Raw genomic sequence first — 144,179 nt, forward strand, 5'->3', positions numbered from 1 at the left:
CACCAGATATATATTGGATTTTCCCCTGACCCTGAGTGTCCGGCCCCATGCGATGGTGGTTTTCTCGGCCCCTGGTGGTCCGAGGTCGTTCCCGCTGCACAGATTCATGCGCCAGGGCCTCCTACAGACAATGCACTTTGATTTATTGCGCCATCTGTAATAGCACCCGAGATATGACCAGATATATATTGGATTTTTCCCTGACCTTGAGTGTCCGGCCCCATGAGACGGTGGTTTTCTCGGCCCCTGGTGCTCCGAGGTCGTTCCCGCTGCACAGATTCATGCGACAGGGCCTCCTACAGACTATGCACTTTGATTTATTGCACTATCTGTAATAGCACCCGACACATCACCAGATATATAATAGATTTTTCCTTGACCCTGAGTGTCCGGCCCCATGAGACGGTGGTTTTCTCGGCCTCTGGTGGTCCGAGGTCGTTCCCGCTGCACAGATTCATGCGCCAGGGCCTCCTGTAGATAATTCACTTTGGTTTATAGCGCTATCTCTAATAGCACCCGAGATATCACCAGATATATATTGGATTTTCCCCTGACCCTGACTGTCCGGCAACATGAGACTGCGGTTTTCTCGGCCCCTGGTGGTCCGAGGTCGCTCCCGCTGCCCAGATTCATGCGCCAGGGCCTCCAGCAGATAATTCACTTTGGTTTATTGCGCTATCTCTAATAGCACCCGAGATATCACCAGATATATATTGGATTTTCCCCTGACCCTGAGTGTCCGGCCCCATGAGACTGTGGTTTTCTCGGCCCCTGGAGGTCCGAGGTCGTTCCCGCTGCACAGATTCATGCGACAGGGCCTCCTGCAGATAATTTACTTTGGTTTATTGCGCTATCTCTAATAGCACCCGAGATATCACCAGATATATATTGGATTTTCCCCTGACCCTGAGCGTCCGGCCCCATGAGACTGTGGTTTTCTCGGCCCCTGGTGGTCCGACGTCGTTCCCGCTGCCCAGATTCATGCGCCAGGGCCTCCTGCAGATAATTCACTTTGGTTTATTGCGCTATCTCTAATAGCACCCGAGATATCACCAGATATATATTGGATTTTCCCCTGACCCTGAGTGTCCGGCCCCATGAGACTGTGGTTTTCTCGGCCCCTGGTGGTCCGATGTCGTTACCGCTGCACAGATTCATGCGCTAGGGCCTCCTGCAGACAATGCACTTTGATTTATTTCGCTATCTCTAATAACAGCCGAGATATCACCATATATATATTGCATTTTTCCTAGACCCTGACAGTCCGGCCCCATGTGTCGATGGTTTTCTGGATCCCTCGTGGTCCGAGGTCGATCCCGCTGCACAGATTCATGCGCCAGGGCCCCCTGCAGATAATTCACTTTGATTTATTGCGCTATCTCTAATAGCACCCGAGATATCACCTGATATATATCGGATTTTTCCCTGACCCTGAGTGTCCGGCCCCATGAGACTGTAGTTTTCTAGGCCCCTGATGGTCCGAGGTCGTTCCCGCTGCACAGATTCATGCGCCAGGGCCTCCTACAAACAATGCACTTTGATTTATTGCGCTATCTGTAATAGCACCCGAGATATCACTAGATATATATTGGATTTTTCCCTGACCCTGAGTGTCCGGCCCCATGAGACTGTAGTTTTCTCGGCCTCTGGTGGTCCGAGGTCGTTCCCGCTGCACAGATTCATGCGCCAGGGCCTCCTACAAACAATGCACTTTGATTTATTGCGCTATCTGTAATAGCAGCCGAGATATCACCAGATATATATAGGATTTTTCCTTGACCCTGACATTCCGGCCCCATGTGTCGATTGTTTTCTCGGTCCGTCGTGGTCCGAGGTCGATCCCGCTGCACAGATTCATGCGCCAGGGCCCCCTGCAGATAATTCACTTTGATTTATTGCGCTATCTCCAATAGCACCCGAGATATCACCAGATATATATTGGATTTTTCCCTGACCCTGACAGTCTGGCCCCATGAGACGGTGATTTTCTCGGCCCCTGGTGGTTCGAGGTCGATCCCGCTACACAGATTCATGCGCCAGGCCCTCCTACAGACAATGCACTTTGATTTATTGCGCTATCTCTAATTGCACCCCAGTTATCACCAGATATATATTGGATTTTTCCTTGACCCTGACAGTCCGGCCCCATGTGTCGATGGTTTTCTCGGTCCCTCATGAACCGAGGTCGATCCCGCTGCACAGATTCATGCGCCGGGGCCTCCTACAGACAATGCACTTTGATTGATTGCGCTATCTGTAATAGCACCCGAGATATCACTACATATATATTGGATTTTCCCCTGACCCTGAGTGTCCGGCCCCATGTGACGGTGGTTTTCTCGGGCCCTGGTGGTCCGAGATCGTTCCCGCTGCACAGATTCATGCGCCAGGGCCTCCTGCAGATAATTCACTCTGGTTTATTGCGCTATCACTAATAGCACCCGAGATATCACCAGATATATATTGGATTTTTCCCTGAACCTGAGTGTCCGGCCCCATGAGACTGTAGTTTTCTCGGCCCCTGGTGGTCCGAGGGCGTTCTCGCTGCCCAGATTCATCCGCCAGGGCCTCCTACAGACAATGCACTTTGATTTATTGCGCTATCTGTAATAGCACCCGAGATATCACCAGATATATATTGGATTTTTCCCAGACCCGTAGAGTCCGGCCCCATGAGACGGTAGTTTTCTCGGCCCCTGGTGGTCCGAGGTCGTTCCCGCTGCACAGATCCATGCGCTAGGGCCTCCTGCAGACAATGCACTTTGATTTTTTTCGCTATCTCTAATAGCAGCCGAGATATCACCAGATATATATTGGATTTTTCCTTGACCCTGACAGTCCGGCCCCATGTGTCGATTGTTTTCTCGGTCCGTCGTGGTCCGAGGTCGATCCCGCTGCACAGATTCATGCGCCAGGGTCCCCTGCAGATAATTCACTTTGATTTATTGCGCTATCTCTAATAGCACCCGAGATATCACTAGATATATGCTGGATATCTACATGACCTTGGGTGACGGATTACGAATATCTGTAATTTTCTCGGCGCCTGGTGGTCCAAGGTCGATCCTGCTGCACAGATTCATTCGCCAGTGCCTCCTACAGACAATGCACTTTGATTTATTGCGCTATCTCTAATAGCACCCGAGATATCACCAGATATATATTGGATTTTCCCCTGACCCTGAGTGTCCGGCCCCATGAGACTGTGGTTTTCTCGGCCCCTGGTTGTCCGAGGTCGTTCCCTCTGCACAGATTCATGCGCCAGGGCCTCTTACAGCCAATGCACTTTGGTTTATTGCGCTATCTATAATAGCACCCGAGATATCACCAGATATATATTGGATTTTTCCCTGACCCTGAGTGTCCGACCCCACGAGACGGTGGTTTTCTCGGCCCCTGGTGGTCCGAGGTCGTTCCCGCTGCACAGATTCATGCGCCAGGGCCTCCTACAGACATTGCACTTTGATTTATTGCGCTATCTGTAATATCACCCGAGATATCACCAGACATATATTGGATTTTTCCCTGACCCTGAGTGCCCTACCCCATGAGACGGTGGTTGTCTCGGCCCCTGGTGGTCCGATGTTGTTCCCGCTGCACAGATTCATGCGCCAGGACCTCCTGCAGATAATTCACTTTGGTTTATTGTGCAATCTCTAATAGCACCCGAGATATCACCAGATATATATTGGATTTTCCCCTGACCCTGAGTGTCCGGCCCCATGAGACGGTGGTTTTCTCGGCCCTTGGTGGTCCGAGGTCGTTCCCGCTGCACAGATTCATGCGCCAGGGCCTCCTGCAGATCATTCACTTTGGTTTATTGCGCTATCTCTAATATCACCCGAGATATCACCAGACATATATTGGATTTTTCCCTGACCCTGAGTGCCCTACCCCATGAGACCGTGGTTGTCTCGGCCCCTGGTGGTCCGAGGTCGTTCCCGCTGCACAGATTCATGCGCCAGGACCTCCTGCAGATAATTCACTTTGGTTTATTGTGCAATCTCTAATAGCACCCGAGATATCACCAGATATATATTGGATTTTTCCCTGACCCTGAGTGTCCGGCCCCATGAGACGGTGGTTTTCTCGGCACCTGGTGGTCAGGGGTCGTTCCCGCTGCACAGATTCATGCGCCAGGGCCTCCTGCAGATAATTCACTTTGGTTTATTGCGCTATCTCTAATAGTACCCGAGATATCACCAGATATATATTGGATTTTTCCCTGAGCCTGAGTGTCCGGCCACATGTGTCGGTGGATGTCTCGGCCCCTGGTGGTCCGAGGTCGTTGCCGCTGCGCAGATTCATGCTCCAGGGCCTCCTACAGACAATGCACTTTGGTTTATTGCGCTATCTGTAATAGCACCCGAGATATCACCAGATATATATTGGATTTTTCCCTGACCCTGAGTGTCCGGCCACATGTGTCGGTGGATGTCTCGGCCCCTGGTGGTCCGAGGTCGTTCCCGCTGCACAGATTCATGCGCCAGGGCCTCCCGCAGACAAAGCACTTTGATTTATCGTGCTATATCTAATAGCACCCGAGATATCACTAGATACATACTGGATTTTTACATGACCTTGGGTGACGGATTCCGAATATCTGTAACTTTCTCGGCCCCTGGTGGTCCGAGGTCGTGCCTGCTGCACAGATTCATTCGTCAGTGCCTCCTTCAGAGAATGCACTTTGATTTATTGCGCTATCTCTAATAACACCCGAGATATAACCAGATATATATTGGATTTTTCCCTGACCCTGACAGTCCGGCTCCATGAGACGGTGATTTCCTCGTCCCCTGGTGGTCCGAGGTCGTTCCCGCTGCACAGATTCATGCGCAAGGGCCTTCCGCAGACAAAGCACACTGGTTTATTGCGCTATCTGTAATAGCACCCGAGATATCACCAGATATATACTGGATTTTTACATGACCTTGGGTGACGGATTCCGAATATCTGTAATTTTCTCGGCCCCTGGTGGTCCAAGGTCGTTCCCGCTGCACAGAATCATGCGCCAGGGCTTCCTGCAGACAATGCACTTTCATTTATCGCGCTATCTCTAATTGCACCCGAGATTTCACCAGATATATAATGGATTTTTCCCTGACCCTGTCAGTCCGGCCCCATGAGACGGTGGGTTTCTCGGCCCCTGGTGGTCCGAGGTCGTTCCCGCTGCACAGATTCATGCGCGAGGGCCTCCCGCAGACAAAGCACTCTGGTTTATTGCGATATCTGTAATAGCACCCGAGATATCACCAGATACATATTGGATTTTCCCCTGACCCTGACAGTCCGGCCCCACGATACGGTGATTTTCTCGGCCCCTGGTGGTCCGAGGTCGTTCCCGCAGCACAGAATCATGCGCCAGGGCTTCCTGCAGGCAATGCACTTTGATTTATTGCGCTATCTCTAACAGCACCCGAGATATCACCAGATATATATTGGATTTTCCCCTGACCCTGAGTGTCCGGCCCCATGAGACTGTGGTTTTCTCAGCCCCTGGTTGTCCGAGTTCGATCCCGCTGAACAGATTCATGCGACAGGGTTTCCTGCAGACAATTCACTTTGGTTTATTGCGCTATCTGTAATAGCACCCGAGATATCACCAGATAGATGCTGGATTTTTACATGACCGTGGGTGACGGATTCCGAATATCTGTAATTTTCTCGGCCCCTGGTGGTCCGAGGTAGTTCCTGCTGCACACACTCATGCGCCAGGGCCTCCTGCAGACAATGCACTTTGATTTATTGCGCTATCTCTAATAGCACCCGAGACATCACCAGATATATATTGGATTTTTCCCCGACCCTGACTGTCCGGTCCCATGAGACTGTGGTTTTCTCGGCCCCTGGTGATCCCAGTTCGTTCCCGCTACACGGATTCATGCGCCAGGGCCTCCTGCAGATAATTCACTCTGGTTTATGGCGCTATCTCTAATAGCACCCGAGATATCACCAGATATATATTGGATTTTTCCCTGACCCTGACAGTCCGGCCCCACGATACGGTGATTTTCTCGGCCCCTGGTGGTCCGAGGTCGTTCCCGCTGCCCAGATTCATGCGTCAGGGCCTCCTACAGACAATGCACTTTAATTTATTGCGCTATCTGTAATAGCACCCGAGAAAGTACCATATATATGCTGGATTTTTAAATGACTTTGGGTGACGGACACCGAAAATCTGTAAGTTTCTCGGCCCCTGGATGGCCGACGTCGTTCCTGCTTCACAGATTCATGCGCCAGGGCCTCCTGCAGACAATGCACTTTGATTTATCGCGCTATGTGTAATAGAACCCGAGATATCACCAGATATATATTGGATTTTCCCCTGACCCTGAGTGTCCGGCCCAATGAGACGGTGGTTTTCTCGGCCCCTGGTGGTCCGAGGTCGTTCCCGCTGCACAGAATTATGCGCTAGGGCCTCCTGCAGACAATTCATTTTGATTTATCGCGCTATCTGTAATAGCACCCAAGATATCACCAGATATATATTGGATTTTTCCCGGACCCTGAGTGTCCGGCCCCATGAGACTGTGGTTTTCTCGGCCCCTGGTGGTCCGAGGTCGTTCCCGCTGCACAGATTCATGCGCGAGGGCCTCCTACAGACAATGCACTTTGATTTATTGCGCAATCAGTAATAGCACCCGAGATATCACCAGATATATATTGGTTTTTTCCCCGACCCTGAGTGTCCGGCCCCATGAGACGATGGTTTTCGCGGCCCCTGGTGGAGCGAGGTCGTCCCCGCTGCACAGATGCATGCGCCATGGCCTCCTGCAGATAATTCACTTTGCTTTATCGCGCTATCTCTCATAGCACCCGAGATATCACCAGATATATATTGGATTTTCCCCTGACCATGATTTTCCGGCCCCATGAGACGGTGGTATTCTCGGCCCCTGGTGGACCGAGGTCGTTCCCGCTGCACAGATTCATGCGCCAGGGCTTCCTGCAGATAATTCACTTTGGTTTATTGCGCTATCTCGAATAGCACCCGAGATATCACCAGATATATATTGGATTTTCACCTGACCCTGAGTGTCCTGCCCCATGAGACGGTGGTTTTCTCGGCCCTATGGTGATCCGAGGTCGTTCCCGATGCACAGATGCATGCGCCAGGGCCACCTGCAGATAATTCACTTTGGTTTATTGCGCTATCTGTAATAGCACCCGAGATATCACCAGATATATATTGGATTTTTCCCTGACCCTGAGTGTCCGGCCCCATGAGACTGTGGTTTTCTCGGCCCCTGGTGGTCCGAGGTCGTTCCCGCTGCACAGATTCATGCGCCAGGGCCTCCTGCAGATAATTCACTTTGGTTTATTGCGCTATCTCTAATAGCACCCGAGATATCACCAGATATATATCGGATTTTTCCCTGACCCTGAGTGTCCGGACCCATCAGACGGAGGTTTTCTTGGCCCCTGGTGGTCCGATGTCGTTCCCGCTGCACAGATGCATGCACCAGGGCCTCCTGCGGATAATTCACTTTGCTTTATCGCGCTATCACTAATAGCACCAGAGATATCACCAGATATATATTGGATTTTCCCCTGACCCTGAGTGTCCGGCCCCATGAGACTGTGGTTTTCTCGGTCCCTGGTGGTCCGAGGTCTTTCCCGCTGCACAGATTTATGCGCCAGGGCCTCCTACAGACAATGCACTTTGATTTATTGCGCTATCTGTAATAGCACCGGAGATATCACCAGATATATATTGGATTTTTCCTTGACCCTGAGTGTCCGGTCCCATGAGACGGTGGTTTTCTCGGCCCCTGATGGTCCGAGGTCGTTCCCGCTGCACAGATTCATGCGCCAGGGCCGCCTGCAGATAATTCACTTTGGTTTATTGCGCTATCTGTAATAGCACCCGAGAAAGCACCATATATATGCTGGATTTTTACTAGACTTTTGGTGACGGATACCGAAAATCTGTAATTTTCTCGGCCCCTGGTGTTACGAGGTCGTTCCCGCTGCACAGATTCATGCGCCAGGGCCGCCTGCAGATAATTCACTTTGGTTTATTGCGCTATCTATAATAGCACCCGAGATATCACCGGGTATATATTGGATTTTCCCCTGACCCTGAGTGTCCGGCCCCATGAGACGGTGGTTTTCTCGGCCCCTGGTGGTCCGAGGTCGTTCCCGCTGCCCAGAATCAAGCACCATGGCCTCCTACAGACAATGCACTTTGATTTATTGCGCTATCTCTAATAGCACCCGAGATATCACCAGATACATATTGGTTTTATCCCCGCCCTGAGTGTCCGGCCCCATGAGACAGTGGCTTTCGCGGCCCCTGGTGGTCCGAGGTCGTTCCCGCTGCACAGATGCATGCGCCAGGGCCTCCTGCAGATAATTCACTTTGATTTATCGCGCTAACTCTAATAGCACCCGAGATATCACCAGATATATATTGGATTTTCCCCTGAACCTGAGTGTCCGGCCCCATGAGACTGTAGTTTTCTCGGCCACTGGTGGTCCGAAGTCGTTCCCGCTGCACAGATTCATGCGTCAGGGCCTCCTACAGACAATGCACTTTGATTTATTGCGCTATCTGTAATAGCACCAGAGATATCACCAGATATATGCTGGATTTTTACATGACCTTGGGTGACGGATACCGAAAATCTGTAATTTTCATGGCCCTTGGTGGTCCGAGGTCGTTGCTGCTGCACAGATTCATGCGGCAGGGCCTCCTGCAGACAATGCACTTTGATTTATCGCGCTATCTGTAATAGAACCCGAGATATCACCAGATATATATTGGATTTTTCCCTGACCCAGAGTGCCCGGCCCCATGTGTCGGTGGTTTTCTCGGCCCCTGGTGGTCCGAGGTCGATCTCGCTGCACAGATTCAGGCGCTAGGGCCTCCTGCAGACAATGCACTTTGATATATCGCGCTATCTGTAATAGCACCCGAGATATCACCAGATATATATTGGTTTTTTCCCCGACCCTGAGTGTGCGGCCCCATGAGACGGTGGTTTTCGCGGCCACTGTTGGTCCGAGGTCGTTCCCGCTGCACAGATTTATGCGCCAGGGCCTCCTACAGACAATGCACTTTGATTTATTGCGCTATCTCTAATAGCACCTGAGATATCACCAGATATATATTGGTTTTTTCCCCGACCCTGAGTGTGCGGCCCCATGAGACGGTGGTTTTCGCGGCCACTGTTGGTCCGAGGTCGTTCCCGCTGCACAGATTTATGCGACAGGGCCTCCTACAGACAATGCACTTTGATTTATTGCGCTATCTGTAATAGCACCGGAGATATCACCAGATATATATTGGATTTTTCCCTGACCCTGAGTGCCCGGCCCCCTGTGTCGGTGGTTTTCTCGGCCCCTGGTGGACCGAGGTCGTTCCTGCTGCACAGATTCATGCGCAAGGACCTCCTACGGACAATGCACTTTGATTTATTGCGCTATCTCTAATAGCACCCGAGATATCACCAGATGTATATTTGATTTTTCCCTGACCCTGAGTGTTCGGCCCCCTGTGTCGGTGGTTTTCTCGGCCCCTGGTGGTCCGAGGTCGTTCCCGCTGCACAGATTCATGCGCCAGGGCCGCCTGCAGATAATTCACTTTGGTTTATTGCGCTATCTCAATTAGCACCCGAGATATCACCAGATATTTGCTGGATTTTTACATGACCTTGGGTGACGGATACCGAAAATCTGTAATTTTCTTGGCCCCTGGTGGTCCGAGGACGTTGCTGCTGCACGGACTCATGCGCCAGGGCCTCCTGCAGACAATGCACTTTGATTTATCGCGCTATCAGTAATAGAACCCGAGATATCACCAGATATATATTGGATTTTTCCCTGACCCTGAGTGCCCGGCCCCATGTGTCGGTGGTTTTCTCGGCCCCTGATGGTCCGAGGTCGTTCCCGCTGCACAGATTCATGCGCCAGGGCCGCCTGCAGATAATTCACTTTGGTTTATTGCGCTATCTCTACTAGCACACGACATATCACCAGATATATATTGGATTTTTCCCTGACCCAGACAGTCTGGCCCCATGAGACGGTGATTTTCTCGGTCTCTGGTGGTCCGAGGTCGTTGCCGCTGCACAGATTCATGCGCCAGGGCCTCCCGCAGACAATGCACTTTGATTTATTGCGCTATCGCTAATAGCACTCGAGATATCACAAGATATATATTGGATTCTTCCCTGACCATGACAGTCCGGCCCCATGAGACGGTGATTTTCTCGGCCCCTGGTGTTCCAAGGTCGTTCCCGCTGCACAGATTCATGCGCCAGGGCATCCTACAGACAATGCACTTTGGTTTATTGCGCTATCTGTAATAGCACCCGGGATATCACCAGATATATGCTGGATTTATACATGACCTTGGGTGATGAAGTCCGAATATCTGTAATTTTCTCGGCCCCTGGTGGTCCGAGGTCGTTCCCGCAGCCCAGATTTTATGCACCAGTGCCTCCTGCAGATAATTCACTTTGGTTTATTGCGCTATCTGTAATAGCACCCGTGATATCACCAGATATATATTGGATTTTTCCCTGACCCTGAGTGTCCGGCCCCATGAGACTGTGGTTTTCTCGGCCCCTGGTGGTCCGAGGTCGTTCCCGCTGCCCAGAATCAAGCGCCAGGGCTTCCTGCAGATAATTCACTTTGGTTTATTGCGCTATCTCTAATAGCACCCGAGATATCACCAGATATATATTGGATTTTCCCCAGACACTGAGTGTCCGGCCCCATGAGACGGTGGTTTTCTCGGCCCCTGATTGTCCGAGGTCGATCTCGCTGCACAGATTCATGCGCTAGGGCCTCCTGCAGGCAATGCACTTTGATATATCGCGCTATCTGTAATAGCTCCCGAGATATCACCAGATACATATTGGTTTTATCCCCGACCCTGAGTGTCCGGCCCCATGAGACAGTGGTTTTCGCGGCCCCTGGTGGTCCGAGGTCGTTCCCGCTGCACAGATGCATGCGCCAGGGCCTCCTGCAGATAATTCACTTTGATTTATCGCGCTAACTCTAATAGCACCCGAGATATCACCAGATATATATTGGATTTTCCCCTGAACCTGAGTGTCCGGCCCCATGAGACTGTAGTTTTCTCGGCCACTGGTGGTCCGAAGTCGTTCCCGCTGCACAGACTCATGCGTCAGGGCCTCCTACAGACAATGCACTTTGATTTATTGCGCTATCTGTAATAGCACCCGAGATATCACCAGATATATGCTGGATTTTTACATGACCTTGGGTGACGGATACCGAAAATCTGTAATTTTCATGGCCCTTGGTGGTCCGAGGTCGTTGCTGCTGCACAGATTCATGCGGCAGGGCCTCCTGCAGACAATGCACTTTGATTATCGCGCTATCTGTAATAGAACCCGAGATATCTCCAGATATATATTGGATTTTTCCCTGACCCAGAGTGCCCGGCCCCATGTGTCGGTGGTTTTCTCGGCCCCTGGTGGTCCGAGGTCGATCTCGCTGCACAGATTCAGGCGCTAGGGCCTCCTGCAGACAATGCACTTTGATATATCGCGCTATCTGTAATAGCACCCGAGATATCACCAGATATATATTGGTTTTTTCCCCGACCCTGAGTGTGCGGCCCCATGAGACGGTGGTTTTCGCGGCCACTGTTGGTCCGAGGTCGTTCCCGCTGCACAGATTTATGCGCCAGGGCCTCCTACAGACAATGCACTTTGATTTATTGCGCTATCTGTAATAGCACCGGACATATCACCAGATATATATTGGATTTTCCCCTGACCCTGAGTGTCCGGCCCCATGAGACGGTGGTTTTCTCGGCCCCTGGTGGTCCGAGGTCGTCCCCGCTGCACAGATTCATGAGCCAGGGCCTCCTGCAGATAATGCATTTTGATTTATTGCGCTATCTGTAATAGCACCCGAGATATCACCAGATATATATTGGATTTTTCCCTGACCCTGAGTGTCCGGCCCCATGAGATGGTGGTTTTCTCGGCCCCTGGTGGTCCGAGGTCGTTCCCGCTGCACAGATTCATGCGCCAGGGCCGCCTGCAGATAATTCACTTTGGTTTATTGCGCTATCTCAATTAGCACCCGAGATATCACCAGATATTTGCTGGATTTTTACATGACCTTGGGTGACGGATACCGAAAATCTGTAATTTTCTTGGCCCCTGGTGGTCCGAGGTCGTTGCTGCTGCACGGACTCATGCGCCAGGGCCTCCTGCAGACAATGCACTTTGATTTATCGCGCTATCAGTAATAGAACCCGAGATATCACCAGATATATATTGGATTTTTCCCTGACCCTGAGTGCCCGGCCCCATGTGTCGGTGGTTTTCTCGGCCCCTGATGGTCCGAGGTCGTTCCCGCTGCACAGATTCATGCGCCAGGGCCGCCTGCAGATAATTCACTTTGGTTTATTGCGCTATCTCTACTAGCACCCGACATATCACCAGATATATATTGGATTTTTCCCTGACCCAGACAGTCTGGCACCATGAGACGGTGATTTTCTCGGTCTCTGGTGGTCCGAGGTCGTTGCCGCTGCACAGATTCATGCGCCATGGCCTCCCGCAGACAATGCACTTTGATTTATTGCGCTATCGCTAATAGCACTCGAGATATCACAAGATATATATTGGATTCTTCCCTGACCATGACAGTCCGGCCCCATGAGACGGTGATTTTCTCGGCCCCTGGTGTTCCAAGGTCGTTCCCGCTGCACAGATTCATGCGCCAGGGCATCCTACAGACAATGCACTTTGGTTTATTGCGCTATCTGTAATAGCACCCGGGATATCACCAGATATATGCTGGATTTTTACATGACCTTGGGTGATGAAGTCCGAATATCTGTAATTTTCTCGGCCCCTGGTGGTCCGAGGTCGTTCCCGCAGCCCAGATTTTATGCACCAGTGCCTCCTGCAGATAATTCACTTTGGTTTATTGCGCTATCTGTAATAGCACCCGTGATATCACCAGATATATATTGGATTTTTCCCTGACCCTGAGTGTCCGGCCCCATGAGACTGTGGTTTTCTCGGCCCCTGGTGGTCCGAGGTCGTTCCCGCTGCCCAGAATCAAGCGCCAGGGCTTCCTGCAGATAATTCACTTTGGTTTATTGCGCTATCTCTAATAGCACCCGAGATATCACCAGATATATATTGGATTTTCCCCCGACACTGAGTGTCCGGCCCCATGAGACAGTGGTTTTCGCGGCCCCTGGTGGTCCGAGGTCGTTCCCGCTGCACAGATGCATGCGCCAGGGCCTCCTGCAGATAATTCACTTTGATTTATCGCGCTAACTCTAATAGCACCCGAGATATCACCAGATATATATTGGATTTTCCCCTGAACCTGAGTGTCCGGCCCCATGAGACTGTAGTTTTCTCGGCCACTGGTGGTCCGAAGTCGTTCCCGCTGCACAGACTCATGCGTCAGGGCCTCCAACAGACAATGCACTTTGATTTATTGCGCTATCTGTAATAGCACCCGAGATATCACCAGATATATGCTGGATTTTTACATGACCTTGGGTGACGGATACCGAAAATCTGTAATTTTCATGGCCCTTGGTGGTCCGAGGTCGTTGCTGCTGCACAGATTCATGCGGCAGGGCCTCCTGCAGACAATGCACTTTGATTTATCGCGCTATCTGTAATAGAACCCGAGATATCTCCAGATATATATTGGATTTTTCCCTGACCCAGAGTGCCCGGCCCCATGTGTCGGTGGTTTTCTCGGCCCCTGGTGGTCCGAGGTCGATCTCGCTGCACAGATTCAGGCGCTAGGGCCTCCTGCAGACAATGCACTTTGATATATCGCGCTATCTGTAATAGCACCCGAGATATCACCAGATATATATTGGTTTTTTCCCCGACCCTGAGTGTGCGGCCCCATGAGACGGTGGTTTTCTCGGCCCCTGATTGTCCGAGGTCGTTCCCGCTGCACAGATTTATGCGCCAGGGCCTCCTACAGACAATGCACTTTGATTTATTGCGCTATCTCTAATAGCACCCGAGATATCACCAGATATATATTGGTTTTTTCCCCGACCCTGAGTGTGCGGCCCCATGAGACGGTGGTTTTCGCGGCCACTGTTGGTCCGAGGTCGTTCCCGCTGCACAGATGCATGCGCCAGGGCCTCCTGCAGATAATTCACTTTGATTTATCGCGCTAACTCTAATAGCACCCGAGATATCACCAGATATATATTGGATTTTCCCCTGAACCTGAGTGTCCGGCCCCATGAGACTGTAGTTTTCTCGGCCACTGGTGGTCCGAAGTCGTTCCCGCTGCACAGACTCATGCGTCAGGGCCTCCAACAGACAATGCACTTTGATTTATTGCGCTATCTGTAATAGCACCCGAGATATCACCAGATATATGCTGGATTTTTACATGACCTTGGGTGACGGATACCGAAAATCTGTAATTTTCATGGCCCTTGGTGGTCCGAGGTCGTTGCTGCTGCACAGATTCATGCGGCAGGGCCTCCTGCAGACAATGCACTTTGATTTATCGCGCTATCTGTAATAGAACCCGAGATATCTCCAGATATATATTGGATTTTTCCCTGACCCAGAGTGCCCGGCCCCATGTGTCGGTGGTTTTCTCGGCCCCTGGTGGTCCGAGGTCGATCTCGCTGCACAGATTCAGGCGCTAGGGCCTCCTGCAGACAATGCACTTTGATATATCGCGCTATCTGTAATAGCACCCGAGATATCACCAGATATATATTGGTTTTTTCCCCGACCCTGAGTGTGCGGCCCCATGAGACGGTGGTTTTCTCGGCCCCTGATTGTCCGAGGTCGTTCCCGCTGCACAGATTTATGCGCCAGGGCCTCCTACAGACAATGCACTTTGATTTATTGCGCTATCTCTAATAGCACCCGAGATATCACCAGATATATATTGGTTTTTTCCCCGACCCTGAGTGTGCGGCCCCATGAGACGGTGGTTTTCGCGGCCACTGTTGGTCCGAGGTCGTTCCCGCTGCACAGATGCATGCGCCAGGGCCTCCTGCAGATAATTCACTTTGATTTATCGCGCTAACTCTAATAGCACCCGAGATATCACCAGATATATATTGGATTTTCCCCTGAACCTGAGTGTCCGGCCCCATGAGACTGTAGTTTTCTCGGCCACTGGTGGTCCGAAGTCGTTCCCGCTGCACAGACTCATGCGTCAGGGCCTCCTACAGACAATGCACTTTGATTTATTGCGCTATCTGTAATAGCACCCGAGATATCACCAGATATATGCTGGATTTTTACATGACCTTGGGTGACGGATACCGAAAATCTGTAATTTTCATGGCCCTTGGTGGTCCGAGGTCGTTGCTGCTGCACAGATTCATGCGGCAGGGCCTCCTGCAGACAATGCACTTTGATTTATCGCGCTATCTGTAATAGAACCCGAGATATCTCCAGATATATATTGGATTTTTCCCTGACCCAGAGTGCCCGGCCCCATGTGTCGGTGGTTTTCTCGGCCCCTGGTGGTCCGAGGTCGATCTCGCTGCACAGATTCAGGCGCTAGGGCCTCCTGCAGACAATGCACTTTGATATATCGCGCTATCTGTAATAGCACCCGAGATATCACCAGATATATATTGGTTTTTTCCCCGACCCTGAGTGTGCGGCCCCATGAGACGGTGGTGTTCGCGGCCACTGTTGGTCCGAGGTCGTTCCCGCTGCACAGATTTATGCGCCAGGGCCTCCTACAGACAATGCACTTTGATTTATTGCGCTATCTCTAATAGCACCCGAGATATCACCAGATATATATTGGTTTTTTCCCCGACCCTGAGTGTGCGGCCCCATGAGACGGTGGTTTTCGCGGCCACTGTTGGTCCGAGGTCGTTCCCGCTGCACAGATTTATGCGACAGGGCCTCCTACAGACAATGCACTTTGATTTATTGCGCTATCTGTAATAGCACCGGAGATATCACCAGATATATATTGGATTTTTCCCTGACCCTGAGTGCCCGGCCCCATGTGTCGGTGGTTTTCTCGGCCCCTGGTGGACCGAGGTCGTTCCTGCTGCACAGATTCATGCGCAAGGACCTCCTACGGACAATGCACTTTGATTTATTGCGCTATCTCTAATAGCACCCGAGATATCACCAGATGTATATTTGATTTTTCCCTGACCCTGAGTGTTCGGCCCCATGAGACGGTGGTTTTCTCGGCCCCTGGTGGTCCGAGGTCGTTCCCGCTGCACAGATTCATGCGCCAAGGCCGCCTGCAGATAATTCACTTTGGATTATTGCGCTATCTCTATTAGCACCCGAGATATCACCAGATATATGCTGGATTTTTACATGACCTTGGGTGACGGATACCGAAAATCTGTAATTTTCTTGGCCCCTGGTGGTCCGAGGCCGTTGCTGCTGCACAGATTCATGCGCCAGGGCCTCCTGCAGACAATGCACTTTGATTTATCGCGCTATCTGTAATAGAACCCGAGATATCACCAGATATATATTGGATTTTTCCCTGACCCTGAGTGCCCGGCCCCATTAGACGGTGGTTTTCTCGGCCCCTGGAGGTCCGAGGTCGTTCCCGCTGCCCAGATGCATGCGCCAGGGCCTCGTACAGACAATGCACTTTGATTTATTGCGCTATCTGTAATAGCACCCGAGATATCACCAGATATATATTGGTTTTTTCCCCGACCCTGAGTGTGCGGCCCCATGAGACGGTGGTTTTCGCGGCCACTGTTGGTCCGAGGTCGTTCCCGCTGCACAGATTTATGCGCCAGGGCCTCCTACAGACAATGCACTTTGATTTATTGCGCTATCTCTAATAGCACCCGAGATATCACCAGATATATATTGGTTTTTTCCCCGACCCTGAGTGTGCGGCCCCATGAGACGGTGGTTTTCGCGGCCACTGTTGGTCCGAGGTCGTTGCCGCTGCACAGATTTATGCGACAGGGCCTCCTACAGACTATGCACTTTGATTTATTGCGCTATCTGTAATAGCACCGGAGATATCACCAGATATATATTGGATTTTTCCCTGACCCTGAGTGCCCGGCCCCATGTGTCGGTGGTTTTCTCGGCCCCTGGTGGTCCGAGGTCGTTCCTACTGCACAGATTCATGCGCAAGGACCTCCTACGGACAATGCACTTTGATTTATTGCGCTATCTCTAATAGCACCCGAGATATCACCAGATGTATATTTGATTTTTCCCTGACCCTGAGTGTTCGGCCCCATGAGACGGTGGTTTTCTCGGCCCCTGGTGGTCCGAGGTCGTTCCCGCTGCACAGATTCATGCGCCAGGGCCGCCTGCAGATAATTCACTTTGGATTATTGCGCTATCTCTATTAGCACCCGAGATATCACCAGATATATGCTGGATTTTTACATGACCTTGGGTGACGGATACCGAAAATCTGTAATTTTCTTGGCCCCTGGTGGTCCGAGGTCGTTGCTGCTGCACGGACTCATGCGCCAGGGCCTCCTGCAGACAATGCACTTTGATTTATCGCGCTATCTCTAATAGCACCCGAGATATCACCAGATGTATATTTGATTTTTCCCTGACGCTGAGTGTTTGGCCCCATGAGACGGTGGTTTTCTCGGCCCCTGGTGGTCCGAGGTCGTTCCCGCTGCACAGATGCATGCGCCAGGGCCTCCTGCAGATAATTCTCTTTGATTTATCGCGCTAACTCTAATAGCACCCGAGATATCACCAGATATATATTGGATTTTCCCCTGACCCTGAGTGTCCGGCCCCATGAGACTGTAGTTTTCTCGGCCACTGGTGGTCCGAAGTCGTTCCCGCTGCACAGATTCATGCGTCAGGGCCTCCTACAGACAATGCACTTTGATTTATTGCGCTATCTGTAATAGCACCGGACATATCACCAGATATATATTGGATTTTCCCCTGACCCTGAGTGTCCGGCCCCATGAGACGGTGGTTTTCTCGGCCCCTGGTTGTCCGAGGTCGTTCCTGCTGCACAGATTCATGCGCAAGGACCTCCTACAGACAATGCACTTTGATTTATTGCTCTATCTGTAATAGAACCCGAGATATCACCAGATATATATTGGTTTTTTCCCCGACCCTGAGTGCGCGGCCCCATGAGACGGTGGTTTTCGCGGCCACTGTTGGTCCGAGGTCGTTCCCGCTGCACAGATTTATGCCCCAGGGCCTCCTACAGACAATGCACTTTGATTTATTGCGCTATCTGTAATAGCACCGGACATATCACCAGATATATATTGGATTTTCCCCTGACCCTGAGTGTCCGGCCCCATGAGACGGTGGTTTTCTCGGCCCCTGGTGGTCCGAGGTCGTCCCCGCTGCACAGATTCATGAGCCAGGGCCTCCTGCAGATAATGCATTTTGATTTATTGCGCTATCTGTAATAGCACCCGAGATATCACCAGATATATATTGGATTTTTCCCTGACCCTGAGTGTCCGGCCCCATGAGATGGTGGTTTTCTCGGCCCCTGGTGGTCCGAGGTCGTTCCCGCTGCACAGATTCATGCGCCAGGGCCGCCTGCAGATAATTCACGTTGGTTTATTGCGCTATCTCAATTAGCACCCGAGATATCACCAGATATTTGCTGGATTTTTACATGACCTTGGGTGACGGATACCGAAAATCTGTAATTTTCTTGGCCCCTGGTGGTCCGAGGTCGTTGCTGCTGCACGGACTCATGCGCCAGGGCCTCCTGCAGACAATGCACTTTGATTTATCGCGCTATCAGTAATAGAACCCGAGATATCACCAGATATATATTGGATTTTTCCCTGACCCTGAGTGCCCGGCCCCATGTGTCGGTGGTTTTCTCGGCCCCTGATGGTCCGAGGTCGTTCCCGCTGCACAGATTCATGCGCCAGGGCCGCCTGCAGATAATTCACTTTGGATTATTGCGCTATCTCTAATAGCACCCGAGATATCACCAGATATATATTGGTTTTTTCCCCGACCCTGAGTGTGCGGCCCCATGAGACGGTGGTTTTCGCGGCCACTGTTGGTCCGAGGTCGTTCCCGCTGCACATATTTATGCGACAGGGCCTCCTACAGTCAATGCACTTTGATTTATTGCGCTATCTGTAATAGCACCGGAGATATCACCAGATATATATTGGATTTTTCCCTGACCCGGAGTGCCCGGCCCCATGTGTCGGTGGTTTTCTCGGCCCCTGGTGGTCCGAGGTCGTTCCTGCTGCACAGATTCATGCGCAAGGAACTCCTACAGACAATGCACTTTGATTTATTGCGCTATCTCTAATAGCACCCGAGATATCACCAGATGTATATTTGATTTTTCCCTGACCCTGAGTGTTCGGCCCCATGAGACGGTGGTTTTCTCGGCCCCTGGTGGTCCGAGGTCGTTCCCGCTGCACAGATGCATGCGCCAGGGCCTCCTGCAGATAATTCTCTTTGATTTATCGCGCTAACTCTAATAGCACCCGAGATATCACCAGATATATATTGGATTTTCCCCTGACCCTGAGTGTCCGGCCCCATGAGACTGTAGTTTTCTCGGCCACTGGTGGTCCGAAGTCGTTCCCGCTGCACAGATTCATGCGTCAGGGCCTCCTACAGACAATGCACTTTGATTTATTGCGCTATCTGTACTAGCACCGGACATATCACCAGATATATATTGGATTTTCCCTTGACCCTGAGTGTCCGGCCCCATGAGACGGTGGTTTTCTCGGCCCCTGGTTGTCCGAGGTCGTTCCTGCTGCACAGATTCATGCGCAAGGACCTCCTACGGACAATGCACTTTGATTTATTGCGCTATCTGTAATAGAACCCGAGATATCACCAGATATATATTGGTTTTTTCCCCGACCCTGAGTGCGCGGCCCCATGAGACGGTGGTTTTCTCGGCCCCTGGTGGTCCGAGGTCGTTCCCGCAGCCCAGATTCATGCACCAGGGCCTCCTGCAGATAATTCACTTTGGTTTATTGCGCTATCTGTAATAGCAGCCGTGATATCACCAGATATATATTGGATTTTTCCCTGACCCTGAGCGTCCGGCCCCATGAGACTGTGGTTTTCTCGGCCCCTGGTGTTCCGAGGTCGTTCCCGCTGCACAGATGCATGCGCCAGGGCCACCTGCAGATAATTCACTTTGGTTTATTGCGCTATCTGTAATAGCACCCGAGATATCACCAGATATATATTGGATTTTTCCCTGACCCTGAGTGTCCGGCCCCATGAGACTGTGGTTTTCTCGGCCCCTGGTGGTCCGAGGTCGTTCCCGCTGCACAGATTTATGCGACAGGGCCTCCTACAGACAATGCACTTTGATTTATTGCGCTATCTGTAATAGCACCGGAGATATCACCAGATATATATTGGATTTTTCCCTGACCCTGAGTGCCCGGCCCCATGTGTCGGTGGTTTTCTCGGCCCCTGGTGGTCCGAGGTCGTTCCTGATGCACAGATTCATGCACAAGGACCTCCTACGGACAATGCACTTTGATTTATTGCGCTATCTCTAATAGCACCCGTGATATCACCAGATGTATATTTGATTTTTCCCTGACCCTGAGTGTTCGGCCCCATGAGACGGTGGTTTTCTCGGCCCCTGGTGGTCCGAGGTCGTTCCCGCTGCACAGATTCATGCGCCAGGGCCGCCTGCAGATAATTCACTTTGGATTATTGCGCTATCTCTATTAGCACCCGAGATATCACCAGATATATGCTGGATTTTTACATGACCTTGGGTGACGGATACCGGAAATCTGTAATTTTCTTGCCCCTGGTGGTCCGAGGTCGTTGCTGCTGCACGGACTCATGCGCCAGGGCCTCCTGCAGACAATGCACTTTGATTTATCGCGCTATCTGTAATAGAACCCGAGATATCACCAGATATATATTGGATTCTTCCCTGACCATGACAGTCCGGCCACATGAGACGGTGATTTTCTCGGCCCCTGGTGTTCCAAGGTCGTTCCCGCTGCACAGATTCATGCGCCAGGGCATCCTACAGACAATGCACTTTGGTTTATTGCGCTATCTGTAATAGCACCCGAGATATCACCAGATATATGCTGGATTTTTACATGACCTTGGGTGACGAATTCCGAATATCTGTAATTTTCTCGGCCCCTGGTGGTCCGAGGTCGTTCCCGCTGCCCAGATTCATGCGCCAGGGCCTCCTACAGACAATGCATTTTTATTATCGCGCTATCTGTAATAGCACCCGTGATATCACCAGATATATATTGGATTTTTCCCTGACCCTGAGTGTCCGGCCCCATGAGACGGTGGTTTTCTGGGCCCCTGGTGTTCCAAGGTCGTTCCCGCAGCCCAGATTCATGCACCAGGGCCTCCTGCAGATAATTCACTTTGGTTTATTTTGCTATCTGTAATAGCACCCGAGAAAGCACCATATATATGCTGGATTTTTACTAGACTTTTGGTGACGGATACCGAAAATCTGTAATTTTCTCGGCCCCTGGTCGTCCGAGGTCGTTCCCGCTGCACAGATTCATGCGCCAGGGCCGCCTGCAGATAATTCACTTTGGTTTAATGCGCCATCTCTAATAGCACCCGAGATATCCCCAGATGTATATCGGATTTTTCCCTGACCCTGAGTGTCCGGCCCCATGAGACGGAGGTTTACATGGCCCCTGTTGGTCCGAGGTCGTTACCGCTGCACACATGCATGCGCCAGGGCCTCCTGCAGATAATTCACATTGGTTTATTGCGATATCTATAATAGCGCCCGAGATATCACGGGATATATATTGGATTTTCCCCTGACCCTGAGTGTCCGGCCCCATGAGACGGTGGTTTTCTCGGCCCCTGGAGGTCCGAGGTCGTTCCTGCTTCACAGATTCATGCGCCAGGGCTTCCTGCAGACAATGCACTTTGATTTATCGCGCTATCTGTAATAGAACCCGAGACATCACCAGATATATGCTGGATTTTTACATGACCTTGGGTGACGAATTCCGAATATCTGTAATTTTCTCGGCCCGTGGTGGGCCGAGGTCGTTCCTGCTTCACAGATTCATGCGCCAGGGCCTCCCGCAGACAATGCACTTTGATTTATTGCGCTCTCTCTAATAGCACCCGAGATATCACCAGATATATATTGGATTTTCCCCTGACCCTGAGTGTCCGGCCCCATGAGGCGGTGGTTTTCTCGGCCCCTGGTTGTCCGAGGTCGTTCCCGCTGCACAGATGCATGCGCCAGGGCCTCCTGCAGATAATTCACTTTGATTTATCGCGCTAACTCTAATAGCTCCCGAGATATCACCAGATATATATTGGATTTTCCCCTGAGCTTGAGTGTCCGGCCCCATGAGACGGTGGTTTTCTCGGCCCCCGGTGGTCCGAGGTCGTTCCTGCTGCACAGATTTATGCGCCAGGGCCTCCTACAGACAATGCACTTTGATTTATTGCGCTATCTCTAATAGCACCCGAGATATCACCAGATATATATTGGTTTTTTCCCCGACCCTGAGTGTGCGGCCCCATGAGACGGTGGTTTTCGCGGACACTGTTGGTCCGAGGTCGTTCCCGCTGCACAGATTTATGCAACAGGGCCTCCCACAGACAATGCACTTTGATTTATTGCGCTATCTGTAATAGCACCGGAGATATAACCAGATATATATTGGATTTTCCCCTGACCCTGAGTGTCCGGCCCCATGAGACGGTAGTTTTCTCGGCCCCTGGTGGTCCGAGGTCGTTCCTGCTGCACAGATTCATGCGCAAGGACCTCCTACGGACAATGCACTTTGATTTATTGCGCTCTCTCTAATAGCACCCGAGATATCACCAGATATATATTGGATTTTCCCCTGACCCTGAGTGTCCGGCCCCATGAGGCGGTGGTTTTCTCGGCCCCTGGTTGTCCGAGGTCGTTCCCGCTGCACAGATGCATGCGCCAGGGCCTCCTGCAGATAATTCACTTTGATTTATCGCGCTAACTCTAATAGCTCCCGAGATATCACCAGATATATATTGGATTTTCCCCTGAGCTTGAGTGTCCGGCCCCATGAGACGGTGGTTTTCTCGGCCCCCGGTGGTCCGAGGTCGTTCCTGCTGCACAGATTTATGCGCCAGGGCCTCCTACAGACAATGCACTTTGATTTATTGCGCTATCTCTAATAGCACCCGAGATATCACCAGATATATATTGGTTTTTTCCCCGACCCTGAGTGTGCGGCCCCATGAGACGGTGGTTTTCGCGGACACTGTTGGTCCGAGGTCGTTCCCGCTGCACAGATTTATGCAACAGGGCCTCCCACAGACAATGCACTTTGATTTATTGCGCTATCTGTAATAGCACCGGAGATATAACCAGATATATATTGGATTTTCCCCTGACCCTGAGTGTCCGGCCCCATGAGACGGTAGTTTTCTCGGCCCCTGGTGGTCCGAGGTCGTTCCTGCTGCACAGATTCATGCGCAAGGACCTCCTACGGACAATGCACTTTGATTTATTGCGCTATCTCTAATAGCACCCGAGATATCAGCAGATGTATATTTGATTTTTCCCTGACCCTGAGAGTTCGGCCCCATGAGACGGTGGCTTTCCCGGCCCCTGGTGGTCCGAGGTCGTTCCCGCTGCACAGATGCATGCGCCAGGGCCTCCTGCAGATAATTCACTTTGGTTTATTGCGCTATGTCTAATAGCACCCGAGATATCACCAGATATATATTGGATTTTTCCCTGACCCTGAGTGTCCGGCCCCATGAGACGGTGGTTTTCTCGGCCCCTGGTGGTCCGAGGTCGTTCCCGCTGCACAGATTTATGCGCCAGGGCTGCCTGCAGATAATTCACTTTGGTTTATTGCGCTATCTCTATTAGCACCCGAGATATCACCAGATATATGCTGGATTTTTACATGACCCTGGGTGACGGATACCGAAAATCTGTAATTTTCTTGGGCCCTGGTGGCCCGAGGTCGTTCCCGCTGCACACATGCATGCGCCAGGGCCTCCTGCAGATAATTCACTTTGATTTATCGCGCTATCTGTAATAGAACCCGAGATATCACCAGATATATATTGGATTTTTCCCTGACCCTGAGTGCCCGGCCCCATGTGTCGGTGGTTTTCTCGGCCCCTGATGGTCCGAGGTCGTTCCCGCTGCACAGATTCATGCGCCAGGGCCTCCCGCAGACAATGCACTTTGATTTATTGCGCTATCTCTAATAGCACTCGAGATATCACCAGATATATATTGGATTCTTCCCTGACCATGACAGTCCGGCCCCATGAGACGGTGATTTTCTCGGCCCCTGGTGTTCCAAGGTCGTTCCCGCTGCACAGATTCATGCGCCAGGGCATCCTACAGACAATGCACTTTGGTTTATTGCGCTATCTGTAATAGCACCCGAGATATCACCAGATATATGCTGGATTTTTACATGACCTTGGGTGACGAATTCCGAATATCTGTAATTTTCTCGGCCCCTGGTGGTCCGAGGTCGTTCCCGCTGCCCAGATTCATGCGCCAGGGCCTCCTACAGACAATGCATTTTTATTATCGCGCTATCTGTAATAGCACCCGTGATATCACCAGATATATATTGGATTTTTCCCTGACCCTGAGTGTCCGGCCCCATGAGACGGTGGTTTTCTGGGCCCCTGGTGGTCCGAGGTCGTTCCCGCAGCCCAGATTCATGCACCAGGGCCTCCTGCAGATAATTCACTTTGGTTTATTTTGCTATCTGTAATAGCACCCGAGAAAGCACCATATATATGCTGGATTTTTACTAGACTTTTGGTGACGGATACCGAAAATCTGTAATTTTCTCGGCCCCTGGTGGTCCGAGTTCGTTCCCGCTGCACAGATTCATGCGCCAGGGCCGCCTGCAGATAATTCACTTTGGTTTAATGCGCCATCTCTAATAGCACCCGAGATATCCCCAGATGTATATCGGATTTTTCCCTGACCCTGAGTGTCCGGCCCCATGAGACGGAGGTTTACATGGCCCCTGGTGGTCCGAGGTCGTTCCCGCTGCACACATGCATGCGCCAGGGCCTCCTGCAGATAATTCACATTGGTTTATTGCGCTATCTATAATAGCGCCCGAGATATCACCGGATATATATTGGATTTTCCCCTGACCCTGCGTGTCCGGCCCCATGAGACGGTGGTTTTCTCGGCCCCTGGAGGTCCGAGGTCGTTCCTGCTTCACAGATTCATGCGCCAGGGCTTCCTGCAGACAATGCACTTTGATTTATCGCGCTATCTGTAATAGAACCCGAGACATCACCAGATATATGCTGGATTTTTACATGACCTTGGGTGACGAATTCCGAATATCTGTAATTTTCTCGGCCCGTGGTGGGCCGAGGTCGTTCCTGCTTCACAGATTCATGCGCCAGGGCCTCCCGCAGACAATGCACTTTGATTTATTGCGCTCTCTCTAATAGCACCCGAGATATCACCAGATATATATTGGATTTTCCCCTGACCCTGAGTGTCCGGCCCCATGAGGCGGTGGTTTTCTCGGCCCCTGGTTGTCCGAGGTCGTTCCCGCTGCACAGATGCATGCGCCAGGGCCTCCTGCAGATAATTCACTTTGATTTATCGCGCTAACTCTAATAGCTCCCGAGATATCACCAGATATATATTGGATTTTCCCCTGAGCCTGAGTGTCCGGCCCCATGAGACGGTGGTTTTCTCGGCCCCCGGTGGTCCGAGGTCGTTCCTGCTGCACAGATTTATGCGCCAGGGCCTCCTACAGACAATGCACTTTGATTTATTGCGCTATCTCTAATAGCACCCGAGATATCACCAGATATATATTGGTTTTTTCCCCGACCCTGAGTGTGCGGCCCCATGAGACGGTGGTTTTCGCGGCCACTGTTGGTCCGAGGTCGTTCCCGCTGCACAGATTTATGCGACAGGGCCTCCCACAGACAATGCACTTTGATTTATTGCGCTATCTGTAATAGCACCGGAGATATAACCAGATATATATTGGATTTTCCCCTGACCCTGAGTGTCCGGCCCCATGAGACGGTGGTTTTCTCGGCCCCTGGTGGTCCGAGGTCGTTCCCGCTGCACAGATTTATGCGCCAGGGCTGCCTGCAGATAATTCACTTTGGTTTATTGCGCTATCTCTATTAGCACCCGAGATATCACCAGATATATGCTGGATTTTTACATGACCCTGGGTGACGGATACCGAAAATCTGTAATTTTCTTGGGCCCTGGTGGCCCGAGGTCGTTCCCGCTGCACACATGCATGCGCCAGGGCCTCCTGCAGATAATTCACTTTGATTTATCGCGCTATCTGTAATAGAACCCGAGATATCACCAGATATATATTGGATTTTTCCCTGACCCTGAGTGCCCGGCCCCATGTGTCGGTGGTTTTCTCGGCCCCTGATGGTCCGAGGTCGTTCCCGCGGCACAGATTCATGCGCCAGGGCCTCCCGCAGACAATGCACTTTGATTTATTGCGCTATCTCTAATAGCACTCGAGATATCACCAGATATATATTGGATTCTTCCCTGACCATGACAGTCCGGCCCCATGAGACGGTGATTTTCTCGGCCCCTGGTGTTCCAAGGTCGTTCCCGCTGCACAGATTCATGCGCCAGGGCATCCTACAGACAATGCACTTTGGTTTATTGCGCTATCTGTAATAGCACCCGAGATATCACCAGATATATGCTGGATTTTTACATGACCTTGGGTGACGAATTCCGAATATCTGTAATTTTCTCGGCCCCTGGTGGTCCGAGGTCGTTCCCGCTGCCCAGATTCATGCGCCAGGGCCTCCTACAGACAATGCATTTTTATTATCGCGCTATCTGTAATAGCACCCGTGATATCACCAGATATATATTGGATTTTTCCCTGACCCTGAGTGTCCGGCCCCATGTGACGGTGGTTTTCTGGGCCCCTGGTGGTCCGAGGTCGTTCCCGCAGCCCAGATTCATGCACCAGGGCCTCCTGCAGATAATTCACTTTGGTTTATTTTGCTATCTGTAATAGCACCCGAGAAAGCACCATATATATGCTGGATTTTTACTAGACTTTTGGTGACGGATACCGAAAATCTGTAATTTTCTCGGCCCCTGGTGGTCCGAGGTCGTTCCCGCTGCACAGATTCATGCGCCAGGGCCGCCTGCAGATAATTCACTTTGGTTTAATGTGCCATCTCTAATAGCACCCGAGATATCCCCAGATGTATATCGGATTTTTCCCTGACCCTGAGTGTCCGGCCCCATGAGACGGAGGTTTACATGGCCCCTGGTGGTCCGAGGTCGTTCCCGCTGCACACATGCATGCGCCAGGGCCTCCTGCAGATAATTCACATTGGTTTATTGCGCTATCTATAATAGCGCCCGAGATATCACCGGATATATATTGGATTTTCCCCTGACCCTGAGTGTCCGGCCCCATGAGACGGTGGTTTTCTCGGCCCCTGGAGGTCCGAGGTCGTTCCTGCTTCACAGATTCATGCGCCAGGGCTTCCTGCAGACAATGCACTTTGATTTATCGCGCTATCTGCAATAGAACCCGAGACATCACCAGATATATGCTGGATTTTTACATGACCTTGGGTGACGAATTCCGAATATCTGTAATTTTCTCGGCCCGTGGTGGGCCGAGGTCGTTCCTGCTTCACAGATTCATGCGCCAGGGCCTCCCGCAGACAATGCACTTTGATTTATTGCGCTCTCTCTAATAGCACCCGAGATATCACCAGATATATATTGGATTTTCCCCTGACCCTGAGTGTCCGGCCCCATGAGGCGGTGGTTTTCTCGGCCCCTGGTTGTCCGAGGTCGTTCCCGCTGCACAGATGCATGCGCCAGGGCCTCCTGCAGATAATTCACTTTGATTTATCGCGCTAACTCTAATAGCTCCCGAGATATCACCAGATATATATTGGATTTTCCCCTGAGCCTGAGTGTCCGGCCCCATGAGACGGTGGTTTTCTCGGCCCCCGGTGGTCCGAGGTCGTTCCTGCTGCACAGATTTATGCGCCAGGGCCTCCTACAGACAATGCACTTTGATTTATTGCGCTATCTCTAATAGCACCCGAGATATCACCAGATATATATTGGTTTTTTCCCCGACCCTGAGTGTGCGGCCCCATGAGACGGTGGTTTTCGCGGACACTGTTGGTCCGAGGTCGTTCCCGCTGCACAGATTTATGCAACAGGGCCTCCCACAGACAATGCACTTTGATTTATTGCGCTATCTGTAATAGCACCGGAGATATAACCAGATATATATTGGATTTTCCCCTGACCCTGAGTGTGCGGCCCCATGAGACGGTAGTTTTCTCGGCCCCTGGTGGTCCGAGGTCGTTCCTGCTGCACAGATTCATGCGCAAGGACCTCCTACGGACAATGCACTTTGATTTATTGCGCTATCTCTAATAGCACCCGAGATATCAGCAGATGTATATTTGATTTTTCCCTGACCCTGAGAGTTCGGCCCCATGAGACGGTGGCTTTCCCGGCCCCTGGTGGTTCGAGGTCGTTCCCGCTGCACAGATGCATGCGCCAGGGCCTCCTGCAGATAATTCACTTTGGTTTATTGCGCTATGTCTAATAGCACCCGAGATATCACCAGATATATATTGGATTTTTCCCTGACCCTGAGTGTCCGGCCCCATGAGACGGTGGTTTTCTCGGCCCCTGGTGGTCCAAGGTCGTTCCCGCTGCACAGATTTATGCGCCAGGGCTGCCTGCAGATAATTCACTTTGGTTTATTGCGCTATCTCTATTAGCACCCGAGATATCACCAGATATATGCTGGATTTTTACATGACCCTGGGTGACGGATACCGAAAATCTGTAATTTTCTTGGGCCCTGGTGGCCCGAGGTCGTTCCCGCTGCACACATGCATGCGCCAGGGCCTCCTGCTGATAATTCACTTTGATTTATCGCGCTATCTGTAATAGAACCCGAGATATCACCAGATATATATTGGATTTTTCCCTGACCCTGAGTGCCCGGCCCCATGTGTCGGTGGTTTTCTCGGCCCCTGATGGTCCGAGGTCGTTCCCGCTGCACAGATTCATGCGCCAGGGCCTCCCGCAGGCAATGCACTTTGATTTATTGCGCTATCTCTAATAGCACTAGAGATATCACTAGATATATATTGGATTCTTCCCTGACCATGACAGTCCGGCCCCATGAGACGGTGATTTTCTCGGCCCCTGGTGTTCCAAGGTCGTTCCCGCTGCACAGATTCATGCGCCAGGGCATCCTACAGACAATGCACTTTGGTTTATTGCGCTATCTGTAATAGCACCCGATATATCCCCAGATGTATATCGGATTTTTCCCTGACCCTGAGTGTCCGGCCCCATGAGACGGAGGTTTACATGGCCCCTGGTGGTCCGAGGTCGTTCCCATTGCACACATGCATGCGCCAGGGCCTCCTGCAGATAATTCACATTGGTTTATTGCGCTATCTATAATAGCGCCCGAGATATCACCGGATATATATTGGATTTTCCCCTGACCCTGAGTGTCCGGCCCCATGAGACGGTGGTTTTCTCGGCCCCTGGAGGTCCGAGGTCGTTCCTGCTTCACAGATTCATGCGCCAGGGCTTCCTGCAGACAATGCACTTTGATTTATCGCGCTATCTGTAATAGAACCCGAGACATCACCAGATATATGCTGGATTTCTACATGACCTTGGGTGACGAATTCCGAATATCTGTAATTTTCTCGGCCCGTGGTGGTCCGAGGTCGTTCCTGCTTCACAGATTCATGCGCCAGGGCCTCCCGCAGACAATGCACTTTGATTTATTGCGCTCTCTCTAATAGCACCCGAGATATCACCAGATATATATTGGATTTTCCCCTGACCCTGAGTGTCCGGCCCCATGAGGCGGTGGTTTTCTCGGCCCCTGGTTGTCCGAGGTCGATCTCGCTGCACAGATGCATGCGCTAGGGCCTCCTGCAGGCAATGCACTTTGATATATCGCGCTATCTGTAATAGCTCCCGAGATATCACCAGATACATATTGGTTTTATCCCCGACCCTGAGTGTCCGGCCCCATGAGACAGTGGTTTTCGCGGCCCCTGGTGGTCCGAGGTCGTTCCCGCTGCACAGATGCATGCGCCAGGGCTTCCTGCAGATAATTCACTTTGATTTATCGCGCTAACTCTAATAGCACCCGAGATATCACCAGATATATATTGGATTTTCCCCTGAGCCTGAGTGTCCGGCCCCATGAGACGGTGGTTTTCTCGGCCCCTGGTGGTCCGAGGTCGTTCCTGCTGCACAGATTTATGCGCCAGGGCCTCCTACAGACAATGCACTTTGATTTATTGCGCTATCTCTAATAGCACCCGAGATATCACCAGATATATATTGGTTTTTTCCACGACCCTGAGTGTGCGGCCCCATGAGACGGGGGTTTTCGCGGCCACTGTTGGTCCGAGGTCGTTCCCGCTGCACAGATTTATGCGACAGGGCCTCCCACAGACAATGCACTTTGATTTATTGCGCTATCTGTAATAGCACCGGAGATATAACCAGATATATATTGGATTTTTCCCTGACCCTGAGTGTCCGGCCCCATGAGACAGTGGTTTTCGCGGCCCCTGGTGGTCCGAGATCGTTCCCGCTGCACAGATGCATGCGCCAGGGCTTCCTGCAGATAATTCACTTTGATTTATCGCGCTAACTCTAATAGCACCCGAGATATCACCAGATATATATTGGATTTTCCCCTGAGCCTGAGTGTCCGGCCCCATGAGACGGTGGTTTTCTCGGCCCCTGGTGGTCCGAGGTCGTTCCTGCTGCACAGATTTATGCGCCAGGGCCTCCTACAGACAATGCACTTTGATTTATTGCGCTATCTCTAATAGCACCCGAGATATCACCAGATATATATTGGTTTTTTCCCCGACCCTGAGTGTGCGGCCCCATGAGACGGGGGTTTTCGCGGCCACTGTTGGTCCGAGGTCGTTCCCGCTGCACAGATTTATGCGACAGGGCCTCCCACAGACAATGCACTTTGATTTATTGCGCTATCTGTAATAGCACCGGAGATATAACCAGATATATATTGGATTTTCCCCTGACCCTGAGTGTCCGGCCCCATGAGACGGTGGTTTTCTCGGACCCTGGTGGTCCGAGGTCGTTCCTGCTGCACAGATTCATGCGCAAGGACCTCCTACGGACAATGCACTTTGATTTATTGCGCTATCTCTAATAGCACCCGAGATATCAGCAGATGTATATTTGATTTTTCCCTGACCCTGAGTGTCCGGCCCCATGAGACGGTGGTTTTCTCGGCCCCTGGTGGTCCGAGGTCGTTCCCGCTGCACAGATTTATGCGCCAGGGCTGCCTGCAGATAATTCACTTTGGTTTATTGCGCTATCTCTATTAGCACCCGAGATATCACCAGATATATGCTGGATTTTTACATGACCCTGGGTGACGGATACCGAAAATCTGTAATTTTCTTGGGCCCTGGTGGCCCGAGGTCGTTCCCGCTGCACACATGCATGCGCCAGGGCCTCCTGCAGATAACTCACTTTGGTTTATTGCGCTATCTATAATAGCACCCGAGATATCACCAGATATATATTGGATTTTCCCCTGACCCTGAGTGTCCGGCGCCATGAGACGGTGGTTTTCTCGACCCGTGGTGGTGCGAGGTCGTTCCTGCTTCACAGATTCATGCGCCAGAGCCTCCTGCAGACAATGCACTTTGATTTATCGCGCTATCTGTAATAGAACCCGAGATATCACCAGATATATGCTGGATTTTTACATGAAATTGGGTGACGGATACCGAACATCTGTAATTTTCTCAGCCCCTGGTGGTCCGAGGTCGTTCCGTTGCACAGATTCATGCGCCAGGGCCTCCTGCAGATAATTCAATTTGATTTATCGCGCTATCTGTAATAGCTCCTGAGATATCACCAAATATATATTGGATTTCTCCCTGACCCTGAGTGTCCCGCCCCATGAGACGGTGGTTTTCTCGGCCCATGGTGGTCCGAGGTCGTTCCCGCTGCACAGATTCATGCGCCAGGGCCTCCTACAGACAATACACTTTGATTTATTGCGCTATCTGTAATAGCACCCGAGATATCGCCAGATATATATTGGATTTTTCCCTGACCCTGAGTGTCCGGCCCCATGAGACGGTGGCTTTCTCGGCCCCTGATTGTCCGAGGTCGTTCCCGCTGCCCAGATTCATACGCCAGGGCCTCCTACAGACAATGCACTTTGAATTATTGCGCTATCTGTAATAGCACCCGAGAAAGCACCGTATATATGCTGGATTTTTAAATGACTTTGGGTGACGGACACCGAAAATCTGTAAGTTTCTAGGCCCCTGGAGGGCCGAGGTCGTTCCTGCTTCACAGATTCATGCGCCAGGGCCTCCTGCAGACAATGCACTTTGATTTATCGCGCTATGTGTAATAGAACCCGAGATATCACCAGATATATGCTGGATTTTTACATGAAATTGGGTGACGGATACCGAAAATATGTAACTTTCTCGGCCCCTGGAGGGCCGAGGTCGCTCCTGCTTCACAGATTCATGCGCCAGGACCTCCTGCAGACAATGCACTTTGATTTATCCCGCTATCTGTAATAGAACCCGAGAAAGCACCGTATATATGCTGGATTTTTAAATGACTTTGGGTGACGGACACCGAAAATCTGTAATTTTCTCGGACCCCGGTGGTCCGATGTCGTTCCCGCTGCCCAGATTCATGCGCCAGGGCCTCCTACAGACAATGCACTTTGATTTATCGCGCTATCTGTAATAGAACCCGAGATATCACCAGATATATGCTGGATTTTTACATGACATTGGGTGACGGATACCGAAAATCTGTAATTTTCTCGGCCCCTGGTGGTCCGATGTCGTTCCTGCTGCACAGATTCATGCGGAAGGGCCTCCTACGGACCATGCATTTTGGATTATTGCGCTATCTCTATTAGCACCAGAGATATCACCAGATATATATTGGATTTTCCCCTGACCCTGAGTGTCCGGCCCCATGAGACGGTCGATTTCTCGGCCCCTGGTGGTCCGAGGTCGTTCCCGCTGCACAGATGCATGCGCCAGGGCCTCCTGCAGATAATTCTCTTTGATTTATCGCGCTAACTCTAATAGCACCCGAGATATCACCAGATATATATTGGATTTTCTCCTGACCCTGAGTGTCCGGCCCCATGAGACTGTAGTTTTCTCGGCCACTGGTGGTCCGAAGTCGTTCCCGCTGCACAGATTCATGCGTCAGGGCCTCCTACAGACAATGCACTTTGATTTATTGCGCTATCTGTACTAGCACCGGACATATCACCAGATATATATTGGATTTTCCCCTGACCCTGAGTGTCCGGCCCCATGAGACGGTGGTTTTCTCGGCCCCTGGTGGTCCGAGGTCGTTCCTGCTGCACAGATTCATGCGCAAGGACCTCCTACGGACAATGCACTTTGATTTATTGCGCTATCTGTAATAGAACCCGAGATATCACCAGATATATTGGATTTTTACATGACCTTGGGTGACGAATTCCGAATATCTGTAATTTTCTCGACCCCTGGTGGTCCGAGGTCGTTCCCGCTGCCCAGATTCATGCGCCAGGGCCTCCTACAGACAATGCATTTTGATTTATCGCGCTATCTGTAATAGCACCCGAGATATCACCAGATATATATTGGATTTTTCCCGGACCCTGAGTGTCCGGCCCCATGAGACGGTGGTTTTCTCGGCCCCTGGTGGTCCGAGGTCGTTCCCGCAGCCCAGATTCATGCACCAGGGCCTCCTGCAGATAATTCACTTTGGTTTATTGCGCTATCTGTAATAGCAGCCGTGATATCACCAGATATATATTGGATTTTTCCCTGACCCTGAGCGTCCGGCCCCATGAGACTGTGGTTTTCTCGGCCCCTGGTGTTCCGAGGTTGTTCCCGCTGCACAGATTCATGCGCCAGGGCTTCCTGCATATAATGCAGTTTGATTTATTGCGCTATCTGTAATAGCACCCGAGATATCACCAGATATATATTGGATTTTCCCCTGACCCTGAGTGTCCGGCCCCATGAGACCGTGGTTATCTCGGCCCCTGGTGGTCCGAGGTCGTTCCCGCTGCACAGATTCATGCGCCAGGGCCGCCTGCAGATAATTCACTTTGGTTTATTGCGCTTTCTGAATTAGTACCCGAGATATCACCAGATATTTGCTGGATTTTTACATGACCTTGGGTGACGGATACCGAAAATCTGTAATTTTCTTGGCCCCTGGTGGTCCGAGGTCGTTGCTGCTGCACGGACTCATGCGCCAGGGCCTCCTGCAGACAATGCACTTTGATTTATCGCGCTATCTCTAATAGCACCCGAGATATCACCAGATATACATAGGATTTTTCCCTGACCCTGAGTGTTCGGCCCCATGAGACGGTGATTTTCTCGGCCCCTGGTGGTCCGAGGTCGTTCCCGCTGCACAGATTCATGCACCAGGGCCTCCTGCAGATAATTCACTTTGGTTTATTGCGCTATCTCTACTAGCACCCGAGATATCACCAGATATATATTGGATTTTTCCCTGACCCTGACAGTCTGGCCCCATGAGACGGTGATTTTCTCGGTCTCTGGTGGTCCGAGGACGTTGCCGCTGCACAGATTCATGCGCCAGGGCCTCCCGCAGACAATGCACTTTGATTTATTGCGCTATCTCTAATAGCACTCGAGATATCACCAGATATATATTGGATTCTTCCCTGACCATGACAGTCCGGCCCCATGAGACGGTGATTTTCTCGGCCCCTGGTGTTCCAAGGTCGTTCCCGCTGCACAGATTCATGCGCCAGGGCATCCTACAGACAATGCACTTTGGTTTATTGCGCTATCTGTAATAGCACCCGAGATATCACCAGATATATTGGATTTTTACATGACCTTGGGTGACGAATTCCGAATATCTGTAATTTTCTCGGCCCCTGGTGGTCCGAGGTCGTTCCCGCTGCCCAGATTCATGCGCCAGGGCCTCCTACAGACAATGCATTTTGATTTATCGCGCTATCTGTAATAGCACCCGAGATATCACCAGATATATATTGGATTTTTCCCGGACCCTGAGTGTCCGGCCCCATGAGACGGTGGTTTTCTCGGCCCCTGGTGGTCCGAGGTCGTTCCCGCAGCCCAGATTCATGCACCAGGGCCTCCTGCAGATAATTCACTTTGGTTTATTGCGCTATCTGTAATAGCAGCCGTGATATCACCAGATATATATTGGATTTTTCCCTGACCCTGAGCGTCCGGCCCCATGAGACTGTGGTTTTCTCGGCCCCTGGTGTTCCGAGGTCGTTCCCGCTGCACAGATTCATGCGCCAGGGCTTCCTGCATATAATTCACTTTGGTTTATTGCGCTATCTCGAATAGCACCCGAGATATCACCAGATATATATTGGATTTTTCCCTGACCCTGAGTGTCCGGCCCCATGAGACTGTGGTTTCCTCGGCCCCTGGTGGTCCGAGGTCGTTCCCGCTGCACAGATTCATGCGCCAGGGCCTCCTGCTGATAATTCACTTTGGTTTATTGCGCTATCTCTAATAGCACCCGAGATATCACCAGATATATATTGGTTTTTTCCCCGACCCTGAGTGTGCGGCCCCATGAGACGGTGGTTTTCGCGGCCACTGTTGGTCCGAGGTCGTTCCCGCTGCACAGATTTATGCGACAGGGCCTCCTACAGACAATGCACTTTGATTTATTGCGCTATCTGTAATAGCACCGGAGATATCACCAGATATATATTGGATTTTTCCCTGACCCGGAGTGCCCGGCCCCATGTGTCGGTGGTTTTCTCGGCCCCTGGTGGTCCGAGGTCGTTCCTGCTGCACAGATTCATGCGCAAGGAACTCCTACAGACAATGCACTTTGATTTATTGCGCTATCTCTAATAGCACCCGAGATATCACCAGATGTATATTTGATTTTTCCCTGACCCTGAGTGTTCGGCCCCATGAGACGGTGGTTTTCTCGGCCCCTGGTGGTCCGAGGTCGTTCCCGCTGCACAGATGCATGCGCCAGGGCCTCCTGCAGATAATTCTCTTTGATTTATCGCGCTAACTCTAATAGCACCCGAGATATCACCAGATATATATTGGATTTTCCCCTGACCCTGAGTGTCCGGCCCCATGAGACTGTAGTTTTCTCGGCCACTGGTGGTCCGAAGTCGTTCCCGCTGCACAGATTCATGCGTCAGGGCCTCCTACAGACAATGCACTTTGATTTATTGCGCTACCTGTAATAGCACCGGACATATCACCAGATATATATTGGATTTTCCCCTGACCCTGAGTGTCCGGCCCCATGAGACGGTGGTTTTCTCGGCCCCTGGTGTTCCGAGGTCGTTCCCGCTGCACAGATTCATGCGCCAGGGCTCCCTGCATATAATTCACTTTGGTTTATTGCGCTATCTCGAATAGCACCCGAGATATCACCAGATATATATTGGATTTTCCTCTGACCCTGAGTGTCCGGCCCCATGAGACGGTGGTTTTCTCGGCCCCCTGGTGATCCGAGGTCGTTCCCGCTGCACAGATGCATGCGCCAGGGCCACCTGCAGATAATTCACTTTGGTTTATTGCGCTATCTGTAATAGCACCCGAGATATCACCAGATATATATTGGATTTTTCCCTGACCCCGAGTGTCCGGCCCCATGAGACGGCTGTTTTCTCGGCCCCTGGTGGTCCGAGGTCGTTCCCGCCGCCCAGATTCATGCGCCAGGGCCTCCTGCAGACAATGCACTTTGGTTTATTGCGCTATCTGTAATAGCACCCGAGATATCACCAGATATATATTGGATTTTTCCCTGACCCCGAGTGTCCGGCCCCATGAGACGGCTGTTTTCTCGGCCCCTGGTGGTCCGAGGTCGTTCCCGCCGCCCAGATTCATGCGCCAGGGCCTCCTACAGACAATGCACTTTGATTTATTGCGCTATCTTTAATAGCACCCGAGATATCACCAGATATATATTGGATTTTCCCCTGACCCTGAGTGTCCGGCCCCATGAGACGGTAGTTTTATCGGCCCCTGGTGGTCCGTGGTCGTTCCCGCTGGCCAGCTTCATGCGCCAGGGCCTCCTGCAGATAATTCACTTTGGTTTATAGCGCTATCTCTAATAGCACCAGAGATATCACCAGATATATATTGGTTTTTCCCCTGACCCTGAGTGTCCGGCCCCATGAGACGGTCGTTTTCTCGGCCCCTGGTGGTTCGAGGTCGTTCCCGCTGCACAGATTCATGCGCCAGGGCCTTCTGCAGATAATTCACGTTGGTTAATTGCGCTATCTCTAATTTCTCACGAGATATCACCAGATATATATTGGATTTTTGCCTGACCTTGAGTGCCCGGCCCCATGAGACTGTGGATTTCTCGGCCCCTGGTGGTCCGAGGTCGTTCCCGCTGCACAGATTCATGCGCCAGGGCCTCCTGCAGATAATTCAATTTGGATTATTGCGCTATCTCTAATAGCACCCGAGATATCACCAGATATATATTGGATTTTTCCCTGACCCTGAGTGTCCGGCCCCATGAGACGGCTGTTTTCTCGGCCCCTGGTGGTCCGAGGTCGTTCCCGCTGCACAGATTCATGCGCCAGGGCCTCCTGCAGGCAATTCACTTTGGTTTATTGCGCAATCTCTAATAGCACCCGACATATCACCAGATATATATTGGATTTTTCCCCGACCCTGAGTGTTCGGCCCAATGAGACGGTGGCTTTCTCGGCCCCTGGTGGTCCGAGGTCGTTCCCGCTGCACAGATTCATGCGCCAGGGCCTCCTACGGACAATGCATTTTGGATTATTGCGCTATCTCTATTAGCACCAGAGATATCACCAGATATATATTGGTTTTTCCCCTGACCCTGAGTGTCCGGCCCCATGAGACGGTCGTTTTCTCGGCCCCTGGTGGTTCGAGGTCGTTCCCGCTGCACAGATTCATGCGCCAGGGCCTTCTGCAGATAATTCACGTTGGGTAATTGCGCTATCTCTAATTTCTCACGAGATATCACCAGATATATATTGGATTTTTGCCTGACCTTGAGTGTCCGGCCCCATGAGACTGTGGATTTCTCGGCCCCTGGTGGTCCGAGGTCGTTCCCGCTGCACAGATTCATGCGCCAGGGCCTCCTGCAGATAATTCAATTTGGATTATTGCGCTATCTCTAATAGCACCCGAGATATCACCAGATATATATTGGATTTTTCCCTGACCCTGAGTGTCCGGCCCCATGAGACGGCTGTTTTCTCGGCCCCTGGTGGTCCGAGGTCGTTCCCGCTGCACAGATTCATGCGCCAGGGCCTCCTGCAGGCAATTCACTTTGGTTTATTGCGCAATCTCTAATAGCACCCGACATATCACCAGATATATATTGGATTTTTCCCCGACCCTGAGTGTTCGGCCCAATGAGACGGTGGCTTTCTCGGCCCCTGGTGGTCCGAGGTCGTTCCCGCTGCACAGATTCATGCGCCAGGGCCTCCTACAGACAATGCACTTTGATTTATTGCGCTATCTTTAATAGCACCCGAGATATCACCAGATATATATTGGATTTTTCCCTGACCCTGAGTGTCCGGCCCCATGAGACGGTAGTTTTATCGGCCCCTGGTGGTCCGTGGTCGTTCCCGCTGGCCAGCTTCATGCGCCAGGGCCTCCTGCAGATAATTCACTTTGGTTTATAGCGCTATCTCTAATAGCACCCGAGATATCACCAGATATATATTGGATTTTCCACTGACCATGAGTGTCCGGCCCCATAAGACTGTGGTTTTCTCGGCCGCTGGTGGTCCGAGGTCGCTCCCGCTGAACAGACTCATGCGCCAGGGCCTCCTACAGACAATGAACTTTGATTTATTGCGCTATCTCTATTAGCACCAGAGATATCACCAGATATATATTGGTTTTTCCCCTGACCCTGAGTGTCCGGCCCCATGAGACGGTCGTTTTCTCGGCCCCTGGTGGTTCGAGGTCGTTCCCGCTGCACAGATTCATGCGCCAGGGCCTTCTGCAGATAATTCACGTTGGGTAATTGCGCTATCTCTAATTTCTCACGAGATATCACCAGATATATATTGGATTTTTGCCTGACCTTGAGTGTCCGGCCCCATGAGACTGTGGATTTCTCGGCCCCTGGTGGTCCGAGGTCGTTCCCGCTGCACAGATTCATGCGCCAGGGCCTCCTGCAGATAATTCAATTTGGATTATTGCGCTATCTCTAATAGCACCCGAGATATCACCAGATATATATTGGATTTTTCCCTGACCCTGAGTGTCCGGCCCCATGAGACGGCTGTTTTCTCGGCCCCTGGTGGTCCGAGGTCGTTCCCGCTGCACAGATTCATGCGCCAGGGCCTCCTGCAGGCAATTCACTTTGGTTTATTGCGCAATCTCTAATAGCACCCGACATATCACCAGATATATATTGGATTTTTCCCCGACCCTGAGTGTTCGGCCCAATGAGACGGTGGCTTTCTCGGCCCCTGGTGGTCCGAGGTCGTTCCCGCTGCACAGATTCATGCGCCAGGGCCTCCTACAGACAATGCACTTTGATTTATTGCGCTATCTTTAATAGCACCCGAGATATCACCAGATATATATTGGATTTTTCCCTGACCCTGAGTGTCCGGCCCCATGAGACGGTAGTTTTATCGGCCCCTGGTGGTCCGTGGTCGTTCCCGCTGGCCAGATTCATGCGCCAGGGCCTCCTGCAGATAATTCACTTTGGTTTATTGCGCTATCTGTAATAGCTCCCGAGATATCACCAGATATATGCTGGATTTTTACATGAAATTTGGTGACGGATAGCGAATATCTGTAATTTTCTCGGCCCTTGGTGGTCTGATGTCGTTCCCGCTGCACAGATTCATGCGCGAGGGCCTCCTGCATATAATTCACTTTGGATTATTGCGCTATCTGTAATAGCACCCGAGATATCACCAGATATATATTGGATTTTCCCCTGACCCTGAGTGTCCGGCCCCATGAGACTGTGGTTTTCTCTGCCCCTGGTGGTCCGAGGTCGTTCCCGCTGCACAGATTCATGCGCCAGGGCCTCCTGCAGATAATTCACTTTGGTTTATTGCGCTATCTCTAATAGCACCCGAGATATCACCAGATATATATAGGGTTTTCCCCTGACCCTGAGTGTCCGGCCCCATGAGACGGTGGTTTTCTCTGCCCCTGGTGGTCCGAGGTCGTTCCCGCTGCCCAGATTCATGCGCCAGAGCCTCCTACAGACAATGCACTTTGATTTATTGCGCTATCCGTAATAGCACCCGAGAAAGCACCATATATATGCTGGATTTTTACATGACTTTGGGTGACGGACACCGAAAATCTGTAAGGTTCTCGGCCCCTGGAGGGCCGAGGTCGCTCGTGCTTCACAGATTCATGCGCCAGGGCCACCTGCAGACAATGAACTTTGATTTATCGCGCTATCTGTAATAGAACCCGAGATATCACCAGATATATGCTGGATTTTTACATGACTTTGGGTGACGGATACCGAAAATCTGTAATTTTCTCGGCCCCTGGTGGTCCGATGTTGTTCCTGCTGCACAGATTCATGCGCAGGGGCCTCCTACGGACAATGCACTTTGATTTTTTGCGCAATCTCTAATAGCACCCGAGATATCACCAGCTATATATTTGATTTTTCCCTGACCCTGAGTGTCCGGCCCCATGAGACGGTGATTTTCTCGGCCCCTGGTGGTCCGTGGTCGTTCCCGCTGCACAGATTCATGCGCCAGGGCCTCCTGCAGACAATTCAATTTGGATTACTGCGCTATCTCTAATAGCACCCGAGATATCACCAGATATATATTGGTTTTTCCCCAGACACTGCGTGTCCGGCCCCATGAGACTGTGGATTTCTCGGCCCCTGGTGGACCGAGGTCGTTCCCGCTGCCCAGATTCATGCGCCAGGGTCACCTACAGACAATGCACTTTGATTTATTGCGCTATCTGTAATAGCGCCCGAGATATCAGCAGGTATATATTGGATTTTTCCCTGACCCTGAGTGTCCGGCCCCATGAGACGGCTGTTTTCTCGGCCCCTGGTGGTCCGAGGTCGTTCCCGCCGCCCAGATTCATGCGCCAGGGCCTCCTACAGTCAATGCACTTTGATTTATCGCGCTATCTGTAATAGAACCCGAGATATCACCAGATATATGCTGGATTTTTACATGACATTGGGTGACGGATACCGAAAATCTGTAATTTTCTCGGCCCCTGGTGGTCCGATGTCGTTCCTGCTCCACCGATTCATGCGGAATGGCCTCCTACGGACAATGCACTTTGGATTATTGCGCTATCTCTATTAGCACCAGAGATATCACCAGATATATATTGGATTTTCCCCTGACCCTGAGTGTCCGGCCCCATGAGACGGTCGTTTTCTCGGCCCCTGGTGGTCCGAGGTCGTTCCCGCTGCACAGATTCATGCGCCAGGGCCTCCTGCAGATAATTCACGTTGGTTTATTGCGCTATCTCTAATTTCTCACGAGATATCACCAGATATATATTGGATTTTTCCCTGACCCCGAGTGTCCGGCCCCATGAGACGGTGGTTTTCTCGGCCCCTGGTGTTCCGAGGTCGTTCCCGCTGCACAGATTCATGCGCCAGGGCTTCCTGCAGAGAATGCACTTTGATTTATCGCGGTATATGTAATAGCCGCCGAGATATCACCAGATATATGCTGGATTTTTCCCTGACCCTGAGTGTCCGGCCCCATGTGTCTGTGGTTTTCTCGGCCCCTGGTAGGCCGAGGTCGCTCCCGCTGCACAGATTCATGCGGCAGGGCTTGCTGCAGACAATGCACTTTAGTTTATCGCGCTATCTCTAATAGCACCAGAGATATCACCAGATATATATTGGATTTTCCCCTGACCCTGAGTATCCGGCCCCATCAGTCGGTGGTTTTCTCGGCCCCTGGTGGTCCGACGTTGCTCCCGCTGCGCAGATTCATGCGCTAGGGCCTCCTGCAGACAATGCACTTCGATTTATCGCGCTATCTCTAATAGCACCCGAGATATCGCCAGATATATATTGGATTTTTCCCTGACCCCGAGTGTCCGGCCCCATGAGACGGTGGTTTTCTCGGCCCCTGGTGTTCCGAGGTCGTTCCCGCTGCACAGATTCATGCGCCAGGGCTTCCTGCAGAGAATGCACTTTGATTTATCGCGGTATATGTAATAGCCGCCGAGATATCACCAGATATATGCTGGATTTTTCCCTGACCCTGAGTGTCCGGCCCCATGTGTCTGTGGTTTTCTCGGCCCCTGGTGTTCCGAGGTAGTTCCCGCTGCACAGATGCATGCGCCAGGGCCTCCTGCAGATAATTCACTTCGATTTATCGCGCTATCTCTAATAGCACCCGAGTTATCGCAAGATATATATTGGATTTTTCCCTGACCCTGATTGTCCGGCTCCATGAGACGGTGGATTTCTCGGCCCTTGGTGCTCCGAGGTCGTTCCCGCTGCACAGATGCATGCGCTAGGGCCTCCTGCAGATAATTCACTTTGGTTTATTGCGCTATCTCTAATAGCACCCGAGATATCATCAGATATATAATGGATTTTTCCCCGACCCTGAGTGTCCGGCCCCATGAGACGGTGGTTTTCTCAGCCCCTGGTGGTCCGAGGTCGTTCCGTTGCACAGATTAATGCGCCAGGGCCTCCTGCAGATAATTCAATTTGATTTATCGCGCTGTCTGTAATAGCACCTGAGATATCACCAAATATATATAGGATTTTTCCCTGACCCTGAGTGTCCGGCCCCATGAGCCGGTGGTTTTCTCGACCCCTGGTGGTGCGAGGTCGTTCCCGCTGCACAGATTCATGCGCCAGGGCCTCCTACAGACAATGCACTTTGGTTTATTGCGCTATCTCTAATTTCTCACGAGATATCACCAGATATATATTGGATTTTTCCCTGACCCCGAGTGTCCGGCCCCATGAGACGGTGGTTTTCTCGGCCCCTGGTGTTCCGAGGTCGTTCCCGCTGCACAGATTCATGCGCCAGGGCTTCCTGCAGAGAATGCACTTTGATTTATCGCGGTATATGTAATAGCCGCCGAGATATCACCAGATATATGCCGGATTTTTAAATCACCTTGGGTGACGGATACAGAATATCTGTAATTTTCTCGGCCCCTGGTAGGCCGAGGTCGCTCCCGCTGCACAGATTCATGCGGCAGGGCTTGCTGCAGACAATGCACTTTAGTTTATCGCGCTATCTCTAATAGCACCAGAGATAGCACCAGATATATATTGGATTTTCCCCTGACCCTGAGTATCCGGCCCCATCAGTCGGTGGTTTTCTCGGCCCCTGGTGGTCCGACGTTGCTCCCGCTGCGCAGATTCATGCGCTAGGGCCTCCTGCAGACAATGAACTTTAGTTTATCGCGCTATCTCTAATAGCACCGGAGATATCACCAGATATATATTGGATTTTCCCCTGACCCTGAGTATCCGGCCCCATGAGTCGGTGGTTTTCTCGGCCCCTGGTGGTCCGAGGTCGTTCCCGCTGCGCAGATTCATGCGCTAGGGCCTCCTGCAGACAATGCACTTCGATTTATCGCGCTATCTGTAATAGCACCCGAGATATCACCAGATACATGCTGGATTTTTACATGACCTTGGGTGACGGATACCGAAAATCTGTAATTTTCTCGGCCCCTGGGTGTCCCAGGTCGTTCCTGCTGCACAGATTCATGCGCCAGAGCCTCCTACGGACAATGCACTTTGATTTACTGCGCTATCTCTAATAGCACCCGAGATATCAAAAGATATAGATTGTAGTTTTACCTGTCCCTTAGTATCTGGCCCCATGAGTTGGTGGTTTTCTCGGCCCCTGGTGGTCCGAGGTCGTTCACACTGCACAGATTCATGCGCCAGGGCTTGCTGCAGAAAATGCACTTTGATTTATCGCGCTATCTCTAATAGCACCCGAGATATCAACAGATATATGCTTGATATTTACATGACCTTGGGTGACGGATACCGAAAAGCTGTAAGTTTCTCGGCCCCTGGTGGTCCGATGTCGTTCCTGCTGCACAGACTCATGCGCAAGGGGCTCCTATGGTCAATGCACTTTGATTTATTGCGCTATCTCTAATAGCACCCGAGATATCACCAGTTATATATTGGATTTTTCCCTGACCCTGACAGTCCGGCCCCATGAGACGGTGATTTTCTCGGCACCTGGTGGTCCGAGGACGATCCCGGTAGACGGATTCATGCACCAGGGATTCCCGCAGACAACGCACTTTGATTTATCGCGCTATCTCTAATAGCACCCGAGATATCACCAGATATGTATTGGATTTTTCCCTGACCCTGAGTGTCCGGCCCCATGTGTCGGTGATTTTCTCGGCCCCTGGTGGTCCGAGGTCGATCCTGCTGCACAGATTCCTGCGCCAGGGCCTCCTGCAGACAATGCACTTTGATTTATTGAGCTATATCTAATAGCACCCGAGATATCACCAGATATATATTGGATCTTTCCCTGACCCTGACAGTCCGGCCCTATGTGTCGGTGGTTTTCTCGTCCCCTGGTGGTCCGAGGTGGTTCCCGCTGCACACATTCATGCGCCAGGGCTTCCTGCAGACAATTCACTTTCGTTTATTGCGCTATCTGCAATAGCACCCGCGATATCACCAGATATATGCTTGATTTTTAAATGACCTTCGGCGACGGATACCGAAAATCGGCAATTTTCTCGGCCCCTGGTGTCGTTCCTGGTGCCCAGATTCATGCGCAAGGACCTGCTGCGGACATTACACATTGGTTTATTGCGCTATCTCTAATAGCACCTGAGATAACATGAGATACATCGTGGGTTTTTACATGACTTTGGGTGTCCGGCCCTATGTGTTGGTGGTTTCTCGGCCCCTGGTGGTCCGGGGTCGTTCCCGCTGCACAGATTCATGCGCCAGGGCCCGCTGGAGATAATCCACTTTTGTTTAGTGCGCTATCTGTAAGAGCACCCGAGATATCACCAGATATATATTGAATTTTTCAACCGACCCTGAGTGTCCGGCCCCATGAGACGGTGGTTTTCTCTGACCCTGGTGATCCGAGGTCGTTCCTGCTGCACAGATTAATGCGACATGGCCTCCTACGGACAACTTACTTTGATTTATTGCGCTATCTCTAATAGCACCCGAGATATCACCAGATATATATTGGATCTATCCCTGACCCTTAGTATCAGGCCCCACGAGTCCGTGGTTTTCTCGGCCCCTGGTGGTCCGAGGTCGTTGCCGCTGCACAGATTCATGCGCCAGGGCCTCCTGCAGACAATGCACTTTGATTTATTGCGCTATCTCTCATAGCACCCGAGATATCAGCAGATATATATTGGATTTTACCCTGACCCTTAGTATCAGGCCCCACGAGTCCGTGGTTTTCTCGGCCCCTGGTGGTCCGAGGTCGTTGCCGCTGCACAGATTCATGCGCCAGGGCCTCCTGCAGACAATGCACTTTGATTTATCGCGCTATCTGTAATAGCACCCGAGAAAGCACCCTATATATGCTGGATTTTTACATGACTTTTGGTGACGTATACCGAAAATCTGTAATTTTCTCGGCCCCTGGTGGTCCGAGGTCGTTCCTGGTGCCCAGATTCATGCGCAAGGGCCTCCTGCAGACATTGCACTTTGGTTTATTGCGCTATCTCTAATAGCACCCGAGATATCACCAGATATATGCTGGATTTTTACATGACCTTGGCTGACGGATTCCGAAAATCTGCAATTTTCTCGGCCCCTGGTGGTCCGATGTCGTTCCTGGTGCCCAGATTCATGCGCAAGGGCCTCCTGCAGACATTGCACTTTGGTTTATTGCGCTATCTCTAATAGCACCCGAGATATCATCAGATACATCCTGGATTTTTACATGATCATGGGTGTCCGGCCCCATGTGTCGGTGGTTTTCTCGGCCCCTGGTGTTCCGAGGTAGATCCCGCTGCACAGATTCATGCGCCAGGACTTCCTGCAGACAATGCACATTGATTTATCGCGCTATCTGCAATAGTACCCGAGATATCACCAGATATATGCTTGATTTTTACGTGACCTTGGGCGACGGATACAGAAAATCTGTAATTTTCTCGGCCCCTGGTGGTCCGAGGTCGTTCCGGCTGCACCGATTTATGCGCCAGGGCCTCCTGCAGACAATGCACTTTGATTTATCGCGCTATCTGCAATAGTACCCGAGATATCACCAGATATATGCAGGATTTTTACATGACCTTGGGCGACGGATACCGAAAATCTGTAATTTTCTCGGCCCCTGGTTGTACGAGGTCGTTCCTGCTGCACAGATGCATGCGCCAGGGCCTCCTGCAGACAATGCACTTTGATTTATTGTGCTATCTCTAATAGCACCCCAGATATCACCAGATATATGCTGGATTTTTACATGACCTTGACTGACAGGATACCGGAAATCTGTAATTTTCTCGGCCCCTGGTGGTCCGAGGTCGTTCCTGCTTCACAGATTCATGCGCCAGGGCCTCCTGCAGATAATTCACTTTGATTTATCGCGCTGTCTGTAATAGCACCCGAGATATTACCAGATATATGCTGGATTTTTACATGACCTTGGGTAACGGATTCCGAATATCTGTAATTTTCTCGGCCCCTGGTGGTCCGAGGTCGTTCCTGCTGCACAGATTCATTCGCCAGTGCCTCCTACAGACAATGCACTTTGATTTATCGCGCTATCTGTAATAGAACCCGAGATATCACCAGGTATATGCTGGATTTTTACATGAAATTGGGTGACGGATACCGAACATCTGTAATTTTCTCGGCCCCTGGTGGTCCGAGGTCGTTCCCGCTGCACAGATGCATGCGCTAGGGCCTCCTGCAGATAATTCACTTTGGTTTATTGCGCTATCTCTAATAGCACCCGAGATATCATCAGATATATAATGGATTTTTCCCCGACCCTGAGTGTCCGGCCCCATGAGACGGTGGTTTTCTCAGCCCCTGGTGGTCCGAGGTCGTCCCGTTGCACAGATTAATGCGCCAGGGCCTCCTGCAGATAATTCAATTTGATTTATCGCGCTGTCTGTAATAGCACCTGAGATATCACCAAATATATATTGGATTTTTCCCTGACCCTGAGTGTCCCGCCCCATGAGACGGTGGTTTTCTCGGCCCCTGGTGGTCCGAGGTCGTTCCCGCTGCACAGATTCATGCGCCAGGGCCTCCTACAGACAATACACTTTGATTTATTGCGCCATCTGTAATAGCACCCGAGATATCGCCAGATATATATTGGATTTTCCCCTGACCCTGAGTGTCCGGCCCCATGAGCCGGTGGTTTTCTCGACCCCTGGTGGTGCGAGGTCTTTCCCGCTGCCCAGATTCATGCGCCAGGGCCTCCTACAGACAATGCACTTTGATTTATTGCGCTATCTGTAATAGCACCCGAGAAAGCACCGTATATATGCTGGATTTTTAAATGACTTTGGGTGACGGACACCGAAAATCTGTAAGTTTCTCGGCCCCTGGTGGTCCGATGTCGTTCCTGCTGCACAGATTCATGCGGAAGTGCCTCCTACGGACAATGCACTTTGATTTATTGCGCTATCTGTAATAGCACCCGAGATATCACCAGATATATGCTGGATTTTTACATGACCTTGGCTGACGGATTCCGAAAATCTGTAATTTTCTCGGCCCCTGGTGGTCCGATGTCGTTCCTGCTGCACAGATTCATGCGGAAGTGCCTCCTACGGACAATGCACTTTGATTTATTGCGCTATCTCTATTAGCACCAGAGATATCACCAGATATATATTGGATTTTCCCCTGACCCTGAGTGTCCGGCCCCATGAGACGGTCGTTTTCTCGGCCCCTGGTGGACCGAGGTCGTTCCCGCTGCACAGATTCATGCGCCAGGGCCCGCTGGAGATAATCCACTTTTGTTTAGTGCGCTATCTGTAAGAGCACCCGAGATATCACCAGATATATATTGAATTTTTCAACCGACCCTGAGTGTCCGGCCCCATGAGACGGTGGTTTTCTCTGACCCTGGTGATCCGAGGTCGTTCCTGCTGCACAGATTAATGCGCCATGGCCTCCTACGGACAACTTACTTTGATTTATTGTGCTATCTCTAATAGCACCCGAGATATCACCAGATATATATTGGATCTATCCCTGACCCTGACATTACGGCCCCATGTGTCGGTGGTTTTCTCGGCCCCTGGTGGTCCGAGGTCGTTGCCGCTGCACAGATTCATGCGCCAGGGCCTCCTGCAGACAATGCACTTTGATTTAGTGCGCTATCTGTAATAGCACCCGAGATATCAGCAGATATATATTGGACTTTTCCCTGACCCTGAGTGTCCGGCCACATGAGAAGGTGGTTTTCTTGGCTCCTAGGGGCCCGAGGTCGTTCCCGCTGCACAGATTCATGCACCAGGGCCTCCTGCAGACAATACACTTTGATTTATCGCGCTATCTGTAATAGCACCCGAGAAAGCACCCTATATATGCTGGATTTTTACATGACTTTTGGTGACGTATACCGAAAATCTGTAATTTTCTCGGCCCCTGGTGGTCCGAGGTCGTTCCTGCTGCACAGATTAATGCGCAAGGGCCTCCTACGGACAATGCACTTTGATTTATTCCGCTATCTCTAATAGCACCCGAGATATCACCTGATATATATTGGATTTTACCCTGACCCTTAGTATCCGGCTCCATGAGTCGGTGGTTTTCTCGGCCCCTGGTGGTCCGAGGTCGTTCCCGCTGCACAGATTCATGCGCCAGGGACTCCTACAGACAATGCACTTTGGTTTATTGCGCTATCTGTAATAGCACCCGAGATATCACCAGATATATGCTGGATTTTTACATGACCTTGGCTGACGGATTCCGAAAATCTGTAATTTTCTCGGCCCCTGGTGGTCCGAGGTCGTTCCTGCTGCACAGATGCATGCGCCAGGGCCTCCTGCAGACAATGCATTTTGATTTATCGCGCTATCTGTAATGGAACCCGAGATATCACCAGACATATGCTGGATTTTTACATGAAATTGGGTGACGGTTACAGAAAATCTGTAATTTTCTCGACCCCTGGTGGTCCGATGTTGTTCCCGCTGCCCAGATTCATGCGCCAGGGCCTCCTACAGACAATACACTTTGGATTATTGCGCTATCTCTAATAGCACCCGAGATATCACCAGATATATATTGGTTTTTCCCCTGACCCTGCGTGTCCGGCCCCATGAGACTGTGGATTTCGCGGCCCCTGGTGTTCCGAGGTCGTTCCCGCTGCACAGATTCATGCGCCAGGGCCTCCTGCAGATAATTCAATTTGGATTATTGCGCTATCTCTAATAGCACCCGAGATATCACCAGATATATATTGGATTTTCCCCTGACCCTGAGTGTCCGGCCCCATGAGACGGTGGTTTTCTCGGCCGCTGGTGGTCCGTGGTCGTACCTGCTGCACAGATTCATGCGCCAGGGCCTCCTGCAGACAATGCACTTTGATTTATCGCGCTATCTGTAATAGCACCCGAGAAAGCACACTATATATGCTGGATTTTTACATGACTTTTGGTGACGTATACCGAAAATCTGTAATTTTCTCGGCCCCTGGTGGTCCGAGGTCGTTCCCACCACACAGACTCATGCGTCAGGGCCTCCTGCAGACAATACACTTTAGTTTATTGCGCTATCTCTAATGGCACCCGAGATATCACCAGATATATGCTGGATTTTTACATGGCCTTGGGCGACGGATACCGAAAATCTGCAATTTTCTCGGCCCCTGGTGGTCCGATGTCGTTCCTGGTGCCCAGATTCATGCGCAAGGGCCTCCTGCAGACATTGCACTTTGGTTTATTGCGCTATCTCTAATAGCACCCGAGATATCATCAGATACATCCTGGATTTTTACATGATCATGGGTGTCCGGCCCCATGTGTCGGTGGTTTTCTCGGCCCCTGGTGTTCCGAGGTAGATCCCGCTGCACAGATTCATGCGCCAGGACTTCCTGCAGACAATGCACATTGATTTATCGCGCTATCTGCAATAGTACCCGAGATATCACCAGATATATGCTTGATTTTTACGTGACCTTGGGCGACGGATACAGAAAATCTGTAATTTTCTCGGCCCCTGGTGGTCCGAGGTCGTTCCGGCTGCACCGATTTATGCGCCAGGGCCTCCTGCAGACAATGCACTTTGATTTATCGCGCTATCTGCAATAGTACCCGAGATATCACCAGATATATGCAGGATTTTTACATGACCTTGGGAGACGGATACCGAAAATCTGTAATTTTCTCGGCCCCTGGTTGTACGAGGTCGTTCCTGCTGCACAGATGCATGCGCCAGGGCCTCCTGCAGACAATGCACTTTGATTTATTGTGCTATCTCTAATAGCACCCCAGATATCACCAGATATATGCTGGATTTTTACATGACCTTGACTGACAGGATACCGGAAATCTGTAATTTTCTCGGCCCCTGGTGGTCCGAGGTCGTTCCTGCTTCACAGATTCATGCGCCAGGGCCTCCTGCAGATAATTCACTTTGATTTATCGCGCTGTCTGTAATAGCACCCGAGATATTACCAGATATATGCTGGATTTTTACATGACCTTGGGTAACGGATTCCGAATATCTGTAATTTTCTCGGCCCCTGGTGGTCCGAGGTCGTTCCTGCTGCACAGATTCATTCGCCAGTGCCTCCTACAGACAATGCACTTTGATTTATCGCGCTATCTGTAATAGAACCCGAGATATCGCCAGATATATATTGGATTTTCCCCTGACCCTGAGTGTCCGGCCCCATGAGCCGGTGGTTTTCTCGACCCCTGGTGGTGCGAGGTCTTTCCCGCTGCCCAGATTCATGCGCCAGGGCCTCCTACAGACAATGCACTTTGATTTATTGCGCTATCTGTAATAGCACCCGAGAAAGCACCGTATATATGCTGGATTTTTAAATGACTTTGGGTGACGGACACCGAAAATCTGTAAGTTTCTCGGCCCCTGGAGATCCGAGGTCGTTCCTGTTGCATAGATTCATGCGCCAGGGCCTCCTACAGACAATACACTTTGATTTATTGCGCTATCTGTAATAGCACCCGAGATATCACCAGATATATATTGGATTTTTCCCTGACCATGATTCTCCGGCCCCATGAGACGGTTGTTTTCCCAGCCCCTGGTGGTCCAAGGTCGTTCCGTTGCACAGATTCATGCGCCAGGGCCTCCTGCAGATAATTCAATTTGATTTATCGCGCTATCTGTAATAGCACCTGAGATATCACCAAATATATATTGGATTTTTCCCTGACCCTGAGTGTCCCGCCCCATGAGACGGTGGTTTTCTCGGCCCCTGGTGGTCCGAGGTCGTTCCCGCTGCACAGATTCATGCGCCAGGGCCTCCTACAGACAATGCACTTTGGTTTATTGCGCTATCTGTAATAGCACCCGAGATATCACCAGATATATGCTGGATTTTTACATGACCTTGGCTGACGGATTCCGAAAATCTGTAATTTTCTCGGCCCCTGGTGGTCCGATGTCGTTCCTGCTGCACAGATTCATGCGGAAGTGCCTCCTACGGACAATGCACTTTGATTTATTGCGCTATCTCTATTAGCACCAGAGATATCACCAGATATATATTGGATTTTCCCCTGACCCTGAGTGTCCGGCCCCATGAGACGGTCGTTTTCTCGGCCCCTGGTGGACCGAGGTCGTTCCCGCTGCACAGATTCATGCGCCAGGGCCCGCTGGAGATAATCCACTTTTGTTTAGTGCGCTATCTGTAAGAGCACCCGAGATATCACCAGATATATATTGAATTTTTCAACCGACCCTGAGTGTCCGGCCCCATGAGACGGTGGTTTTCTCTGACCCTGGTGATCCGAGGTCGTTCCTGCTGCACAGATTAATGCGCCATGGCCTCCTACGGACAACTTACTTTGATTTATTGTGCTATCTCTAATAGCACCCGAGATATCACCAGATATATATTGGATCTATCCCTGACCCTGACATTACGGCCCCATGTGTCGGTGGTTTTCTCGGCCCCTGGTGGTCCGAGGTCGTTGCCGCTGCACAGATTCATGCGCCAGGGCCTCCTGCAGACAATGCACTTTGATTTAGTGCGCTATCTGTAATAGCACCCGAGATATCAGCAGATATATATTGGACTTTTCCCTGACCCTGAGTGTCCGGCCACATGAGAAGGTGGTTTTCTTGGCTCCTAGGGGCCCGAGGTCGTTCCCGCTGCACAGATTCATGCACCAGGGCCTCCTGCAGACAATACACTTTGATTTATCGCGCTATCTGTAATAGCACCCGAGAAAGCACCCTATATATGCTGGATTTTTACATGACTTTTGGTGACGTATACCGAAAATCTGTAATTTTCTCGGCCCCTGGTGGTCCGAGGTCGTTCCTGCTGCACAGATTAAAGCGCAAGGGCCTCCTACGGACAATGCACTTTGATTTATTCCGCTATCTCTAATAGCACCCGAGATATCACCTGATATATATTGGATTTTACCCTGACCCTTAGTATCCGGCTCCATGAGTCGGTGGTTTTCTCGGCCCCTGGTGGTCCGAGGTCGTTCCCGCTGCACAGATTCATGCGCCAGGGACTCCTACAGACAATGCACTTTGGTTTATTGCGCTATCTGTAATAGCACCCGAGATATCACCAGATATATGCTGGATTTTTACATGACCTTGGCTGACGGATTCCGAAAATCTGTAATTTTCTCGGCCCCTGGTGGTCCGAGGTCGTTCCTGCTGCACAGATGCATGCGCCAGGGCCTCCTGCAGACAATGCATTTTGATTTATCGCGCTATCTGTAATAGAACCCGAGATATCACCAGACATATGCTGGATTTTTACATGAAATTGGGTGACGGTTACAGAAAATCTGTAATTTTCTCGACCCCTGGTGGTCCGATGTTGTTCCCGCTGCCCAGATTCATGCGCCAGGGCCTCCTACAGACAATACACTTTGGATTATTGCGCTATCTCTAATAGCACCCGAGATATCACCAGATATATATTGGTTTTTCCCCTGACCCTGCGTGTCCGGCCCCATGAGACTGTGGATTTCGCGGCCCCTGGTGTTCCGAGGTCGTTCCCGCTGCACAGATTCATGCGCCAGGGCCTCCTGCAGATAATTCAATTTGGATTATTGCGCTATCTCTAATAGCACCCGAGATATCACCAGATATATATTGGATTTTCCCCTGACCCTGAGTGTCCGGCCCCATGAGACGGTGGTTTTCTCGGCCGCTGGTGGTCCGTGGTCGTACCTGCTGCACAGATTCATTCGCCAGTGCCTCCTACAGACAATGCACTTTGATTTATCGCGCTATCTCTAATAGCACCCGAGATATCAAAAGATATATGCTTGATATTTACATGACCTTGGGTGACGGATACCGAAAAGCTGTAAGTTTCTCGGCCCCTGGTGGTCCGAGGTCGTTCCCGCTGCACAGATTCATGCGCCAGGGCCTCCTACAGACAATGCACTTTGATTTATTGCGCTATCTTGATAGCACCCGAGAAAGCACCATATATATGCTGGATTTTCACATGACTTTGGGTGACGGATACCGAAAATCTGTAATTTTCTCGGCCCCTGGTGGTCCGATGTCGTTCCTGCTGCACAGATTCATGCGCAAGGTGCTCCTATGGTCAATGCACTTTGATTTATTGCGCTATCTCTAATAGCACCCGAGATATCACCCGATATATGCTGCATTTTTACCTGAACTTGGGTGACGGATTCCGAATATCTGTAATTTTCTCGGCCCCTGGTGGTCCGAGGTCGTTCCTGCTGCACAGATACATTCGCCAGTGCCTCCTACAGACAATGCACTTTGGTTTATTGCGCTATCTCTAATAGCAACCGAGATATCACCAGATATATATTGGATTTTTCCTTGACCCTGTCAGTCCGGCCCCATGAGACGGTGATTTTCTCGGCCCCTGGTGGTCCGAGATCGATCCCGCTGAACAGATTCATGCGCCAGGGCTTCCTGCAGAAAATTCACTTTGGTTTATTGCGCTATCTGTATTAGCACCCGAGATATCACCAGATATATGCTGGATTTTTACATGACCTTGGGTGACGGATTCCGAATGTCTGTAACTTTCTCGACACATGGTGGTCCGAGGTCGTTCCTGCTGCACAGATTCATTCGCCAGTGCCTCCTACAGACAATGCACTTTGATTTATTGAGCTATCTCTAATAGCACCCGAGATATCACCAGTTATATATTGGATTTTTCCCTGACCCTGACAGTCCGGCCCCATGAGACGGTGATTTTCTCGGCCCCTGGTGGTCCGAGGTCGATCCCGCTAGACGGATTCATGCACCAGGGATTCCCGCAGACAACGCACTTTGATTTATCGCGCTATCTCTAATAGCACCCGAGATATCACCAGATATGTATTGGATTTTTCCCTGACCCTGAGTGTCCGGCCCCATGTGTCGGTGATTTTCTCGGCCCCTGGTGGTCCGAGGTCGATCCCGCTGCACAGATTCCTGCGCCAGGGCCTCCTGCAGACAATGCACTTTGATTTATTGAGCTATCTCTAATAGCACCCGAGATATCACCAGATATATATTGGATCTTTCCCTGACCCTGACAGTCCGGCCCTATGTGTCGGTGGTTTTCTCGTCCCCTGGTGGTCCGAGGTGGTTCCCGCTGCACACATTCATGCGCCAGGGCTTCCTGCAGACAATTCACTTTCGTTTATTGCGCTATCTGCAATAGCACCCGCGATATCACCAGATATATGCTGGATTTTTACATGACCTTCGGTGACGGATACCGAAAATCTGCAATTTTCTCGGCCCCTGGTGTCGTTCCTGGTGCCCAGATTCATGCGCAAGGACCTGCTGCGGACATTACACATTGGTTTATTGCGCTATCTCTAATAGCACCTGAGATAACATGAGATACATCCTGGGTTTTTACATGACTTTGGGTGTCCGGCCCCATGTGTTGGTGGTTTCTCGTCCCCTGGTGGTCCGAGGTCGTTCCCGCTGCACAGATTCATGCGCCAGGGCCCGCTGGAGATAATCCACTTTCGTTTAGTGCGCTATCTGTAAGAGCACCCGAGATATCACCAGATATATATTGAATTTTTCAACCGACCCTGAGTGTCCGGCCCCATGTGTCGGTGGTTTTCTCGGCCCCTGCTAGTCCGCGGTCGTTCCTGCTGCACAGATTCATGCGCCATGGCCTCCTACGGACAACTTACTTTGATTTATTGCGCTATCTCTAATAGCACCCGAGATATCACCAGATATATATTGGATCTATCCCTGACCCTGACATTACGGCCCCATGTGTCGGTGGTTTTCTCGGTCCATGGTTGTCCGATGTCGATCATGCTGCACAGATGCATGCGCCAGGGCCTCCTGCAGACAATGCACTTTGATTTATTGCGCTATCTCTCATAGCACCCGAGATATCAGCAGATATATATTGGATTTTACCCTGACCCTTAGTATCAGGCCCCACGAGTCAGTGGTTTTCTCGGCCCCTGGTGGTCCGAGTTCGTTGCCGCTGCACAGATTCATGCGCCAGGGCCTGCTGCAGACAATTCACTTTGGTTTATTGCGCCATCTCTAATAGCACCCGAGATACGAACCAGATATATATTGGATTTTTCCCTGGCCCTGAGTGTCCGGCCCCATGTGTCGGTGGTTTTCTCGGCCCCTGCTATTCCGAGGTCGTTCCTGCTGCACAGATTCATGCGCCATGGCCTCCTACGGACAACTTACTTTGATTTATTGCGCTATCTCTAATAGCACCCGAGATATCACCAGATATATATTGGATCTATCCCTGACCCTGACATTACGGCCCCATGTGTCGGTGATTTTCTCGGTCCATGGTTGTCCGATGTCGATCATGCTGCACAGATGCATGCGCCAGGGCCTCCTGCAGACAATGCACTTTGATTTATTGCGCTATCTCTCATAGCACCCGAGATATCAGCAGATATATGTTGGATTTTACCCTGACCCTTAGTATCAGGCCCCACGAGTCAGTGGTTTTCTCGGCCCCTGGTGGTCCGAGGTCGTTGCCGCTGCACAGATTCATGCGCCAGTGCCTCCTGCAGACAATGCACTTTGATTTATTGCGCTATCTGTAATAGCACCCGAGATATCAGCAGATATATATTGGACTTTTCCCTGACCCTGAGTGTCCGGCCACATGAGAAGGTGGTTTTCTCGGCTCCTAGTGGCCCGAGGTCGTTCCCGCTGCACAGATTCATGCGCCAGGGCCTCCTGCAGACAATACACTTTGATTTATCGCGCTATCTGTAATAGCACCCGAGAAATCACCCTATATATGCTGGATTTTTACATGACTTTTGGTGACGTATACCGAAAATCTGTAATTTTCTCGGCCCCTGGTGGTCCGAGGTCGTTCCTGCTGCACAGATAAATGCGCAAGGGCCTCCTACGGACAATGCACTTTGATTTATTGCGCTATCTCTAATGGCACCCAAGATACGAACCAGATATATATTGGATTTTTCCCTGACCCTGAATGACCGGCCCCATGTGTCGGTGGTTTTCTCGGCCCCTGGTGGTCCGAGGTCGTTCTTGCTGCACAGATTCATGCGCCAGGGACTCCAGCAGAGAATGCACTCTGATTTATTGCGCTGTCTCTAATAGCACCCGAGATATCATCAGATATATATTGGATTTATCCCTGACCCTGACATTACGGCCCCATGTGTCGGTGGTTTTCTCGGTCCATGGTTGTCCGATGTCGATCCTGCTGCACAGATTCAGACGCCAGGGCCTCCTGCAGACAATGCACTTTGATTTATGGCGCTATCTCTAATAGCACCCGAGATATCATCAGATACATCCTGGATTTTTACATGACCTTGGGTGTCCGGCACCATGTGTCGGGGGTTTTCTCGGCCCCTGGTGGTCCGAGGTCGTTCCCGCTGCACGGATTCATGCGCCAGGGCCCCCTGCAGATAATTCACTTTGGATTAGTGCGCTATCTGTAAGAGCACCCGAGATATCACCAGATATATATTGCATTTTCCCCTGACCCTGAGTGTCCTGCCCCATGAGATGGTGGTTTTCTCGGCTCCTGGTGGTCCGAGGTCGTTCCCGCTGGTCAGATTCATGCGCCAGGGCCTCCTACAGACAACGCACTTTGGTTTATTGCGCTATCTCTAATAGCACCCGAGATATCACCAGATATATATTGGATTTTTCCCTGTCCCTGAGTGTCCGACCCCATGAGACGGTGGTTTTCTCGGCCCCTGGTGGTCCGAGGTCGTACCCGCTGCACAGATTCATGCGCCAGGGCCTCCTACAGACAGCGCACTTTGATTTATTGCGCTATCTCTAATAGCACCCGACATATCACCAGATATATATTGGATTTTCCCCTGACCCTGAGTGTCCGGCCCCATGAGACGGTGGTTTTCTCGGCCCCTGGTGGTCCGAGGTAGTTCCCGCTGCACAGATGCATGCGCCAGGGTCTCCTGCAAATAATTCACTTTGGTTTATTACGCTATATCTAATAGCACCCGAGAAAGCACCATATATATGCTGGATTTTTACATGACTTTGGGTGACGGATACCGAAAATCTGTAATTTTCTCGGCCCCTGGTGATCCGAGGTCGTTCCCGCTGCACAGATTCCTGCGCCAGGGCCTCCTACAGACAACGCACTTTGGTTTATTGCGCTATCTCTAATAGCACCCGCGATATCACCAGATATATATTGGATTTTCCCCTGACCCTGAGTGTCCGGCCCCATGAGACTGTGGTTTTCTCGGCCCCTGGTGGTCTGAGGTCGTTCCCGCTGCACGGAGTCATGCGCCAGGGCTTCCTGCAGACAGTGCACTTTGATTTATCGCGCTATCTGTAATAGCACCGGAGATATCACCAGATATATATTGGATTTTTCCCTGACCCTGAGTGTCCTGCCCCGTGAGACGGTGGTTTTCTCGGACCCTGGTGATCCGAGGTCGTTCCCGCTGAACAGATTCATGCGCCAGGGCCCGCTGCAGATAATTCACTTTGGTTTAGTGTGTTATCTGTAAGAGCAACCGAGATATCACCAGATATATATTGAATTTTTCAACCGACCCTGAGCGTCCGGCCCCATGAGACGGTGGTTTTCTCGGACCCTGGTGATCCGAGGTCGTTCCCGCTGCACAGATTCATGCGCCAGGGCCGCCTGCAGATAATTCACTTTGGTTTATTGCGCTATCTGTAATAGCACCCGAGATATCACCAGATATATATTGGATTTTTCCCTGACCCTGAGTGTCCGGCCCCATGAGACGGTGGTTTTCCCGAACGCTGGTGGTCCGAGGTCATTCTTGCTGCACAGATTCATGCGCAAGGGTATCCTACGGAAAATGCACTTTGATTTATCGCGCTATCTCTAATAGCACCCGAGATATCAGCAGAAATATATTGGATTTTTCCCTGACCCTGAGTGTCCGGCCCCATGAGACGGTGGTTTTCTCCGCCCCTGGTGGTCCGAGGTCGTTCCCGCTGCACATATTCATGCGCCTGGGCCTCCTGCAGATAATTCACTTTGGTTTGTTGGGCTATCCCTAATAGCACCCAAGATATCACCATATATATATATTGGATTTTTCCCTGACCCTGAGTGTCCGGCCCCATGAGACGGTGGTTTTTTCGGCCGCTGGTGGTCCGAGGTCATTCTTGCTGCACAGATTCATGCGCAAGGGTATCCTACGGAAAATGCACTTTGATTTATCGCGCTATTTCTAATAGCACCCGAGATATCACCAGAAATATATTGGATTTTTCCCTGACCCTGAGTGTCCGGCCCCATGAGACTGTGGTTTTCTCGGCCCCTGGTGGTCCGAGGTCGTTCCCGCTGCACATATTCATGCGCCTGGGCCTCCTGCAGATAATTCACTTTGGTTTGTTGGGCTATTCCTAATAGCACCCAAGATATCACCATATATATATATTGGTTTTTTCCGTGACCCTGAGTGTCCGGCCCCATGAGACGATGGTTTTCTCCGTCCCTGGTGGTCCGAGGTTGTTCCCGCTGCACAGATTCATGCGCCAGGGCCTCCTACAGACAATGCACTTTGATTTATTGCGCTATCTGTAATAGCACCCGAGAAAGGACCACATAAATGCTGGATTTTTACATGACTTTGGGTGACGGACACCGAAAATCTGTAAGTTTCTCGGCCCCTGGTGGTCCTATGTTGTTCCTGCTGCACAGATTCATGCGCAACAGCCTCCTACGGACAATGCACTTTGATTTTTGGCGCTATCTCTAATAGCACTGGAGATATCACCAGATATATATTTGATTTTTCCCTGACCCTGAGTGTCCGGCCCCATGAGACGGTGGTTTTCCCGGCCGCTGGTGGTCCGAGGTCATTCTTGCTGCACAGATTCATGCGCAAGGGTATCCTACGGAAAATGCACTTCGATTTATCGCGCTATCTCTAATAGCACCCGAGATATCACCTGAAATATATTGGATATTTCCCTGACCCTGTCAGTCCGGCCCCATGAGACGGTGGTTTTCTCGGCCCCTGGCGGTCCGAAGTCGTTCCCGCTGCCCAGATTCATGTGCCAGGGACTCCTGCAGATAATTGACATTGGTTTATTGCACTATCTGTAATAGCACCCGAGATATCACCAGATATATATACGGTTTTCCCCTGACCCTGAGTGTCCGGCAACATGACACTGTTGTTTTCTCGGCCCCTGGTGGTCCGAGGTCGTTCCCGCAGCACAGAATCATGCGCCAGGGCCTCCTACAGACAATGCACTTTGATTTATTGCGCTATCTGTAATAGCACCCGAGAAAGCACAATATATATACTGGATTTTTACATGACTGTGGGTGACGGACACCGAAAATCTGTAAGTTTCTCGGCCCCTGGAGGACCGAGGTCGTTCCTGCTTCACAGATTCATGCGCCGGGGCCTCCTGCAGACAATGCACTTTGATTTATCGCGCTATATCTAATAGCACCCGAGATATCACCAGATATATATTGGATTTTCCCCTGACCCTGAGTGTCCGGCCCCATGCGACTGTGCTTTTCTCGGCCCCTGGTGGTCCGAGGTCGTTCCCGCTGCCCAGATTCATGCGCCTGGGCCTGCTGCAGATAATTCACTTTGGTTTATTGCGCTATCTGTAATAGCACCCGAGATATCACCAGATATATATTGGATTTTTCCCAGACCCTGAGTGTCCGGCCCCATGAGACGGTGGTTTCCTCGGCCCCTGGTGGTCCGAGGTCGTTCCCGCTGCACAGATTCGTGCGCCAGGGCCTCCTACAAACAATACACTTTGATTTATTGCGCTATCTGTAATAGCACCCGAGAAAGCACCATATATATACTGGATTTTTACATGACTTTGGGTGAGGGACACAGAAAATCTGTAAGTTTCTCGGCCCCTGGAAGGCCGAGGTCGTTCCTGCTTCACAGATTCATGCGCCAGGGCCTCCTGCAGACAATGCACTTTGATTTATCGCGCTATCTCTAATAGCACCCGAGATATCACCAGATATATATTGGATTTTTCCCTGACCCTGAGTGTCCGGCCCCATGAGACGTTGGTTTCCTCGGCCCCTGGTGGTCCTAGGTCGTTCCCGCTGCACATATTCATGCGCCAGGGCCTCCTACAAACAATGCACTTTGGTTAATTGCGCTATCTGTAACAGCACCCGAGATATCACCAGATATATATTGGATTTTTCCCTGACCCTGAGTGTCCGGCCCCATGAGACGGTGGTTTTCTCGGCCCCTGGTGGTCCGAGGTCGCTGCACAGATTCATGCGCCAGGGCCTCCTACAGACAATGCACTTTGATTTATTGCGCTATCTGTAATAGCACCCGAGAAAGCACAATATATATACTGGATTTTTACATGACTGTGGGTGACGGACACCGAAAATCTGTAAGTTTCTCGGCCCCTGGAGGACCGAGGTCGTTCCTGCTTCACAGATTCATGCGCCGGGGCCTCCTGCAGACAATGCACTTTGGTTTATTGGGCTATCTGTAATAGCACCCGAGATATAACCAGATATATATCGGATTTTCCCCTGACCCTGAGGGACCGGCCCCATGAGACTGTGGTTTTCTCGGCCCCTGGTGGTCCGAGGTCGTTCCCGCTGCACAGATTCATGCGCCAAGGCCTCCTACAGACAATGCACTTTGAATTATTGCGCTATCTGTAATAGTACCCGAGATATCACCAGAAATATTTTGGATTTTTCCCTGACCCTGAGTGTCCGGCCCCATGAGACGGTGGTTTTCTCGGCCCCTGGTGGTCCGAGGTCGTTCCCGCTGCACATATTCATGCGCCAGGGGTACTGCAGATAATTCACTTTGGTTTATTGCGCTATCTCTAATAGCACCCGAGATATCAACAGAAATATATTGGATTTTCCCCTGACCCTGAGTGTCCGGCCCCATGAGATGGTGGTTTTCTCGGCCCCTGGTGATCCGAGGTCGTTCCCGCTGCACAGATTCATGCGACAGGGCCTCCTGCAGATAATTCACTTTGGTTTATTGCGCTATCTCTAATAGCACCCGAGATATCACCAGATATATATTGGATTTTTCCCTGACCCTGACAGTCCGGCCCCACGAGACGGTGATTTTCTCGGACCCTGGTGGTCCGAGGTCGTTCCCGCTGCACAGATTCATGCGACAGGGCCTCCTACAGACAATGCACTTTGATTTATTGCGCTAACTCTAATAGCACCCGAGATATCACCAGATATATATTGGATATTTCCCTGACCCTGTCAGTCCGGCCCCATGAGACGGTGATTGTCTCGGCCCCTGGTGGTTCGAGGTCGATCCCGCTGCACAGATTCATGCGCCAGGGCCTCCTACAGACAATGCACTTTGATTTATTGCGCTATCTCTAATTGCACCCGAGATATCACCAGATATATTTTGGATTTTTCCTTGACCCTGACAGTCCGGCCCCATGAGACTTTGGTTTTCTCGGCCCCTGGTGGTCCAAGGTCGTTCCCGCTGCACAGATTCATGCGCCAGGGCCTCCTACAGACAATGCACTTTGATTTATTGCGCTATCTGTAATAGCACCCGAGATATCACCAAATATATATATTGGATTTTTCCCTGACCCTGAGTGTCCGGCCCCATGAGACGGTGGTTTTCTCAGCCCCTGGTGGTCCGAGGTCGTTCCTGCTGCACGGATGCATGCGCCAGGGCCTCCTGCAGATAATTCAGTTTGATTTATCGCGCTATCTGTAATAGCACCCGAGAAAACACCATATATATGCTGGATTTTTACATGACTTTGGGTGACGGATACTGAAAATCTGTAATTTTCTCGGCCCCTGGTAGTCCGATGCCGTTCCTGCTGCACAGATTCATGCGAAAGGGTCTCCTACGGACGATGCACTTTGATTTATCGCGCTATCTGTAATAGAACCCGAGATATCACCAGATATATGCTGGATTTTTACATGACATTGGGTGGCGGTTTCGAAAATCAGTAATTTTCTCGGCCCCTGGTGGTCCGATGTCGTTCTTGCTGCACACATTCATGCGCAAGGGCCTCCTGCAGACAACTCACTTTGGTTTATTGCGCTATCTCTAATAGCACCCGAGATATCACCAGATATATATTGGATTTTCCCCTGACCCTGAGTGTCCGGCCCCATGAGATGATGGTTTTCTCGGCCCCTGGTGATCCGAGGTCGTTCCCGCTGCACAGATTCATGCGACAGGGCCTCCTGCAGATAATTCACTTTGGTTTATTGCGCTATCTCTAATAGCACCCGAGATATCACCAGATATATATTGGATTTTCCCCTGACCCTGAGGGACCGGCCCCATGAGACTGTGGTTTTCTCGGCCCCTGGTGGTCCGAGGTCGTTCCCGCTGCACAGATTCATGCGCCAAGGCCTCCTACAGACAATGCACTTTGAATTATTGCGCTATCTGTAATAGTACCCGAGATATCACCAGAAATATATTGGATTTTTCCCTGACCCTGAGTGTCCGGCCCCATGAGACGGTGGTTTTCTCGGCCCCTGGTGGTCCGAGGTCGTTCCCGCTGCACATATTCATGCGCCTGGGGTACTGCAGATAATTCACTTTGGTTTATTGCGCTATCTCTAATAGCACCCGAGATATCACCAGATATATATTGGATTTTCCCCTGACCCTGAGTGTCCGGCCCCATGAGATGGTGGTTTTCTCGGCCCCTGGTGATCCGAGGTCGTTCCCGCTGCACAGATTCATGCGACAGGGCCTCCTGCAGATAATTCACTTTGGTTTATTGCGCTATCTCTAATAGCACCCGAGATATCACCAGATATATATTGGATTTTTCCCTGACCCTGACAGTCCGGCCCCACGAGACGGTGATTTTCTCGGACCCTGGTGGTCCGAGGTCGTTCCCGCTGCACAGATTCATGCGACAGGGCCTCCTACAGACAATGCACTTTGATTTATTGCGCTAACTCTAATAGCACCCGAGATATCACCAGATATATATTGGATATTTCCCTGACCCTGTCAGTCCGGCCCCATGAGACGGTGGTTTTCTCGGCCCCTGGCGGTCCGAAGTCGTTCCCGCTGCCCAGATTCATGTGCCAGGGACTCCTGCAGATAATTGACATTGGTTTATTGCACTATCTGTAATAGCACCCGAGATATCACCAGATATATATTCGGTTTTCCCCTGACCCTGAGTGTCCGGCAACATGACACTGTTGTTTTCTCGGCCCCTGGTGGTCCGAGGTCGTTCCCGCAGCACAGAATCATGCGCCAGGGCCTCCTACAGACAATGCACTTTGATTTATTGCGCTATCTGTAATAGCACCCGAGAAAGCACAATATATATACTGGATTTTTACATGACTGTGGGTGACGGACACCGAAAATCTGTAAGTTTCTCGGCCCCTGGAGGACCGAGGTCGTTCCTGCTTCACAGATTCATGCGCCGGGGCCTCCTGCAGACAATGCACTTTGATTTATCGCGCTATATCTAATAGCACCCGAGATATCACCAGATATATATTGGATTTTCCCCTGACCCTGAGTGTCCGGCCCCATGCGACTGTGGTTTTCTCGGCCCCTGGTGGTCCGAGGTCGTTCCCGCTGCCCAGATTCATGCGCCTGGGCCTGCTGCAGATAATTCACTTTGGTTTATTGCGCTATCTGTAATAGCACCCGAGATATCACCAGATATATATTGGATTTTTCCCAGACCCTGAGTGTCCGGCCCCATGAGACGGTGGTTTCCTCGGCCCCTGGTGGTCCGAGGTCGTTCCCGCTGCACAGATTCGTGCGCCAGGGCCTCCTACAAACAATACACTTTGATTTATTGCGCTATCTGTAATAGCACCCGAGAAAGCACCATATATATACTGGATTTTTACATGACTTTGGGTGAGGGACACAGAAAATCTGTAAGTTTCTCGGCCCCTGGAAGGCCGAGGTCGTTCCTGCTTCACAGATTCATGCGCCAGGGCCTCCTGCAGACAATGCACTTTGATTTATCGCGCTATCTCTAATAGCACCCGAGATATCACCAGATATATATTGGATTTTTCCCTGACCCTGAGTGTCCGGCCCCATGAGACGTTGGTTTCCTCGGCCCCTGGTGGTCCTAGGTCGTTCCCGCTGCACATATTCATGCGCCAGGGCCTCCTACAAACAATGCACTTTGGTTAATTGCGCTATCTGTAACAGCACCCGAGATATCACCAGATATATATTGGATTTTTCCCTGACCCTGAGTGTCCGGCCCCATGAGACGGTGGTTTTCTCGGCCCCTGGTGGTCCGAGGTCGCTGCACAGATTCATGCGCCAGGGCCTCCTACAGACAATGCACTTTGATTTATTGCGCTATCTGTAATAGCACCCGAGAAAGCACAATATATATACTGGATTTTTACATGACTGTGGGTGACGGACACCGAAAATCTGTAAGTTTCTCGGCCCCTGGAGGACCGAGGTCGTTCCTGCTTCACAGATTCATGCGCCGGGGCCTCCTGCAGACAATGCACTTTGATTTATCGCGCTATATCTAATAGCACCCGAGATATCACCAGATATATATTGGATTTTCCCCTGACCCTGAGTGTCCGGCCCCATGCGACTGTGGTTTTCTCGGCCCCTGGTGGTCCGAGGTCGTTCCCGCTGCCCAGATTCATGCGCCTGGGCCTGCTGCAGATAATTCACTTTGGTTTATTGCGCTATCTGTAATAGCACCCGAGATATCACCAGATATATATTGGATTTTTCCCAGACCCTGAGTGTCCGGCCCCATGAGACGGTGGTTTCCTCGGCCCCTGGTGGTCCGAGGTCGTTCCCGCTGCACAGATTCGTGCGCCAGGGCCTCCTACAAACAATACACTTTGATTTATTGCGCTATCTGTAATAGCACCCGAGAAAGCACCATATATATACTGGATTTTTACATGACTTTGGGTGAGGGACACAGAAAATCTGTAAGTTTCTCGGCCCCTGGAAGGCCGAGGTCGTTCCTGCTTCACAGATTCATGCGCCAGGGCCTCCTGCAGACAATGCACTTTGATTTATCGCGCTATCTCTAATAGCACCCGAGATATCACCAGATATATATTGGATTTTTCCCTGACCCTGAGTGTCCGGCCCCATGAGACGTTGGTTTCCTCGGCCCCTGGTGGTCCTAGGTCGTTCCCGCTGCACATATTCATGCGCCAGGGCCTCCTACAAACAATGCACTTTGGTTAATTGCGCTATCTGTAACAGCACCCGAGATATCACCAGATATATATTGGATTTTTCCCTGACCCTGAGTGTCCGGCCCCATGAGACGGTGGTTTTCTCGGCCCCTGGTGGTCCGAGGTCGCTGCACAGATTCATGCGCCAGGGCCTCCTACAGACAATGCACTTTGATTTATTGCGCTATCTGTAATAGCACCCGAGAAAGCACAATATATATACTGGATTTTTACATGACTGTGGGTGACGGACACCGAAAATCTGTAAGTTTCTCGGCCCCTGGAGGACCGAGGTCGTTCCTGCTTCACAGATTCATGCGCCGGGGCCTCCTGCAGACAATGCACTTTGGTTTATTGGGCTATCTGTAATAGCACCCGAGATATAACCAGATATATATCGGATTTTCCCCTGACCCTGAGTGTCCGGCCCCATGAGACTGTGGTTTTCTCGGCCCCTGGTGGTCCGAGGTCGTTCCCGCTGCCCAGATTCATGCGCCAGGGCCTCCTACAGACAATGCACTTTCATTTATTGCGCTATCTGTAATAACACCCGAGATATCACCACATATATATTGGATTTTTCCCTGACACTGAGTGTCCGGCCCCATGAGTCGGTGGTTTTCCCGGCCCTTGGTGGTCCGAGGTCGTTCCCGCTGCAGGATTCATGCGCCAGGGCCTCCTACAGACAATGCACTTTGATTTATTGCGCTATCTGTAATAACACCCGAGATATCACCACATATATATTGGATTTTCCCCTGACCCTGAGTGTCCGGCCCCATGAGACTGTGGTTTTCTCGGCCCCTGCTGGACCGAGGTCGTTCCCGCTGCACAGATTCATGCGCAAGGGCCTCCTGCAGATAATTCACTTTGGTTTATTGCGCTATCTCTAATAGCACCCGAGATATCACCAGATATATATTGGATTTTCCCCTGACCCTGAGTGTCCGGCCCCATGAGGCGGTGGTTTTCCCGGCCCCTGGTGGTCCGAGGTCGATCTCGCTGCCAGATTCATGCGCCAGAGCCTCCTACAGACAATGCACTTTGATTTACTGCGCTATCTGTAAAAGCACACGAGATATCACAAGATATATATTGGATTTTCCCCTGACCCTGAGTGTCCGGCCCCATGTGACGGTGGTTTTCTCGGCCCTTGGTGGTCCGAGGACGTTCCCGCTGCACAGATGCATGGGCCAGGGCCACCTGCAGATAATTCACTTTGGTTTATTGCGCTATATCTAATAGCACCCGAGATATCACCAGATATATATTGGATTTTCCCCTGACCCTGACAGCCCGGCCCCATGAGACGGTGGTTTTCTCGGCCCCTGGTGGTCCGAGGTCGTTCCCGCTGGCCAGATTCATGCGCCAGGGCCTCCTACAGACAATGCACTTTGATTTATTGCGCTATCGGTAATAGCACCCGAGATATCACAAGATATATATTGGATTTTCCCCTGACCCTGAGTGCCCGCCCCCATGAGACGGTGATTTTCTCGGCCCCTGGTGGTCCGAGGTCGTTCCCGCTGCACAGAATCATGCGCCAGGGCCTCCTACAGACAATGCACTTTGATTTATCGCGCTATCTGTAATAGCACCTGAGATATCACCAGAAATATATTTGATTTTTCCCTGACCCCGAGTGTCCGGCCCCATGAGACGGTGGTTTTCTCGGCCCCTGGTGGACCGAGGTCGTTCCCGCTGCACGCATTCATGAAGCCAGGGCTTCCTGCAGACAATACACGTTGATTTATCGCGTTATCTGTAATAGAACCCGAGATATCGCCAGATATATATTGGATTTTTACATGACATTGGGTGACAGATACCGAAAATCTGTAATTTTCTCGGCCCCTGGTGGTCCGATGTCGTTCCTGCTGCACAGATACATGCGCAAGGGCCTCCTACGGACAATGCACTTTGGTTTATTGCGCTATCTGCAATAGCACCCGAGATACCACCAGATATATATTGGATTTTTCCCTGACCCTGACAGTCCGGCCCCATGAGACGGTGGTTTTCTCGGCCCCTGATGGTCCGAGGTCGTTCCCGCTGGACAGATTCATGCGCCAGGGCCTCCTACAGACAATGCACTTTGATTTATTGCGCTATCTGCAATAGCACCCGAGATACCACCAGATATATATTGGATTTTTCCCTGACCCTGAGTGTCCGGCCCCATGAGACGGTGGTTTTCTCGGCCCCTGGTAGTCCGAGGTCGTTCCCGCTACACACATGCATGCGCCAGGGCCTCCTGCAGATAATTCACTTTGGCATATTGCGCTATCTCTAATAGCACCCGAGATATCACCAGATATATATTGGATTTTCCCCTGACCCTGACAGTCCGGCCCCATGAGACGGTGGTTTTCTCGGCCCCTGGTAGTCCGAGGTCGTTCCCGCTACACACATGCATGTGCCAGGGCCTCCTGCAGATAATTCACTTTGGCATATTGCGCTATCTGTAATAGCACCCGAGATATCACCAGATATAGGCTGGATTTTTACATGACCTTGGGTGACGGATTCCGAATATGTGTAATTTTCTCGGCCCCTGGTGGTCCGAGGTCGTTCCCTCTACACACATGCATGCGCCAGGGCCTCCTGCAGATAATTCACTTTGGTTTATTGCGCTATCTCGAATAGCACCCGTGATATCACCAGATATATATTGGATTTTCCCCTGACCCTGAGTGTCCGGCCCCATGAGACGGTGGTTTTCTCGGCCCCTGGTGGTCCGAGGTCGTTCCCCTGGCCAGATTCATGCGCCAGGGCCTCCTACAGACAATGCACTTTGACTTATCGCGCTATCTGTAATAGCACCCGAGATATCACCAGATATATATTTGATTTTTCCCTGACCCTGAGTGTCCGGCCCCATGAGGCGGTGGTTTTCTCGGCCCTCTGGTGGTCCGAGGTCGTTCCCGCTGCACAGATGCATGCGCCAGGTCCTCCTGCAGATAATTCACTTTGGTTTATAGCGCTATCTCTAATAGCACCCGAGATATCACCAGATATATATTGGATTTTCCCCTGACCCTGAGTGTCCAGCGCCATGAGACGCTGGTTTTCTCGGCCCCTGGTGGTCCGAGATCGCTCCCGCTGCACAGATTCATGCGCCAGGGCCTCCTACAGACAATGCACTTTGATTTATTGCGCTATCTGCAATAGCACCCGAGATATCACCAGATATATATTGGATTTTTCCCTGTCCCTGCCAGTCCGGCCCCATGAGACGGCGATTTTCTCGGCCCCTGGTAGTCCAAGGTCGTTCCCGCTGCACAGATTCATGCGCGAGGGCCTCCTGCAGACAATGCACTTTGATTTATTGCGATATCTCTAATAGCGCCCGAGATATCACCAGATATATATAGGATTTTTCCCTGACCCTGAGCGTCCGGCCCCATGAGACGGTGATTTTCTTGGCCCCTGGTGGTCCAAGGTCGTTCCCGCTGCACAGATTCATGCGCCAGGGCCTCCTACAGACAATGCACTTTGATTTATTGCGCTACCTGTAATAGCACCCGAGATATCACCAGATATACATTGGATTTTTCCCTGACCCTGAGCGTCCGGCCCCATGAGAGGGTAGTTTTCTCGGCCCCTGGTGGTCCGAGGTCGTTCCCGCTGCACAAATTCATGCGCTAGGGCCTTCTGCAGACAATGCACTTTGATTTATTGCGCTATCTCTAATAGCACCCGAGATATCACCAGATATATATTGGATTTTCCCCTGACACTGGGTGTCCTGCCCCATGAGACGGTGGTTTTCTCGGCCCCTGGTGGTCCGACATCGTTCCCGCTGCACAGATTCATGCGACAGGGCCTCCTGCAGATAATTCACTATGGTTTATTGCGCTATCTCTAATAGCACCCGAGATATCACCAGATATATATTGGATTTTCCCCTGACCCTGAGTGTCCAGCGCCATGAGACGGTGGTTTTCTCGGCCCCTGGTGGTCCGAGATCGCTCCCGCTGCACAGATTCATGCGCCAGGGCCTCCTACAGACAATGCACTTTGATTTATTGCGCTATCTGCAATAGCACCCGAGATATCACCAGATATATATTGGATTTTTCCCTGTCCCTGCCAGTCCGGCCCCATGAGACGGCGATTTTCTCGGCCCCTGGTAGTCCAAGGTCGTTCCCGCTGCACAGATTCATGCGCGAGGGCCTCCTGCAGACAATGCACTTTGATTTATTGCGATATCTCTAATAGCGCCCGAGATATCACTAGATATATATGGGATTTCCCCTGACCCTGACAGTCCGGCCCCATGAGACGGTAGTTTTCTCGGCCCCTGGTGGTCCGCGGTCGATCCCGCTGCACAGATTCATGCGCCAGGGCCTCCTACAGACAATGCAATTTGATTCATTGCGCTAGCTGTAATAGCACCCGAGATATCACCAGATATATATTAGATTTTCCCCTGACCCTGAGTGTCCGGCCCCATGAGACGGTTGTTTTCTCGGCCCCTGGTGGTCCGAGGTCGTTCCCGCTGCACAGATTCATGCGCCAGGGCCGCCTGCAGATAATTCACTTTGGTTTAGTGCGCTATCTGTAAGGGCACCCGAGATATCACCAGATATATATTGAATTTTTCCCCGACCCTGAGTGTCCGGCCCCATGTATCGGTGGTTTTCTGGGCCCCTGGTATTCCGAGGTCGATCCCGCTGCACAGATTCATGCGACAGGGCCTCCTACAGACAATGCCCTTTGATTTATTGCGCTATCTGTAATAGCACCCGAGATATCACCAGATATATATTGGATTTTTCCCTGACCCTGAGTGTCCGACCCCATGAGACGGTGGTTTTCTCGGCCCCTGGTGGTCCGCGGTCGATCCCGCTGCACAGATTCATGCGCCAGGGCCTCCTACAGACAATGCAATTTGATTCATTGCGCTATCTGGAATAGCACCCGAGATATCACCAGATATATATTGGATTTTTCCCTGACCCTGAGTGTCCGACCCCATGAGACGGTGGTTTTCTCGGCCCCTGGTGGTCCGAGGTCGTTCTCGCTGCACAGATTTATGCGCCAGGGCCGCCTGCAGATAATTCACTTTTGTTTAGTGCGCTATCTGTAACAGCACCCTAGATATCCCCAGATATATATTGAATTTTTCCCCGACCCTGAGTGTCCGGCCCCATGTGTCGGTGGTTTTCTCGGCCCCTGGTATTCCGAGGTCGATCCCGCTGCACAGATTCATGCGCCAGGCACTCCTACAGAAAATGCAGTTTGATTTATTATGCTATCTGTAATAGCACCCGAGATATCACTAGATATATATTGGATTTTCCCCTGACCCTAATTGTCCGGCCCCACGAGACGGTAGTTTTCTCGGCCCCTGGTGGTCCGAGGTCGATCCGGCTGCACAGATTCATGCGCCAGGGCCTCCTACAGACAATGCACTTTGATTTATTGCGCTATCTGCAATAGCACCCGAGATATCACCAGATATACATTGGATTTTTCCCTGACCCTGAGCGTCCGGCCCCATGAGAGGGTAGTTTTCTCGGCCCCTGGTGGTCCGAGGTCGTTCCCGCTGCAGAAATTCATGCGCTAGGGCCTTCTGCAGACAATGCACTTTGATTTATTGCGCTATCTCTAATAGCACCCGAGATATCACCAGATATATATTGGATTTTCCCCTGACACTGAGTGTCCTGCCCCATGAGACGGTGGTTTTCTCGGCCCCTGGTGGTCCGACATCGTTCCCGCTGCACAGATTCATGCGACAGGGCCTCCTGCAGATAATTCACTTTGGTTTATTGCGCTATCTCTAATAGCACCCGAGATATCACCAGATATATATTGGATTTTCCCCTGACCCTGAGTGTCCAGCGCCATGAGACGGTGGTTTTCTCGGCCCCTGGTGGTCCGAGATCGCTCCCGCTGCACAGATTCATGCGCCAGGGCCTCCTACAGACAATGCACTTTGATTTATTGCGCTATCTGCAATAGCACCCGAGATATCACCAGATATATATTGGATTTTTCCCTGTCCCTGCCAGTCCGGCCCCATGAGACTGTGGTTTTCTCGGCCCCTGGTGGTCCGAGGTCGTTCCCGCTGCACAGATTCATGCGCCAGGGCCTCCTACAGACAATGCAATTTGATTCATTGCGCTATCTGTAATAGCACCAGAGATATCACCAGATATATATTAGATTTTCCCCTGACCCTGAGTGTCCGGCCCCATGAGACGGTTGTTTTCTCGGCCCCTGGTGGTCCGAGGTCGTTCCCGCTGCACAGATTCATGCGCCAGGGCCGCCTGCAGATAATTCACTTTGGTTTAGTGCGCTATCTGTAAGGGCACCCGAGATATCACCAGATATATATTGAATTTTTCCCCGACCCTGAGTGTCCGGCCCCATGTATCGGTGGTTTTCTGGGCCCCTGGTATTCCGAGGTCGATCCCGCTGCACAGATTCATGCGACAGGGCCTCCTACAGACAATGCCCTTTGATTTATTGCGCTATCTGTAATAGCACCCGAGATATCACCAGATATATATTGGATTTTTCCCTGACCCTGAGTGTCCGACCCCATGAGACGGTGGTTTTCTCGGCCCCTGGTGGTCGGAGGTCGTTCTCGCTGCACAGATTTATGCACCAGGGCCGCCTGCAGATAATTCACTTTGGTTTAGTGCGCTATCTGTAACAGCACCCGAGATATCCCCAGATATATATTGAATTTTTCCCCGACCCTGAGTGTCCGGCCCCATGTGTCGGTGGTTTTCTCGGTCCCTGGTATTCCGAGGTCGATCCCGCTGCACAGATTCATGCGCCAGGGCCTCCTACAGAAAATGCAGTTTGATTTATTGCGCTATCTGTAATAGCACCCGAGATATCACTAGATATATATGGGATTTCCCCTGACCCTGACAGTCCGGCCCCATGAGACGGTAGTTTTCTCGGCCCCTGGTGGTCCGCGGTCGATCCCGCTGCACAGATTCATGCGCCAGGGCCTCCTACAGACAATGCAATTTGATTCATTGCGCTATCTGGAATAGCACCCGAGATATCACCAGATATATATTGGATTTTTCCCTGACCCTGAGTGTCCGACCCCATGAGACGGTGGTTTTCTCGGCCCCTGGTGGTCCGAGGTCGTTCTCGCTGCACAGATTTATGCGCCAGGGCCGCCTGCAGATAATTCACTTTTGTTTAGTGCGCTATCTGTAACAGCACCCTAGATATCCCCAGATATATATTGAATTTTTCCCCGACCCTGAGTGTCCGGCCCCATGTGTCGGTGGTTTTCTCGGCCCCTGGTATTCCGAGGTCGATCCCGCTGCACAGATTCATGCGCCAGGGCCTCCTACAGAAAATGCAGTTTGATTTATTATGCTATCTGTAATAGCACCCGAGATATCACTAGATATATATTGGATTTTCCCCTGACCCTAATTGTCCGGCCCCATGTTTCGGTGGTTTTCTCGGCCCCTGGTATTCCGAGGTCGATCCCGCTGCACAGATTCATGCGCCAGGGCCGCCTGCAGATAATTCACTTTGGTTTAGTGCGCTATCTGTAAGGGCACCCGAGATATCACCCGATATATATTGAATTTTTCCCCGACCCTGAGTGTCCGGCCCCATGTATCGGTGGTTTTCTGGGCCCCTGGTATTCCGAGGTCGATCCCGCTGCACAGATTCATGCGACAGGGCCTCCTACAGACAATGCCCTTTGATTTATTGCGCTATCTGTAATAGCACCCGAGATATCACCAGATATATATTGGATTTTTCCCTGACCCTGAGTGTCCGACCCCATGAGACGGTGGTTTTCTCGGCCCCTGGTGGTCGGAGGTCGTTCTCGCTGCACAGATTTATGCACCAGGGCCTCCTACAGACAATACACTTTGATTTATTGCGCTATCTGTAATAGCACCCGAGATATCACCACATATATATTGGATATTTCCCTGACCCTGAGTGTCCGGCCCCATGAGACGGTGGTTTTCTCGGCCCCTGGTGGTCGGAGGTCGTTCTCGCTGCACAGATTTATGCACCAGGGCCGCCTGCAGATAATTCACTTTGGTTTAGTGCGCTATCTGTAACAGCACCCGAGATATCCCCAGATATATATCGAATTTTTCCCCGACCCTGAGTGTCCGGCCCCATGTGTCGGTGGTTTTCTCGGTCCCTGGTGGTCCGAGGTCGATCCCGCTGCACAGATTCATGCGCCAGGGCCTCCTACAGACAATGCACTTTGATTTATTGCATTATCTGTAATAGCACCCGAGATATCACCAGATATATATTGGACTTTTCCCTGACCCTGACAGTTCGGCCCCATGAGACGGTGATTTTCTCGGCCCCTGGTGGTCCGAGGTCGTTCCCGCTGCACAGATTCTTGCGCCACGGCCTCCTACAGACAATGCACTTTGATTTATTGCGCTATCTGGAATAGCACCCGAGATATCACCAGGTATATATTGGATTTTTCCCTGACCCTGAGTGTCCGACCACATGAGACGGTGGTTTTCTCGGCCCCTGGTGGTACGAGGTCGTTCCCGCTGCACAGATTCATGCGCCAGGGCCTCCTACAGAAAATGCAGTTTGATTTATTGCGCTATCTGTAATAGCACCCGAGATATCACTAGATATATATGGGATTTCCCCTGACCCTGACAGTCCGGCCCCATGAGACGGTAGTTTCCTCGGCCCCTGGTGGTCCGCGGTCGATCCCGCTGCACAGATTCATGCGCCAGGGCCTCCTACAGACAATGCACTTTGATTCATTGCGCTATCTGCAATAGCACCCGAGATATCACCAGATATATATTGGATTTTCCCCTGACCCTGATTTTCCGGCCCCATGTGTCGGTGGTTTTGTCGGCCACTGGTGGTCCGAGGTCGATCCCCCTGCACAGATTCATGCGCCAGGGCCTCCTACAGAAAATGCAGTTTGATTTATTGCGCTATCTGTAATAGCACCCAGAATATCACTAGATATATATTGGATTTCCCCTGACCCTGACAGTCCGGCCCCATGAGACGGTAGTTTTCTCGGCCCCTGGTGGTCCGAGGTCGATCCGGCTGCACAGATTCATGCGCCAGGGCCTCCTGCAGACAATGCACTTTGGTTTATTATGCTATCTCTAATGGCACCCTTGATATCACCAGATATATATTGGATTTTTCCCTGACCCAGACAGTCCGGCCCCATGAGACGGTGATTTTCTCTGCCACTGGTGGTCCGAGGTCGATCCCGCTGCACAGATTCATGCGCCAGGGCCTCCTACAGACAATGCACTTTGATTTATTGCGCTACCTGTAATACCACCCGAGATATCACCAGATATATATTGGATTTTTCCCTGACCCTGAGTGTCCGACCCCATGAGACGGTGGTTTTCTCGGCCCCTGGTGGTCCGAGGTCGTTCTCGCTGCACAGATTTATGCGCCAGGGCCGCCTGCAGATAATTCACTTTTGTTTAGTGCGCTATCTGTAACAGCACCCTAGATATCCCCAGATATATATTCAATTTTTCCCCGACCCTGAGTGTCCGGCCCCATGTGTCGGTGGTTTTCTCGGCCCCTGGTGGTCCGAGGTCGATCCCGCTGCACAGATTCATGCGCCAGGGACTCCTACAGAAAATGCAGTTTGATTTATTGCGCTATCTGTAATAGAACCCGAGATATCACTAGATATATATTGGATTTCCACTGACCCTGACAGTCCGGCCCCACGAGACGGTAGTTTTCTCGGCCCCTGGTGGTCCGAGGTCGATCCCGCTGCACAGATTCATGCGCCAGGGCCGCCTGCAGATAATTCACTTTGGTTTAGTGCGCTATCTGTAAGGGCACCCGAGATATCACCAGATATATATTGAATTTTTCTCCGACCCTGAGTGTCCGGCCCCATGTATCGGTGGTTTTCTCGGCCCCTGGTATTCCGAGGTCGATCCCGCTGCACAGATTCATGCGACAGGGCCTCCTACAGACAATGCCCTATGATTTATTGCGCTATCTGTAATAGCACCCGAGATATCACCAGATATATATTGGATTTTTCCCTGACCCTGAGTGTCCGACCCCATGAGACGGTAGTTTTCTCGGCCCCTGGTGGTCCGAGGTCGTTCTCGCTGCACAGATTTATGCGCCAGGGCTGCCTGCAGATAATTCACTTTGGTTTAGTGCGCTATCTGTAACAGCACCCGAGATATCCCCAGATATATATCGAATTTTTCCCCGACCCTGAGTGTCCGGCCCCATGTGTCGGTGGTTTTCTCGGTCCCTGGTGGTCCGAGGTCGATCCCGCTGCACAGATTCATGCGCCAGGGCCGCCTGCAGATAATTCACTTTGGTTTAGTGCGCTATCTGTAAGGGCACCCGAGATATCACCCGATATATATTGAATTTTTCCCCGACCCTGAGTGTCCGGCCCCATGTATCGGTGGTTTTCTGGGCCCCTGGTGGTCCGAGGTCGATCCCGCTGCACAGATTCATGCGACAGGGCCTCCTACAGACAATGCCGTTTGATTTATTGCGCTATCTGTAATAGCACCCGAGATATCACCAGATATATATTGGATTTTTCCCTGACCCTGAGTGTCCGACCCCATGAGACGGTGGTTTTCTCGGCCCCTGGTGGTCGGAGGTCGTTCTCGCTGCACAGATTTATGCACCAGGGCCGCCTGCAGATAATTCACTTTGGTTTAGTGCGCTATCTGTAACAGCACCCGAGATATCCCCAGATATATATTGAATTTTTCCCCGACCCTGAGTGTCCGGCCCCATGTGTCGGTGGTTTTCTCGGCCCCTGGTATTCCGAGGTCGATCCCGCTGCACAGATTCATGCGCCAGGGCCTCCTACAGACAATACACTTTGATTTATTGCGCTATCTGTAATAGCACCCGAGATATCACCTCATATATATTGGATATTTCCCTGACCCTGAGTGTCCGGCCCCATGAGACGGTAGTTTTCTCGGCCCCTGGTGGTCCGCGGTCGATCCCGCTGCACAGATTCATGCGCCAGGGCCTCCTACAGACAATGCACTTTGATTCATTGCGCTATCTGCAATAGCACCCGAGATATCACCAGATATATATTGGATTTTCCCCTGACCCTGATTTTCCGGCCCCATGTGTCGGTGGTTTTGTCGGCCACTGGTGGTCCGAGGTCGATCCCCCTGCACAGATTCATGCGCCAGGGCCTCCTACAGAAAATGCAGTTTGATTTATTGCGCTATCTGTAATAGCACCCAGAATATCACTAGATATATATTGGATTTCCCCTGACCCTGACAGTCCGGCCCCATGAGACGGTAGTTTTCTCGGCCCCTGGTGGTCCGAGGTCGATCCGGCTGCACAGATTCATGCGCCAGGGCCTCCTGCAGACAATGCACTTTGGTTTATTATGCTATCTCTAATGGCACCCTTGATATCACCAGATATATATTGGATTTTTCCCTGACCCAGACAGTCCGGCCCCATGAGACGGTGATTTTCTCTGCCACTGGTGGTCCGAGGTCGATCCCGCTGCACAGATTCATGCGCCAGGGCCTCCTACAGACAATGCACTTTGATTTATTGCGCTACCTGTAATACCACCCGAGATATCACCAGATATATATTGGATTTTTCCCTGACCCTGAGTGTCCGACCCCATGAGACGGTGGTTTTCTCGGCCCCTGGTGGTCCGAGGTCGTTCTCGCTGCACAGATTTATGCGCCAGGGCCGCCTGCAGATAATTCACTTTTGTTTAGTGCGCTATCTGTAACAGCACCCTAGATATCCCCAGATATATATTCAATTTTTCCCCGACCCTGAGTGTCCGGCCCCATGTGTCGGTGGTTTTCTCGGCCCCTGGTGGTCCGAGGTCGATCCCGCTGCACAGATTCATGCGCCAGGGACTCCTACAGAAAATGCAGTTTGATTTATTGCGCTATCTGTAATAGAACCCGAGATATCACTAGATATATATTGGATTTCCACTGACCCTGACAGTCCGGCCCCACGAGACGGTAGTTTTCTCGGCCCCTGGTGGTCCGAGGTCGATCCCGCTGCACAGATTCATGCGCCAGGGCCGCCTGCAGATAATTCACTTTGGTTTAGTGCGCTATCTGTAAGGGCACCCGAGATATCACCAGATATATATTGAATTTTTCTCCGACCCTGAGTGTCCGGCCCCATGTATCGGTGGTTTTCTCGGCCCCTGGTATTCCGAGGTCGATCCCGCTGCACAGATTCATGCGACAGGGCCTCCTACAGACAATGCCCTATGATTTATTGCGCTATCTGTAATAGCACCCGAGATATCACCAGATATATATTGGATTTTTCCCTGACCCTGAGTGTCCGACCCCATGAGACGGTAGTTTTCTCGGCCCCTGGTGGTCCGAGGTCGTTCTCGCTGCACAGATTTATGCGCCAGGGCTGCCTGCAGATAATTCACTTTGGTTTAGTGCGCTATCTGTAACAGCACCCGAGATATCCCCAGATATATATCGAATTTTTCCCCGACCCTGAGTGTCCGGCCCCATGTGTCGGTGGTTTTCTCGGTCCCTGGTGGTCCGAGGTCGATCCCGCTGCACAGATTCATGCGCCAGGGCCGCCTGCAGATAATTCACTTTGGTTTAGTGCGCTATCTGTAAGGGCACCCGAGATATCACCCGATATATATTGAATTTTTCCCCGACCCTGAGTGTCCGGCCCCATGTATCGGTGGTTTTCTGGGCCCCTGGTGGTCCGAGGTCGATCCCGCTGCACAGATTCATGCGACAGGGCCTCCTACAGACAATGCCGTTTGATTTATTGCGCTATCTGTAATAGCACCCGAGATATCACCAGATATATATTGGATTTTTCCCTGACCCTGAGTGTCCGACCCCATGAGACGGTGGTTTTCTCGGCCCCTGGTGGTCGGAGGTCGTTCTCGCTGCACAGATTTATGCACCAGGGCCGCCTGCAGATAATTCACTTTGGTTTAGTGCGCTATCTGTAACAGCACCCGAGATATCCCCAGATATATATTGAATTTTTCCCCGACCCTGAGTGTCCGGCCCCATGTGTCGGTGGTTTTCTCGGCCCCTGGTATTCCGAGGTCGATCCCGCTGCACAGATTCATGCGCCAGGGCCTCCTACAGACAATACACTTTGATTTATTGCGCTATCTGTAATAGCACCCGAGATATCACCACATATATATTGGATATTTCCCTGACCCTGAGTGTCCGGCCCCATGAGACGGTAGTTTTCTCGGCCCCTGGTGGTCCGCGGTCGATCCCGCTGCACAGATTCATGCGCCAGGGCCTCCTACAGACAATGCACTTTGATTCATTGCGCTATCTGCAATAGCACCCGAGATATCACCAGATATATATTGGATTTTTCCCTGACCCTGATTTTCCGGCCCCATGAGACGGTGATTTTCTCTGCCACTGGTGGTCCGAGGTCGATCCCGCTGCACAGATTCATGCGCCAGGGCCTCCTACAGACAATGCACTTTGATTTATTGCGCTACCTGTAATACCACCCGAGATATCACCAGATATATATTGGATTTTTCCCTGACCCTGAGTGTCCGACCCCATGAGACGGTGGTTTTCTCGGCCCCTGGTGGTCCGAGGTCGTTCTCGCTGCACAGATTTATGCGCCAGGGCCGCCTGCAGATAATTCACTTTTGTTTAGTGCGCTATCTGTAACAGCACCCTAGATATCCCCAGATATATATTGAATTTTTCCCCGACCCTGAGTGTCCGGCCCCATGTGTCGGTGGTTTTCTCGGCCCCTGGTATTCCGAGGTCGATCCCGCTGCACAGACTCATGCGCCAGGGCCTCCTACAGAAAATGCAGTTTGATTTATTGCGCTATCTGTAATAGCACCCGAGATATCACCAGATATATATTGGATTTTTCCCTGACCCTGAGTGTCCGACTCCATGAGACGGTGGTTTTCTCGGCCCCATGTGGTCCGAGGTCGATCCCGCTGCACAGATTCATGCGCCAGGGCCGCCTGCAGATAATTCACTTTGGTTTAGTGCGCTATCTGTAAGGGCACCCGAGATATCACCAGATATATATTGAATTTTTCCCCGACCCTGAGTGTCCGGCCCCATGTATCGGTGGTTTTCTCGGCCCCTGGTATTCCGAGGTCGGTCCCGCTGCACAGATTCATGCGACAGTGCCTCCTACAGACAATGCCCTTTGATTTATTGCGCTATCTGTAATAGCACCCGAGATATCACCAGATATATATTGGATTTTTCCCTGACCCTGAGTGTCCGACCCCATGAGACGGTGGTTTTCTCGGCCCCTGGTGGTCCGAGGTCGTTCTCGCTGCACAGATTTATGCGCCAGGGCCGCCTGCAGATAATTCACTTTTGTTTAGTGCGCTATCTGTAACAGCACCCTAGATATCCCCAGATATATATTGAATTTTTCTCCGACCCTGAGCGTCCGGCCCCATGTGTCGGTGGTTTTCTCGGCCCCTGGTATTCCGAGGTCGATCCCGCTGCACAGATTCATGCGCCAGGGCCTCCTACAGAAAATGCAGTTTGATTTATTGCGCTATCTGTAATAGCACCCGAGATATAACTAGATATATATTGGATTTTCCCCTGACCCTAATTGTCCGGCCCCATGTGTCGGTGGTTTTCTCGGCCCCTGGTGGTCCGAGGTCGATCCCGCTGCACAGATTCATGCGCCAGGGCCTCCTACAGAAAATGCAGTTTGATTTATTGCGCTATCTGTAATAGAACCCGAGATATCACTAGATATATATTGGATTTCCACTGACCCTGACAGTCCGGCCCCACGAGACGGTAGTTTTCTCGGCCCCTGGTGGTCCGAGGTCGATCCCGCTGCACAGATTCATGCGCCAGGGCCGCCTGCAGATAATTCAGTTTGGTTTAGTGCGCTATCTGTAAGGGCACCCGGGATATCACCAGATATATATTGAATTTTTCCCCGACCCTGAGTGTCCGGCCCCATGTATCGGTGGTTTTCTCGGCCCCTGGTATTCCGAGGTCGATCCCGCTGCACAGATTCATGCGACAGGGCCTCCTACAGACAATGCCCTATGATTTATTGCGCTATCTGTAATAGCACCCGAGATATCACCAGATATATATTGGATTTTTCCCTGACCCTGAGTGTCCGACCCCATGAGACGGTGGTTTTCTCGGCCCCTGGTGGTCCGTGGTCGTTCTCGCTGCACAGATTTATGCGCCAGGGCCGCCTGCAGATAATTCACTTTGGTTTAGTGCGCTATCTGTAACAGCACCCGAGATATCCGCAGATATATATTGAATTTTTCCCCGACTCTGAGTGTCCGGCCCCATGTGTCGGTGGTTTTCTCTGCCCCTGGTGGTACGAGGTCGATCCCGCTGCACAGATTCCTGCGCCAGGGCCTCCTACAGACAATGCACTTTGATTTATTGCGCTATCTGGAATAGCACCCGAGATATCACCAGATATATATTGGATTTTTCCCTGACCCTGAGTGTCCGACCCCATGAGACGGTGGTTTTCTCGGCCCCTGGTGGTACGAGGTCGTTCCCGCTGCACAGATTCATGCGCCAGGGCCTCCTACAGAAAATGCAATTTGATTTATTGCGCTATCTGTAATAGCACCCGAGATATCACTAGATATATATGGGATTTCCCCTGACCCTGACAGTCCGGCCCCATGAGACGGTAGTTTTCTCGGCCCCTGGTGGTCCGCGGTCGATCCCGCTGCACAGATTCATGCGCCAGGGCCTCCTACAGACAATGCAGTTTGATTTATTGCGCTATCTGTAATAGCACCCGAGATATCACTAGATATATATTGGATTTCCCCTGACCCTGACAGTCCGGCCCCATGAGACGGTAGTTTTCTCAGCCCCTGGTGGTCCGAGGTCGATCCGGCTGCACAGATTCATGCGCCAGGGCCTCCTGCAGACAATGCACTTTGGATTATTATGCTATCTCTAATCGCACCCTTGATATCTCCAGATATATATTGGATTTTTCCCTGACCCTGAGTGTCCGGCACCATGAGACGGTAGTTTTCTCGGCCCCTGGTGGTCCGAGGTCGTTCCCGCTGCACAGATTCATGTTCCAGGGCCTCCTGCAGATAATTCACTTTGGTTTATTGCGCTATCTCTAATAGCACCCGAGATATCACCAGATATATATTGGATTTTTCCCTGACCCTGAGTGTCCGACTCCATGAGACGGTGGTTTTCTCGGCCCCATGTGGTCCGAGGTCGTTCCCGCTGCACAGATTCATGCGCCAAGGCCTCGAGCAGACAAGTCACCTTGGTTTATTATGCTATATCTAATAGCACCCGAGATATCACCAGATTTATATTGGATTTTCCCCTGACCCTGAATGTCCGGCCCCACCAGACGGTAGTTTTCTCGGCCCCTGGTGGTCCGAGGTCGATCCCGCTGCACAGATTCATGCGCCAGGGCCGCCTGCAGATAATTCACTTTGGTTTAGTGCGCTATCTGTAAGGGCACCCGAGATATCACCAGATATATATTGAATTTTTCCCCGACCCTGAGTGTCCGGCCCCATGTATCGGTGGTTTTCTCGGCCCCTGGTATTCCGAGGTCGATCCCGCTGCACAGATTCATGCGCCAGCGCCTCCTACAGAAAATGCAGTTTGATTTATTGCGCTATCTGTAATAGCACCCGAGATATCACTAGATATATATGGGATTTCCCCTGACCCTGACAGTCCGGCCCCATGAGACGGTAGTTTTCTCGGCCCCTGGTGGTCCGAGGTCGATCCGGCTGCACAGATTCATGCGCCAGGGCCTCCTGCAGACAATGCACTTTGATTTATTGCGCTATCTGTAATAGCACCCGAGATATCAGCAGATATATATTGGATTTTTCCCTGACCCTGAGTGTCCGACCCCATGAGACGGTGGTTTTCTCGGCCCCTGGTGGTCCGAGGTCGTTCCCGCTGCACAGATTCATGCGCCAGGGCCTCCTGCAGACAATACACTTTGATTTATTGCGCTATCTGTAATAGCAGCCGAGATATCACCAGATTTATATTGGATTTTTCCCTGACCCTGTGTGTCCGACCCCATGAGACGGTGGTTTTCTCGGCCCCTGGTGGTGCGAGGCCGTTCCCGCAGCACAGATTCATGCGCCAGGGCGTCCTGCAGACAATGCACTTTGATTTATTTCGCTATGTCTAATAGCACCCGAGATATCACCAGATATATATTGGATTTTCCCCTGACCCTGAATGTCCGGCCCCACCAGACGGTAGTTTTCTCGGCCCCTGGTGGTCCGAGGTCGATCCCGCTGCACAGATTCATGCGCCAGGGCCGCCTGCAGATAATTCACTTTGGTTTAGTGCGCTATCTGTAAGGGCACCCGAGATATCACCAGATTTATATTGAATTTTTCGCCGACCCTGAGTGTCCGGCCCCATGTATCGGTGGTTTTCTCGGCCCCTGGTATTCCGAGGTCGGCCCCGCTGCACAGATTCATGCGACAGGGCCTCCTACAGACAATGCCCTTTGATTTATTGCGCTATCTGTAATAGCACCCGAGATATCACCAGATATATATTGGATTTTTCCCTGACCCTGAGTGTCCGACCCCATGAGACGGTAGTTTTCTCGGCCCCTGGTGGTCCGCGGTCGATCCCGCTGCACAGATTTATGCGCCAGGGCCGCCTGCAGATAATTCACTTTGGTTTAGTGCGCTATCTGTAACAGCACCCTAGATATCCCCAGATATATATTGAATTTTTCCCCGACCCTGAGTGTCCGGCCCCATGTGTCGGTGGTTTTCTCGGCCCCTGGTATTCCGAGGTCGATCCCGCTGCACAGATTCATGCGCCAGGGCCTCCTACAGAAAATGCCCTTTGATTTATTGCGCTATCTGTAATAGCACCCGAGATATCACCAGATATATATTGGATTTTTCCCTGACCCTGAGTGTCCGACCCCATGAGACGTTGGTTTTCTCGGCCCCTGGTGGTCCGAGGTCGTTCTCGCTGCACAGATTTATGCGCCAGGGCCGCCTGCAGATAATTCACTTTGGTTTAGTGCGCTATCTGTAACAGCACCCTAGATATCCCCAGATATATATTGAATTTTTCCCCGACCCTGAGTGTCCGGCCCCATGTGTCGGTGGTTTTCTCGGCCCCTGGTATTCCGAGGTCGATCCCGCTGCACAGATTCATGCGCCAGGGCCTCCTACAGAAAATGCAGTTTGATTTATTGCGCCATCTGTAATAGCACCCGAGATATCACTAGATATATATGGGATTTCCCCTGACCCTGACAGACCGGCCCCATGAGACGGTAGTTTTCTCGGCCCCTGGTGGTCCGCGGTCGATCCCGCTGCACAGATTCATGCGCCAGGGCCTCCTACAGACAATGCACTTTGATTCATTGCGCTATCTGTAATAGCACCCGAGATATCACCAGATATATATTGGATTTTCCCCTGACCCTAATTGTCCGGCCCCATGTGTCGGTGGTTTTCTCGGCCCCTGGTGGTCCGAGGTCGATCCCGCTGCACAGATTCATGCGCCAGGGCCTCCTACAGAAAATGCAGTTTGATTTATTGCGCTATCTGTAATAGAACCCGAGATATCACTAGATATATATTGGATTTCCACTGACCCTGACAGTCCGGCCCCACGAGACGGTAGTTTTCTCGGCCCCTGGTGGTCCGAGGTCGATCCCGCTGCACAGATTCATGCGCCAGGGCCGCCTGCAGATAATTCACTTTGGTTTAGTGCGCTATCTGTAAGGGCACCCGAGATATCACCAGATATGTATTGAATTTTTCCCCGACCCTGAGTGTCCGGCCCCATGTATCGGTGGTTTTCTCGGCCCCTGGTATTCCGAGGTCGATCCCGCTGCACAGATTCATGCGACAGGGCCTCCTACAGACAATGCCCTATGATTTATTGCGCTATCTGTAATTGCACCCGAGATATCACCAGATATATATTGGATTTTTCCCTGACCCTGAGTGTCCGACCCCATGAGACGGTGGTTTTCTCGGCCCCTGGTGGTCCGTGGTCGTTCTCGCTGCACAGATTTATGCGCCAGGGCCGCCTGCAGATAATTCACTTTGGTTTAGTGCGCTATCTGTAACAGCACCCGAGATATCCCCAGATATATATTGAATTTTTCCCCGACCCTGAGTGTCCGGCCCCATGTGTCGGTGGTTTTCTCTGCCCCTGGTGGTACGAGGTCGATCCCACTGCACAGATTCCTGCGCCAGGGCCTCCTACAGACAATGCACTTTGATTTATTGCGCTATCTGGAATAGCACCCGAGATATCACCAGATATATATTGGATTTTTCCCTGACCCTGAGTGTCCGACCCCATGAGACGGTGGTTTTCTCGGCCCCTGGTGGTACGAGGTCGTTCCCGCTGCACAGATTCCTGCGCCAGGGCCTCCTACAGAAAATGCAGTTTGATTTATTGCGCTATCTGGAATAGCACCCGAGATATCACCAGATATATATTGGATTTTTCCCTGACCCTGAGTGTCCGACCCCATGAGACGGTGGTTTTCTCGGCCCCTGGTGGTACGAGGTCGTTCCCGCTGCACAGATTCATGCGCCAGGGCCTCCTACAGAAAATGCAGTTTGATTTATTGCGCTATCTGTAATAGCACCCGAGATATCACTAGATATATATGGGATTTCCCCTGACCCTGACAGTCCGGCCCCATGAGACGGTAGTTTTCTCGGCCCCTGGTGGTCCGCGGTCGATCCCGCTGCACAGATTCATGCGCCAGGGCCTCCTACAGACAATGCAGTTTGATTTATTGCGCTATCTGTAATAGCACCCGAGATATCACTAGATATATATTGGATTTCCCCTGACCCTGACAGTCCGGCCCCATGAGACGGTAGTTTTCTCGGCCCCTGGTGGTCCGAGGTCGATCCGGCTGCACAGATTCATGCGCCAGGGCCTCCTGCAGACAATGCACTTTGGATTATTATGCTATCTCTAATCGCACCATTGATATCACCAGATATATATTGGATTTTTCCCTGACCCTGAGTGTGCGGCACCATGAGACGGTAGTTTTCTCGGCCCCTGGTGGTCCGAGGTTGTTCCCGCTGCACAGATTCATGCGCTATGGCCTCCTGCAGACAATGCACTTTGATTTATTGCGCTATCTGTAATAGCACCCGAGATATCAGCAGATATATATTGGATTTTTCCCTGACCCTGAGTGTCCGACCCCATGAGACGGTGGTTCTCTCGGCCCCTGGTGGTCCGAGGTCGTTCCCGCTGCACAGATTCATGCGGCAGGGCCTCCTGCAGACAATGCACTTTGATTTATTGCGCTATCTGTAATAGCAGCCGAGATATCACCAGATTTATATTGGATTTTTCCCTGACCCTGTGTGTCCGACCCCATGAGATGGTGGTTTTCTCGGCCCCTGGTGGTGCGAGGCCGTTCCCGCTGCACAGATTCATGCGCCAGGGCGTCCTGCAGACAATGCACTTTGATTTAATTCGCTATGTCTAATAGCACCCGAGATATCACCAGATATATATTGCATTTTTCCCTGACCCTGACACTCCGGCCCCATGTGTCGATGGTTTTCTCGGTCCCTCGTGCTCCGAGGTCGATCCCGCTGCACAGATTCATGCGCCAGGGCCTCCTATAGATAATTCACTTTGGTTTATTTCGCCCTCTCTAATAGCACCGGAGATATCACCAGATATATATTGCATTTTTCCCTGGCCCTGACAATCCGGCCCCATGAGACGGTGATTTTCTCGGCCCGTGGTGGTCCGAGGTCGTTCCCGCTGCACAGATTCATGCGCCAGGGCCACCTGCAGATAATTCACTTTGGTTTAGTGCGCTGTCTGTAATAGCACCCGAGATATCACCAGATATATATTGGATTTTCCCCTGACCCTGAGTGTCCGATCCCATGAGACGGTGGTTTTCTCGGCCCCTGGTGGTCCGAGGACTATCCCGCTGCACAGATTCATGCGCCAGGGCCCCCTGCAGATAATTCACTTTGGTTTAGTGCGCTGTCTGTAATAGCACCCGAAATATCACCAGATATATATTGGATTTTTCCCTGACCCTGAGTGTCCGATCCCATGAGACGGTGGTTTTCTCGGCCCCTGGTGGTCCGAGGACGATCCCGCTGCACAGATTCATGCGCTAGGGCCTCCTGCAGACAATGGACTTTGATTTATTGCGCTATCTGTAATAGCATCCGAGATATCGCCAGATATATATTGGATTTTCCACTGACCCTGAGTGTCCGGCCCCATGAGACGGTGGTTTTCTAGGCCCCTGGTGGTCCGAGGTCGATCCCGCTGCACAGATTCATGCGCCAGGGCCTCCTACAGAAAATGCAGTTTGATTTATTGCGCTATCTGTAATAGCACCCGAGATACCACTAGATATATATTGGATTTCCCCTGACCCTGACAGTCCGGCCCCATGAGATGGTAGTTTTCCCGGCCCCTGGTGGTCCGAGGTCGATCCCGCTGCACAGATTCATGCGCCAGGGCCTCCTACAGAAAATGCAGTTTGCTCCATTGCGCTATCTGTAATAGCACCCGAGATATCACTAGATATATATTGGATTTCCCCTGACGCTGACATTCCGGCCCCATGAGACGGTGATTTTCTCGGCCCGTGGTGGTCCGAGGTCGATCCCGCTGCACAGATTCATGCGCCAGGGCCTCCTACAGGCAATGCACTCTGATTTATTGCGCTATCTCTAATAGCACCCGAGATATCACCAGATATATATTGGATTTTCCCCTGACCCTGATTGTCCGGCCCCATGTGTCGGTGGTTTTCTCGGCCCCTGGTGGTCCGAGGTCGATCCTGCTGCACAGATTCATGCGCCAGGGCCTCCCACAGACAATGCACTTTGATTTACTGCGCTATCTGTAATAGCACCCGAGATATCACCAGGTATATATTGGATTTTTCCCCGACCCTGTGTGTCCGGCCCCATGAGACTGTGGTTTTCTCGGCCCCTGGTGGTCCGAGGTCGTTCCCGCTGCACAGAATAATGCGCGAAGGCTTCCTGCAGACAATGCACTTTGATTTATCGCGCTATCTCTAATATCACCCGAGATATCACCAGATATATAATGGATTTTTCCCTGACCCTGACAGTCCGGCCCCATGAGACGGTGATTTTCTCGGCCCGTGGTGGTCCGAGGTCGTTCCCGCTGCACAGATTCATGCGCCAAGGCCTCGTGCAGACAAGTCACCTTGGTTTATTATGCTATATCTAATAGCACCCGAGATATCACCAGATTTATATTGGATTTTCCCCTGACCCTGAATGTCCGGCCCCACCAGACGGTAGTTTTCTCGGCCCCTGGTGGTCCGAGGTCGATCCCGCTGCACAGATTCATGCGCCAGGGCCGCCTGCAGATAATTCACTTTGGTTTAGTGCGCTGTCTGTAAGGGCACCCGAGATATCACCAGATATATATTGAATTTTTCCCCGACCCTGAGTGTCCGGCCCCATGTATCGGTGGTTTTCTCGGCCCCTGGTATTCCGAGGTCGATCCCGCTGCACAGATTCATGCGCCAGCGCCTCCTACAGAAAATGCAGTTTGATTTATTGCGCTATCTGTAATAGCACCCGAGATATCACTAGATATATATGGGATTTCCCCTGACCCTGACAGTCCGGCCCCATGAGACGGTAGTTTTCTCGGCCCCTGGTGGTCCGAGGTCGATCCGGCTGCACAGATTCATGCGCCAGGGCCTCCTGCAGACAATGCACTTTGATTTATTGCGCTATCTGTAATAGCACCCGAGATATCAGCAGATATATATTGGATTTTTCCCTGACCCTGAGTGTCCGACCCCATGAGACGGTGGTTTTCTCGGCCCCTGGTGGTCCGAGGCCGTTCCCGCTGTACAGATTCATGCGCCAGGGCCTTCTGCAGACAATGCACTTTGATTTATTGCGCTATCTGTAATAGCAGCCGAGGTATCACCAGATTTATATTGGATTTTTCCCTGACCCTGTGTGTCCGACCCCATGAGACGGTGGTTTTCTCGGCCCCTGGTGGTGCGAGGCCGTTCCCGCTGCACAGATTCATGCGCCAGGGCGTCCTGCAGACAATTCACTTTGGTTTATTGCGCTATCTGTAATAGCACCCGAGATATCACAAGATATATGCTGGATTTTTACATGACCTTGGGTGACGGATTCCGAATGTCTGTAATTTTCTCGGCGCCTAGTGGTCCGAGGTCGTTCCTGATGCACAGATTCATTCGCCAGTACCTCCTACAGACAATGCACTTTGATTTATTGCGCCATCTGGAATAGCACCCGAGATATCACCAGATATATATTGGATTTTTCCCTGACCCTGAGCGTCCGGCCCCATGAGACGGTAGTTTTCTCGGCCCCTGGTGGTCCGAGGTCGTTCCCGCTGCACCGATTCATGCGCTAGGGCCTCCTGCAGACAATGCACTTTGTTTTATTGCGCTATCTCTAATAGCACCCGAGATATCACCAGATATATATTGCATTTTTCCCTGACCCTGACACTCCGGCCCCATGAGACGGTGATCTTCTCGGCCCGTGGTGGTCCGAGGTCGATCCCGCTGCACAGATTCATGCGCCAGGGCCTCCTACAGGCAATGCACTTTGATTTATGGCGCTATCTCTAATAGCACCCGAGATATCACCAGACATATATTGGATTTTTCCTTGACCCTGACAGTCCGGCCCCATGTGTCGATGGTTTTCTCGGTCCCTCGTGGTCCGAGGTCGATCCCGCTGCACAGATTCATGCGCCAGGGCCTCCTATAGATAATTCACTTTGGTTTATTGCGCTATCTCTAATAGCACCGGAGATATCACCAGATATATATTGGATTTTTCCCTCACCCTGACAGCCCGGCCCCATGTGTCTGTGGTTTTCTCGGCCCCTGGTGGTCCGAGGTCGTTCCCGCTGCACAGATTCATTCGCCAGGGCCCCCTGCAGAAAATGCAGTTTGATTTATTGCGCTATCTGTGATAGCACCCGAGATATCACTAGATATATATTGGATTTCCCCTGACCCTGACAGTCCGGCCCCATGAGACGCTAGTTTTCTCGGCCCCTGGTGGTCCGAGGTCGATCCCGCTGCACAGATTCATGCGCCAGGGCCTCCTACAGAAAATGCAGTTTGATTTATTGCGCTATCTGTAATAGCACCCGAGATATCACCAGATATATATTGGATTTTTCCTTGAACCTGACAGTCCGGCCACATGTGTCTGTGGTTTTCTCGGCCCCTGGTGGTCCGAGGTCGTTCCCGCTGCGCAGATTCATGCGCCAGGGCCCCCTGCAGATAATTAACTTTGGTTTAGTGCGCTGTCTGTAATAGCACCGAGATATCACCAGATATATATTGGATTTATCCCTGACCCCGACTGTCCGACCCCATGAGACGGTGGTTTTCTCGGCCCCTGGTGGTCCGAGGTCGTTCCCGCTGCACAGATTCATGCGCCAGGGCCCCCTGCAGATAATTCACTTTGGTTTAGTGCGCTGTCTGTAATAGCACCCGAGATATCACCAGATATATATTGGATTTTTCCCTGACCCTGAGTGTCCGGCCCCATGTGTCTGTGGTTTTCTCGGCCCCTGGTGGTCCGAGGTCGTTCCCGCTGCGCAGATTCATGCGCCAGGGCCCCCTGCAGATAATTCACTTTGGTTTAGTGCGCTGTCTGTAATAGCACCCGAGATATCACCAGATATATATTGGATTTTTCCCTGTCCCTGAGTGTCCGATCCCATGAGACGGTGGTTTTCTCGGCCCCTGGTGGTCCGAGGACGATCCCGCTGCACAGATTCATGCGCTAGGGCCTCCTGCAGACAATGGACTTTTATTTATTGCGCTATCTGTAATAGCATCCGAGATATCACCAGATATATATTGGATTTTCCCCTGACCCTGAGTGTCCGGCCCCATGAGACGGTGGTTTTCTAGGCCCCTGGTGGTCCGAGGTCGATCCCGCTGCACAGATTCATGCGCCAGGGCCTCCTACAGAAAATGCAGTTTGATTTATTGCGCTATCTGTAATAGCACCCGAGATATCACTAGATATATATTGGATTTCCCCTGACCCTGACAGTCCGGCCCCATGAGACGGTAGTTTTCTCGGCCCCTAGTGGTCCGAGGTCGATCCCGCTGCACAGATTCATGCGCCAGGGCCTCCTACAGAAAATGCAGTTTGATTTATTGCGCTATCTGTAATAGCACCCGAGATATCACTAGATATATATTGGATTTCCCCTGACCCTGACAGTCCGGCCCCATGAGACGGTGGTTTTCTCGGCCCCTGGTGGTCCGAGGTCGATCCCATTGAACAGTTTTATGCGCCAGGGATTCCTGCAGACAATTCACTTTGGTTTATTGCGCTATCTGTAATAGCACCCGAGATATCACCAGATATATATTGGATTCTTCCCTGACCCTGAGTGCCCGGCCCCATGTGTCGATGGTTTTCTCGGTCCCTCGTGGTCCGAGGTCGATCCCGCTGTACAGATTTATGCGCCAGGGTTTCCTGCAGACAATTCACTTTGGTTTATTGCGCTATCTGTAATAGCACCCGAGATATGACAAGATATATGCTGGATTTTTACATGACCTTGTGTGACGGATTCCGAATATCTGTAATTTTCTCGGCGCCTAGTGGTCCGAGGTCGTTCCTGGTGCACAGATTCATTCGCCAGTGCCTCCTACAGACAATGCACTTTGATTTATTGCGCTATCTGTAATAGCACCCGAGATATCACCAGATATATATTGGATTCTTCCCTGACCCTGAGTGCCCGGCCCCATGTGTCGATGGTTTTCTCGGCCCCTGGTGGTCCGAGGTCGTTCCCGCTGCACCGATTCATGCGCTAGGGCCTCCTGCAGACAATGCACTTTGTTTTATTGCGCTATCTCTAATAGCACCCGAGATATCACCAGATATATATTGCATTTTTCCCTGACCCTGACACTCCGGCCCCATGAGACGGTGATTTTCTCGGCCCGTGGTGGTCCGAGGTCGATCCCGCTGCACAGATTCATGCGCCAGGGCCTCCTACAGGCAATGCACTTTGATTTATTGCGCTATCTCTAATAGCACCCGAGATATCACCAGATATATATTGGATTTTTCCTTGACCCTGACAGTCCGGCCCCATGTGTCGATGGTTTTCTCGGTCCCTCGTGGTCCGAGGTCGATCCCGCTGCACAGATTCATGCGCCAGGGCCTCCTATAGATAATTCACTTTGGTTTATTGCGCTATCTCTAATAGCACCGGAGATATCACCAGATATATATTGGATTTTTCCCTCACCCGGACAGCCCGGCCCCACATGCCTGTGGTTTTCTCGGCCCTTGGTGGTCCGAGGTCGTTCCCGCTGCACAGATTCATGCGCCAGGGCCCCCTGCAGATAATTCACTTTGGTTTAGTGCGCTGTCTGTAATAGCACCCGGGATATCACCAGATATATATTGGATTTTCCCCTGACCCTGATTGTCCGGCCCCATGTGTCGGTGGTTTTCTCGACCCCTGGTGGTCCGAGGTCGATCGCGCTGCACAGATTCATGCGCCAGGGCCTCCTACAGAAAATGCAGATTGACTTATTGCGCTATCTGTAATAGCACGCGAGATATCACTAGATATATATTGGATTTCCCCTGACCCTGACAGTCTGGCCCCATGAGACGGTAGTTTTCTCGGCCCCTGGAGGTCCGAGGTCGATCCCGCTGCACAGATTCATGCGCCAGGGCCTCCTACAGAAAATGCAGTTTGATTTATTACGCTATCTGTAATAGCACCCGAGATATCACCAGATATATATTGGATTTTTCCTTGACCCTGACAGTCCGACCCCATGAGACGGTGGTTTTCTCGGCCCCTGGTGGTCGGAGGTCGTTCCCGCTGCACAGATTCATGCGCCAGGGCTTCCTGCAGACAATTCACTTTGGTTTATTGCGCTATCTGTAATAGCACGCGAGATATCACCAGATATATGCTGGATTTTTACATGACCCTGACTGTCCGATCCCATGAGACGGTGGTTTTCTCGACCCCTGGTGGTCCGAGGTCGATCGCGCTGCACAGATTCATGCGCCAGGGCCTCCTACAGAAAATGCAGATTGATTTATTGGGCTATCTGTAATAGCATCCGAGATATCACCAGATATATATTGGATTTTCCCCTGACCCTGAGTGTCCGGCCGCATGAGTCGGTGGTTTCCTAGGCCCCTGGTGGTCCGAGCTCGTTCCCGCTGCACAGATTCATATGCCAGGGCCTCCGACAGACAATGCACTTTGATTTATTGCGCTATCTGTAATAGCACCCGAGATATCACCAGATATATATTGGATTTTCCCCTGACCCTGATTGTCCGGCCCCATGTGTCGGTGGTTTTCTCGGCCCCTGGTGGTCCCAGGTCGATCCCGCTGCACAGATTCATGCGCCAGGGCCTCCTACAGAAAATGCAGTTTGATTTATTGCGCTATCTGTAATAGCACCCGAGATATCACAAGATATATATTGGATTTCCCCTGACCCTGACAGTCCGGCCCCATGAGACGGTAGTTTTCTCGGCCCCTGGTGGTCCGAGGTCGATCCCGCTGCACAGATTCATGCGCCAGGGCCTCCTACAGAAAATGCAGTTTGATCTATTGCGCTATCTGTAATAGCACCCGAGATATCACCAGATATATATTGGATTTTTCCCTCACCCTGACAGCCCGGCCCCATGTGTCTGTGGATTTCTCGGCCCCTGGTGGTCCGAGGTCGTTCCCGCTGCACACATTCATGCGCCAGGGCCCCCTGCAGATAATTCACTTTGGTTTAGTGCGCTGTCTGTAATAGACCCCGAGATATCACCAGATATATATTGGATTTTTCCCTGACCCTGAGTGTCCGATCCCATGAGACTGTGGTTTTCTCGGCCCCTGGTGGTCCGAGGACGATCCCGCTGCACAGATTCATGCGCCAGGGCCTCCTACAGACAATGGACTTTGATTTATTGCGCTATCTGTAATAGCATCCGAGATATCACCAGATATATATTGGATTTTCCCCTGACCCTGAGTGTCCGGCCCCATGAGACGGTAGTTTTCTCGGCACCTGGTGGTCCGAGGTCGTTCCCGCTGCACCGATTCATGCGCTAGGGCCTCCTGCAGACAATGCAATTTGATTTATTGCGCTATCTATAATAGCACCCGAGATATCACCAGATATATATTGGATTTTCCCCTGACCCTGACACTCCGGCCCCATGAGACGGTGATTTTCTCGGCCCGTGGTGGTCCGAGGTCGATCCCGCTGCACAGATTCATGCGCCAGGGCCTCCTACAGGCAATGCACTTTGATTTATTGCGCTATCTGTAATAGCACGCGAGATATCACCAGATATATGCTGGATTTTTACATGACCCTGGGTGACGGATTCCGAATATCTGTTATTTTCTCGGCGCCTGGTGGTCCGAGGTCGTTCCTGCTGCACAGATTCATTCGCCAGTGCCCCCTACAGACAATGCACTTTGATTTATTGCGCTATCTCTAATAGCACCCGAGATATCACCAGATATATATTGCATTTTTCCCTGACCCTGACACTCCGGCCCCATGAGACGGTGATTTTCTCGGCCCGTGGTGGTCCGAGGTCGATCCCGCTGCACATATTCATGCGCCAGGGCCTCCTACAGACAATGCACTTTGATATATTGCGCTATCTCTAATAGCACCCGAGATATCACCAGATATATATTGGATTTTTCCTTGACCCTGACAGTCCGGCCCCATGTGTCGATGGTTTTCTCGGTCCCTCGTGGTCCGAGGTCGATCCCGCAGAACAGATTCATGCGCCAGGGCCCCCTGCAGATAATTCACTTTGGTTTAGTGCGCTGTCTGTAATAGCACCCGAGATATCACCAGATATATATTGGATTTTTCCCTGACCCTGAGTGTCCGATCCCATGAGACGGTGGTTTTCTCTTCCCCTGGTGGTCCGAGGTCGATCCCGCTGCACAGATTCATGCGCTAGGGCCTCCTGCAGACAATGGAATTTGATTTATTGCGCTATCTCTAATACCACCCGAGATATCACCAGATATATATTGGATTTTTCCCTGACCCTGACGACAGTCCGGCCTCATGAGAACGTGATTTTCTCGGCCCCTGGCGGTCTGAGGTCGATCCCGCTGCACAGAGTCATGCGCCAGGGCCTCCCACAGACAATGCACTTTGATTTATTGCGCTATCTGTAATAGCACCCGAGATATCACCAGATATATATTGGATTTTTCCCTGACCCTGAGTGTCCCACCCCATGAGACGGTGGTTCTCTCGGCCCCTGCTGTTCCGAGGTCGTTCCCGCTGCACAGATTCATGCGCCAGTGCCTCCTACAGACAATGCACTTTGGTTTATTGCGCTATCTCTAATAGCACCCGAGATATCACCAGATATATATTGGATTTTCCCCTGACCCTGATTGTACGGCCCCATGTGTCGGTGGTTTTCTCGGCCCCTGGTGGTCCGAGGTCGATCCCGCTGCACAGATTCATGCGCCAGGGCCTCCTACAGAAAATGCACTTTGATTTATTGCGCTATCTGTAATAGCACCCGAGATATCACCAGATATATATTGGATTTATCCCTGACCCTGACAGTCCGACCCCATGAGACGGTGGTTTTCTCGGCCCCTGGTGTCCGAGGTCGTTCCCGCTGTACAGATTCATGCGCCAGGGCGTCCTGCAGACAATGCATTTTGATTTATTTCGCTTTGTCTAATAGCACCCGAGATATCACCAGATATATATTGGATTTTTCCCTGACCCTGACAGTCCGGCCCCACGAGACGGTGATTTTCTTGACCCCTGGTGGTCCGAGCTCGATCCCGCTGCACAGATTCATGCGCCAGGGCCTCCTACAGGCAATGCACTTTGATTTATTGCGCTTTCTCTAATAGCACCCGAGATATCACCAGATATATATTGGATTTTTCCTTGACCCTGACAGTCCGGCCCCATGAGTCGATGGTTTTCTCGGTCCCTCGTGGTCCGAGGTCGATCCCGCTGCACAGAATCATGAGCCAGGGCCTCCTATAGATAATTCACTTTGGTTTATTGCGCTATCTCTAATAGCACCGGAGATATCACCAGATATATATTGGATTTTTCCCTCACCCTGACAGCCCGGCCCCATGTGTCTGTGGATTTCTCGGCCCCTGGTGGTCCGAGGTCGTTCCCGCTGCACACATTCATGCGCCAGGGCCCCCTGCAGATAATTCACTTTGGTTTAGTGCGCTGTCTGTAATAGACCCCGAGATATAACCAGATATATATTGGATTTTTCCTATGACCCTGACAGTCCGGTCCAATGTGTCGATGGTTTTCTCGGTCCCTCGTGGTCCGAGGTCGATCCCGCTGCACAGATTCATTCGCCGGAGCCTCCTATAGATAATTCACTTTGGTTTATTGCGCTATCTCTAGTAGCACCCGAGATATCACCAGATATATATTGAATTTTTCCCCGACCCTGAGTGTCCGGCCCCATGTGTCGGTGGTTTTCTCGGCCCCTGGTGATCCGTGGTCGATCCCGCTGCACAGATTTATGCGCCAGGGCCTTCTACAGACAGTGCACTTTGATTTATTGCGCTATCTGTAATAGCGCCCGAGATATCACCAGATATATATTGGATTTTTCCCTGACCCTGAGTGTCCGACCCCATGAGACGGTGGTTTTCTCGGCCCCTGGTGGTCCGAGGTCGTTCCCGCTGCACAGATTCATGCGGCAGGGCCCCCTGCAGATAATTCACTTTGATTTATTGCGCTATCTCTAATAGCACCCGAGATATCACTAGATTCATATTGGATTTTTCCCTGACCCTGACAGTCCGGCCCCATGAGACTTTGATTTTCTCGGCCCCTGGTGGTCCAAGGTCGATCCCGCTGCACAGATTCAGGCGCCAGGGCCAGCTGCAGGCAATGCACTTTGGTTTATTGCGCTATCTCTAATAGCACCCGAGATATCACCAGATATATATTGGATTTTTCCCTGACCCTGACAGTCCGGCCCCATGTGTCGGTGGTTATCTCGGCCCCTGGTGGTCCGAGGTCGTTCCCGCTGCACTGATTCCTGCGCCAGGGCCTCCTACAGACAATGCACTTTGGTTTATTGCGCTATCTCTAATAGCACCCGAGATATCACCAGATATATATTGGATTTTTCCCTGACCCTGACAGTCCGGCCCCATGAGGCGGTGATTTTCTCGGCCCCTGGTGGTCCGAAGTCGTTCCCACTGCACACATTCATGCGCTAGGGCCTCCTGCAGACAATGCACTTTGATTTATTGCGCTATCTCTAATAGCACCCGAGATATCACCAGATATATATTGGATTTTCCCCTGACCCTGATTGTCCGGCCCCATGTGTCGGTGGTTTTCTCGGCCCCTGGTGGTCCGAGGTCGATCCCGCTGCACAGATTCATGCGCCAGGGCCTCCTACAGAAAATGCAGTTTGATTTATTGCGCTATCTCTATTAGCACCCGAGATATCACCAGATATATATTGGATTTTTCCTTGACCCTGACAGTCCGGCCCCATGAGTCGATGGTTTTCTCGGTCCCTCGTGGTCCGAGGTCGATCCCGCTGCACAGATTCATGCGCCAGGGCCTCCTATAGATAATTCACTTTGGTTTATTGCGCTATCTCTAATAGCACCGGAGATATCACCAGATATATATTGGATTTTTCCCTCACCCTGACAGCCCGGCCCCATGTGTCTGTGGATTTCTCGGCCCCTGGTGGTCCGAGGTCGTTCCCGCTGCACACATTCATGCGCCAGGGCCCCCTGCAGATAATTCACTTTGGTTTAGTGCGCTGTCTGTAATAGACCCCGAGATATCACCAGATATACATTGGATTTTTCCCTGACCCTGAGTGTCCGATCCCATGAGACGGTGGTTTTCTCGGCCCCTGGTGGTCCGAGGACGATCCCGCTGCACAGATTCGTGCGCCAGGGCCTCCTACAGACAATGCACTTTGATTTATTGCCCTATCTGTAATAGCACCCGAGATATCACCAGATATATATTTGATTTTACCCTGACCCTGAGTGTCCGATCCCATGAGACGGTGGTTTTCTCGGACCCTGGTGGTCCGAGGACGATCCCGCTGCACAGATTCATGCGCTAGGCCCTCCTGCAGACAATGGACTTTGATTTATTGCGCTATCTGTAATAGCATCCGAGATATCACCAGATATATATTGGATTTTCCCCTGACCCTGAGTGTCCGGCCCCATGAGACGGTAGTTTTCTCGGCACCTGGTGGTCCGAGGTCGTTCCCGCTGCACCGATTCATGCGCTAGGGCCTCCTGCAGACAATGCAATTTGATTTATTGCGCTATCTCTAATAGCACCCGAGATATCACCAGATATATATTGCATTTTTCCCTGACCCTGACACTCCGGCCCCATGAGACGGTGATTTTCTTGGCCCGTGGTGGTCCGAGGTCGATCCCGCTGCACATATTCATGCGCCAGGGCCTCCTACAGACAATGCACTTTGATTTATTGCGCTATCTCTAATAGCACCCGAGATATCACCAGATATATATTGGATTTTTCCTTGACCCTGACAGTCCGGCCCCATGTGTCGATGGTTTTCTCGGTCCCTCGTGGTCCGAGGTCGATCCCGCTGCACAGATTCATGCGACAGGGCCCCCTGCAGATAATTCACTTTGGTTTAGTGCGCTGTCTGTAATAGCACCCGAGATATCACCAGATATATATTGGATTTTTCCCTGACCCTGAGTGACCGATCCCATGAGACGGTGGTTTTCTCGGCCCCTGGTGGTCCGAGGTCGATCCCGCTGCACTGATTCATGCGCTAGGGCCTCCTGCAGACAATGGAATTTGATTTATTGCGCTATCTCTAATACCACCCGAGATATCACCAGATATATATTGGATTATTCCCTGACCCTGACAGTCCGGCCTCATGAGACAGTGATTTTCTCGGCCCCTGGTGGTCTGAGGTCGATCCCGCTGCACAGATTCATGCGCCAGGGCCTCCCACAGACAATGCACTTTGATTTATTGCGCTATCTGTAATAGCACCCGAGATATCACCAGATATATATTGGATTTTTCCCTGACCCTGAGTGTCCCACCCCATGAGACGGTGGTCCTCTGGGCCCCTGCTGTTCCGAGGTCGTTCCCGCTGCACAGATTCATGCGCCAGTGCCTCCTACAGACAATGCACTTTGGTTTATTGCGCTATCTCTAATAGCACCCGAGATATCACCAGATATATATTGGATTTTTCCTTGACCCTGACAGTCCGGCCACATGAGACGGTGATTTTCTCGGCCCCTGGTGGTCCGAGGTCGTTCCCATTGCACAGTTTCATGCGCTAGGGCCTCCTGCAGACAATGCACTTTGATTTATTGCCCTATCTCTAATAGCACCCGAGATATCACCAGATATATATTGGATTTATCCCTGACCCTGACAGTCCGACCCCATGAGACGGTGGTTTTCTCGGCCCCTGGTGTCCGAGGTCGTTCCCGCTGTACAGATTTATGCGCCAGGGCGTCCTGCAGACAATGCACTTTGATCTATTTCGCTATGTCTAATAGCACCCGAGATATCACCAGATATATATTGGATTTTTCCCTGACCCTGACAGTCCGGCCCCACGAGACGGTGATTTTCTCGACCCCTGGAGGTCCGAGGTCGATCCTGCTGCACAGATTCATGCGCCAGGGCCTCCTACAGACAATGAACTTTGATTTATTGCGTTAACTCTAATAGCACCCGAGATATAACCAGATATATATTGGATTTTTCCTATGACCCTGACAGTCCGGCCCAATGTGTCGATGGTTTTCTCGGTCCCTCGTGGTCCGAGGTCGATCCCGCTGCACAGATTCATTCGCCGGGGCCTCCTATAGATAATTCACTTTGGTTTATTGCGCTATCTCTAGTAGCACCCGAGATATCACCAGATATATATTGAATTTTTCCCCGACCCTGAGTTCCGGCCCCATGTGTCGGTGGTTTTCTCGGCCCCTGGTGGTCCGAGGCCGTTCCCGCTGCACAGACTCATGCGCAAGTTAATCATACGGACAAGTCACTTTGATTTGTTGCGCTATCACTAATAGCACACGAGATATCACCAGATATATATTGGATTTTACCCTGACCCTTAGTACCCGGTCCCATGAGTAGGTGGTTTTCTCGGCCCCTGGTGGTCCGAGGTCGTTCCCGCTGCACAGATTCATGCGCAAGGGCCTCATACCGACAATGCACTTTGATTTATTGCGCTATTTCTAATAGCACCCGAGATATCACCAGATATATATTGGATTTTACCCTGACCCTTAGTATCCGGCCCCATGAGTCGGTGGTTTTCTCGGCCCCTGGTGGTCCGAGGTCGTTCCCGCTGCACAGATTCATGCGCAAGGGCCTCATACCGACAATGCACTTTGATTTATTGCGCTATCTCTAATAGCACCCGAGATATCACCAGGTATATACTGGATTTTTACATGACCTTGGGTGACGGATACCGAAAATCTGTAATTTTCTCGGCCCCTGGTGGTCCGAGGTCGATCCCGCTGCACAGATTCAGGCGCCAGGGCCTCCTATAGACAATGCACTTTGATTTATTGCGCTGTCTGTAATAGCACCCTAGAAAGAACCATATATATGCTGGATTTTTACATGTCCTTGGGTGTCCGGCCCCATGAGTCAGTGGTTTTCTCGGCCCCTGATGGTCCGAGGTCGCTACCGCTGCACAGATTCATGCGCCTGGGCCTCCTTCAGGCAATGCACTTTGGTTTATTGCGCTATCTCTAATAGCACCCGAGATATCACCAGATATATGCTGGATTTTTCCCTGACCGTGAGTGTCCGGCCCCATGTGTCGGTGGTTTTCTCGGCCCCTGGTGGTCCGAAGTCTATCCCGCTGCACAGATTCATGCGCCAGGGCATACTGCAGACAGTGCACTTTGATTTGTCGCGCTATCTGTAATAGCACCCGAGATATCATCAGATACATTCTGGATTTTTACATGACCTTGGGCGTCCGGACCCATGCGTCCGCGGTTTTCTCGACCACTGGTGGTCCGAGGTCGTTCCCGCTGCACAGACTCATGCGCCAGGGCCTCCTATAGACAATGCACTTTGGTTTATTGCGCTATCTGTAATAGCACCCGAGATACCACCAGATATATATTGGATTTTTCCCTGACCCTGACAATCCGGCCCTACGAGACGGTGATCTTCTCGGCCCCTGGTCATCCGAGATCGTTCCCGCTGCGCAGAATCATGCGCCAGGGCCTCCTGCAGACAATGCACTTTGATTTATTGCGCTATCTCTAATGGCAACCGAGATATCATCAGATACATCCTGGGTTTTTACATGACCTTGGGTGTCCGGCGCCACGAGACGGTGGTTTTCTCGGCCCCTAGTGGTCCGAGGTCGTTGCCGCTGCCCAGATTCATGCGCCAGGGCCTCCTACAGACAATGCACTTTGATTTATTGTGCTATCCGTAATAGCTCCGGAGATATCACCAGATATATATTGGATTTTTCCCTGACCCTGAATGTCCGGCCCAATGAGACGGTGGTTTTCTCGGCCCCTGGTGGTCCGAGGTCGTCCCCGCTGCACAGATTCATGCGCCAGGGCCTCCTGCAGATAATTCTCTTTGGTTTATTGCGATATCTGTAATAGCACCCGAGATATAAATAGATATATATTGGATTTTTCCCTGACCCTGAGTGTCCGGCCCCATGAGACTGTGGTTTTCTCGGCCCCTGGTGGTCCGAGGTCGTTCCCGCTGCACAGATTCATGCGCCAGGGCCTCCTGCAGATAATTCACTTTGGTTTATTGCGCTATCTATAATAGCACCCGAGATATCACCATATATATATTGGATTTTTCCCTGACCCTGAGTGTCCGGCCCCATGAGACTGTGGTTTTCTCGGCCAATGGTGGTCCGAGGTTGTTCCCGCTGACCAGATTCATGCGCAAGGGCCTCCAACAGACAATGCGCTTTGATTTATTGCGCTATCTGTAATAGCACCCGAGAAAGCACCATATATATACTGGATATTTACATGACTTTGCGTGTCGGATACGGAAAATCTGTAATTTTCTCGGCCCCTGGTGGCCCGATGTCGTTCCTGCTGCACAGATTCATGCGCAAGGGCCTCCTACGGACAATGCAATTTGGTTTATTGCGCTATCTATAATAGCACGCGAGATATAACCGGATATACATTGGATTTTCCCCTGACCCTGAGTGTCCGGCCCCATGAGACGGTGGTTTTCTCGGCCAATGGTGGTCCGAGGTCGTTCCCGCTGACCAGATTCATGCGCAAGGGCCTCCTACAGACAATGCACTTTGATTTATTGCGCAATCTGTAATAGCACCCGAGATGTCACCAGATATATATTGGATTTTTCCCTGAGCCTGAGTGTCCGGCGCCGTGAGACGGTGGTTTTCTCGGCTCCTGGTGGTCCGAGGTCGTTTCCGCTGCACAGATTCATGCGCCAGGGCCTCCTGGAGACAATGCACTGTGATTTATTGCCCTATCTGTAATAGCACCCGAGATATCACCAGATATATATTGGATTTTCCCCTGACCCTGCGGCTCCGGCCCCATGAGACGGTTGTTTTCTCGGCCCCTGGAGGTCCGAGCTCGTTCTCGCTGGCCAGATTCATGCGCCAGGGCCTCCTACAGACAATGCACTTTGATTTATTGCGCTATCTCTACTAGCACCCGAGATATCACCAGATATATATTGGATTTTTCCCTGACCCTGAGTGCCCGGCCGCATGAGACGGTGGTTTTCTCGGCCCCTGGTGGTCCGAGGTTGTTCCCGCTGCACAGATTCATGCGCCAGGGCCTCCTGCAGACAATTCACTTTGGTTTACTGCGCTATCTCTAATAGCACCCGACTTATCACCAGATATATATTGGATTTTTCCCTGACCCTGAGTGCCCGGCCCCATGTGTCGGTGGTTTTCTCGGCCCCTGGTGGTCCGAGGTCGATCTCGCTGCACAGATTCATGCGCTAGGGCCCTCTGCAGACAATGCAATTTGATATATCGCGCTATCTGTAATAGCACCCGAGATATCACCAGATATATATTGGTTTTTTCCCCGACCCTGAGTGTGCGGCCCCATGAGACGGTGGTTTTCGCGGCCCCTGTTGGTCCGAGCTCGTTCTCGCTGGCCAGATTCATGCGCCAGGGCCTCCTGCAGATAATTCACTTTTATTTATCGCGCTATCTCTAATAGCACCCGAGATATCACCAGATATATATTGGATTTTTCCTGACCCCGAGCGTCCGGAACCATGAGACGGTGGGTTTCTCGGCCCCTGGCGGTCCCAGGTCGTTCCCGCTGCACAGATTCATGCGCCAGGGCCTCCTACAGACAATGAACTTTGGTTTATTGCGCTATCTCTAATAGCACCCGAGATATCACCAGATATATATAGGATTTTTCCCCGACCCTGAGTGTCCGAACCCATGTGACGGTGGTCTTCTCGGCTCCTGGTGGTCCGAGGTCGTTCCCTCTGCACAGATTCATGCGCCAGGGCCTCCTGCAGACAATGCACTTTGGTTTCTTGCGCTATCTCTAATAGCACCCGAGATATCACAAGATATATATTGGATTTTTCCCTGACCCTGACAGTCCGGCCCCATGAGACGGTGACTTTCTCGGCCCCTGGTGGTCCGAGGTCGATCCCGCTCCTCAGATTCATGCGCCAGGGCCTCGTACAGACAATGCACTTTGATTTATTGCGCTATCTGTAATAGCACCCGAGATATCACCAGATATATGTTGGATTTTTCCCTGACCCTGAGTGTCCGACTCCATGAGACGGTGGTTTTCTCGGCCCCTGGTGGTCCGTGGTCGTTCCCGCTGCACAGATTCCTGCGCCAGGGCCTCCTACAGACAATGCACTTTGATTTATTGCGCTATCTGTAATAGCACCCGGGATATCACCATATATATATTTGATTTTTCCCCGACCCTGACAGTCCGGCCCCATATGCCGGTGCTTTTCTCGGCCCCTGGTGGTCCGACGTCGTTACCGCTGCACAGATTCATGCGCCAGGGCCTCCAGCAGACAATGCACTTTGATCTATTTCGCTATCTGTCATAGCACCCGAGAAAGCTCCATATATATGCTGGATTTTTACATGACTTTGGGTGACGGATACCGAAAATCTGTAATTTTCTCGGCCCCTGGTGGTCCGAGGTCGTTCCCTCTGCACAGATTCATGCGCCCGGGCCTCCTGCAGATTATTCACTTTGGTTTATTGCGCTATCTCTAATAGCACCAGAGATATCACCAGATATATATTGGATTTTTCCCCGAACCTAACTGTCCGGCCCCATGAGACGGTGGTTTTCTCGGACCCTGGTGATCCGAGGACGTTCCCGCTGCCCAGAATCATGCGCCAGGGCCTCCTACAGACAATGCACTTTGATTTATTGCGCTATCTGTAATAGCACCCGAGAAAGCTCCATATATATGCTGGATTTTTACATGACTTTGGGTGACGGATACCGAAAATCTGTAATTTTCTCGGCCCCTGGTGGTCCGAGGTCGTTCCCGCTGCACAGATTCATGCGCCAGGGTCTCCTGCAGATAATTCACTTTGGTTTATTGCGCTATCTCTAATAGCACCCGAGATATCACTAGATATATATTTGATTTTTCCCTGACCTTGAGTGTCCGGCCCCATGAGACGGTGGTTTTCTCGGCCCCTCGTGGTCCGCGGTCGTTCCCGCTACACAGATTCATGCGCCTGGGCCTCCTCCAGATAATTCACTTTGGTTTATTGCGCTATCTCTAATAGCACCCGACATATCACCACATTTTATATTGGATTTTCCCCTGACCCTGAATGTCCGGCCCCATGTGACGGTGGTTTTCTCGGCCCCTGGTGGTCCGAGGTCGTTCCCGCTGCACAGATTCATGCGCCCGGGCCTCCTGCAGATTATTCACTTTGGTTTATTGCGCTATCTCTAACAGCACCCGAGATATCACCAGATATATATTGGATTTTTCCCCGAACCTAACTGTCCGGCCCCATGAGACGGTGGTTTTCTCGGACCCTGGTGATCCGAGGTCGTTCCCGCTGCACAGATTCATGCGCCAGGGCCTCCTACAGACAATGCACTTTGATTTATTGCGCTATCTGTAATAGCACCCGAGATATCACCAGATATATCTTGGATTTTTCCCTGACCGTGAGTGTCCGGCCCCATGAGACGGTGGTTTTCTCGGCCCCCGGTGGTCCGAGGACGCTCCTGCTGCCCAGAATCATGCGCCAGGGCCTCCTACAGACAATGCACTTTGATTTATTGCGCTATCTGTAATAGCACCCGAGAAAGCTCCATATATATGCTGGATTTTTACATGACTTTGGGTGACGGATACCGAAAATCTGTAATTTTCTCGGCCCCTGGTGGACCGATGTCTTTCCTGCTGCACAGATTCATGCGCAAGGGCCTCCTACGGACAGTGCACTTTCATTTATTGCGATATCTCTAATAGCACCCGAGATATCCCCAGATATATATTGGATTTTCCCCTGACCCTGAGTGTCCGGCCCCATGAGTCGGTGGTTTTCTCGGACCCTGGTGATCCGAGGTCGTTCCCGCTGCCCAGATTCATGCGCCAGGTCCTCCTACAGACAATGCACCTTGATTTATTGCGCTATCTGTAATAGCTCCCGAGATATCGGAAGATATATATTGGATTTTTCCCTGACCCTGAGCGTCCGGCCCCATGAGACGGTGGTTTTCTCGGCCCCTGGTGGTACGAGGTCGTTCCCGCTGCAAAGATTCATGCGCCAGGGCCTCCTGCAGATAATTCACTTTAGCTTATTGCGCTATCTCTAATAGCACCCGAGATATCCCCAGATATATATTGGATTTTACCCTGACCCTGATTGTCCGGCCGCATGAGTCGGTTGTTTTCTCGGACCCTGGTGGTCCGAGGTCGTTCCCGCTGCCCAGATTCATGCGCCAGGGCCTCCTGCAGATAAATCACTTTGGATTATTGCGCTATCTGTAATAGCGCCCGAGATATCACCAGATATATATTGGATTTTTCCCTGACCCTGAGTGTCCGGCCCCGTGAGACTGTCGTTTTCTCGGCCCCTGGTGGTCCGAGGTCGTGCCCGCTGCACAGATTCATGCGCCAGGGCCTCCTACAGACAATGCACTTTGGTTTATTGCGCTATCTCTAATAGCACCCGAGATATCACCAGATATATATTGGATTTTCCCCTGACCCTGAGTGTCCGGTCCCATGTGACTGTGGTTTTCTCGGCCCCTGGTGGTCCGAGGTCGTTCCCGCTGCACACATTCACGCGCCAGGGCCTCCTGCAGATAACTCACTTTTGATTATTGCGCCATCTCTAATAGCACCCAAGATATCACCAGATATATCTTGGATTTTTCCCTGACCCTGAGCGTCCGGCCCCATGAGACGGTGGTTTTCTCGGCCCCTGGTGGTGCGAGGTCGTTCCCGCTGCAAAGATTCATGCGCCAGGGCCTCCTGCAGATAATTCACTTTAGCTTATTGCGCTATCTCTAATAGCACCCGAGATATCCCCAGATATATATTGGATTTTACCCTGACCCTGATTGTCCGGCCGCATGAGTCGGTTGTTTTCTCGGACCCTGGTGGTCCGAGGTCGTTCCCGCTGCCCAGATTCATGCGCCAGGGCCCCCTGCATATAATTCACTTTGGATTATTGCGCTATCTGTAATAGCACCCGAGAAAGCACCATATATATGCTGTATTTTTACATGACTTTGGGTGACGGATACCGAAAATCTGTAATTTTCTCGACCCCTGGTGGTCCGAGGTCGTTCTGCTGCACAGATTCATGCGCAAGGTTCACCTACGGACAATGCACTTTGATTTATCGCGCTATCTGTAATAGAACCCGAGATATCCCCACATATATGCTGGATTTTTACATGACATTGGGTGACGGATACCGAAAATCTGTAATTTTTTCGGCCGCTGGTGGTCCGATGTCGTTCCTGCTGCACAGATTCATGCGCCAGGGCCTCCTGCAGATAAATCACTTTTGATTATTGCGCCATCTCTAATAGCACCCAAGATATCACCAGATATATATTGGATTTTCCCTGACCCTGAGTGTCCGGCCCCATGAGACTGTGGTTTTCTCGGCCCCTGGTGGTCCGAGGTCGTTCCCGCTGCACAGATTCATGCGCCATTGCATCCTACGGACAATGCACTTTGATTTATTGCGCTATCTCTAATAGCACCCGAGATATCACCGGATATATATTTGATTATTCCCTGACCCTGAGTCTCCAGCCCCATGAGACGGTGGTTTTCTCGGCCCCTCGTGGTCCGCGGTCGTACCCGCTACACAGATTCATGCGCCAGGGCCTCCTCCAGATAATTCACTTTGGTTTATTGCGCTATCTCTAATAGCACCCGAGATATCACCACATTTTATATTGGATTTTCCCCTGACCCTGAGTGTCCGGCCCCATGTGACGGTGGTTTTCTCGGCCCCTGGTGGTCCGAGGTCGTTCCCGCTGCACAGATTCATGCGCCCGGGCCTCCTGCAGATTATTCACTTTGGTTTATTGCGCTATCTCTAACAGCACCCGAGATATCACCAGATATATATTGGATTTTTCCCCGAACCTAACTGTCCGGCCCCATGAGACGGTGGTTTTCTCGGACCCTGGTGATCCGAGGTCGTTCCCGCTGCACAGATTCATGCGCCAGGGCCTCCTACAGACAATGCACTTTGATTTATTGCGCTATCTGTAATAGCACCCGAGATATCACCAGATATATCTTGGATTTTTCCCTGACCGTGAGTGTCCGGCCCCATGAGACGGTGGTTTTCTCGGCCCCCGGTGGTCCGAGGACGCTCCTGCTGCCCAGAATCATGCGCCAGGGCCTCCTACAGACAATGCACTTTGATTTATTGCGCTATCTGTAATAGCACCCGAGAAAGCTCCATATATATGCTGGATTTTTACATGACTTTGGGTGACGGATACCGAAAATCTGTAATTTTCTCGGCCCCTGGTGGACCGATGTCTTTCCTGCTGCACAGATTCATGCGCAAGGGCCTCCTACGGACAGTGCACTTTCATTTATTGCGATATCTCTAATAGCACCCGAGATATCCCCAGATATATATTGGATTTTCCCCTGACCCTGAGTGTCCGGCCCCATGAGTCGGTGGTTTTCTCGGACCCTGGTGATCCGAGGTCGTTCCCGCTGCCCAGATTCATGCGCCAGGTCCTCCTACAGACAATGCACCTTGATTTATTGCGCTATCTGTAATAGCTCCCGAGATATCGGAAGATATATATTGGATTTTTCCCTGACCCTGAGCGTCCGGCCCCATGAGACGGTGGTTTTCTCGGCCCCTGGTGGTACGAGGTCGTTCCCGCTGCAAAGATTCATGCGCCAGGGCCTCCTGCAGATAATTCACTTTAGCTTATTGCGCTATCTCTAATAGCACCCGAGATATCCCCAGATATATATTGGATTTTACCCTGACCCTGATTGTCCGGCCGCATGAGTCGGTTGTTTTCTCGGACCCTGGTGGTCCGAGGTCGTTCCCGCTGCCCAGATTCATGCGCCAGGGCCTCCTGCAGATAAATCACTTTGGATTATTGCGCTATCTGTAATAGCGCCCGAGATATCACCAGATATATATTGGATTTTTCCCTGACCCTGAGTGTCCGGCCCCGTGAGACTGTGGTTTTCTCGGCCCCTGGTGGTCCGAGGTCGTGCCCGCTGCACAGATTCATGCGCCAGGGCCTCCTACAGACAATGCACTTTGGTTTATTGCGCTATCTCTAATAGCACCCGAGATATCACCAGATATATATTGGATTTTCCCCTGACCCTGAGTGTCCGGTCCCATGTGACTGTGGTTTTCTCGGCCCCTGGTGGTCCGAGGTCGTTCCCGCTGCACACATTCACGCGCCAGGGCCTCCTGCAGATAACTCACTTTTGATTATTGCGCCATCTCTAATAGCACCCAAGATATCACCAGATATATCTTGGATTTTTCCCTGACCCTGAGCGTCCGGCCCCATGAGACGGTGGTTTTCTCGGCCCCTGGTGGTGCGAGGTCGTTCCCGCTGCAAAGATTCATGCGCCAGGGCCTCCTGCAGATAATTCACTTTAGCTTATTGCGCTATCTCTAATAGCACCCGAGATATCCCCAGATATATATTGGATTTTACCCTGACCCTGATTGTCCGGCCGCATGAGTCGGTTGTTTTCTCGGACCCTGGTGGTCCGAGGTCGTTCCCGCTGCCCAGATTCATGCGCCAGGGCCCCCTGCATATAATTCACTTTGGATTATTGCGCTATCTCTAATAGCACCCGAGATATCCCCAGATATATATTGAATTTTACCCTGACCCTGATTGTCCGGCCGCATGAGTCGGTTGTTTTCTCGGCTCCTGGTGGTCCGAGGTCGTTTCCGCTGCACAGATTCATGCGCCAGGGCCTCCTGGAGACAATGCACTGTGATTTATTGCCCTATCTGTAATAGCACCCGAGATATCACCAGATATATATTGGATTTTCCCCTGACCCTGCGGCTCCGGCCCCATGAGACGGTTGTTTTCTCGGCCCCTGGAGGTCCGAGCTCGTTCTCGCTGGCCAGATTCATGCGCCAGGGCCTCCTACAGACAATGCACTTTGATTTATTGCGCTATCTCTACTAGCACCCGAGATATCACCAGATATATATTGGATTTTTCCCTGACCCTGAGTGCCCGGCCGCATGAGACGGTGGTTTTCTCGGCCCCTGGTGGTCCGAGGTTGTTCCCGCTGCACAGATTCATGCGCCAGGGCCTCCTGCAGACAATTCACTTTGGTTTACTGCGCTATCTCTAATAGCACCCGACTTATCACCAGATATATATTGGATTTTTCCCTGACCCTGAGTGCCCGGCCCCATGTGTCGGTGGTTTTCTCGGCCCCTGGTGGTCCGAGGTCGATCTCGCTGCACAGATTCATGCGCTAGGGCCCTCTGCAGACAATGCAATTTGATATATCGCGCTATCTGTAATAGCACCCGAGATATCACCAGATATATATTGGTTTTTTCCCCGACCCTGAGTGTGCGGCCCCATGAGACGGTGGTTTTCGCGGCCCCTGTTGGTCCGAGCTCGTTCTCGCTGGCCAGATTCATGCGCCAGGGCCTCCTGCAGATAATTCACTTTTATTTATCGCGCTATCTCTAATAGCACCCGAGATATCACCAGATATATATTGGATTTTTCCTGACCCCGAGCGTCCGGAACCATGAGACGGTGGGTTTCTCGGCCCCTGGCGGTCCCAGGTCGTTCCCGCTGCACAGATTCATGCGCCAGGGCCTCCTACAGACAATGAACTTTGGTTTATTGCGCTATCTCTAATAGCACCCGAGATATCACCAGATATATATAGGATTTTTCCCCGACCCTGAGTGTCCGAACCCATGTGACGGTGGTCTTCTCGGCTCCTGGTGGTCCGAGGTCGTTCCCTCTGCACAGATTCATGCGCCAGGGCCTCCTGCAGACAATGCACTTTGGTTTCTTGCGCTATCTCTAATAGCACCCGAGATATCACAAGATATATATTGGATTTTTCCCTGACCCTGACAGTCCGGCCCCATGAGACGGTGACTTTCTCGGCCCCTGGTGGTCCGAGGTCGATCCCGCTCCTCAGATTCATGCGCCAGGGCCTCGTACAGACAATGCACTTTGATTTATTGCGCTATCTGTAATAGCACCCGAGATATCACCAGATATATGTTGGATTTTTCCCTGACCCTGAGTGTCCGACTCCATGAGACGGTGGTTTTCTCGGCCCCTGGTGGTCCGTGGTCGTTCCCGCTGCACAGATTCCTGCGCCAGGGCCTCCTACAGACAATGCACTTTGATTTATTGCGCTATCTGTAATAGCACCCGGGATATCACCATATATATATTTGATTTTTCCCCGACCCTGACAGTCCGGCCCCATATGCCGGTGCTTTTCTCGGCCCCTGGTGGTCCGACGTCGTTACCGCTGCACAGATTCATGCGCCAGGGCCTCCAGCAGACAATGCACTTTGATCTATTTCGCTATCTGTCATAGCACCCGAGAAAGCTCCATATATATGCTGGATTTTTACATGACTTTGGGTGACGGATACCGAAAATCTGTAATTTTCTCGGCCCCTGGTGGTCCGAGGTCGTTCCCTCTGCACAGATTCATGCGCCCGGGCCTCCTGCAGATTATTCACTTTGGTTTATTGCGCTATCTCTAATAGCACCCGAGATATCACCAGATATATATTGGATTTTTCCCCGAACCTAACTGTCCGGCCCCATGAGACGGTGGTTTTCTCGGACCCTGGTGATCCGAGGACGTTCCCGCTGCCCAGAATCATGCGCCAGGGCCTCCTACAGACAATGCACTTTGATTTATTGCGCTATCTGTAATAGCACCCGAGAAAGCTCCATATATATGCTGGATTTTTACATGACATTGGGTGACGGATACCGAAAATCTGTAATTTTTTCGGCCGCTGGTGGTCCGATGTCGTTCCTGCTGCACAGATTCATGCGCCAGGGCCTCCTGCAGATAAATCACTTTTGATTATTGCGCCATCTGTAATAGCGCCCGAGATATCACCAGATATATATTGGATTTTTCCCTGACCCTGAGTGTCCGGCCCCGTGAGACTGTGGTTTTCTCGGCCCCTGGTGGTCCGAGGTCGTGCCCGCTGCACAGATTCATGCGCCAGGGCCTCCTACAGACAATGCACTTTGGTTTATTGCGCTATCTCTAATAGCACCCGAGATATCACCAGATATATATTGGATTTTCCCCTGACCCTGAGTGTCCGGTCCCATGTGACTGTGGTTTTCTCGGCCCCTGGTGGTCCGAGGTCGTTCCCGCTGCACACATTCACGCGCCAGGGCCTCCTGCAGATAACTCACTTTTGATTATTGCGCCATCTCTAATAGCACCCAAGATATCACCAGATATATCTTGGATTTTTCCCTGACCCTGAGCGTCCGGCCCCATGAGACGGTGGTTTTCTCGGCCCCTGGTGGTGCGAGGTCGTTCCCGCTGCAAAGATTCATGCGCCAGGGCCTCCTGCAGATAATTCACTTTAGCTTATTGCGCTATCTCTAATAGCACCCGAGATATCCCCAGATATATATTGGATTTTACCCTGACCCTGATTGTCCGGCCGCATGAGTCGGTTGTTTTCTCGGACCCTGGTGGTCCGAGGTCGTTCCCGCTGCCCAGATTCATGCGCCAGGGCCCCCTGCATATAATTCACTTTGGATTATTGCGCTATCTGTAATAGCACCCGAGAAAGCACCATATATATGCTGTATTTTTACATGACTTTGGGTGACGGATACCGAAAATCTGTAATTTTCTCGACCCCTGGTGGTCCGAGGTCGTTCTGCTGCACAGATTCATGCGCAAGGTTCACCTACGGACAATGCACTTTGATTTATCGCGCTATCTGTAATAGAACCCGAGATATCCCCACATATATGCTGGATTTTTACATGACATTGGGTGACGGATACCGAAAATCTGTAATTTTTTCGGCCGCTGGTGGTCCGATGTCGTTCCTGCTGCACAGATTCATGCGCCAGGGCCTCCTGCAGATAAATCACTTTTGATTATTGCGCCATCTCTAATAGCACCCAAGATATCACCAGATATATATTGGATTTTCCCTGACCCTGAGTGTCCGGCCCCATGAGACTGTGGTTTTCTCGGCCCCTGGTGGTCCGAGGTCGTTCCCGCTGCACAGATTCATGCGCCATTGCATCCTACGGACAATGCACTTTGATTTATTGCGCTATCTCTAATAGCACCCGAGATATCACCGGATATATATTTGATTATTCCCTGACCCTGAGTCTCCAGCCCCATGAGACGGTGGTTTTCTCGGCCCCTCGTGGTCCGCGGTCGTACCCGCTACACAGATTCATGCGCCAGGGCCTCCTCCAGATAATTCACTTTGGTTTATTGCGCTATCTCTAATAGCACCCGAGATATCACCACATTTTATATTGGATTTTCCCCTGACCCTGAGTGTCCGGCCCCATGTGACGGTGGTTTTCTCGGCCCCTGGTGGTCCGAGGTCGTTCCCGCTGCACAGATTCATGCGCCCGGGCCTCCTGCAGATTATTCACTTTGGTTTATTGCGCTATCTCTAACAGCACCCGAGATATCACCAGATATATATTGGATTTTTCCCCGAACCTAACTGTCCGGCCCCATGAGACGGTGGTTTTCTCGGACCCTGGTGATCCGAGGTCGTTCCCGCTGCACAGATTCATGCGCCAGGGCCTCCTACAGACAATGCACTTTGATTTATTGCGCTATCTGTAATAGCACCCGAGATATCACCAGATATATCTTGGATTTTTCCCTGACCGTGAGTGTCCGGCCCCATGAGACGGTGGTTTTCTCGGCCCCCGGTGGTCCGAGGACGCTCCTGCTGCCCAGAATCATGCGCCAGGGCCTCCTACAGACAATGCACTTTGATTTATTGCGCTATCTGTAATAGCACCCGAGAAAGCTCCATATATATGCTGGATTTTTACATGACTTTGGGTGACGGATACCGAAAATCTGTAATTTTCTCGGCCCCTGGTGGACCGATGTCTTTCCTGCTGCACAGATTCATGCGCAAGGGCCTCCTACGGACAGTGCACTTTCATTTATTGCGATATCTCTAATAGCACCCGAGATATCCCCAGATATATATTGGATTTTCCCCTGACCCTGAGTGTCCGGCCCCATGAGTCGGTGGTTTTCTCGGACCCTGGTGATCCGAGGTCGTTCCCGCTGCCCAGATTCATGCGCCAGGTCCTCCTACAGACAATGCACCTTGATTTATTGCGCTATCTGTAATAGCTCCCGAGATATCGGAAGATATATATTGGATTTTTCCCTGACCCTGAGCGTCCGGCCCCATGAGACGGTGGTTTTCTCGGCCCCTGGTGGTACGAGGTCGTTCCCGCTGCAAAGATTCATGCGCCAGGGCCTCCTGCAGATAATTCACTTTAGCTTATTGCGCTATCTCTAATAGCACCCGAGATATCCCCAGATATATATTGGATTTTACCCTGACCCTGATTGTCCGGCCGCATGAGTCGGTTGTTTTCTCGGACCCTGGTGGTCCGAGGTCGTTCCCGCTGCCCAGATTCATGCGCCAGGGCCTCCTGCAGATAAATCACTTTGGATTATTGCGCTATCTGTAATAGCGCCCGAGATATCACCAGATATATATTGGATTTTTCCCTGACCCTGAGTGTCCGGCCCCGTGAGACTGTGGTTTTCTCGGCCCCTGGTGGTCCGAGGTCGTGCCCGCTGCACAGATTCATGCGCCAGGGCCTCCTACAGACAATGCACTTTGGTTTATTGCGCTATCTCTAATAGCACCCGAGATATCACCAGATATATATTGGATTTTCCCCTGACCCTGAGTGTCCGGTCCCATGTGACTGTGGTTTTCTCGGCCCCTGGTGGTCCGAGGTCGTTCCCGCTGCACACATTCACGCGCCAGGGCCTCCTGCAGATAACTCACTTTTGATTATTGCGCCATCTCTAATAGCACCCAAGATATCACCAGATATATCTTGGATTTTTCCCTGACCCTGAGCGTCCGGCCCCATGAGACGGTGGTTTTCTCGGCCCCTGGTGGTGCGAGGTCGTTCCCGCTGCAAAGATTCATGCGCCAGGGCCTCCTGCAGATAATTCACTTTAGCTTATTGCGCTATCTCTAATAGCACCCGAGATATCCCCAGATATATATTGGATTTTACCCTGACCCTGATTGTCCGGCCGCATGAGTCGGTTGTTTTCTCGGACCCTGGTGGTCCGAGGTCGTTCCCGCTGCCCAGATTCATGCGCCAGGGCCCCCTGCATATAATTCACTTTGGATTATTGCGCTATCTGTAATAGCACCCGAGAAAGCACCATATATATGCTGTATTTTTACATGACTTTGGGTGACGGATACCGAAAATCTGTAATTTTCTCGACCCCTGGTGGTCCGAGGTCGTTCTGCTGCACAGATTCATGCGCAAGGTTCACCTACGGACAATGCACTTTGATTTATCGCGCTATCTGTAATAGAACCCGAGATATCCCCACATATATGCTGGATTTTTACATGACATTGGGTGACGGATACCGAAAATCTGTAATTTTTTCGGCCGCTGGTGGTCCGATGTCGTTCCTGCTGCACAGATTCATGCGCCAGGGCCTCCTGCAGATAAATCACTTTTGATTATTGCGCCATCTCTAATAGCACCCAAGATATCACCAGATATATATTGGATTTTCCCTGACCCTGAGTGTCCGGCCCCATGAGACTGTGGTTTTCTCGGCCCCTGGTGGTCCGAGGTCGTTCCCGCTGCACAGATTCATGCGCCATTGCATCCTACGGACAATGCACTTTGATTTATTGCGCTATCTCTAATAGCACCCGAGATATCACCGGATATATATTTGATTATTCCCTGACCCTGAGTCTCCAGCCCCATGAGACGGTGGTTTTCTCGGCCCCTCGTGGTCCGCGGTCGTACCCGCTACACAGATTCATGCGCCAGGGCCTCCTCCAGATAATTCACTTTGGTTTATTGCGCTATCTCTAATAGCACCCGAGATATCACCACATATTATATTGGATTTTCCCCTGACCCTGAGTGTCCGGCCCCATGTGACGGTGGTTTTCTCGGCCCCTGGTGGTCCGAGGTCGTTCCCGCTGCACAGATTCATGCGCCCGGGCCTCCTGCAGATTATTCACTTTGGTTTATTGCGCTATCTCTAATAGCACCCGAGATATCACCAGATATATATTGGATTTTTCCTCGAACCTAACTGTCCGGCCCCATGAGCCGGTGGTTTTCTCTGACCCTGGTGGTCCGAGGTCGTTCCCGCTGCACAGATTCATGCGCCAGGGTCTCCTGCAGATAATTCACTTTGGTTCATTGCGCTATCTCTAATAGCACCCGAGATATCACCAGATATATATTGGATTTTTCCCTGACCCTGAGTGTCTGGCCCCATGAGACGGTGGTTTTTTCGGCCACTGGTGGTCCGAGCTCGTTTGCGCTGCACAGATTCATGCGCCAGGGCCTCCTGCAGACAATGCACTTTGATTTATTGCGCTATCTGTAATAGCACCCGAGATATCACCAGATATATATTGGATTTGTCCCTGACCCTGAGTGTCCGGCCCCATGTGTCGGTGGTTTTCTCGGCCCCTGGTGGTCCTAGGTCGTTCTCGCTGCACAGATTCATGCGCCAGGGCCCCTGCAGATAATTCACTTTGGTTTATTGCGCTATCTCTAATACCACCCGAGGTATCACCAGATATATGCTGGATTTTTACATGACCTTGGGTGACGGATACCGAAAATCTGTAATTTTCTCGGCCCCTGGTGGTCCGAGGTCCTTCCTGCTGCACAGATTCATGCGCAAGGGTCTCCTAGGGACAATGCACTTTGGTTTATTGCGCTATCTCTAATAGCACCCGAGATATCACCAGATATATATTGGATTTTCCCCTGACCCTGAGTGTCCGGTCCCATGTGACTGTGGTTTTCTCGGCCCCTGGTGGTCCGAGGTCGTTCCCGCTGCACAGATTCCCGCGCCAGGGCCTCCTGCACATAATTCACTTTTGATTATTGCGCCATCTCTAATAGCACCCAAGATATCACCAGATATATATTGGATTTTCCCTGACCCTGAGTGTCCGGCCCCATGAAACTGTGGTTTTCTCGGCCCCTGGTGGTCCGAGGTCGTTCCCGCTGCACAGATTCATGCGCCAGGGCCTCCTACAGACAATGCACTTTGATTTATTGCGCTATCTGTAATCGCACCCGAGAAAGCTCCATATATATGCTGGATTTTTACATGACTTTGGGTGACGGATACCGAAAATCTGTAATTTTCTCGGCCCCTGGTGGACCGATGTCTTTCCTGCTGCACAGATTCATGCGCAAGGGCCTCCTACGGACAGTGCACTTTCATTTATTGCGATATCTCTAATAGCACCCGAGCTATCCCCAGATATATATTGGATTTTCCCCTGACCCTGAGTGTCCGGCCCCATGAGTCGGTGGTTTTCTCGGACCCTGGTGGTCCGAGGTCGTTCCCGCTGCCCAGATTCATGCGCCAGGTCCTCCTACAGACAATGCACCTTAATTTATTGCGCTATCTGTAATAGCACCCGAGATATCGCCAGATATATATTGGATTTTTCCCTGACCCTGAGCGTCCGGCCCCATGAGACGGTGGTTTTCTCGGCCCCTGGTGGTACGAGGTCGTTCCCGCTGCAAAGATTCATGCGCCAGGGCCTCCTGCAGATAATTCACTTTAGCTTATTGCGCTATCTCTAATAGCACCCGAGATATCCCCAGATATATATTGGATTTTCCCCTGACCCTGATTTTCCGGCCGCATGAGTCGGTTGTTTTCTCGGACCCTGGTGGTCCGAGGTCGTTCCCGCTGCCCAGATTCATGCGCCAGGGCCCCCTGCATATAATTCACTTTGGATTATTGCGCTATCTGTAATAGCACCCGAGAAAGCACCATATATATGCTGTATTTTTACATGACTTTGGGTGACGGATACCGAAAATCTGTAATTTTCTCGACCCCTGGTGGTCCGAGGTCGTTCTGCTGCACAGATTCATGCGCAAGGTTCTCCTACGGACAATGCACTTTGATTTATCGCGCTATCTGTAATAGAACCCGAGATATCACCAGATATATGCTGGATTTTTACATGACATTGGGTGACGGATACCGAAAATCTGTAATTTTTTCGGCCGCTGGTGGTCCGATGTCGTTCCTGCTGCACAGATTCATGCGCCAGGACCTCCTGCAGATAAATCACTTTTGATTATTGCGCCATCTCTAATAGCACCCAAGATATCACCAGATATATATTGGATTTTCCCTGACCCTGAGTGTCCGGCCCCATGAGACTGTGGTTTTCTCGGCCCCTGGTGGTCCGAGGTCGTTCCCGCTGCACAGATTCATGCGCCATTGCATCCTACGGACAATGCACTTTGGTTTATTGCGCTATCTCTAATAGCACCCGAGATATCACCAGATATATATTTGATTTTTCCCTGACCTTGAGTGTCCGGCCCCATGAGACGGTGGTTTTCTCGGCCCCTCGTGGTCCGCGGTCGTTCCCGCTACACAGATTCATGCGCCAGGGTCTCCTGCAGATAATTCACTTCGGTTTATTGCGCTATCTCTAATAGCACCCGAGATATCACCACATATATATTGGATTTTCCCCTGACCCTCAGAGTCCGGCCCCATGAGACGGTGGTTTTCTCGGCCCCTGGTGGTCCGAGGACGTTCCCGCTGCCCAGAATCATGCGCCAGGGCCTCCTACGGACAGTGCACTTTCATTTATTGCGCTATCTGTAATAGCACCCGAGATATCACCAGATATATATTGGATTTTTCCCTGACCCTGAGTGTCCGGCCCCATGAGACGGTGGTTTTCTCGGCCCCAGGTGGTCCGAGGTCGTTCCCGCTGCACAGATTTATGCGCCAGGGCCTCCTGCAGATAATTCACTTTGGTTTATTGCGCTATCTCTAATGGCACCCGAGATATCACCAGATATATATTGGATTTTCCCCTGACCCTGAGTGTCCGGCCCCATGAGACTGTGGTTTTCTCGGCTCCAGGTGGTCCGAGGTCGTTCCCGCTGCCCAGATTCATGCGCCAGGGCCTCCTGCAGATAATTCACTTTGGTTTATTGCGCTATCTCTAATAGCACCCGCGATATCACCAGATATATATTGGATTTTTTCCTGATCCTGAGTGTCCGGCCCCATGAGACGGTGGTTTTCTCGGCCCCTGGTGGTCCGAGGTCGTTCCCGCTGCACAGATTCATGCGCCAGGTCCTCCTGCAGATAATTCACTTTGGCTTATTGCGCTATCTCTAATGGCACCCGAGATATCACCAGATATATATTGGATTTTCCCCTGACCCTGAGTGTCCGGCCCCATGAGACTGTGGTTTTCTCGGCCCCAGGTGGTCCGAGGTCGTTCCCGCTGCACAAATTCATGCGCCAGGGCCACCTACAGACAATGCACTTTGATTTATTGCGCTATCTGTAATAGCACCCGAGATATCACCAGATATATATTGGATTTTTCCCTGACCCTGGGTGTCCGTCCCCATGAGACGGTGGTTGTCTCGGCCCATGGTGGTCCGAGGTCGTTCCCACTGCACAGATTCATGCGCTTGGGCCTCCTGCAGATAATTCACTTTGGTTTATTGGGCTATCTGTAATAACACCCGAGATATCACCAAATACATATTGGATTTTCCCCTGACCCTGAGTGTCCGGCCCCATGAGACGGTGGTTCTCTCGGCCCCTGGTGGTCCGAGCTCGTTCCCGCTGGCCAGATTCATCTGCCAGGGCCTCCTACAGACAATGCACTTTGATTTATTGCGCTACCTGTAATAGCACCCGAGATATCACCAGATATATATTGGATTTTCCCATGACCCTGAGTGTCCGGCCCCATGAGACTGTGGTTTTCTCGGCCCCTGGTGGTCCGAGGTCGTACCCGCTGCACAGATTCATGCGCTAGGGCCTCCTACAGACAATGCACTTTGATTTATTGCGCTATCTGTAATAGCACCCGAGAAAGCACCATATATATGCTGGATTTTTACATGACTTTGGGTGACGGACACCGAAAATCTGTAAGTTTCTCGGCCTCTGGAGGGCCGAGGTCGTTCCTGCTTCACAGATTCATGCGCCAGGGCCTCCTGCAGACAATGCACTTTGATTTATCGCGCTATCTGTAATAGAACTCGAGATATCACCAGATATATGCTGGATTTTTACATGAAATTGGGTGACGGTTACCGAAAATCTGTAATTTTTTCGAACCCTGGTGGTCCGATGTTGTTCCCACTGCCCAGATTCATGCGCCTGGGCCTCCTACAGACAATACACTTTGATTTATTGCGCTATCTGTAATAGCACCCGAGATTTCACCAGATATATATTGGATTTTTCCCTGACCCTGAGTGTCCGGCCCCATGAGACGGTGGTTTTCTCGGCCCCTGGTGGTGTGAGGTCGTTCCCGCTGCACAGATGCATGCGCTAGGGCCTCCGGCAGATAATTCACTTTGGTTTATTGCGCTATCTCTAATAGCACCCGAGATATCACCAGATATATGCTGGATTTTTACATGACTTTGGGTGACGGATACCGAAAATCTGTAGTTTTATCGGCCCCTGGTGGTCCGATGTCGTTCCTGCTGCACTGATTCATGCGCAAGGGCATCCTACGGACAATGCACTTTGATTTATTGCGCTATCTCTAATAGCACCCGAGATATCACCAGATATATGCTGGATTTTTACATGACCCTGAGTGTCCGGCCCCATGTGTCGGTGGTTTTCTCGTCCCCTGTTGGTCAGAGATCGTTCCCGCTGAACAGATTCATGCGCCAGGGCCTCCTACAGACAATGCACTTTGTTTTATTGCGCTATCTGTAATATCACCCGAGATATCACCAGATATATGCTGGATTTTTACATGACCCTGAGTGTCCGGCCCCATGTGTCGGTGGTTTTCTCGGCCCCTGTTGGTCAGAGGTCGTTCCCGCTGCACAGATTGATGCGCCAGGGCCTCCTACAGACAAAGCACTTTGATTTATCGCGCTATCTCTAATAGCACCCGAGATATCACCATATATATATTGGATTTTCCCCTGACCCTGAGTGTCCGGCCCCATGAGACTGTGGTTTTCTCGGCCTCAGGTGGTCCGAGGTCGTTCCCGCTGCACAAATTCATGCGCCAGGGCCACCTACAGACAATGCACTTTGATTTATTGCGCTATCTGTAATAGCACCCGAGATATCACCAGATATATATTGGATTTTTCCCTGACACTGGGTGTCCGGCCCCATGAGACGGTGGTTGTCTCGACCCATGGTGGTCCGAGCTCGTTCCCGCTGGCCAGATTCATGCGCCAGGGCCTCCTACAGACAATGCACTTTGATTTATTGCGCTATCTGTAATAGCACCCGAGATATCACTAGATATATATTGGATTTTCCCCTGACCCTGCGTGTCCGGCCCCATGAGACTGTGGTTTTCTCGGCCCCAGGTGGTCCGAGGTCGTTCCCGCTGCACAAATTCATGCGCCAGGGCCACCTACAGACAATGCACTTTGATTTATTGCGCTATCTGTAATAACACCCGAGATATGACCAAATACATACTGGATTTTCCCCTGACCCTGAGTGTCCGGCCCCATGAGACGGTGGTTCTCTCGGCCCCTGGTGGTCCGAGCTCGTTCCCGCTGGCCAGATTCATGCGCCAGGGCCTCCTACAGACAATGCACTTTGATTTATTGCGCTACCTGTAATAGCACCCGAGATATCACCAGATATATATTGGATTTTCCCATGACCCTGAGTGTCCGGCCCCATGAGACTGTGGTTTTCTCGGCCCCTGGTGGTCCGAGGTCGTACCCGCTGCACAGATTCATGCGCTAGGGCCTCCTGCAGACAATGCACGTTGATTTAATGCGCTATCTGTAATAGCACCCGAGATATCACCAGATATATATTGGATTTTTCCCTGACACTGGGTGTCCGGCCCCATGAGACGGTGGTTGTCTCGACCCATGGTGGTCCGAGCTCGTTCCCGCTGGCCAGATTCATCCGCCAGGGCCTCCTACAGACAATGCACTTTGATTTATTGCGCTTTCTGTAATAGCACCCGAGATTTCACCAGATATATATTGGATTTTTCCCTGACCCTGAGTGTCCGGCCCCATGAGACGGTGGTTTTCTCGGCCCCTGGTGGTGTGAGGTCGTTCCCGCTGCACAGATGCATGCGCTAGGGCCTCCGGCAGATAATTCACTTTGGTTTATTGCGCTATCTCTAATAGCACCCGAGATATCACCAGATATATGCTGGATTTTTACATGACTTTGGGTGACGGATACCGAAAATCTGTAGTTTTATCGGCCCCTGGTGGTCCGATGTCGTTCCTGCTGCACTGATTCATGCGCAAGGGCATCCTACGGACAATACACTTTGATTTATTGCGCTATCTCTAATAGCACCCGAGATATCACCAGATATATGCTGGATTTTTACATGACCCTGAGTGTCCGGCCCCATGTGTCGGTGGTTTTCTCGTCCCCTGTTGGTCAGAGATCGTTCCCGCTGAACAGATTCATGCGCCAGGGCCTCCTACAGACAATGCACTTTGTTTTATTGCGCTATCTGTAATATCACCCGAGATATCACCAGATATATGCTGGATTTTTACATGACCCTGAGTGTCCGGCCCCATGTGTCGGTGGTTTTCTCGGCCCCTGTTGGTCAGAGGTCGTTCCCGCTGCACAGATTGATGCGCCAGGGCCTCCTACAGACAAAGCACTTTGATTTATCGCGCTATCTCTAATAGCACCCGAGATATCACCATATATATATTGGATTTTCCCCTGACCCTGAGTGTCCGGCCCCATGAGACTGTGGTTTTCTCGGCCTCAGGTGGTCCGAGGTCGTTCCCGCTGCACAAATTCATGCGCCAGGGCCACCTACAGACAATGCACTTTGATTTATTGCGCTATCTGTAATAACACCCGAGATATGACCAAATACATACTGGATTTTCCCCTGACCCTGAGTGTCCGGCCCCATGAGACGGTGGTTCTCTCGGCCCCTGGTGGTCCGAGCTCGTTCCCGCTGGCCAGATTCATGCGCCAGGGCCTCCTACAGACAATGCACTTTGATTTATTGCGCTACCTGTAATAGCACCCGAGATATCACCAGATATATATTGGATTTTCCCCTGACCCTGCGTGTCCGGCCCCATGAGACTGTGGTTTTCTCGGCCCCAGGTGGTCCGAGGTCGTTCCCGCTGCACAAATTCATGCGCCAGGGCCACCTACAGACAATGCACTTTGATTTATTGCGCTATCTGTAATAACACCCGAGATATGACCAAATACATACTGGATTTTCCCCTGACCCTGAGTGTCCGGCCCCATGAGACGGTGGTTCTCTCGGCCCCTGGTGGTCCGAGCTCGTTCCCGCTGGCCAGATTCATGCGCCAGGGCCTCCTACAGACAATGCACTTTGATTTATTGCGCTACCTGTAATAGCACCCGAGATATCACCAGATATATATTGGATTTTCCCATGACCCTGAGTGTCCGGCCCCATGAGACTGTGGTTTTCTCGGCCCCTGGTGGTCCGAGGTCGTACCCGCTGCACAGATTCATGCGCTAGGGCCTCCTGCAGACAATGCACGTTGATTTAATGCGCTATCTGTAATAGCACCCGAGATATCACCAGATATATATTGGATTTTTCCCTGACACTGGGTGTCCGGCCCCATGAGACGGTGGTTGTCTCGACCCATGGTGGTCCGAGCTCGTTCCCGCTGGCCAGATTCATGCGCCAGGGCCTCCTACAGACAATGCACTTTGATTTATTGCGCTATCTGTAATAGCACCCGAGATATCACTAGATATATATTGGATTTTCCCCTGACCCTGCGTGTCCGGCCCCATGAGACTGTGGTTTTCTCGGCCCCAGGTGGTCCGAGGTCGTTCCCGCTGCACACATTCATGCGCCAGGGCCACCTACAGACAATGCACTTTGATTTATTGCGCTATCTGTAATAGCACCCGAGATATCACCAGATATATATTGGATTTTTCCCTGACCCTGCATGTCCGGCCCCATGAGACGGTGGTTGTCTCGGCCCATGGTGGTCCGATGTCGTTCCCGCTGCACAGATTCATGCGCTTGGGCCTCCTGCAGATAATTCACTTTGGTTTATTGGGCTATCTGTAATAACACCCGAGATATCACCAAATACATATTGGATTTTCCCCTGACCCTGAGTGTCCGGCCCCATGAGACGGTGGTTCTCTCGGCCCCTGGTGATCCGAGCTCGTTCCCGCTGGCCAGATTCATGCGCCAGGGCCTCCTACAGACAATGCACTTTGATTTATTGCCCTACCTGTAATAGCACCCGAGATATCACCAGATATATATTGGATTTTCCCATGACCCTGAGTGTCCGGCCCCATGAGACTGTGGTTTTCTCGGCCCCTGGTGGTCCGAGGTCGTTCCTGCTTCACAGATTCATGCGCCAGGGCCTCCTGCAGACAATGCACTTTGATTTATCGCGCTATCTGTAATAGAACCCGAGATATCACCAGATATATGCTGGATTTTTACATGAAATTGGGTGACGGTTACCGAAAATCTGTAATTTTTTCGAACCCTGGTGGTCCGATGTTGTTCCCACTGCCCAGATTAATGCGCCAGGGCCTCCTACAGACAATACACTTTGATTTATTGCGCTATCTGTAATAGCACCCGAGATGTCACCAGATATATATTGGATTTTTCCCTGACCCTGAGTGTCCGGCCCCATGAGACGGTGGTTTTCTCGGCCCCTGGTAGTGCGAGGTCGTTCCCGCTGCCCAGAATCATGCGCCAGGGCCTCCTACGGACAGTGCACTTTCATTTATTGCGCTATCTGTAATAGCACCCGAGATATTACCAGATATATGCCGGATTTTTACATGACTTTGGGTGACGGATACCGAAAATCTGTAGATTTATCGGCCCCTGGTGGTCCGATGTCGTTCCTGCTGCACTGATTCATGCGCAAGGGCATCCTACGGACAATGCACATTGATTTATTGCGCTATCTCTAATAGCACCCGAGATATCACCAGATATATGCTGGATTTTTACATGACCCTGAGTGTCCGGCCCCATGAGACTGTGGTTTTCTCGGCCCCTGGTGGTCCGAGGTCGTTCCCGCTGCACAGATTCATGCGCCATTGCATCCTACGGACAATGCACTTTGGTTTATTGCGCTATCTCTAATAGCACCCGAGATATCACCAGATATATATTTGATTTTTCCCTGACCTTGAGTGTCCGGCCCCATGAGACGGTGGTTTTCTCGGCCCCTCGTGGTCCGCGGTCGTTCCCGCTACACAGATTCATGCGCCAGGGTCTCCTGCAGATAATTCACTTTGGTTTATTGCGCTATCTCTAATAGCACCCGAGATATCACCACATATATATTGGATTTTCCCCTGACCCTCAGTGTCCGGCCCCATGAGACGGTGGTTTTCTCGGCCCCTGGTGGTCCGAGGACGTTCCCGCTGCCCAGAATCATGCGCCAGGGCCTCCTACGGACAGTGCACTTTCATTTATTGCGCTATCTGTAATAGCACCCGAGATATCACCAGATATATATTGGATTTTTCCCTGACCCTGAGTGTCCGGCCCCATGAGACGGTGGTTTTCTCGGCCCCAGGTGGTCCGAGGTCGTTCCCGCTGCACAGATTTATGCGCCAGGGCCTCCTGCAGATAATTCACTTTGGTTTATTGCGCTATCTCTAATGGCACCCGAGATATCACCAGATATATATTGGATTTTCCCCTGACCCTGAGTGTCCGGCCCCATGAGACTGTGGTTTTCTCGGCTCCAGGTGGTCCGAGGTCGTTCCCGCTGCCCAGATTCATGCGCCAGGGCCTCCTGCAGATAATTCACTTTGGTTTATTGCGCTATCTCTAATAGCACCCGCGATATCACCAGATATATATTGGATTTTTTCCTGATCCTGAGTGTCCGGCCCCATGAGACGGTGGTTTTCTCGGCCCCTGGTGGTCCGAGGTCGTTCCCGCTGCACAGATTCATGCGCCAGGTCCTCCTGCAGATAATTCACTTTGGCTTATTGCGCTATCTCTAATGGCACCCGAGATATCACCAGATATATATTGGATTTTCCCCTGACCCTGAGTGTCCGGCCCCATGAGACTGTGGTTTTCTCGGCCCCAGGTGGTCCGAGGTCGTTCCCGCTGCACAAATTCATGCGCCAGGGCCACCTACAGACAATGCACTTTGATTTATTGCGCTATCTGTAATAGCACCCGAGATATCACCAGATATATATTGGATTTTTCCCTGACCCTGGGTGTCCGGCCCCATGAGACGGTGGTTGTCTCGGCCCATGGTGGTCCGAGGTCGTTCCCACTGCACAGATTCATGCGCTTGGGCCTCCTGCAGATAATTCACTTTGGTTTATTGGGCTATCTGTAATAACACCCGAGATATCACCAAATACATATTGGATTTTCCCCTGACCCTGAGTGTCCGGCCCCATGAGACGGTGGTTCTCTCGGCCCCTGGTGGTCCGAGCTCGTTCCCGCTGGCCAGATTCATCTGCCAGGGCCTCCTACAGACAATGCACTTTGATTTATTGCGCTACCTGTAATAGCACCCGAGATATCACCAGATATATATTGGATTTTCCCATGACCCTGAGTGTCCGGCCCCATGAGACTGTGGTTTTCTCGGCCCCTGGTGGTCCGAGGTCGTACCCGCTGCACAGATTCATGCGCTAGGGCCTCCTACAGACAATGCACTTTGATTTATTGCGCTATCTGTAATAGCACCCGAGAAAGCACCATATATATGCTGGATTTTTACATGACTTTGGGTGACGGACACCGAAAATCTGTAAGTTTCTCGGCCTCTGGAGGGCCGAGGTCGTTCCTGCTTCACAGATTCATGCGCCAGGGCCTCCTGCAGACAATGCACTTTGATTTATCGCGCTATCTGTAATAGAACTCGAGATATCACCAGATATATGCTGGATTTTTACATGAAATTGGGTGACGGTTACCGAAAATCTGTAATTTTTTCGAACCCTGGTGGTCCGATGTTGTTCCCACTGCCCAGATTCATGCGCCTGGGCCTCCTACAGACAATACACTTTGATTTATTGCGCTATCTGTAATAGCACCCGAGATTTCACCAGATATATATTGGATTTTTCCCTGACCCTGAGTGTCCGGCCCCATGAGACGGTGGTTTTCTCGGCCCCTGGTGGTGTGAGGTCGTTCCCGCTGCACAGATGCATGCGCTAGGGCCTCCGGCAGATAATTCACTTTGGTTTATTGCGCTATCTCTAATAGCACCCGAGATATCACCAGATATATGCTGGATTTTTACATGACTTTGGGTGACGGATACCGAAAATCTGTAGTTTTATCGGCCCCTGGTGGTCCGATGTCGTTCCTGCTGCACTGATTCATGCGCAAGGGCATCCTACGGACAATGCACTTTGATTTATTGCGCTATCTCTAATAGCACCCGAGATATCACCAGATATATGCTGGATTTTTACATGACCCTGAGTGTCCGGCCCCATGTGTCGGTGGTTTTCTCGTCCCCTGTTGGTCAGAGATCGTTCCCGCTGAACAGATTCATGCGCCAGGGCCTCCTACAGACAATGCACTTTGTTTTATTGCGCTATCTGTAATATCACCCGAGATATCACCAGATATATGCTGGATTTTTACATGACCCTGAGTGTCCGGCCCCATGTGTCGGTGGTTTTCTCGGCCCCTGTTGGTCAGAGGTCGTTCCCGCTGCACAGATTGATGCGCCAGGGCCTCCTACAGACAAAGCACTTTGATTTATCGCGCTATCTCTAATAGCACCCGAGATATCACCATATATATATTGGATTTTCCCCTGACCCTGAGTGTCCGGCCCCATGAGACTGTGGTTTTCTCGGCCTCAGGTGGTCCGAGGTCGTTCCCGCTGCACAAATTCATGCGCCAGGGCCACCTACAGACAATGCACTTTGATTTATTGCGCTATCTGTAATAGCACCCGAGATATCACCAGATATATATTGGATTTTTCCCTGACACTGGGTGTCCGGCCCCATGAGACGGTGGTTGTCTCGACCCATGGTGGTCCGAGCTCGTTCCCGCTGGCCAGATTCATGCGCCAGGGCCTCCTACAGACAATGCACTTTGATTTATTGCGCTATCTGTAATAGCACCCGAGATATCACTAGATATATATTGGATTTTCCCCTGACCCTGCGTGTCCGGCCCCATGAGACTGTGGTTTTCTCGGCCCCAGGTGGTCCGAGGTCGTTCCCGCTGCACAAATTCATGCGCCAGGGCCATTTACAGACAATGCACTTTGATTTATTGCGCTATCTGTAATAACACCCGAGATATGACCAAATACATACTGGATTTTCCCCTGACCCTGAGTGTCCGGCCCCATGAGACGGTGGTTCTCTCGGCCCCTGGTGGTCCGAGCTCGTTCCCGCTGGCCAGATTCATGCGCCAGGGCCTCCTACAGACAATGCACTTTGATTTATTGCGCTACCTGTAATAGCACCCGAGATATCACCAGATATATATTGGATTTTCCCATGACCCTGAGTGTCCGGCCCCATGAGACTGTGGTTTTCTCGGCCCCTGGTGGTCCGAGGTCGTACCCGCTGCACAGATTCATGCGCTAGGGCCTCCTGCAGACAATGCACGTTGATTTAATGCGCTATCTGTAATAGCACCCGAGATATCACCAGATATATATTGGATTTTTCCCTGACACTGGGTGTCCGGCCCCATGAGACGGTGGTTGTCTCGACCCATGGTGGTCCGAGCTCGTTCCCGCTGGCCAGATTCATCCGCCAGGGCCTCCTACAGACAATGCACTTTGATTTATTGCGCTTTCTGTAATAGCACCCGAGATTTCACCAGATATATATTGGATTTTTCCCTGACCCTGAGTGTCCGGCCCCATGAGACGGTGGTTTTCTCGGCCCCTGGTGGTGTGAGGTCGTTCCCGCTGCACAGATGCATGCGCTAGGGCCTCCGGCAGATAATTCACTTTGGTTTATTGCGCTATCTCTAATAGCACCCGAGATATCACCAGATATATGCTGGATTTTTACATGACTTTGGGTGACGGATACCGAAAATCTGTAGTTTTATCGGCCCCTGGTGGTCCGATGTCGTTCCTGCTGCACTGATTCATGCGCAAGGGCATCCTACGGACAATGCACTTTGATTTATTGCGCTATCTCTAATAGCACCCGAGATATCACCAGATATATGCTGGATTTTTACATGACCCTGAGTGTCCGGCCCCATGTGTCGGTGGTTTTCTCGTCCCCTGTTGGTCAGAGATCGTTCCCGCTGAACAGATTCATGCGCCAGGGCCTCCTACAGACAATGCACTTTGTTTTATTGCGCTATCTGTAATATCACCCGAGATATCACCAGATATATGCTGGATTTTTACATGACCCTGAGTGTCCGGCCCCATGTGTCGGTGGTTTTCTCGGCCCCTGTTGGTCAGAGGTCGTTCCCGCTGCACAGATTGATGCGCCAGGGCCTCCTACAGACAAAGCACTTTGATTTATCGCGCTATCTCTAATAGCACCCGAGATATCACCATATATATATTGGATTTTCCCCTGACCCTGAGTGTCCGGCCCCATGAGACTGTGGTTTTCTCGGCCTCAGGTGGTCCGAGGTCGTTCCCGCTGCACAAATTCATGCGCCAGGGCCACCTACAGACAATGCACTTTGATTTATTGCGCTATCTGTAATAACACCCGAGATATGACCAAATACATACTGGATTTTCCCCTGACCCTGAGTGTCCGGCCCCATGAGACGGTGGTTCTCTCGGCCCCTGGTGGTCCGAGCTCGTTCCCGCTGGCCAGATTCATGCGCCAGGGCCTCCTACAGACAATGCACTTTGATTTATTGCGCTACCTGTAATAGCACCCGAGATATCACCAGATATATATTGGATTTTCCCCTGACCCTGCGTGTCCGGCCCCATGAGACTGTGGTTTTCTCGGCCCCAGGTGGTCCGAGGTCGTTCCCGCTGCACAAATTCATGCGCCAGGGCCACCTACAGACAATGCACTTTGATTTATTGCGCTATCTGTAATAACACCCGAGATATGACCAAATACATACTGGATTTTCCCCTGACCCTGAGTGTCCGGCCCCATGAGACGGTGGTTCTCTCGGCCCCTGGTGGTCCGAGCTCGTTCCCGCTGGCCAGATTCATGCGCCAGGGCCTCCTACAGACAATGCACTTTGATTTATTGCGCTACCTGTAATAGCACCCGAGATATCACCAGATATATATTGGATTTTCCCATGACCCTGAGTGTCCGGCCCCATGAGACTGTGGTTTTCTCGGCCCCTGGTGGTCCGAGGTCGTACCCGCTGCACAGATTCATGCGCTAGGGCCTCCTGCAGACAATGCACGTTGATTTAATGCGCTATCTGTAATAGCACCCGAGATATCACCAGATATATATTGGATTTTTCCCTGACACTGGGTGTCCGGCCCCATGAGACGGTGGTTGTCTCGACCCATGGTGGTCCGAGCTCGTTCCCGCTGGCCAGATTCATGCGCCAGGGCCTCCTACAGACAATGCACTTTGATTTATTGCGCTATCTGTAATAGCACCCGAGATATCACTAGATATATATTGGATTTTCCCCTGACCCTGCGTGTCCGGCCCCATGAGACTGTGGTTTTCTCGGCCCCAGGTGGTCCGAGGTCGTTCCCGCTGCACACATTCATGCGCCAGGGCCACCTACAGACAATGCACTTTGATTTATTGCGCTATCTGTAATAGCACCCGAGATATCACCAGATATATATTGGATTTTTCCCTGACCCTGCATGTCCGGCCCCATGAGACGGTGGTTGTCTCGGCCCATGGTGGTCCGATGTCGTTCCCGCTGCACAGATTCATGCGCTTGGGCCTCCTGCAGATAATTCACTTTGGTTTATTGGGCTATCTGTAATAACACCCGAGATATCACCAAATACATATTGGATTTTCCCCTGACCCTGAGTGTCCGGCCCCATGAGACGGTGGTTCTCTCGGCCCCTGGTGATCCGAGCTCGTTCCCGCTGGCCAGATTCATGCGCCAGGGCCTCCTACAGACAATGCACTTTGATTTATTGCGCTACCTGTAACAGCACCCGAGATATCACCAGATATATATTGGATTTTCCCATGACCCTGAGTGTCCGGCCCCATGAGACTGTGGTTATCTCGGCCCCTGGTGGTCCGAGGTCGTACCCGCTGCACAGATTCATGCGCCAGGGCCTCCTACAGACAATGCACTCTGATTTACTGCGCTACCTGTAATAGCACCCGAGATATCACCAGATATATATTGGATTTTCCCATGACCCTGAGTGTCCGGCCCCATGAGACTGTGGTTTTCTCGGCCCCTGGTGGTCCGAGGTCGTTCCTGCTTCACAGATTCATGCGCCAGGGCCTCCTGCAGACAATGCACTTTGATTTATCGCGCTATCTGTAATAGAACCCGAGATATCACCAGATATATGCTGGATTTTTACATGAAATTGGGTGACGGTTACCGAAAATCTGTAATTTTTTCGAACCCTGGTGGTCCGATGTTGTTCCCACTGCCCAGATTAATGCGCCAGGGCCTCCTACAGACAATACACTTTGATTTATTGCGCTATCTGTAATAGCACCCGAGATGTCACCAGATATATATTGGATTTTTCCCTGACCCTGAGTGTCCGGCCCCATGAGACGGTGGTTTTCTCGGCCCCTGGTAGTGCGAGGTCGTTCCCGCTGCACAGATGCATGCGCTAGGGCCTCCTGCAGATAATTCATTTGGTTTATTGCGCTATCTCTAATAGCACCCGAGATATTACCAGATATATGCCGGATTTTTACATGACTTTGGGTGACGGATACCGAAAATCTGTAGATTTGTCGGCCCCTGGTGGTCCGATGTCGTTCCTGCTGCACTGATTCATGCGCAAGGGCATCCTACGGACAATGCACATTGATTTATTGCGCTATCTCTAATAGCACCCGAGATATCACCAGATATATGCTGGATTTTTACATGACCCTGAGTGTCCGGCCCCATGTGTCGGTGGTTTTCTCGGCCCCTGTTGGTCAGAGGTCGTTCCCGCTGCACAGATTCATGCGCCAGGGCCTCCTACAGACAATGCACTTTGGTTTATTGCGCTATCAGTAATATCACCCGAGATATCACCAGATATATGCTGGATTTTTACATGACCCTGAGTGTCCGGCCCCATGTGTCGGTGGTTTTCTCGGCCCCTGTTGGTCAGAGGTCGTTCCCGCTGCACATATTGGTGCGCTAGGGCCTCCTACAGACAAAGCACTTTGATTTATCGCGCTATCTCGAATAGCACCCGAGATATCACCAGATATATATTGGATTTCCCCCTGACCCTGAGTGTCCGGCCCCATGAGACTGTGGTTTTCTCGGCCCCAGGTGATCCGAGGTCGTTCCCGCTGCACAAATTCATGCGCCAGGGCCACCTACAGACAATGCACTTTGATTTATTGCGCTATCTGTAATAACACCCGAGATATGACCAAATACATACTGGATTTTCCCCTGACCCTGAGTGTCCGGCCCCATGAGACGGTGGTTCTCTCGGCCCCTGGTGGTCCGAGCTCGTTCCCGCTGGCCAGATTCATGCGCCAGGGCCTCCTACAGACAATGCACTTTGATTTATTGCGCTACCTGTAATAGCACCCGAGATATCACCAGATATATATTGGATTTTCCCATGACCCTGAGTGTCCGGCCCCATGAGACTGTGGTTTTCTCGGCCCCTGGTGGTCCGAGGTCGTACCCGCTGCACAGATTCATGCGCTAGGGCCTCCTGCAGACAATGCACTTTGATTTATTGCGCTATCTGTAATAGCACACGAGAAAGCACCATATATATGCTGGATTTTTACATGACTTTGGGTGACGGACACCGAAAATCTGTAAGTTTCTCGGCCCCTGGAGGGCCGAGGTCGTTCCTGCTTCACAGATTCATGCGCCAGGGCCTCCTGCAGACAATGCACTTTGATTTATCGCGCTATCTGTAATAGAACCCGAGATATCACCAGATATATGCTGGATTTTCCCCTGACCCTGAGTGTCCGCCCCCATGAGACTGTGGTTTTCTCGGCCCCTGGTGGTCCGAGGTGGTTGCCGCTGGCCACATTCATGCGCCAGGGCCTCCTACAGACAATGCACTTTGATTTATTCCGCTATCTGTAATAGCACCCGAGATATCACCAGATATATATTGGATTTTTCCCTGACCCTGGGTGTCCGGCCCCATGAGACGGTGGTTTTCACGGCTCCTGGTGGTCCGAGGTCGTTCCCGCTGCACAGATTCATGCGACAGGGCCTCCTGCAGACCATGCACTTTGATTTATTGCGCTATCTCTAATAGCACCCGAGATATCAACAGATATATATTGGATTTTCCCCTGACCCTGAGCGTCCGGCCCCATGAGACTGTGGTATTCTCGGCCCCTGGTGGTCCGAGGTCGATCCCGCTGCCCCGATTCATGCGCCATGGCCTCCTACAGACAATGCACTTTGATTTATTGCGCTATCTGTAATAGCACCCGAGATATCAACAGATGTATATTATATTTTCCCCTGATACTGAGTGTCCGGCCCTATGAGACGGTGGTTTTCTCGGTCCCTGGTGGTCCGAGGTCGTTCCCGCTGCACAGATTCATGCGCCAGGGCCTCCTGCAGATAATTCATTTTGGTTTATTGCTCTATCTCTAATAGCACCCGAGATATCTCCAGATATATATTTGATTTTCCCCTCACCCTGAGTGTCCGGCCCCATGAGACGGTGGTTTTCTCGGCCCCTGGTGGTCCGAGGTCTTTCCCGCTGCACAGATTCATGCGCCAGGCCTCCTACAGACAATGCACTTTGGTTTATTGCGCTATCTCTAACAGCACACGAGATATCACCAGGTATATATTGGATTTTCCCCTGACCCTGGGTGTCCGGCCCTATGAGACGGTGGTTTTCTCGGCCCCTGGTGGTCCGAGGTCGTTCCCGCTGCCCAGATTCATGCGCCAGAGCCTCCTACAGACAATGCATTTTGATTTATTGCGCTATCTGTAATAGCACCCGAGATATCACCAGGTATATATTGGATTTTTCCCTGACCCTGAATGCCCGGCCCCATGAGACAGTGGTTTTCTCGGCACCTGGTGGTCCGAGGTCGTTCCCGCTGCCCAGATTCATGCGCCAGAGCCTCCTACAGACAATGCACTTTGATTTATTGCGCTATCTGTAATAGCACCCGAGATATCACCAGGTATATATTGGATTTTTCCCTGACCCTGAATGCCCGGCCCCATGAGACGGTGGTTTTCTCGGCCCCTGGTGGTCCGAGGTCGTTCCCGCTGCCCAGATTCATGCGCCAGAGCCTCCTACAGACAATGCATTTTGATTTATTGCGCTATCTGTAATAGCACCCGAGATATCACCAGATATATATTGGATTTTCCCCTGACCCTGAGTGTCCGGCCCCATGAGACGGTAGTTTTCTCGGCCCCCAGTGGTCCGAGGTCGTCCCGCTGCAAAGATTCATGCGCCAGGGCCTCCTACAGACCATGCACTTTGATTTATTGCGCTATCTGTAATAGCACCCGAGATATCACCAGATATATATTTGATTTTCCCTTGACCCTGAGTGTCCGGCCCCGTGAGACGGTGGTTTTCTCGGCCCCTGGTGGTCCGAGGTCGTTCCCGCTGCACAGATTCATGCGCCAGGGCCTCCTGCAGATAATTCACTTTGGTTTATTGCGCTATCTCTAATAGCACCCGAGATATCACCAGATATATATTGGATGTTCCCCTGACCCAGAGTGTCCGGCCCCATGTGACGGTGGTTTTCTCGGCCCCTGCTGGTCCGACGTCGTTCCCGCTGCACAGATTCTTGCGCCAGGGCCTTCTACAGACAATGCACTTTGATTTATTGCGCTATCTGTAATAGCACCCGAGATATCACCAGGTATATATTGGATTTTTCCCTGACCCTGAATGCCCGGCCCCATGAGACGGTGGTTTTCTCGGCACCTGGTGGTCCGAGGTCGTTCCCGCTGCCCAGATTCATGCGCCAGAGCCTCCTACAGAAAATGCACTTTGATTTATTGCGCTATCTGTAATAGCACCCGAGATATCACCAGATATATATTGGATTTTCCCCTGACCCAGAGTGTCCGGCCCCATGTGACGGTGGTTTTCTCGGCCCCTGATGGTCCGACGTCGTTCCCGCTGCCCAGATTCATGCGCAAAGGCCTCCTACGGACAATGCACTTTGATTTATTGCGCTATCTCTAATAGCACCCGAGATATCACCAGATATATATTTGATTTTCCCCTGACCCTCAGTGTCCGGCCCCATGAGACGGTGGTTGTCTCGGCCCCTGGTGGTCCGAGGTCGTTCCCGCTGCACAGATTCATGAGCCAGGGCCTCCTGCAGATAATTCACTCTGGTTTTTTGCGCTATCTCTAATAGCACCCGAGATATCACCAGATATATATTGGATTTTCCCCTCACCATGAGTGTCCGGCCCCATGAGACTGTGATTTTCTAGGCCCCTGGTGGTCCGAGGTCGTTCCCGCTGCACAGATGCATGCGCCAGGGCCGCCTACAGACAATGCACTTTGGTTTATTGCGCTATCTCTATTAGCACCCGAGATATCACCAGATATATATTGGATTTTCCCCTGACCCAGAGTGTCCGGCCCCGTGAGACGGTGGTTTTCTCGGCCGCTGGTGGTCTGAGGTCGTTCCCGCTGCACAGATTCATGCGCCAGGGCCTCCTGCAGATAATGCACTTTGATTTATTGCGCTATCTGTAATAGCACCCGAGATATCACCAGGTATATATTGGATTTTTCCCTGACCCTGAATGCCCGGCCCCATGAGACGGTGGTTTTCTCGGCCCCTGGTGGTCCGAGGTCGTTCCCGCTGCCCAGATTCATGCGCCAGAGCCTCCTACAGACAATGCATTCTGATTTATTGCGCTATCTGTAATAGCACCCGAGATATCACCTGATATATATTGGATTTTCCCCTGACCCTGAGTGTCCGGCCCCGTGAGACGGTGGTTTTCTCGGCCCCTGGTGGTCCGAGGTCGTTTCCGCTGCACAGATTCATGCGCCAGGGCCTCCTGCAGATAATGCACTTTGGTTTATTGCGCTATCTCTAATAGCACCCGAGAAATCACCAGATATATATTGGATTTTTCCCTGACCCTGAATGTCCGGCCCCATGAGACGGTGGATTTCTCTGCCCCTGGTGGTCCCACGTCGTTCCCGCTGCCCAGATTCATGCGCAAGGGCCTCCTACGGTCAATGCACTTTGATTTATTGCGCTATCACTAATAGCACCCGAGATATCACCAGATATACATTGGATTTCCCCTGACCCTCAGTGTCCGGCCCCATGAGACTGTGGTTTTCTCGGCCCCTGGTGGTCCGAGGTCGTTCCCGCTGCACAGATTCATGCGCCAGGGCCTCCTACAGACAATGCACTTTGATAATTGCGCTATCTGTAATAGCACCCGAGATATCACCAGATATATATTGGATTTTCCCCTGACCCAGAGTGTCCGGCCCCATGTGACGGTGGTTTTCTCGGCCCATGATGGTCCGACGTCGTTCCCGCTGCCCAGATTCATGCGCAAAGGCCTCCTACGGACAATGCACTTTGATTTATTGCGCTATCTCTAATAGCACCCGAGATATCACCAGATATATATTTGATTTTCCCCTGACCCTCAGTGTCCGGCCCCATGAGACGGTGGTTGTCTCGGCCCCTGGTGGTCCGAGGTCGTTCCCGCTGCACAGATTCATGAGCCAGGGCCTCCTGCAGATAATTCACTCTGGTTTTTTGCGCTATCTCTAATAGCACCCGAGATATCACCAGATATATATTGGATTTTCCCCTCACCATGAGTGTCCGGCCCCATGAGACTGTGATTTTCTAGGCCCTTGGTGGTCCGAGGTCGTTCCCGCTGCACAGATGCATGCGCCAGGGCCGCCTACAGACAATGCACTTTGGTTTATTGCGCTATCTCTATTAGCACCCGGGATATCACCAGATATATATTGGATTTTCCCCTGACCCAGAGTGTCCGGCCCCGTGAGACGGTGGTTTTCTCGGCCGCTGGTGGTCCGAGGTCGTTCCCGCTTCACAGATTCATGCGTCAGGGCCTCCTGCAGATAATGCACTTTGATTTATTGCGCTATCTGTAATAGCACCCGAGATATCACCAGGTATATATTGGATTTTTCCCTGACCCTGAATGCCCGGCCCCATGAGAAGGTGGTTTTCTCGGCCCCTGGTGGTCCGAGGTCGTTCCCGCTGCCCAGATTCATGAGCCAGAGCCTCCTACAGACAATGCATTTTGATTTATTGCGCTATCTGTAATAGCACCCGAGATATCACCTGATATATATTGGATTTTCCCCTGACCCTGAGTGTCCGGCCCCGTGAGACGGTGGTTTTCTCGGCCCCTGGTGGTCCGAGGTCGTTTCCGCTGCACAGATTCATGCGCCAGGGCCTCCTGCAGATAATGCACTTTGGTTTATTGCGCTATCTGTAATAGCACCCGAGATATCACCAGATATATCTTGGATTTTTCCCTGACCCTGGCTGTCCGGCCCCATGAGACGGTGGTTTTCTCGTCCCCTGGTGGTTCGAGGTCGTTCCCGCTGCACAGATTCATGCGCCAGGGCCTCCTGCAGATAATTCACTTTGGTTTATTGCGCTATCTCTAATAGCACCCGAGATATCACCAGATATATATTGGATTTTCCCCTGACCCAGAGTGTCCGGCCCCATGTGACGGTGGTTTTCTCGGCCCCTGGCGGTCCGACGTCGTTCCCGCTGCACAGATTCATGTGCCAGGGCCTTCTACAGACAATGCACTTTGATTTATTGCGCTATCTGTAATAGCACCCGAGATATCACCAGGTATATATTGGATTTTTCCCTGACCCTGAATGCCCGGCCCCATGAGACGGTGGTTTTCTCGGCGCCTGGTGGTCCGAGGTCGTTCCCGCTGCCCAGATTCATGCGCCAGAGCCTCCTACAGACAATGCACTTTGATTTATTGCGCTATCTGTAATAGCACACGAGACATCACCAGATATATATTGGATTTTCCCCTGACCCAGAGTGTCCGGCCCCGTGAGACGGTGGTTTTCTCGGCCCCTGGTGGTCCGAGGTCGTTCCCGCTGCCCAGATTCATGCGCCAGGGCCTCCTGCAGATAATGCACTTTGATTTATTGCGCTATCTGTAATAGCACCCGAGATATCACCAGATATACATTGGATTTCCCCTGACCATCAGTGTCCGGCCCCATGTGACGGTGGTCGTCTCGGCCCCTGGTGGTCCGAGGTCGTTCCCGCTACCCAGATTCATGCGCGAGGGCCTCCTACAGACAATGCACTTTGATTTATTGCGCTATCTGTAATAGCACCCGAGATATCACCAGATATATATTGGATTTTTCCCTGACCCTGAGTTTCCGGCCCCATGTGACGGTGGTCGTCTCGGCCCCTGGTGGTCCGAGGTCGTTCCCGCTACCCAGATTCATGCGCGAGGGCCTCCTACAGACAATGCACTTTGATTTATTGCGCTATCTGTAATAGCACCCGAGATATCACCAGATATATATTGGATTTTTCCCTGACCCTGAGTTTCCGGCCCCATGAGACGGTGGTTGTCTCGGCCCCTGGTGGTCCGAGGTCGTTCCCGCTGCACAGATTCATGCGCCAGGGCCTCCTGCAGATAATTCACTTTGGTTTATTGCGCTATCTCTAATAGCACCCGAGATATCACCAGATATATATTGGATTTTTCCCTGACCCTGAGTGCCCGGCACCATGTGTCGGTGGTTTTCTCGGCCCCTGGTGGTCCGAGGTCGATCTCGTTGCACAGATTCATGCGCTAGGGCCTCCTGCAGACAATTCACTTTGATATATCGCTCTATCTCTAATAGCACCCGAGATATCATCAGGTACATCCTGGATTTTTACATGAACTTGGGTGTCCGGCACCATGTGTCGGTGGTTTTCTCGGCCCCTGGTGGTCTAAGGTCGTTCCCGCTGCACAGATTCATGCGCCAGGGCCTCCTACAGATAATGCACTTTGATTTATTGTGCTATCTGTAATAGCACCCGAGATATCACCAGATATATATTGGATTTTTCACCGACCCTGAGTGTCCGGCCCCATGAGACGGTGGTTTTCTCAGCTCCTGGTGGTCCGAGGTCGTTCCCGCTGCACAGATGCACGCGCCAGGGCCTCCTGCAGATAATTCACTTTGATTTATCGCGCTATCTCTAATAGCACCCGAGATATCACCAGATATATATTGGATTTTAGCCTGACCCTTAGTATCCGGCCCCATGAGTCGGTGGTTTTCGCGGCCCCTGGTGGTCCGAGGTCGTTCCCGCTGCACAGATTCATTCGCCTGGGCCTCCTGCAGACAATACACCATGGTTTATTGCGCTATCTCTAATAGCACCCGAGATATCACCAGATATATATTGGATTTTTCCCTGACCCTGAGTGCCCGGCCCCATGTGTCGGTGATTTTCTCGGACAATGGTGATCCGAGGTAGATACCGCTGCACAGATTCATGCGCCAGGGCCTCCTGCAGACAATGCACTTTGATTTATTGCGCTATCTCTAATAGCACCCGAGATATAACCAGATATATACTGAATTTTTCCCTGACCCTGAGTGTCCGGCCCCATAAGACGGTGGTTTTCTCGGCCCCTGGTGGTCCGAGGTCGTTCCCTTCTGCACAGATTCATGCGCCAGGGCCTCCTGCAGATAATTCACTTTGATTTATGGCGCTATCTGTAATAGAACCCGAGATATCACCAGATATATATTGGATTTTTCCCTGACCCTGAGTGCCCGGCACCATGTGTCGGTGGTTTTCTCGGCCCCTGGTGTTCCGAGGTCGATCTCGCTGCACAGGTTCATGCGCTAGGGCCTCCTGCAGACAATTCACTTTGATATATCGCTCTATCTCTAATAGCACCCGAGATATCATCAGATACATCCTGGATTTTTACATGACCTTGGGTCTCCGGCACCATGTGTCGGTGGTTTTCTCGGCCCCTGGTGGTCTACGGTCGTTCCCGCTGCACAGATTCATGCGCCAGGGCCTCCTACAGACAATGCACTTTGGTTTATTGCGCGATCTGTAATAGCACCCGAGATGTCACCAGATATATATCGGATTTTTCCCCGACCCTCAGTGTTCAGCCCCATGAGACGGTGGTTCTCTCGGCCCCTGGTGGTCCGAGGTCGTTCCCGCTGCACAGATTCATGCGCCAGGGCCTCCTACAGACAATGCACTTTGGTTTATTGCGCGATCTGTAATAGCACCCGAGATGTCACCAGATATATGCTGGATTTTTACATGACTTTGGGTGACGGATACCGAAAATCTGTAAGTTTCTCGGCCCCTGGAGTGCCGAGGTCGTTGCTGCTGCACAGATTCATTCGCCAGTGCCGCCTACAGACAATGCACATTGATTTATCGCGCTATCTCTAACAGCACCCGACATATCACCAGATATATATTTTATTTTTCCCTGACCCTGACAGTCCGGCCCCATGAGACGGTGATTTTCTCGGCCCCTGGTGGTCCGAGGTCGTTCCCGCTGCACAGCTTCATGAGGCAGGGCTTCCTGCAGATAATTCACTTTGGTTTATTGCGCTATCTCTAATAGCACCCGAGATATCACCAGATGTATATTGGATTTTTCCCCAACCGTGAGTGTCCGGCCCCATGAGACGGTGGTTTTCTCGGCCTCTGGTGGTCCGAGGTCGTTCCCGCTGCACAAATTCATGCGCCAGGGCCACCTACAGACATTGCACTTTGATTTATTGCGCTATCTCTAATAGCACCCGAGATATCACCAGATATACATTGGATTTTCCCCTGACCCTGAGTGTCCGACTCCATGAGACTGTGGCTTTCTCGACCCCTGGTGGTCCGAGGTCGTCCCCGCTGCACAGATGCCTGCGCCAGGGCCTCCTCCAGATAATTCACTTTGGTTTATTGCGCTATCTCAAATAGCACCCGAGATATCATCAGATACATCCTGGGTTTTTACATGACCTTGGGTGTCCGGCCCCATGTGTCGGTGGTTTTCTCGGGCCCTGGTGGTCCGAGGTCGTTCCCGCTGCACAGATTCATGCGCCAGGGCCCGCTGCAGATACTTCACTTTGGTTTAGTGCGCTATCTGTAATAGCACCCCAGATATCACCTGATATATATTGGATTTCTCCCCGACCCTGAGTGTCCGGCCCCATGAGACTGTGTTTTTCTCGACCCCTGGTGGTCCGAGGTCGTTCCCGCTGCACAGATGCCTGCGCCAGGGCCTCCTGCAGAAAATGCACTTTGATTTATTGCGCTATCAGGTAATAGTAACCGAGATATCACCAGATATATATTGGATTTTTCCCTGACCCTGAGTGTCCGTCCCCATGAGACGGTGGTTTTCTCGGCCCCTGGTGTTCCGAGGTAGTTCCTGCTGCACAGATTCATGCGCCAAGGCCTCCTGCAGACAATGCACTTTGATTTATTGCGCTATCTCTAATAGCACCCGAGATATCACCAGATATACATTGGATTTTCCCCTGTCCCTGAGTGTCCGGCCCCATGAGACGGTGGTTCTCTCGGCCCCTGGTGATCCGAGGTCATTCCCGCTGCACAGATTCATGCGCCAAGGCCTCCTGCAGACAATGCACTTTGATTTATTGCGCTATCTCTAATAGCACCCGAGATATCACCAGATATACATTGGATTTTCCCCTGTCCCTGAGTGTCCGGCCCCATGAGACGGTGGTTCTCTCGGCCCCTGGTGATCCGAGGTCATTCCCGCTGCACAGATTCATGCGCCAGGGCCTCCTCCAGATAATTCACTTTGGTTTATTGCGCTATCTCTAATAGCACCCGAGATATCACCAGATATATATTGGATTTTCCCCTGACCCTGAGTGTCCGGCCCCATGAGACGGTGGTTCTCTCGGCCCCTGGTGATCCGAGGTCATTCCCGCTGCACAGATTCATGCGCCAGGGCCACCTGCAGATAATTCACTTTGGTTTATCGCGCTATCTCTAATAGCACCTGAGATACCTCCTGATATATACGGGATTTTCCCCTGACCCTGAGTGTCCGGCCACATAAGATGGTGGTTTTCTCGGCCCCTGGTGATCCGAGGTCGTTCCCGCTGCTCAGAATCATGCTCCAGGGCTTCCTGCAGACAGTGCAATTTGATTTATCGCGCTATCTGTAATAGCACCCGAGATATCACCAGATATATATTGGATTTTTCCCTGACCCTGAGTGTCCAGCCCCATGAGACGGTAGTATTCTCGGCCCCTGGTGGTCCGTGGTCATTCCCGCTGCACAGATTCAAGCGGCAGGGCCTCCTCCAGATAATTAACTTTGGTTTATTGCGCTATCTCTAATAGCACCCGAGATATCACCAGATATATATTGGATTTTCCCATGACCCTGAGTGTCCGGCCCCATGAGACTGTGGTTCTCTCGGCCCCTGGTGGTCCGAGGTCGTTCGCGCTGCCCAGATTCATGCGCCAGGGCCTATTACAGACAATGCACTTTGATTTATTGCGCTATCTGTAATAGCACCCGAGATATCACCAGATATATATTGGATTTTTCCCCGACCCTGAGTGTCCGGCCCCATGAGACTGTGTTTTTCTCGACCCCTGGTGGTCCGAGGTCGTTCCCGCTGCACAGATGCCTGCGCCAGGGCCTCCTGCAGAAAATGCACTTTGATTTATTGCGCTATCAGGTAATAGTACCCGAGATATCACCAGATATATATTGGATTTTCCCCTGACCAAGAGTGTCCGGCCCCATGTGACGGTGGTTTTCTCGGCCCCTGGTGGTCCGATGTCGTTCCTGCTGCACAGATTCATGAGCAAGGGCCTCCTACGGACAGTGCACTTTTATTTATTGCGATAACTCTAATAGCACACGAGATATCATCAGATACATATTGGATTTTCCCCTGACCTTGGGTGTCCGGCCCCATGTGTCGGCGGTTTTCTCGGGCCCTGGTGGTCCGAGGTCGTTCCCGCTGCACAGATTCATGCGCCAGGGCCCGCTGCAGATAATTCACTTTGGTTTAGTGCGCTATCTGTAATAGCACCCGAGATATCACCAGATATATATTGGATTTTTCCCTGACCCTGAGTGTCCGGCCCCATGAGACGGTGGTTTTCTCGGCCCCTGGTGTTCCGAGGTAGTTCCTGCTGCACAGATTCATGCGCCAGGGCCTCCTACAGACAATGCACTTTGATTTATTGCCCTATCAGGTAATAGCACCCGAGATATCACCAGATATATATTGAATTTTTCAACCGACCCTGAGTGTCCGGCCCCATGAGACGGTGGTTTTCTCGGCCCCTGGTGGTCCGAGATCGTTCCCGCAGCACAGATTCATGCGCCAGGGCCTGCTTCAGACAATGCACTTTGCTTTATTGCGCTATCTCAAATAGTACCCGAGATATCACCAGATATATGCTAGATTTTTACATGACCTTGGGTGACGGATACCGAAAATCTGTAATTTTCTCGGCCTCCGGTGGTCCGAGGTCGTTCCCGCTGCCCAGATTCATGCGCCAGGGCCTCCTACAGACAATGCACTTTCATTTATTGCGCTATCTCTAATAGCACCCGAGATATCACCAGATATACATTGGATTTTCCCCTGACCCTGAGTGTCCGACTCCATGAGACTGTGGCTTTCTCGACCCCTGGTGGTCCGAGGTCGTCCCCGCTGCACAGATGCCTGCGCCAGGGCCTCCTCCAGATAATTCACTTTGGTTTATTGCGCTATCTCAAATAGCACCCGAGATATCACCAGATATATATTGGATTTTCCCATGACCCTGAGTGTCCGGCCCCATGAGACGGTGGTTCTCTCGGCCCCTGGTGGTCCGAGGTCGTTCCCGCTGCCCAGATTCATGCGCCAGGGCCTCCTACAGACAATGCACTTTGATTTATTGCGCTATCTCTAATAGCACCCGAGATATCACCAGATATATATTTGATTTTTCCCTGACCCTGAGTGTCCGGCACCATGAGACGGTGGTTTTCTCGGCCCCTGCTGGTCCGAGGTCGTTCCTGCTGCACAGATGCATGCGCCAGCGCCTCCTGCAGTTAATTCACTTTGGTTTATTGCGCTATCTCTAATAGCACCCGAGATATCACCAGATATATATTGGATTTTCCCCTTACCCTGAGTGTCCGACCCCATGTGACGGTGGTTTTCTCGGACCCTGGTGGTCCGAGGTCGTTCCCGTTGCACAGATTCATGCGCCAGGGCCTCCGACAGACAATGCACTTTGATTTGTTGCGCTATCTCTAATAGCACCCGAGATATCACCAGATATATATTGGATTTTTCCCTGACCCTGACAGTCCGGCCCCATGTGACGATGGTTTTCTCGGTCCCTCGTGGTCCGAGGTCGATCCCGCTGCACAGATTCATGCGCCAGGGCCTCCTGCAGATAATTCACTTTGGTTTATTGCGCTATCTCTAATAGCACCCGAGATATCACCAGATATATATTGGATTTTCCCCTTACCCTGAGTGTCCGACCC

This window comes from Nomia melanderi, unplaced genomic scaffold, assembly GCF_051020985.1.
Source record: "Nomia melanderi isolate GNS246 unplaced genomic scaffold, iyNomMela1 scaffold0026, whole genome shotgun sequence".
In the NCBI taxonomy this organism is placed as follows: Eukaryota; Metazoa; Arthropoda; class Insecta; order Hymenoptera; family Halictidae; genus Nomia; species Nomia melanderi.